This window comes from Odontesthes bonariensis, chromosome 12 (genome assembly GCF_027942865.1).
Source record: "Odontesthes bonariensis isolate fOdoBon6 chromosome 12, fOdoBon6.hap1, whole genome shotgun sequence".
NCBI lineage: Eukaryota > Metazoa > Chordata > Actinopteri > Atheriniformes > Atherinopsidae > Odontesthes > Odontesthes bonariensis.
In genome coordinates this window covers 2189299-2333477 of record NC_134517.1, presented here as the reverse complement: position 1 = coordinate 2333477, position 144179 = coordinate 2189299, and the positions used below count along the sequence as shown (strand labels likewise).

The following is a 144179-nucleotide window of genomic DNA, read 5'->3' as shown; positions in this document are numbered from 1 at the left end:
TTTGCAAACCAGAGCAATCAGATGAGAATGTCAAAATCCTCACTCCTGCTTTCCCCTTCACGCACGCCTTTTTTGCTGTGTCTTGTGTAGCACTTGCTTGATGTTTGACTGTGTTAGGAGAGTTGTTCACTAACTAGTTCGTCATATTGTCAAAGTAAGCTCATATCAACAGGTTTCGCTAGTTTTACGGCATAGGGCTGCCGTGCCATCTACGTGCCATAGCGATTCACAAAACATTTCTGCAAGGTACCACGGGCGTAAGTAAGGCCACACCCACACTAAACAGCTCATTCCAGTGACGCGCGGGTCGACGAAAAAACATCCCGCAACCGACCGCTTTTTCCACTAACCCGCCCGTTAACTCAGACCGCAAGAAATATTTATGAAAAATGTTGACCCGACCCGCTTTTAAAAAAAGTAGCCAATGGTCTTAATGAACATTCTAGCGTCATTGGCAACGCACAACGGACCTCATATAGCCTACCTGCATTCATTTTTAAGGTGTTAAAATTGCAAGATGGCATTGCTTGTAAGTTTATGTTGACAAACTTGCCCCGCTTCAGCATTCAAAAGTTAAATTAGCGCTCAGCATCTAAAAGAATACAATAGAGGTAGCCTTCCCACAACAATTGGCTATAGGCAACTTCGTCACATGGATGAATAATAAAAGCTCTCACATCACATGCACAATATATGTCTTTATTAACGTATGTCTGTGAACGCGTGTCTAATTTTAGACAACCAAAAATAGTATCAATATGCCGGCCAAAGACCGAGGCTACAATTGTGCTTCATCAAATACCAATTTAAGTAACAGAACGTTGAAACAGGAAGCCTGACATAATGCGTAAAACGAAGGCTAAGGGTGGCACTTGTTGGTAAAATAAATAAGGTACAATTAAACAGAGGATAAACGTAATATATGACAAAGCCTGCACTTTGCTCATCATCTTTGATGATCTCGGCGAATGAGTCCCAAACCTTACTTTTTCTGCTTGTGTGTTTGCGGAGCTTCCACTCTCCCAACTTGACCTTCTCTCTTGCCGTCGCCATACCTACTGTACTTCTGACCATGTACGTCATCTCTGCGGAAGTTATTCAGCCAATAAAGTGTATTTATTTAATAGAAGATTGTGTCTACTGTTTGAATTACCAACGTTTACCACGTTATTTTTTAATGTTTATCTCAAACGACAAAACGACCCGACCGATTGCAACCCGAATATCATTAAAAATATTTTTTTATGACCCGCAACTGCGGGTGACCGCGGATGCCTGCAGGCGCTGGCTGGCTTCGGGTCAGCCCGCGCATCACTGGCTCATTCTGAGGAGCCTAAGGAAAGCTCATTTTGAAAAAAACTTAAAATACTGGTTTTAAGATTAAATATGTGACCCGCTCTGGCGAAATGAGTCGGAAGTCGCAACATTCTATTTTGAGGTACGGGCAGATAACGTGAAAAAACAATGGATTAAAAAAAATTTTTTTTTTAGCTAATTTCAAAGAATAGACATTAAAAAACAATCTCCCAAAGTTGTATAGTCCATATAATTGAGGAAAGGCACGTAAATGACAATTCAAGTTGACTTGCAAGTTGTATTAAATGCGTTAAAATTTAACAGGTTGAACAAATTCATCGACTCCTCTCCCGTTAACGTCTACCGTTCCTATTACCTCTGAGGATTAGCCTTTACCTCTGAAACGTCTCTATCTCTGCTCGCTTCATAAAACCAATCAAAATGCTTAAAAATGTACACAAACAGTGACACAAAGGCCCACAATAGGCGGGAAGTCACGTTTCGAGTGACTGGTGCACGCGATTGGTCCAGCCATCACTCCTGTCAAACTAGCTATCTGTGTTGGTGTAGCTTAAACTAATCGTAGAAAGTCTCTCAATATTCGTCATTGTCAAAAAAGTCATCGTCTTACATTACAATATTAGTATCGTGTAGTACTGTAGTACAGTGTAGTGTGTTGATCTGTGTTTTTGTTTTAAAATGTCATTTGCTAAAGAAAGTAGAGTCGCGAAAGCTTTAAACTCTTGTGGCGTCCAATTTTAGCTCTGCTGCTGGACAGCAAGACTTGCTAGCGCTAGTTACGGATTTTTTTTGGAGCTGAGGTGATATCTTCTGAAGAAGAAAATGACAGCGATGTCAAAGACTCGGATATGGAAAAGGAGCAAGAATTCACCACTCATGTGGAAGATGACGATGAAGTCATTGAGCAACCTGTGACTGATATTAATGAGGTGACGAGGGCTATGTCGAGCTATGAAGCAGTGTGTGTGGGAACAAAAATAAATATTTTCTAATCATTTGGGCTGCAGTCTGGTTTAATACCATTTTAAATGTGTACAAATGCCTTTGGTAAAATTAAGCTTTAAGATAAAGAGTTTATCCCTTTAAATTCACAGGATTTTGAAAGATATCAACAAAAAAACAGGCAAAAAACTTTAAACGCGATTTTCTCAGGTTTTCAATCGTAAAAAGAGGGTGGAAGATCATAAATCAAATGGCCATATTTTGAAAACCATCCAACGTATGACTTTGACTATGGTATCATTTTAAAGCTTATTTCCATTCCTTTCTTTTGATACCAAAATCTCAATTTTGACATTTGGGTCACTGTGACTCATTTTGCTGGATCAGGTCACATATCTTGAAAAGCAACTTTTTACAACCTCAAAATGAGGGAAACATACTGAATACAAGCAATTACATTTTTTCTTTTAGCAAATTCAGCTCAAAATTAGTTGGGGAAAATATTAAATGTAGAGTAAAATAATTCAGAATGACTTAACTCTGTCTTAAACCAAGATCCATGATTATCTTGAAACAAGGCTGTCTACCTTAAAACCCAAGCCTGTCTTCAATATACATATTACATAAAAAACAACCAGAATGACTTGTTAACATGTTCAACATTTATTATTAAAACGCAATGGGTCAGAGTTGCTATGCAGTCTTTAAATCTTTCTTTACAGCACAAACATTTGAATACAATTTCACATTCCATAAAAACAAAAATTCTCAGCCCTTATGAAGCAGCATTTTCCAACATTGTATCCTGAAATACAGGCTTTGATTAGCTAAAACTTACAGGGATACCCCACTCCCAGGTGAAATTGAGCCACTCAACTTTCCAGACGACCCAGCCACTGCCTGAATCTGGCAGCACAGAAGTTTGAAATAATAACCTTAGAGTACAGCAACCATTCTAAGATGTTAATATATGGTGACGATTGCCGTGATTGTGGTTGACCCATCAAAGAGCAGAACGGGGGAGCAGAGAGGACGCTTCTGAAGGTACAAGACAGGGTCTTTGACTGTCTTTGTGCTGCCAGATTCCAGAGATGGGGACTCAAGTCACTATGACTTGGACTCGAGTCGACTCAAGTCGCTGTTTTGATGACTTGTGACTTGACTAGACAAAAGATAAAAGACTCGAGACTCGACTTGGACTTGGAAGTTAAAGGAGAACTGCGGTATTTTCAACATTAAGCCTCTTTTCTGAGTCGTCTGCAATGTTTTAGAACCCCCCTCACCGCTTTTTTGATGTTTACTACTGTCTCCGGTATTTGCCTAATTTTGATTCATCTCAATCTGCTTCAGAATGGCAAGTCATGCGCATGTCCAAAAAGGTCCGTAAAAGCACAATAAACGTCCGTTTTCAAAATAATCAACTCACCGGAGTGGTTACAGGTGTGCACTGGTAATCCATATCAAATTACATTGCGAAAAGTTGCTTCTGTCGTGTTTTATTTGGCAGCTCGTTCATGCTCGCACTATTTTCTTAGCGGTGGCGGAGTAATATCAACCAACATCCAGTACAAAATGTCAAATAAAACACGACAGAAGCAACTTTTCGCCACGAAATTTGATATGGATTACCAGTGCACACCAGTAACCACTCCAGTGAGTTGATGATTTTGAAAACGGACGTTTATTGTGCTTTTACGGACCTTTTTGGACATGCACATGACTTGCCATTCTGAAGCAGGTTGAGATGAATCAAAATTAGGCAAATACCGGAGACGGCAGTAAACATCAAAAAAGCGGTGAGGGGGGTTCTAAAACATTGCAGACGACTCAGAAAAGAGGCTTAATGTTGAAAATACCGCAGTTCTCCTTTAAAGACTCTGGACTTGACTTGACTTGAGACACGATGACTTGAATGACTTGAGAGTTATTCAGTTCATGTTTTCAGTTTGAATATAAAATTAATAAATTAATTAAAAAAATAATATGGATTACCCGGTAGGAGCGCAGGCTGAGAATGGCGTCATGATTGGATCACTACCCTGTCAATCAGCCATGCCCTCTCTACATACCTTAAGTGTTTATTGAAGAGAATAAACTCGTATCAGATATGCATCAACATGTCAGCGGGACCGAGAGTCGTTGTCTTCGGCTTTTGTAATTACCATTTTGACGGCAAAAGACGAACAGCTCAGTGCAAGACATGCGGCGTCAACATCTCAGACAGCCAGATGACTTCAAACTTTGTTCGCCATTTAAAGATCCATTCTGACCAGAAGTGCTTGTCAAATTAGCTAATATTATCCTGTTAGCCTATTCGGTAGTTAGCCGTATGATACGGGGTGGACAGGTTGGACACATTGGCCAATGATGTTTACTGACAGTTACTTATATCTTGTCTTTTCACTTTATTAAGATCAGATTCTGCAGGTAAAATTGCAATAATAAGGTGACTTGACTTGACTTGACTTGCCCAAGAAAAAATGCTGGTGAAATTTCAGTTTGGTTGATAGAAAAGAAAACGTACTAGGCACAAGTCTGGTGATGGAAAAGGGTTCATTTAGAGCCCTGCATGTACATATAAATATGGAACAGTAACTTACCACTGCGTACATCCAAAGGGAAAGAGAGTTTCAGGACTTTCTTCCACACACTGTAGAACTGCACCGTAGTGCAGAATTCTATCCATCTTCCTTTTACTTCCTCGATGTATCTGCTGTTTGTGCCATCTACTATGCACCGTAGCTCATCCATTGCCTGAAACATTGTAAAACACTTAGTTAATAATGTATTCAGAACGTTTACAAAATACACAGTAATTGAGGTTCAGGTAAGAAAAAAAACAAACATATATTTCGAACGTCTTTAAAGCATGGATATGCATCAAAGATTTTTGCAGGTCGGTCTTCTTCCCTTGTAACATCTGAATCAATGAAAGCCCGTCTGGCCTCAAACTCAAGGTCCAAAATTTGCGCAACATCATTTTGATTGGGTTTTGCATTAGGATTGTTTGTACATGTTGCTCAAGGTTTTGGAGTGTCTGGCCTGCATCTTCAGACTGTCGGGCCGACTTTAAATGATAATAAAACGAAGACAAAGACATTTTAATGTAAACATTTTCACAACACCACAGGGGAAATGACACATGGTGAAAATACACGTTTTTTGCGAAACTTATGATCAAGGATGAGATGGATTATTTCTTGAGAAATAATGTGAAAAAAAAAAGTGTATATATATATGTATATATATATATATATATAAACTAGGGATGTAACGGTTACCGGTATGACGGTAAACCACGATAAAAAGTGTTGACGATAACAATTACCGCGTTCATTTCAAATATCATTAATATCACAGTTAATAACACGGTATGAAAACCGTGAGTTTAATCCTTCCCAGCCTCATCCGAGTTCTTAATTTGTCGCGCATGCTCACTGCGAAGCCTACAACGTTCATTTCTTGAAATTGGAATCATGGCCGAAGGTGTAGATGACAGCACCCAGACTCAGGACATTTATTAGCCCTCTAAGACTAAATCCGAAGTATGGGCATATTTTGTTTTTTATAAGAATGCCGGGGGGATAGTTGATAGAAGATGGTTGTCCTGTCTGCAGAACATGCAGGAAAAAAGTTTCCACTAAAGGTGGCAATATGTCAAATCTCCTTGCTCAAAGTTAACGTTAACGTTTCAGCTCAAATGCATAAATAAATGCATGGTGTGGGGACATCGGGTTGAAGCAGAATACAATGATCCGTCTGTCTAACTTTTTAATAACGTATCAATAATCTAAACAGATGCCTACGGCACATGTTTGTTCAGTTGTGTTAGTATGGAGCTAATCAGGACACATCTTTAAGGTTAGCCTCAGAGCTAGACGGGTGCACATTTGAGTTGCGTTTATCATACAGTTGTAGGCTACAGTATCTCTTTGCATGCGTAGAGCCAACGATTTTCCGCGATAACGGAAAACGGACGGAAATCACGGAATGTACCCTTTGAAACAGAATTGTAACTTTCAGACCTGTGTTTTGCCCTGTAAGATTGTATTTCACCCCGTTAGCCTGTATTTCGCTCTGTAATACTGTATTTCGTTTTAAAATAAACACAACATTCGCAGTCTGAAACTGTGCGGACTTGCCGCGGCCAAAACGCATTATAGCGGAGGACTCCACTCGGGGCAGACCACAGTAATATCAGATTCGGAAATAGTTCAAAAGCCGGTATTGCATACTCATGTCAACAAACGTATTTCTGCATCAATTCCCATAACCCCGCGATCCGACGCCAACTGGCCTGACATGCTTGCTTATCGCTATGAAGAGTGTGATCGCATGGGAAATTGCAGACATGGTCCGAAAGTCTCTCCTTAAAACTTTCCGTCATGCTAATAATAATGATCATAATGTAATGAATATAAGCTGTTTACATGCTGCACTCTTGTTCCTTTAATGTTAATTGTTGATGTTTTTGATAAGATTTTGCAATATAATAAACACTGTTGCACTTTTTTCAGCTTGTGTAGGCCTATCAGTGCTTTCTGAACAGATTGAACACACTTTTAAAAATACCGTGATAATATCGAAAACCGTGATCATTTTGGTCACTATAACCGTGAGGTTAAATTTTCATACCGTTACACCCCTAATATAAACACACACACACACCACTACAATTATTAAAATGATGACAACCAAAATCAGGCATAGATTAAGTACAGTGCATGTTTAGTCATGAACTTTAGTTCAACAAATACACAGAACAAATACAACAAAAATACAAAAACATTACAGTTTTATGACATGACAGGTCATTGTTAGGTTTGCACACCTGCACTGGAGTTGTCCTCACTGAGGTCATCACTGCTCTCGAGAATTACAGTATCAGCCGAGCTGCTCGTGTCCATGTCTTGGTTGTCTGCACTGAAGAGAGTCTTGGCTGCTCCTCTCTGAAGAACGGAGCCCTGCCTTATTCGGAAAGAATGTTAGGCAAGTCATCTTTCTAGTTTTTTTACCTGTTCGTAGTTTTAGTTTAGTAGAGAAGAGCAACTTTATTTGCCTCCCATACAAAAAATCTCGCAATATACTGCACATTGCAAGAAAAGACACAGCAATCCACAAAGTTAACAGCAATCCAACAAGGTGTGAAATGCCCTGATTTGAAATGATTTGTGGTAGACAGCATGGATTCCAAAGACCTGAAAGATTGTCACTGTTAATTTAGTGCAAGGTGCAAGAATGAGTCATCATATGACAGAGTGGTGTGGCACAGATCAGAGTTGTACACAGTCCAATTGCACAAGCCAGAGTCCTAAAGCACAGTCTAGGTAGAGAGCTAGTGCAGTATTCAAACGACGTACACACACGCGCACACACACACACACACACACACACACACACACACACACACACTTCAGCAGTCTGATGGTGGTGGGTTAGAGCTTGTAGTAGAAGGTAATTTAGACATTACCAAAGAGATAGAAGGCAAATAAAGATTTTTTTTTTAAAGAAAACAAGATAAAGAAAATATTACTTACATATGGCATATTTGCATTAGCATCACGCAGCATGGGGTAATATTCAATGATCTTCTGCAACATGAATTTCATTTCCAGTTTGGAGGGGTAGCTTGCTTCTTTCCCCATGGGACTAGCACGCAGGATTGCAACCATGCTTGTGATTGTGTTCCTTACAAGTCAGCAACACAGCTCCTTTGACATCTTGAAGCCCTTTTCCTTTCCATTCCGAAGCAATGCAAAATACTGACTACGCACCAAATCTAACTCTGACTCGGTGTACACCACATACTCTGGAGGGTCTGGCATTTTCATTGTTTTCTCAGCAGTTATGGGGGTGGAGACTTGAGGTGGGCATGGTGGCACAGAAGTGTTTGAGGGCATAATCCTGTTTCCACGGCAAGGGCTTGCATCTTGGTCCATGGTATTTTCAGACTATTAGGATAATGCAGGATGTAAACAAAATATATTGGGACAATTACAAATATGGTTAATGTTTAACATAATTTAATATTAATAATATAGATTCATAGATAGATAGATAGATCTGATGTAGCTTACATTTTCATTGATGAATTTCCAAAGTTATTTCCTTCTAAGGAAATGTTCAGGGCCAGGAAAAAGGTCCTGCAGGTCCTCCCGGCTAAGGCCTTTCAAGGTCTGTTCATCAACACTTGCAGCTGTAGATGACAAATATATTTTTGGGTAAAGCAAAGCCAAGTTACAGAACCAAGCAACATAAACAAAAGGTAATTTGTCTGTCCCTCAGAGCTCCAACACGTTTATAAACGCTTTATCTAGTTGCCTGTGCTATGAAGCCTCTTAAAGGTGCACTGTGTAATATTTTTATCTATTTTTATCAGTTTCTTTCCAGAATTCATGCTGCCCATTCACAAATGTTACTTTTTTCACAAATACTTACCACCATCAAATTCTAAGAATGCATTATGACTGGGCAAATTGCACTTTTCATATATGAAAAGGGGGATCTTCTCCGTGTCCACCATTTTGAATTTCCAGAAATAGACATTTTTAGCTGCAAAACCTGTTGTACTTGTCATACTAGTAAATATTATTATTTAGTAAATATTCATGAAAAGATCAAATATAGCAATAGGCAGCACAGTTTCAATGAGCAGCATAGCTGCAATACCTACTCTGGCCACCATCGTACACAGTGCACCTTGTCGGACTCCGTAGTTTTCTCTGGACCCCTGCCAAATCTGACCAGTGATGACATGTTTAGCCGCATGTCGTCCTACAATCGCTGGTTGTCTAGATGGTGTCCAGCAAACAACGTGGGCTACATAGATAATTGGCAATCTTTCTGGAGAAAACCTGGTCTGATGAGGAGAGACGGCATCCATCCCACGGAGCAGCTCTCATTTCTAGAAATATGGATGAATTTATTTGCCACCCTAAAACATGACAACCCAGGGTTCAGACCAGGATGCAGAGTTGTAGTCTTACACACTTCTCTGCAGCTTCCCACCTGCTGCTACCCACCCAATCGATTAACACAAAAGGAGCAAATCCTCTTGTGCAAAAAGAAATTATTAAAACAAAAACTTTAACTGAACAAAAACATCAAACTATTAAATGTGGTTTGCTGAATATCAGATCTCTCCGTTCGAAGTCTCTGTTAGTGAATGAGTTGATGTGTGATCATCATATTGATATATTTAGTCTTACAGAAACCTGGCTGCAGCAGGAGGATCATGTTAGCATCATGTTAGCATCATGTTAGCATTAATGAATCAACTCCCTCTGACTGTTTAAATGTTCACGTTCCTGGAACCACAGGCAGAGGAGGAGGAGTGGCAGCTATTTTCAGATCAGGGTTACTCATCAGTCCCAGACCCAAGATTAGTTTGAGCTCTTTTGAATCTCTGATTCTCAGTTTTTCCCACGCAAAGTGGAAATCCCAGAAACCTCTTGTGTTTGTTGTTGTGTATCGTCCACCTGGCCCTTATTCTGAGTTTCTGTCTGAATTCTCAGAGTTTTTATCCCAGTTAGTGCTGAGTACAGATAAAGTCATTGTAGTGGGTGACTTTAATATTCATGTAGATGTTGAAAATGACAGCCTGAATATGAACTTTAATTCTATATTGGACTCTATTGGATTTTCTCAGAGTGTTCACAGACCGACTCACTGCCTTAATCACACCCTTGATCTTGTGCTGACTTATGGCATTGAGAGTGAACAGTTAACAGTGTTCCCTCATAACTCTGTCTTATCTGACCATTTTCTGATAACCTTTGAGTTTACATTACTTGACTATACAGTTTCTGAGAAGAAATTTATATATAGAAGGTGTCTGTCAGAGGATGCTGTAACCAGATTTAAAGAATTAATTCCATCATCCTTTTCTTCACTGCCATGTGCAGATATGACAGAGGACGACTACCTAAACTTTACTCCAGCAGCACTTGACTCTCTTGTTGACAGCACTATAGTTTCAATGCGTACAGCACTGGACAATGTTGCCCCTCTGAAAAGGAAGGTAATCAGTCAGAAGAGGTTGGCTCCTTGGTATAATTCACAGCTGCGTGCTTTAAAGCAGACTGCAAGAAAGCTGGAGAGACAGTGGCGTTCCTCTAATTTAGAAGAGTCTCAGTTAGTCTGGAAAGATAGTTTAATAACGTATAAGAAAGCCCTTCGTAAAGCTAGAACTGCTTATTATTCATCATTGATAGAAGAGAATAAGAATAATCCCAGGTTTCTTTTCAGCACTGTAGCCAGTCTGACTAAGAGTCCGAGCTCTGCTGAGCCAGTTATTCCTTTAACTCTCAGCAGTAATGATTTCATGAGCTTCTTTATTAATAAAATTGTTTCTATCAGAGAGAAGATTGATGGAGACCTTCCCACTATTATCAGTGATGTATCATCAAGTACAGCATCTTTAGAAGTATCTTTAGAACCTGATTTGTATTTAGACGGCTTCTGCCCAGTTGATCTCTCTGAACTAACGACAGCAATAGTCTCTTCTAAACCATCAACTTGTGTTTTAGACCCAATCCCAAACAGACTGTTCAAGGAGGTTTTCCCATTAATTGACACTTCCATATTGGATTTGATCAATCTGTCTTTGTTGACAGGATATGTACCTCAGACTTTTAAGGTTGCTGTAATTAAACCTTTACTTAAAAAACCTACTCTTGATTCAGAAGTGTTGGCTCATTATAGACCTATATCCAATCTCCCTTTTATAAACTAAAAAATAGTTGCAGCTCAGCTTTGTGATCACTTACACAGAAATAATCTGTTTGAAGAGTTTCAGTCAGGATTCAGAGTGCATCATAGCACAGAAACTGCACTGCTGAAAGTTACCAATGATCTCCTCTTAGCCTCTGATAGCGGACTTGTGTCTGTGCTTGTCCTGTTGGATCTCAGTGCTGCATTTGATACGGTCGATCACAGTATCTTATTACACAGACTTGAACATGTTATTGGGATGAAAGGAACTGCATTAGGCTGGTTTAAGTCATATTTATCTGATAGATTTCAGTTTGTTCTTGTAAATGAAGAATCTTCCTCACACACCAGAGTAAGTCATGGAGTTCCCCAGGGTTCTGTGCTTGGACCGATTCTTTTCACTTTATACATGCTTCCATTAGGTAACATTATTAGACAGCATGGCATAAATTTCCATTGCTATGCTGATGATACTCAGCTGTACTTATCTATAAAACCAGATGAACCCAATAGGTTGGTCAGACTACAAGCATGTCTTAAAGACATAAAGACCTGGATGACTCAGAACTGTCTGCTTCTAAATTCAGACAAAACTGAAGTCATTATCTTTGGACCTGAGCGCTTCAGGGAGAAATTGTCTAGCTATATAGTTACTCTAGATGGTATTTCCTTGGGTTCTAGTTCTACAGTGAGGAACCTTGGAGTTATTTTTGACCAGAACTTATCATTTGACTCGCATATAAAACAGGTTTCTAGGACTGCCTTCTTTCATCTTCGTAATATTGTTAAAATCAGGAACATCTTGTCTCAGAGTGATGCAGAAAAACTAGTCCATGCATTTGTTACTTCAAGATTGGATTACTGTAATTCTTTATTATTGGGCTGTCCCACATATTCTCTGAAAAGCCTCCAGCTGATCCAAAATGCTGCAGCCAGAGTTCTGATGAGAACTAACAGCAGAGATCATATTTCTCCAGTTTTAGCTTCTCTTCATTGGCTCCCTGTTAAATTCAGAATAGAATTTAAGATTCTTCTCCTTACATATAAAGCTCTTAATGACCGAGCTCCATCATATCTTAAAGATCTCATTGTAAGATATTTTCCTAACAGAGCACTTCGTTCCCAAACTGCAGGTTTACTTGAGGTTCCCAGAGTTTCTAAAAGTAGAATGGGAGGCAGAGCCTTCAGTTATCAGGCCCCTCTATTGTGGAATAAGCTGCCAGTAAATGTCCGGGAAGCAGACACCCTTTCCACTTTTAAGACCAGGCTTAAAACTTTCCTTTTTTATAAAGCTTATAGTTAGGTCTGTTGAATCTGATAGTGTGTCTGCTAGTGTGTCTTGTTCTGCCTCCACCTCTGGCACCCTCTATACTTTCATTACCCCCTACCCAGGGTTTGAATCCCATTCCCGCTTATCTTACCTCTTTTATTTCTCCCCCTACCCGAACCAGGGTTTGCATCCCCACCCCGCTGTGACTGGTGTGCAGTTGGTGAGAGGCTGAGGTAGCTTGTGGCTGTAAAAAGATGGTTGTTGTGGTGTGAGGAGCAGATCTATATAGGGAGTATAGGGAATTACTCACTGAGTCTGCTCCTGTATTTATTTATTTTTTTTTTTTTTCGTTAGCACAAGTTTCTTGTGTTTACCTTGAATAGGGATGGCTCAGGTAATCCTGAAACATCCCATAGTTAAGCTGCTATAGGCCTAGACTGCTGGGGGGCCTCATCTGTCACACCTTTCCTCACTTTACTCTCTTTATGTATATGTGATATTATTGTGGTCATTAACTTGTGTTTCCCTGTTCCAACAGATTTCCTTTGAATGGTGTTACAGTGCCGCCGCCGCCGCGGCCCCCCCTGTACCTGTATGCACCATCTTCAGTGTTGGTGATCTGAACTGTAAAATTACTTACTTGGTTATGTACGGGAAAAATTAATTCCCATATACATTGTATTCAGTGTTACTCTGTATCACCCGGTAATAACTCATTTAAGACACTTGTTTTTCTCTTTTCTCCCTCTTTCAATGAGGGTATTGTGCTCTTATGATTTAACAACTTTAAGGAGTTTGACAGGGAAGATGGCACGATACCGAGGAGCCTTGGCTGTAGAAAGGGAGGAAAGATAGATAATAAATGCTTGAACATATCAAAGGAGTGATTACGTATTAACCTGTATATTAACTGACTTGTTTTCGCCTAAGACTCAGAGCAACTCTGTATTCTGATCTGTGTTGTTCTCTCTTGCAAGATATTATTAAAAGCATCTTATCTCCTCAGAAAATAACTGACTCTGTGCCTTACTAAAATTTCCACAACAATTTTGGCGTCACGAACAGGATCCCTTCGACTGGTAAACCTGGACCGGACCGCAGTGCATGGCCAGCCTGGACTGAAGCTCCAGCCTCATACCTCCAAGGCCTTTCGGAGAGAGGGAGTCCGTTTCCTGGATACCAGCGCTGGGGTCATCTTTTGAAACACAATAATCTGGGGCGGTAAGATTGCTTTCTGTTATTATTTGAAAAAGAGGGTTTCCCGGTTGTGTCATTAGTGAGACAAAGATTTCACGGGTAAGTGAATCTTAAATCAGTCCGAAGAAGTGTGACTGAATCAGTCCGAGGAAGTGTGACTGAATACCCAGGCTCCGCCCTCGCAGTGACGCAACACCTTCGGCTCTGCTACACTTACTCAGGCAAACTGCTCATTCAGGTGGATTCGAGTTCCCGAAAAAATGGGAACTCCACCCACTTTGTCGGGAAGCAATCAACTTTGAGCAGCGCCAACGGCCCAGGGTAGAGGCGTGTTCAAGGTAGTGACGTGGTTGAACTGCCACTCAACCCATGGATTGTACACGGAAGCGCTTCATTCAATATCAACATGGAGCAGCGTCAAGCTTTTGACACTGCTGTAGATGCTGTAATGAAAGTGTTCGACGGGAGATTCTCGTTAAAAATCGAGCAAAGAACAGCCCTTGAATCATTTCTTGACAGGAAAGACGTTTTCGCCTTGCTCCCTACTGGCTTTGGTAAGAGTTTAATCTACCAGTTAGCCCCGCTGGTAGCTAAATCATACGTCAGAGGAAAGAGTGGTGTGATTGGCTTAAGCTTAGGCACAGCCTTTTCTGGCCACAACCAGTAGCAACCCGAGGGAGGCGGGTTGATCAGGCCATTTCGAATCGTATTCGTTATGGTCTTGGTCAGACCAGAATCTCGAAGAGATTTGAAAGTCTATGTTAATCAGGCTAGTGACTGAAGTACTCCGAAGAAGTGTGAGTACAGATTAAAGTCCTCATTGGAGACGTCCTTTGAGTGAAGGAATATATTCCCCCATTCCAAGTCCGAGAATGGGAAATGAGTCTCAGGCTTCTGACCCTCCCGGGGGATCCTAGTTTAGTATAATGAAAAATAATAATAATAAATATAAGTGTAAAATGGACTACTTATTGGATAAAAAATTGGGGTTTTCCCCCTGAAGGTTCTTTTAAAATGTCTGAAATAAGAAAATTAGAAGAGAAGGTTTGCAAATGTGAGAAAGATATGAAACAGAAAAAAACAGTGACGGTTAAACAGTGGGAACAATTGGAAGAATGTAAGAAAGGTATAGAATGTTGGAAAAAGGAAAGTGAAGTGAGAGAAAGAAAGAAAAATGCTAAACAAATGCCAGGACAGAATGATGATGATAATGCAGTATGTGGACGAAAAGATAATTTATCTCTGACTAAGACTGAATCTCCTTTTAAGCCACCACCATATTCTACTGATAACACTTTTTCTTCTCCCTTTTCATCCGCACCTCTTTATCCTACACTGAGCGCTCTCGCTGTGCCGGATCCGGACCTGGACTCCTGCCCTCCACGACGCCTACAACAACAACAACTACAGCCACAACAACAACCACAACAACAACTACAACAACTACAGCCAGACACACCACAAGCATCTGGTTTATGGGAAGAGGGAGATTCTCCAAACTTCACTACAGGAAAAATCTCTCCTCACCCACAACATCTGTCACACCAGTCAGAAGATGAAGAAAAGGAAGAAGTTGAAGTGAATTCAACATTCAACCTTTTAACGCAAGTAAAAAAAACTCCTCTCCCCACAATCTGGACTTCGGAGATCTCAACGTGATATGCCTGCCATGCTCAGAACCAAGCTGAGACCTGTAAGACTGAAAAGGAGCTGCATTTGGCAGCCATGACTATGTATTACGCAGTTGGTGATGTGACAGGTCACCCCGGAAACAGAGGACGAGGTCGGGGACGTGGACGTGGAAGGGGAGGTCGACGTGGACCACACCTGAATTATGACCCGAATGTTTGTTTTTACTGTGGCCAGACTGGACACTGGAAGCAGGACTGTCCACAGCTGAGAAGAGACGAAACTGAGCAAAAGGCTGACTGAGGGTGGGAGGCGGGTTCCGGACGTCACACGCCAGCGGAGCCTCAACCATTGGGTGATAACACAACACACACACATACTTTTCCTGCTCTGTGCAATGAAGAGACGCTTGCTGACTGTAACTCACATAGTAAAGTTTTGCATGCTATTTCTGTCCTAGAGCAAAGATGTTCACCTCAGGTGATAGGAACTTATGCTCACTTGACATCTGAAGCCTACAAGGCTTTTCCAACTTTTCAGCTTAGTATTTTGGGGAAACAAGTAACATTTATGGTTGACTCTGGGGCTACATCATCAGTAGAGAAGTCAGGGGAATTTGATCGTCCTCCAAAGCTAAGTGGAAACTATGTCTATTCTATGTCTGCATCAGGTCAGGTTGTGAAGGAGAAAATGACGCCTAATGCGTGTGTCACTCCCGATGGGCTCTCCTTCAAGCACTCATTTTTGTTATCAGAGCTGTGTCCCGTTAACCTGATGGGCCGTGATCTGATGTGTAAACTGGGCATTATTTTAACTTCCACACCAGAGGGTGTTAAGGTTATGTCGCAGCCTGAGAAAGTTTTCACAGCGGTGCAGTTTGACTCATCAGCACTTACATATGCTTATGAGTGGAAACTTCCCAGCTCTCCTTCCTCACAACAGCTTGTGGAGGAAGCAAAAGCTTTAGTTTCACCCCTTTCTGATTTCATGCAACCTGCTGATCTGCACTGCACATCACACATTTCTTTGGGGCCTGACTATATGAGAAGAAGTGGTTTCGCACTCCTTTTGAAAAAATATGTACGTCTACTTTATTTTGGAATTCACAAACTGCTGCACTGGCTGTGTGTCTCACTCCAGAGCAATTAGAGTTTTTTAATGTTTGTGGTACTCGCCCTCACATCTCCTTGGCCAAACCTACACATTGGCACTGGCAGGGTGTGGGAGAGTTTGTTGCAACTTGTAAAAAAGAAACTGATTGGACAGTTTCACCTGCTGATCCAAATTTGATGTTTTCTGAACGATTGTCAGCATACAAGAAAACCTTTTTGAGCATAATGCATTGTCAAAGAACTGTGGAACTAGTTCCCACTACAGAATCACATTTTGAAGCATGTTTTTTATCTGAAACAGATCTGTCTTCATTACCCATGTTGGCTGAAGTGCCCACTGATCTTTGGGCTAAAAGCAAAAATGATGTGGGCTTGATAAAAGGCTGTGAACCGTAATTGTCACCCCTAAATCGGACTTTCGCCCGTGTAAAAAACAATACCGTTTGAAGCCTGAAGCAATTATAGGGATCAAGCCTGTTTTTCAATCTTTTCAGAAAACAGGCGTCATTGTTCCCTGTGAAAATTCACCTGTGCGCACTCCATTATTTCCTGTTAGAAAGATTAGAGATGCTGGCCAGCCAGATGAATGGCGTTTTGTACAGGACCTCCAAGCCGTGAATGCTGCAGTTCAGCCACGTGCTCCCACTGTGCCCAACCCACACACTATTTTGTCTCAAATTCCATCAGTTGCACAGTTTTTCTCAGTTGTTGACTTGCCTAACGCATTTTTCTCTGTCCCTGTGCATCCTGATAGCCAGTTTTGGTTTGCTTTTGAATTTGAGGGGAAATCTTGGACTTTTACCCGGTTATGCCAGGGATATTGTGAAAGTCCCACTATTTACAATGCTGCCCTCAAAGCTAGTCTGGACCCTCTCCAACTAACCCAAGGCTCTGCTCTTTTGCAGTACGTGGATGACATCCTTTTATGCAGCCCATCTAAGAAACAGTGTGAAAAAGACACAGTGACTCTGCTGAAGCATTTTCATTCTTGTGGCCACAAAGCCAGCCTTTCTAAATTGCAGTTTGTCCAGGACAAAGTCACCTTTTTGGGCCATGTGATTTCCAAGGAGGGGCGCTCACTTTCTCCTAAACGCGTTGCTGCAGTTCAGAACATTCCTAAACCAGTTACTAAAAAACAGCTCATGTCATTTTTAGGCATAACATCTTACTGCAGGAACTTCATTCCTAACTATTCTTCTCTCGAAGCTCCTTTAGGTGCTCTTATCCATGGGAAAGGCCTCCAGTCAGCTGATCGTGTTCCATGGACTCCTGAGGCTGAATCAGCCTTTACTCAGCTTAAGCTGGCTCTTCAAACAGCTCCTACGCTTGGCATCCCATATCCTCATAAATGACATCTTGTATGACATCTGTTCTTATGCAGGAACACGGGGGATGGCAAAGGCCAGTGGCTTATTTCTCCGCAAAGTTGGACCCTGTGGCTGCAGGTCTGCCTGGTTGTCTTCGTGCTGTTGCAGCTGCAGAGAAAGCTGTCCTGGCCTCCCGAGATATTGTAGGCTACAGTAATTTGACTGTTTTGGTTCCTCATTCTGTTGCCATTATTCTTCTTGAGCAGAAAACCTCACATCTTTCAGCTGCTCGCTGGCTCAGATACACCTCTGTGCTCCTTGATATGCCAAATGTCACTGTTAAACGTTGTACTGTTCTGAATCCGGCTACGTTGCTTCCCACTCCTGATGATGGGGAGCCGCATGACTGTGTAGTTGTTCTGGAACAGGTTTGTACACCCAGACCTGATCTTTCTGACATTCCTCTTCCCAACTCTGACATGATTCTTTTGTAGATGGATCAGCTCTGCGTGATCCAGCCACAGGTACTAACTGTGTTGGGTTTGCAGTATGTTCTTCACATGACACTTTGCTGTCTGGCTCCCTCCCTAAACACTTCTATGCCCAAACTGCTGAACTCATTGCACTTACTGAAGCATGTAAGCTGGCAGCTGGTAAGTCTGTCACCATTTACAGATTCCAGATATGCTTTTGGTGTTGTTCATGACTTTGGTGCGCTGTGGAAACACAGACATTTCCTTAAATCAGATGGCAAACCCATTTTGAACTCCTTACAGGTTTCTGATCTTCTTGATGCGATCCTTTTGCCTACAGCAAAGCCTCTGACGCTCGGACGCAGAGCCTCTGCGAGCGTCAAAATCTTGACCACTCCCCCACGCAGAGGCTCTGCGCGCGTCGTCGTGCACCTCAGAAAAATCCTGACTACGCGACAGACGCACGCAGACCACCAACGGAAGTGCGCTGACAAAAGCGGCTGTGATTGGTCCTCGGTGTGCCTTTCCGGTTGTCTGTGTTGTTGTCATTCTCGCTTGGTGTTGGGTGCGCCATTTTTAAAAATGGACAACAGCGACGAGAGACTCATCGAGGAAGTGAGAAAATATCACCATCTATACAATGCCTCCCACAAGCTGTATAAGGACAACAAAGTCTCCACCAACTCCTGGAGGGAGGTCGGACGCTCGAGCTCGATCCGACGGTGTGTTGCAAGAGGTGGAAGGTACTGAGGGACCGCTACGTTCGGATCCGTCGAGAAATGGCGTCCAGGAGTGGGGATCCAGGTGGAAAGAAGGTCTCTGGCTTCTATTTATTCCTGTCGTGGTTGGAGCCACACATAAAACATCGTGCGACAGAGTCCAACTTCGAGGTGAGCAATCGTTCGGTCTTTGTTCTGTACCTGGCAGCAAGCTAGCATGCTTGAGCTAGCAAGCTACAGTGTAGTGTTGGCGTAGAGTGTTTACAGTTTGTGTGTACAAGACAACATAAATGCGTAGAAAACATAAAATACTGGACAAGACGATACTGATAATGTGAAATAAGAACCCGATTGTGTGCTGTGTGTGTGTGTGAGTGTGAGGGAGAGAGAGAGAGAGAGAGAGAGAGAGAGAGCACTCTCACGTGGCGTTATCTGCATGGACAATGGCCAGCCATCTGCCTTGTGGTTTGCCAGCTTCAGTTATGTGCTATGTGCTACCATATGTTTTACATTAAAGCACCTTATGTTTTGAAAACCCAAAACAAAAACATAGTGTACAAGATAATGCATCAATAATGTATGCAGTACTGGATGAGAAGTAACAACGGTGCACAAGACAAAAGGTGAATGTGTGAATTCTTTATCCGCATGGACAATGACCAACTATGTACTTTTTGTTTTGTGTTCACAGTCAGATTCCTCTGCTTCGCTCATCTCCACCCATGGCCCGGACAGTCCAGCCCAGCCGGTGCCCTCGCCACCTCTGCCCTGCACTTCAACCACCTCTGCCCTGCCCTCGCCATCTCTGCCCTGCACTTCAACCACCTCTGCCCTACCCTCGCCATCTCTCCTGCCCTTGCCATCTCTGCCCGTCGCCGCACCAACCCAGCCAGGGGCCTCACCCCGGCCCTCACCACGACCGTCTGCCGCACGTGGTGGCAAGCGGAAGTGCCTGTCCTACGGAGACACTGTCAAGCGGCTGGAACAGTTAGATGAGCGCCGGCAGGAGTTGGAGAGGAGGCAGTCAGGTCCAAATGACTGCATTGGGTTTGGGCTGATGGTCTCGGAAATGGTGACGCGACTGCATGAAGATGACAGGGAGGAGGCCTTTGTTTCAGTAATCAATGTGCTTAAAGCCATCAAGGACAGGCGGAAGGCTCAAGACTGAATATTTTAAGGCTCAAGAAAGACTGAATATTCAATCGCTGTTCAGTCAACACTGGTGTGTGTGTGTGTGTGTATATATATTGTTTTTTTTTGTTATACAATTGTATTTATGTAAATAGTATGTTATACAGAATTTTTTACCTTTTTTATATTTATACTTTTTACTGACTGATTTGCACAATATTTTTTGTATTACTATTGCACAATGTTCAAACTGTTTATTGCATATCGCCACTTTTGCCATACCCACTTAAAATATCTGCTCTTATACTGTCTACACTTTTTTTTGTATTTTTTAAATTGTTAATTATTGCACAATGTTTGGACAGTTTATTGCGTATCACCACTTTCACCATACCCACTTAAAAAAAATCTGCTCTTACACCATCTACAGTTCACACTTTTGTATGTTGCACCTTTTGGGAAATAAAAAACGAAACTTCAGAGATATGGTCGGACATTTATTTCTTTGGTATCTGGTTAAAACACCAGGTGTAATATAAAGCAGCAATTTCAAGATGTCAAATGAAACATAAAAAATAGGAAGGTCCAGTGAATAATCAATAGGCATCAGACATCACTGAATGGTGAATATATACCTTGTGTTACACAAACAGGTAATGGTGGCATGACATTACCGAAAGACATTAATATAGTCACTGTTGAAGGTTGCCACGAGACACAATGTCATCCTGCCATGGTACTGCCCCTCGTTCGCTCTGAAAAAAATGCATGAGGTCATTTCTTACAGCCATGGCAGCTCTGGTGGAGCGGGCTCTGTTAATTTGTGCTGCATCGACAGGGCCCAGGCCTGTGTCCCCTTCCACAATTCTTCGCCATTCCCCAGGCCTCACAGATCCAGCTCTGTCCACATCGGCAAAGTTTGGTGTGATGTACTGGAACTCTTCGCTCTCCAGCTCGTTTGTGTATGTGAGGTAATTGTGCAGAGCCGCACAAGCCTTCACCACATCCACAACTTTGTCAGGCAGGAACTCCATTGGCCTTCCAAGAATTCGCCACCTTGCAGCCATGATGCCAAAGGTGTTCTCGATCACCCGCCTAGCCCTAGACAGCCGGTAATTAAAGATCTGCTTCTCTGGGGGCATGTTGTCAGAGTCCTGTGTGTGTGTGTGTGTGTGTGTATGTGAGTGCGAGTGTTACATCTTTCCTAGTGAGGATCTTGGTGGAGAACCTGGGCAGCCTCACAGGTGGAGCTCATCAGCCTCATCAGGGTGCTGGGAACAAAGGAACGGCAGAGCCTTCACTCTGTGCTGGATGATTAACGTTACTGGTAGTCTCTCTGGCCTTTTGTTGAAATTTCATGTTAAAGTTATCGACTATGTCCTGTGTACTTACCAGATGACTTATTGATCTCGTGTTTACTGCCTCCAGGTTATCCCATTGGTTTCCCCGAGAAGAATCTGTTACGCCATCTCCTTACCTGTGGAGCTTACCTACAAGCTGCCTGCCTGCCCGCTCTGCCGTTCCTCATCTCACCACCCAGCTCCACCTGACCCTTGGCTCTCTCTGGAAAGACCATCCTCCTCGCACCACTCTAAAGATTCTCCACACAGGACTCTGGACCACTTTCTGGATCTGTTTATTGTCCATCTCCTTGAAAATAAAACCAATTCCGTATCTGGACTCTGTGGAATCTGTAGTTTGGGTCAAAGGTAAAATCTGAACATGTCACATGTTCTGTCCTGTGTTGTTGAAGAGATAAAGAAGGGGGAGGGGGTTGTATTAATACAGTTTCATAACTCATATGACAAATTACTCTGTCCTCAGTGTATGGCAATGTGGACCAATAACAACACTTTAACATACGAGGTCAATATTCCATAACATAATGTAGTACTGCATTTCATCACATATGTCTAGACTGCAAATACAATAGAACGACTACATACCTGGAAATGGGCGCATGAGATTGCAGTGCAGGGGGAAAGCAGCATCCCCGACGATAACGTGGGGTATCGTGACCGCAGTGCCGGGAAGGTCAGCTGGTGGAAGGAGGTTCATCTTGTTGTCGAGGAGCTCGGAACCACACTTGCTCTCTCTGAAAACTCCACCATCGCTTTCACGGCCGTAAGCTCCGACATCCACCATCGTGAAGCGATACCTGGCATCGCACAACGCCATCAAAACAATAGAGTGCGCACCCTTGTAGTTAAAAAACGCACTTCCTGCATGTGGCGGTGCCTTGATGGTTACGTGCTTCCCATCGACGCTTCCCACGCAGTTTGGAAAGTTCCACAGCCTCCAAAAATCTCCAGCATTTGTTTCCCAGGTGCTTGTGGTCGGGCGGGGAAGAAACTCCGGCTGCAACACCAACCACAACGCTTTGCACACTTCCGAGACTATGCCAGATACGGTGCAGGAAGCCAGCTTGTAGCTGTGTGCAACAGTCTGTTGACTAGCACCTGAAGCTAGTACTCGCAGCGCTACTGACAGTCTTTGTTCAAGTCCAATAGGCATATGGTGTGTGTGTGTTGGTGGTGGATAAAAGGTTGTAGACGACGAACAATGTCGTCGACTCGCTCAGGAGACATTCTGAAATACCTGAAGTGCATCTCCTCGTCTTGTCGCAGGGGTTTAACAAGTGTAGCAAACTCCCCAGTCTCTTCCCTGGTCTGGTTCAACGGGCGTACAGACCACCTACGCTTCCTCCTTCGTCTTTTCGCCAACTCCATTAGCAGAATCCTTTCTTCTTCAATGTTGAGCAACTCCATCTCTATTTCCATAGGACTTTGCAGACGCGCCATTGTTGTTTTGACCAGGATCAGCGTGTCAGCAGAATATATACACTCCCCCCACCGAAGTTCTCGCGACTCGCGAGTTCTCGAATGGGCTCCCACTAGCGTTTTGGCGGGAAACTGCTATGCGTCACTAGAAATTCCAGGTCGAGGTTGCAGAACCATAACATGAAAAGTGGTTCGCGACCAGAGCAAAGCAACACGTCAAGACGATAGACGCAGAACTATAATCCGCCCTTTACTGTCGAAACCTTTCCACTGTCCTCTCTCAAGTTTCACAGACAGTGAAAGCAGCACTTCCAGCCTCAGCGGACACACCCCTGCACCCACTCCAACCAGGTGATTGGATAGTGGTGAAGGAATTTCGCAGGAAACACTGGAAGTCCAAACGCTGGCAAGGCCCGTTCCAGGTGCTACTGGTCACTCACACAGCTGTTAAAGTCGCAGAAAGAGCAACCTGGATTCACGCCAGTCACTGTAAGAAGGTGCCAGAACCAGTAGATGACTTCCACTCTGACATACATCAGCCTAACCAACTCGCCCTGAAGGACGAAGAAAAGAGTCAGCAGTAAAAGCTGTACTCCACCGGTGTGTTAAGTGCTAGTAACCTCTGACACCGAAGATTGAGACATCCTCACCGAGACCTGCGATGAAGCGACGTGATCATCACAAGTGTGAACAATGGCAGAAACTGTTTGTTGTTTGTATTTTATTATTTGTAACCAGCATGTGTACATTTTATCTTGATTTCACAGGCAGCAATAATGCAGATCATGTTAAAGATGCCTCTCCTGGTGGCAAGTCCAGAAATGTTTTACAAGAACCATGGGTGACACGCAACATTTGGTATCAATTGGCGAATTATTCTGTTAAATCTGTCACCGATGCTTCTTGTGTGGTTTGTATGAAAGACGCACAGCCTGTTGCTTTTACAGGTGTGCCTGGGGAAGTTGATCCTTTAACTTGTACTTCCTATGCCATCTGCTCTAAAGGCAGTCGTAATGTGACGCTGTACCTGCCTGAAGTTGCCCCTGAGATGACAACGTCTCCATTCCGTGATATGAATTGTACTTATCACCTGTGTTTGACACATTGTTGGCTGATGAGAGGAAGTTATTTTAAGGGCGTGGATGCCAAATATCATAGTAAGGGAGACCATTATCCTTGGAGTACTGAATGTCCGCCACTCACCAGTCACATTATTCCACCACCGCCACATTTTAAGTTATCTAGAGCACGAAATACTTATATAGTTTGCTATGAATCCCAACCTGAACCTGCAAATGAATTCAACAGACATGCACTGGGCAGTGTCCCACCTGACATGTGTAATGTTACTGTCCCTGTCACATGGGGAAGGAGTAGTACTCAGAATTCAGTAGCTTTTCATTGTATTTTTACTTATTGCCTATTTGATTCTCCCTCCATGTCTCATTGGATTTTTAATGATAGGGTATTCCACTCGCCCTGTCCCTGACATGTTTTGGCTGTGTGGCCATCACAGTAAGCTACATTCAAGTTTGCCTGCCAATTGTGTGCCCATGTGATGTTGGTATATAATGTCCGTATTGCTGTTGATCCTTTTGCTCCTCAACCCACCCGCTCAGTACGCAAACGCTCTATTCCTGGCAGTTTTGATGATCGTGTCTATGTTGATGCAATTGGAGTTCCCAGAGGTGTCCCAGACGAATACAAAGCCAGAAATCAGATAGCTGCTGGTTTTGAGTCCATTTTCTTATGGCCTACTATTAACAAAAATGTAGACTGGATCAATTATCTTTTTTATAACCAACAGCGTTTTATTAATTACACTCATGATGCTATTGAAGGACTAGCTGAACAGCTAGGCCCCACTTCTCTTATGGCTTGGCAAAACAGAATGGCTTTAGATATGTTGCTAGCTGAACACGGAGGGGTGTGTGCTTTGATGGGTGATTCATGTTGCACTTTTATTCCTAATAACACGGCTCCGGATGGCTCTGTAACCAGAGCTCTGGATGGCCTCCGCTCCCTTAGAGAAGAACTGGCTGAAAACTCTGCCGTTGACACCTCCCTTACTGGTTGGCTTGATTCAATGTTTGGCAAATGGAAGACTCTTATTCTTTCCCTCCTCACAGGGTTGATTATTGGATTGTGTCTATTGGCTCTTTGTGGCTGTTGTATTGTTCCCTGTGTGCGAGGCCTCATTGTGCGCGCCATTGATAAGTCTGTGTCTCACCAAATGATTCAACTGACTCAACAAACTCCTTTGCTTTCAGGTTGTCCTTTTAGTGACTCTGATTTGGACATGGATGACGATGTTTCTGTTTAATTGTTGATGTTTTGATTGTTTATCATTGGACCCTTTATCACTATGATGCCTGCGTTTTAAACTCACGTTGTGTGTGAATGCAGGCTGATGTTTACTGATAAAGTTATTATTTTGTTTGCTTCTTTTGGGTTGATTAATATAATGATATTATTATAATCAAAAGGGTGGGGTGTAAGGGAAAAATTAATTCCCATATACATTGTATTCAGTGTTACTCTGTATCACCCGGTAATAACTCATTTAAGACACTTGTTTTTCTCTTTTCTCCCTCTTTCAATGAGGGTATTGTGCTCTTATGATTTAACAACTTTAAGGAGTTTGACAGGGAAGATGGCACGATACCGAGGCGCCTTGGCTGTAGAAAGGGAGGAAAGATAGATAATAAATGCTTGAACTAGAGGCCTGCGCGGGACTTTACAGTCCCGCGCCCGCCCGCTCCCGCATTGTGCACTCCCGCTCCCGCAAAAAGATAGGATTTTTAGTCCCGCTCCCGCCCGCACCTGTCATATTTTGTCCCGCTCCTGCCCACAATTCCCATATGATTCAGACTTTCGCGTTACTTCTCACGGAAGTTCTTGTCATTGGCTTGAGGAAAGAAACATGATCTTAGCTGCGCACACCACTGTCCGATCCTTCACGTGGGGCACATAGTGCAGGAGCGCATTAGATGGCACAAGCAGCTGAGGCTTTACAGCAATAAGCCTACCCAACATACCTACCAAAATCTACCGTGAATATTAAGAATAATACATTGTACATATGTTATATGCCACTCCTCACATTTCCATTCTTGGAAGTAAAAGTATATATTTTTAGTTAATATGATTTTAAACACAGCGTGATGGAGCCCCGCCCCCTACTTTGAGTGGATTTGAGCATAAATATCTAAGCCTACAGCTCACGTTACATTGATTTAAATGCAAACAAGTGGAATAAAAACAATATGTGTTATTAATTACCCTACCTTTTCTAAACCCAGAATGTTGAAAATGTAACATGTAATCCAATTATTATTTAAGTAGGTTAACCATGCCCTTAGCCTGATTAACATCGACTTTCAAATATCTTCGAGATTCTGGTCTGACCAAGACAATAACGAATACGATTCGAAATGGCCTGGTCAACCCGCCTCCCTCGGGTTGCTACTGGTTGAGGCCAGAAAAGGCTGTGCCTAAGCTTAAGCCAATCACACCACTCTTTCCTCTGACGTATGATTTAGCTACCAGCGGGGCTAACTGGTAGATTAAACTCTTACCAAAGCCAGTAGGGAGCAAGGCGAAAACGTCTTTCCTGTCAAGAAACGATTCAAGGGCTGTTCTTTGCTCAATTTTAAACGAGAATCTCCCGTCGAACACTTTCATTACAGCATCTACAGCAGTGTCAAAAGCTTGACGCTGCTCCATGTTGATATTGAATGAAGCGCTTCCGTGTACAATCCATGGGTTGAGTCGCAGTTCAACCACGTCACTACCTTGAACACGCCTCTACCCTGGGCCGTTGGCGCTGCTCAAAGTTGATTGCTTCCCGACAAAGTGGGTGGAGCTTCCCCTGCCAGGGGGAACTCGAATCAACCTGAACAAGCAATTTGCCTGAGGTAGAGCAGCAGAGCCGAAGGTGTTGCGTCACTGCGAGGGCGGAGCCTGGGTACCATGCCATGTCCCTCGTCGTTGTGCAATGCGCATCTCCTGAATAAAAGGAGAGATGGATCGCGCTTTTGAACTTATTTTAGTTAGGCTTTATTTCTTGTTTTCAGCAGCAGGAGATCATTATAGCTTTTATATTAAACACGTTTTTAGTTAGCGGGACTGCAGCTTATCACCGCTCCCGCACTGGGCACTCCCGCCCGCGCCCACAATGAGCTTTCAAAATGTGTCCCGCGCCGCACTGCTTTGCGTTGGGTCCCGCGAGTCCCGTGGGACTCCCGCGGGAGTGCAGGGCTCTAGCTTGAACATATCAAAGGAGTGATTACGTATTAACCTGTATATTAACTGACTTGTTTTCGCCTAAAACTCAGAGCAACTCTGTATTCTGATCTGTGTTGTTCTCTCTTGCAAGATATTATTAAAAGCATCTTATCTCCTCAGAAAATAACTGACTCTGTGCCTTACTAAAATTTCCACCACAGTTACATAAAATATAAATCATTATTAGTAACTTACCGTCCAATACCGGACGAGTGGCTTCATCAAAATCATCCATTCTCTTCTGCTCTCAAACAATTACCAGGTGGCAGGCTATAACAAAAACACATAGCCAGAACTCCTTAGCAGGAAAACAGTGCATATGCATGCACACTTGACACAGGCGCCAACACTCTGCTGTAGCCGTACTACACAGACAGCTCGAGTCCTGATAGAAAATTCCATTATCACCATTTGCAAGTCAAATTGGTTTAAAGACTTCGATCTAACAATCCATTCGGTTTTCCTCCTCTCTCTGCCATGGTTGCTGTGGATTTTAATAATAATAATAATAATAATATATTTTATTTATAAAGCACTTTATATCAATTTAATGACCTCAGAGTGCTACATTTTAAAACTAGCAAAAAAACCAGTAAAATAATATTAAGATAATTCAGGCAAACTAAAGGCTTTTCTAAAAAGGTGAGTTTTCAGGCCTTTTTTAAAATAATCCACAGTCTGTGGTGCCCTTAGATGGTCGGGGAGAGCATTCCACAGACTGGGTGCAGCTGAGCTGAAGGCCCGGTCGCCCATAGACCTGAGCCTTGTCCTTTGGAGCTGGAGGAGATTGGCCTGTCCAGAGCGGAGATGACGTGAGGAGGAATGGGGGGCGATGAGTTCTTTGATGTAGGGGGGGGCAGTGCCATGGAGGCACTGGTGGGACAGAAGGGAAATCTTGAATTCGATCCTGTACTGGACAGGTAGCCAATGGAGGGATTTGAGGATGGGTGTGATGTGGTGGTACTTCCACCCCCCCATCAGGATCCTGGCAGCACGGTTCTGAATATACTGCAGCTGCTGGAGGTTCTTGCTGGGGATCGCGATGGGGAGTGCGTTGCAGTAGTCCAGCCTGGAGGAGACAAAGGCGTGGACAAGTTTTTCGGAATCAGGGAGAGTGAGTATGGGGCGGAGTTTGGCAATGTTTCTGAGGTGGAAGAAGGAGGTTTTGCAAAGTTGTTTGATGTGAGCCTCAAAGGTCAGGTGAGGGTCCATCCTAACACCGAGATTAGTGACTGAGGGTGAAAGGTGGATGTCGTGGCCGGAGAAGGTGATGCTGGTGATAGTGGATGACCGGATCTGGTGCGGAGTGCCAACAAGAAATTTTAGCTGTTACATACACACGTTTGCTCACAAATTATACCGTTTGTGTATGCTCGGAACATGATGAATAAAGTTGGTTGTTCTAATCGGAAATAGATGCCCGCGGGCGTTGCTAATGCTAAAATGGCCGCCAAACGACAAGACTAGCAGTGCTAGCTGCTACTCCATTTGTAGTCAACTCGAAAAAACATGGGTTTTGAGTGCTAGCTATAATCAAAATACACCACAGCCATGAAAATCACATGCATCTAATAAAAAAACTATACACCATCTTGAACTACGTACCCACTTCTGGTCAATAGCGCAAACGTTTTTGGGTGGGGTTTCATCCAGCAAATAACCCTTTTTGCAAAGCTGGACGTTGGCAGACACGCATGCACGAGCAAACACCAGTTAGCTTGCTAAGCAAGACCGGTGTCCAGTGGAATTGAGAAACAGGAACAGTCATAGCAAACCCCTCTATAAAAACACCATTTTAGCAAGCAAATTAAAAAATAGTTACGCTTCCTTACCTTGATTGAGCCGCTGCTCCTTCCCAAAAACGTGTCGTGTCTTCTTCGTTTCCCTCGTCTGCTTCTTGGCATGTGTCTCTCACCGCGTTGAGTACTTACAGGTTTAAGTACTCAACCTTGAAATCACTTGCACTGACGTAATCGACGTGAGAACGTTGGATGACGTAAACTGAGGATGCGCATAAAATATCAAATGTATTTATGGATTTTTTAAAAATGTAAAAAGTTACAACATATTCAACATATTAAAATAAATTAAGTGAAATGTTTGTAAATCACTTGCAAACCATAATCAGTTCCTTGAATGTTGCAATGAAATAGGCATTGAGCATCCAATTTTTGCTACCGAGAGAGAATCAGGGCCTGTCTCTGCTGTTAAAAATGTTGATTATGTTAAGAGAAAAGCCAGAGATTTTTTTAGGCATAGAGGTCATGCAATCTGTTGTCTCTGTAAAGTGGTACATCCTTAATGGCAATAAGTACATTAGTGGGAAATCTATGATTATCGTAGATGTAGATGATGCTTTCCCAGTGTTTGGACTGATAAAAGACATAGTTTTGATAGATTCTTCTTTTATTGCTTTTGAGTTCCAGCATTATGAAACACTGAATCTGAGTCCAGAGTTGCTGGCATATGAAGTAGCAGTTCCCAATGCTGCCCAGGCCACAGAGTTTGTTAAAGAACTAATAGACTGCCTCTCCTAGTTTTTCAGTTTGTTGGAAAGACAGTACCTTTGTACCAATAAAATATAGTCTTTGTGATGTTATTGCCCACAGACTGTAATATGGAGGAACAATAATATTGTATGTTTTTTGTGTGTGTGTGTATTGTGTACAAAAAACAAGCAAAAAAAATAAAAATACATGAATAAAGAAAGAAAGAAAAGGAAAAAAATCCCTACTTTGCATATTTGTTTTGTATATTCCCTGTGCATTTTGTATCTGCAAGAGTTGTATGCCATGATTATGTCCTCGGTTATTAGTCACTTTGTAAAGAAGCGTCTGCCAAATGTAATGTAATGTTGGCCTATAAGGTTCCCAATTTGTCTGTTTCGTGCTCCCTGCAGATTTGTGAACAAACATTTGTCAAATGCTTAAAATCCAAGGAATAAAGTGTGTTTTCAGATATTTTCAGTTTGACTCTTGAATCAAGCATGTTGAGTTTGTTATTGAATCTTAAAACAAGATTTATTTTGATGAGACTTTGGAGGAGAAACGTAATACTTATTTTAAGTGTTAATTGTCTCATTTTATGATTCCCTGCCTGTTTGAGACAAAAAAAGTAAAGTTTTGCTTGATATAAGATTATACTGTTAAGTTGAAGACTTAAAATAAGAAATTAGTTCTTAAAACAAGAAAAAATATCTAGCACTTCTAAATGTAAGTTTTTTTTTCTTGGTAAGAACCAAATAATTTGCCATGTATGTGTATGTGTTTTATGTCGGCTTGTCGACAACTAGTCGATGTGATATATATCACTAAAAGTGGTTTGCCAACACATTTCAGATGTAAAATCTAAATGATTCATACATGCATAAATAGGAGTCATGTCTTTTGGTAAGTAGCTCTTTAACCAGCTTGGAGTGGTTGCCAGGTTCGCTAGTACCCGTGTTTTTATGCATTACGTGACCAGTCCGCCTCTATTAGGTCAACAACTCAGACAGGCACTGCAAAGAATGCCGTCCACCATTCCACCAGTCCCTAGCCTGATAAACCAGCCTAAATGGATTGGATGTCTAATTTAGTCTGGCTCCGATCAATGGATACAACGGAACATTGTTGATGAGCACAACCCGTTGTCTTTCAAACCGTGTCTGTGCCTATAGGCCAACGCTCTGACCAATCAGCGCAACTGACTGTGACGTAGTAAGGGCGACAGAAAGCTTTGGTGGGAGGGGACTCTTCCAAAACTGATGCCAAGGCTGAATCAAACGAGCGCTGTTCCATTGCCGCCGCCATCTTTCTTGTTGTGCTTTCGCTTCCATAGACATCATATAGAACACTAGACTGAGCAACGAACGTAACCGCTCTTGGGCCGAACGTAACGCAGGGCCGCCATATTGGAGTGGTGATTCGCTCCATTCAGTATAACCGGGTTGATAGGAGCAATGAACAGTCAGCGCATTTAATTAATAATATATCGCTGAATAACACTCGTGTTTATGCGTTTTAAATGTCATCCGTGAAGCACTGATAAAAAAAAAAACATGGTTTGGCGGGATTTATTGTTCATACTTGGCATAACGTAACACAATATAGGCCTACATGGTTCACCTTTGAAAAACAAACAATGAGATAACGAGTCATTTTTTCATTTTATTTTTATTTTTAGTTCTTAAGTGAATCATACACGGACCTTCAACATTACAATATTGGTTTTTTTCACACTTCTTTTTTTCCCCACAATTATATATATATATATATATATATATATATATATATATATATATATATATAGGGAAGATATCCACTGGCCATTAATATACAAAAAAGAGCACTACAATTTTGGATGCACCTCAAAACAAGTCCCTCAGACACACTGCACTTTATTGCAGCAAAAACAATGTGTATAAATTAATCATTACATGTTCATTATATTTTATGCTTTGGCAATACATTTACTTTTTCTGGTTCTCTGAACCTGGAGCAGTTCGGGAATCATCAGCATCAGTGTGTCAATGTTTATAACAAACCCCATGACTGACAGGTACCTGCAATTGGAAAAACAAAAACATTCATTATTCTGATCATAGCAAAACAAGACTCCTCTTGAAAGCACCATGTGATGTCATTAGTGACAGGTTGAAAACTTGTATGTCCATTTTTTTCCCTTTTTTAAGCGTTTAAATATAAATCGAAATAGTTTCCCTTGATTGTAGGTCACTTTTGATAAAGGTGTTTGCCAAGTATAATGCAATGTGATAATGTAAAAGATACGAGGTTTCTGCCCGTCACCAACGATGTGCAATTTTTGTAGACAACGGAACCCATGGAAAAAAGTGTGAAATCAAGTCACAAATGTAATGCACGCACCCCACCACCCATATCAACAGTGATACGACTCAGTAACCTTAGCATACGTTCGCCTAAAATGAAGTTCATAAAATGCTGTACAGTTTTTTATTGTTTATCTTTATTTTAAACTTTGTTGTTAAAGTATGTCATGTTTTCATTTCCTTAATTTCAAGCCATTTATATAATAGGATGCTATGGTTGATGCCGAGCTGTCAGCTCTCAGCTGTCATCTGTCAGCTGTTAGCTGATCGGTCATTCATTTACGATGTGGTCGCATAGTGTTAATACGCCAATATTACTCTGCCGTTGCCCTCCGCTATTACTTTGTTGTTCAAGTAATAATGATAATTTCATTTCATTATCATATCATCAAGCCATTCATATTCATCTTGTGAGCTAATCTAGCTAGCCACGGCCTCAGGAGCATCTATTTATACTACAACACTCTGGTAAAACAAATAGATTCAATAGTACGGTAATGTTAAATCTTACTTGTGAAAAGTAATCCCACGACTTCTGTTTTCCTTGGTTCGCTCGTTTGAGCAGTTGTATGCTGAACACCAGCCAGGCATCTTGACAAGTCTCTAGTTGCAAATTCAATGACAAACGTTATCGTGAGCTTGACGTTCACCACTCCAAGATGGCGGCCGTTTTTCTCGCGTCTCAGCAGCCAATGCTCAGTCTAGTGTTCTACATGATGTCTATGTTCGCTTCCACTGCCCAACGTCGCACTGCTCTGTCGTCACTCCCTCAAAACCCCGCACCAGAACCCTCTGCCCCGCCCGCGTTGATTCAAAACACATCTCTGCGTTGTGATTGGTTTAGTTGCCATCTGCCAGATTCAGGGCAGTATTTTCAAAATGAAAAGTGGTTCGAGGCCAGACCCAACCGCAGGCAAAACATTTTGCCGTCCAGCAGTTGGCGCTGGTTTTCCAGGCTAACCAGTCCCCAGAACCATGCACATCCATCAGGTTTCTCTTGCTCGAGGGAAGATAACATCGCGAGATGTTAGTTGTATGTGTTCCACGTATGGAAAGCTTGAATGTGAATGCTGGAACACAAAGCATTTCAGCTTTCTCAAGAAAGTCCCAGCTACAGCGTGACAAGGGCAGAAACAAATCAATTGGGACGACCCAGAGGTAATTGTATCCAGGAATAATCCTTTCCATAGACGAAACCAGCGTTCAAGTCAAATACATGCACCATGCCGGGATAACCAAAAACAGATTCTTTTGGCCTCTACAAGAGGATGTACTGTGGTATCCATTCCATGATGTTCTTGAGCTCATCCCGCCTCCTCAACCCGTCACAGGACGTGATTCACGTCACATGCAAATTCAGAAAGAGATCTGGGATCGACTGTCTGACTAAAGGGTGAAAGAATGATAAATAGAAACAAGAGATCAGATAAGAAAAGAAACCATCCACATTCACTTTCATTCAAACTTATTAGTTCAGTTAAGTTTTCACTCATTTCTGATTTTTAAGAACCAACAACAAACAATGTTAAATATTACATATCTAGTGTTGTGTCTTTCCTCTTGTTTGTTTTAATGAATTAAAGTCAGTTTTAACTTGATTAAATGTTGTCATTTATTCAACCCCATTACTTTACAAGTTGTTAACAAATATTAAACTAATGGTGATTGAACTGTATGCAAAGTTTAGAGGACAAGTAGAAAACATAAAAAAGCCTGATCTAATGGTCATGCTAAAGTGTATTTTCAAGATTTATGAAGACTGCTTGTACATTAAGTTGCCATATTCCACTTGACAGTCAAATTATTATTATTTAGAATCAAATAAAATGTACTTGCAATAAGTTGGTTTACACAAGGCACAGGTGACGACAAAGGAACTGGAAAAATTAGTTTGTTTATGTTTTTGTCATGGTTTTGTTAAGCCATAAATCCTACTCCCTGACAGTTTTAGAGTTATACTCATACAGGAATCTAATTGTCCCGTTACGGGGTGGAATTTAAAACATCGAAGGAACAAAAAAATAACTAATAATGTTTGGGGATAGGGATGTCATGTGAAGCTACAAGAGAGGCCGAAGTAAGAGAGTTAGAAGTTAGAGGTCTTACACCACTGGGGGACTTATCCTATGTCATAAGTAAGCTAGAAGTCTTCCCAACCGAAGTAACAAAGGTTTACAGTTATCTCTGTGTATTTTAATACACATTCTGACCCTTTTATTCCACTGTATTGTAACATATGCACTGTGATATATTAAGGAGATGTTTCATAAAGGAGTCATTGCACTTCTACTCATTTTCTGTCAGCCTGTTTAAACTTTTCGTTTCTTCTCATGACTTTACAGAAATATCCTTCATACTGACGTATATTGTACTGAATAAATACGATTTACCAACTTTTAAAGAGGTGTCCTCAGTATGTTCACATGTACAGTTCAGTGGAGTTACAGTTATAGCTGAATTTACTGAACTAGTTTTCCCACAGGAGGGAATCCAATTATGGATGGAAGTTTGTCCGACTTTGCAACAGTAGATGGTGATACGCCCCTTTCAGCAGTTACCACCAGGTAACTGACAAACATGTTACCTGGTGGTGAGATGTTACCAGGTTAAATGTACAGCTTTCAGATGATTGTGCTGCATGCTTCATGATTTTCTGAATAAGAAAAATTCTGTTTTGAATTGGACTTTATTATCTAAGTGCCTTGAGATGACATTTGTTGTATTTGGCGCTATATAAATAAAAATGAATTGAATTGAATTGAATTGTTTTCCGTCTGCTCTTAGTGGCTTCTACTTCTGTACATTATTCTTCTGTTATTTCCTGGTCAGAGGACAGAAGTTGTGGAGTTTACCCAGAGTTCCTTGGTCAGTGAGTCCAACTGAAAGTGTACATGTAGGAGTAGTTTGATTACCATCGACATTATCTAACCCAGATTCAGTGAGACTGACACAAAAATCTGAAAGTTTTCTCACATCAAATGTATAAACTGAGTGAAATACTTTATGCTTGAATATGGTGCCGCTGCAGCACAGCTCATTCACTCCGGTAAGGATGTCCATCGTACACAGAGTCGTCGTCCACGTCATCAGAATCTGATAAATATCCTGCCATGTTGCACAAAACTAGCAGTAGCAAACTCCGTGTGAAGTTAGCCGCCTGTCACAATAAAATGAGCTGTGCTGCAGCGGCACGTCGATGATGTCATCCCACTAGATGCGTGTTGTAGAAAGCCCCCGATAAGCCCCCCAATAGCCCCCAATAACAACAACATGGCAGCTCTGAGCTAACAGTGCAATAGTACGCTTTCATTCATTCATTGTTCTTAAAGTATTGGTGAAATAAAGACAGATAATGCCTTATTTAGAGGCTGTATTGTTTCTGCCCTGTTCTCTCGGTTATATACGCCAATCTCCAGTGATCTAAATATCTTCCGAAGGACGCCAACTTTCACCAAACTGTTATTGGTGAGTAGATGAAGGTATTTTATGCCTGAAATAAGGTCCAGGTTTAAAAAAACCCGAACCTCCTCTTTAAGCCTTTTCATGTGATAAGAGATCCCATTTCATATGACTGGTAAACTGATGAGGAAAACACATGGATTCAGAAAAAATGTCTGACCATCTCAATGTGTAGCTCTAAATCAGCTTCTGCTGCTTGTGTTATCACTTCCTTACACTTATGTACAAATTCATGATACCAAGCAAAAGGTCTGACTTTGCTTCCAGGCAGCGTGACTTATCTTATTTAAAGAATGAGGGGTGTGGGATCATTGGAGCGGTAAATTGACTGGATTCATATAACCCTTTCTTTTTTGAACATTTAAAAAGCTTTTCAAGCCAAATTCACCTTTTTGCACACACTTACACACACAAATGAACACATCGGAGGTAATGAGGGGCCTGACCAGTGAGCCCTCGTGAGAAAAACATGCAGTATATACGACTTTGTCTGTTCACATAATGTGGTCAAATGTTCACATTTACGGATCAAGTCCCAGTGCAGCATCAGAAACCTGTTTCCAGTTAAAAAATGATGATAATAAATTATTTCTTATCCATCTTTCTATCAAGCTCAAAGTCCTGTGCATGATTGTAAAAGCACATTCACAGGCACGAACATGTTTACCATTCCATGATAAATATGGCCAGCTGTTTACGACACACAGTGAGTTAAAATTCTTTAGGCCTCTTAAACATGGTCCATGTGCATACCCCTCCCTCAGCACAAAGCCCCTTCCACTGAGGAGTACAATTAATCTACTTTCACTCTGATTTCAAGGTGAATTCTCACTTTTTTGCAAATTACCAACATTGCATGATTTCCAAAGCAGTAATTACACATGTAATATGAAAAAAAAAGCTTTCATGGATTCTCTTTACTTCTTTTTTTCACATGAAAAAATGAGAAAAAAGATGAACGAATGAAACACTATTGTCAGCTCAATATTATCACTGTAACTTTATTGGATAAATGTAATAATCCACACCTGAAACGCTCCCGCGAATGAGGATGCATTTCTCGCCATAACACCTGTTAATGTCACTCTACGACAGCGTATTTTGTGACAGTTTCAGCGAGCTGATCTAAATAAGATGCTCTCCTGTTTAAGGAAGCGGTCATACCCATAGACATATCATACCCACCGTCAGAGCCGGCCCAAGGCATATGCCAACTTCGCGGTCGCATAGGGCCCCCACGCCACCAGGGGGCCCCAGAGAGCACCGAGACGTTGTGATAAAAAAGTAAATATATACATGAAATTAAAATAACATTGAATAATTTAAACAAAATTGTATTAAACCAGAAAAAAAACCAATTGATTTTGACAAAATACTAATACTAGGTTAATTTATGCCTCCTGTTGGCTGCTGCCACCGTTGGGCAAAATTATTTAAGTATTGTATTTATTATTTAAGTATTTAATTTTGATTACAACTTTATTTTTCTGTAAGATAATGTGAATGTCATTTGATTCTATTTTGTATTTGGATTTTGAACATTTTGCACACCATTGCATATCTGAAAGAAATTAAACTATTTAACATGTTTACTATAAATGCAGTCTCCAGCCTGCTGATGTTACTTTCAAATAGTTAATTAATGAGCCATACTTATACATCACTCTTTATGTAGAAGTTAATTAAACCATATTTTTGAGTTTGCTATCCCTTTAAGGTTAAAAACAAGAATGACACCTGTATAATGTAAGATTATTACAAATAATGCTAATGATTGTGGGTCCGTTACACACATAACAGTGTAGCCTATGGAATAATGAGGCATCTGGAGCTGAGGTGATGGTAGGGGGGGCCCAAATGAAATTCTGCTTAAGGCCCCATAAAGGCTTGGGCCGGCCCTGCCCATCGTGTTTTACTTCCGTATGAAGCCAAAATGTACGATGCGAAAAAAACGTATCCTGAAGTCTAAGTTGAAATTCTGAGTTGTATCAACTCCTCTTTTGGTGGTCCTCAGGAGAACTGGAGATGAATGCCACACTTAAAGATAAAGTCTGCACACTGGTGCATTTAGGTTAGTCTATTTGCGGATGCTGAAACATCCGCACATTCACGTGGTTGCATTTTTTGTTGAAAAAAACAAGAATGTGTGTGTTCTCTCGTTCTTTAAAAACAAGAATGTGTGTGTTCTCTCGTTCTTTAAAAACATGAATGTGTGTGTTCTCTCTTTCTTTCCGCAACTTCCCAAAGTAGGAAAGCGCATTTTACGAGGCAACATTGAATGTAGCAGATATCCGTTGGGAGCGCCGCAGACTGAGGGGCTCGTGAGGAGTTAACTGTCGAGCAGAGAGGCGTCGAGAAGTTACCGTAAGTACTGACTTTCACTGTATAACACCTTTTGTTTTGTACTCTAAATGTAAGCTCATAGTTAGGCATGGAAACATGTCTTCGTTGAGTCTTGTTTGCGTGAGAAGCAGCATTTTAAAGGTCGTTGTAAACAGTCGTAAAGGAGCTTAAAAAAGTTCATCTCATTTCCTCTTTTAACCGTGTCGGTCCTCTGTACACTATCAGATGGAGTTCACAGACGGTGCTAACAGCATCTGGAATCCCCAAAATAAGTCTGTGAGTTAATGGTTCACATTCCTCCTAAAGTGGTTGTCATTCAAAAGGCGGAGCCAGGAACAGCAACCGTTCACACATGTCAGCTAACGGATAGATGCTCAGAAATGTCTGGTGCAAGTCGAAAGTTAGGCGGACCGAGGTCGGCTCTGTGGGAGACCATTACACGGTGTGCTGGCTCAGGTACAGCCAGAGGAGCATGAGCAGTGACGGACTGGGGTAAAAAAAACGGCCCTGGCATCTTGCACCCACAAGCGCCCGTAGACCAGCATTTGCCAACAGCCCCCCCACTTCACCACATGACGCATACTGTAAACATTTATTGACGCACAATGTCATACTACATAAATAGGCAAAGAAGATGGAATGATGAGGCGATTCGCAGTAGTAATTACTTGCAACACACAGACATATAGAAAAATGGTGACGCGCACTTTCAATAGAAACATTGGTGAGCGCACCACATCCACATCCAAAACTCAAGTTTCAGAAACCGAAATTAAGCTTCAAACTAGAAACAACAGGCACCGGGCATCAAACTGGCCTGCACGCACGCACACACAGACAGACACAAACACACACACACAATCCACTTGTTTTTGATGTCCACTTCGCTCCTGCACCCTGTGTTTATATGCAAAAGTCCCTTCTTTAAGCCTGATTTATGGTCGGAAACCAAGTCGTCTGCGTGTGTGTCGCAGTTAACGCAGACATGCCCCCGCCCCCTACACAGACACTCTGGTGCACCTCCTCAAAATTGTAACTCACCGCAGACAGTGTCGCAGATATCGTCACAGGGGAGAGAGAAAGGAGGCCTCTGATTGGTCAACTCCGCTCTACACTATGCGTATTTCCGGTTTGCTAACCGGCTAATGGTGACGTTAAAGGGCGGATTATAGTTCTGCGTCTATCGTCTTGACGTGTTGCTTTGCTCTGGTCGCGAACCACTTTTCATGTTATGGTTCTGCAACCTCGGTCTGGAATTTCTCGGGACGCACAGCAGTTTCCCCTCGCGAGAATTTCGGTGGGCGGTGACGAGAACTTCGGGGGCGCCGGCGGAAGTGTTTATTTTTCAAAAAAAAAAAAAGTGTATGCAAGATATGGATCTGGAGTTGCTCGACATCGAAGAAGAACAGCTTCTTTTATTGGAGTTGGCGAAAATGCAAAGGAGGAAGCCACACAGACAACCGGAAAGGCACACCGAGGACCAATCACAGCCGCTTTTGTCTGGGCACTTCCGCTGGTGGTCTGCGCGGGTCTGCAACCGTCTGACGCGTTGTCAGGATTTTTTTGAGGTGCGCGACGACGGTTGCAGAGCCTCTGCGCGGGGGGGGCGTGGTCGCGCACAGAGCAGATCTGACGGTTGCAGAGCCTCTGCAACCGTCAGCATCAACAAGTATAAATTGGCCTTAACCGTGACGATTCTTTCGCCTCTCTGCCAGCTCCAGTAGTAGCAATATTTCTTCTATTTCTAGATCGATCAGCTGCATCTCAATCAAAGTGCGCATTCGTCCAGTCGCCATTGTTGTTGAATGACCTCCGTAACCGTAACACCCACAATCCTAGCTTGTTCGTGATTGTCCCTCTTGCGTTGTGGCGTGGGATTAACATAGCGCAGACAGCGCTTCAAGGCATAAATCAAAAATAACTGCGTCGTGTCTGCGACAAGCTCACTGCGACACACTGCTGCGAAGTATACACAAGCCTTTAGATCGCTGTCCACTCGAGAGAGACCCAGCTAATACTTCATGACAAGACAGTTATGGTAGTCCAACTTATTTGCTAACCAGTCCAGAGCTAAATACAAAGCAACATGGAGATACTGTAAAATTGTCAGCAAGACAAGCCGTCAAATCGAGAACCCATTACCAAGTCCTGAAGTTAGGAATAGGAATAAGAACAACTACAACAGCCCTGCCATAGATTACCAGGCAGTTACCACAAGCTAAACAGGTTTACACATCGGGAAAAGTGTGCCTTGTATTACTCTTTAGGTTAGCCAGACTAGCCACAGACTAGCTTATGACAGTACAGTGTTTCCCACAGATGTGAAGGCAATGTGTGGTGGGGGGGGGGTAAAAATTCTTCAAAATAATTCCTTCGTTAATAATTGGTCACACAAAACTTTATTGTATTAATATTCACATCTTCATTGTAAACAAATTAATAACATAGCTAATTACACTGGTCTGACTGTTCAATTCAATTCAATTCAATTCATTTTTATTTATATAGCGCCAAATACAACAAATGTCATCTCAAGGCACTTATATAATAAAGTCCAATTCAAGCCAATTGGAATTCAATTCATTATAATCATAATTATTCATAAAATAATCCAATTCGTTCATATAGAGCCAATTCAAAAACAATTTCCTAGCTAAGAAAACCAACAGATTGCACTGAAAACTTTTTCTTTTTCGGTCCAATCTCCCGTCCTGAGCGTGCCTGAGGCGACTGTGGAGAGAAACGACTCCCTTTTAACAGGAAGAAACCTCTGGCAGAACCAGACTCAGGAAGGGTGGCCATCCGCCTCGACCAGCTGGGGTTTGAGAGGACAGAAAGGGGGGGGAGGGGGCGGCGGCGGCACTGTAACACCATTCAAAGGATATCTGTTGGAACAGGGAAACACGAGTTAATGACCACAATAATGTCACATATACATAAAGAGAGTAAAGTGAGGAAAGGTGTGACAGATGAGGCCCCCCAGCAGTCTAGGCCTATAGCAGCTTAACAATGGGATGTTTCAGGATCACCTGAGCCATCCCTAACTATAAGCTTTATAAAAAAGGAAAGTTTTAAGCCTGGTCTTAAAAGTGGAAAGGGTGTCTGCTTCCCGGACATTTACTGGCAGCTTTTTCCACAATAGAGGGACCTGATAACTGAAGGCTCTGCCTCCCATTCTACTTTTAGAAACTCTGGGAACCTCAAGTAAACCTGCAGTTTGGGAACGAAGTGCTCTGTTAGGAAAATATCTTACAATGAGATCTTTAAGATATGATGGAGCTCGGTCATTAAGAGCTTTATATGTAAGGAGAAGAATCTTAAATTCTATTCTGAATTTAACAGGGAGCCAATGAAGAGAAGCTAAAACTGGAGAAATATGATCTCTCCTGTTAGTTCTCATCAGAACTCTGGCTGCAGCATTTTGGATCAACTGAAGGCTTTTCAGAGAATATGTGGGACAGCCCATAATAAAGAATTACAGTAGTCCAATCTTGAAGTAACAAATGCATGGACTAGTTTTTCTGCATCACTCCGAGACAAGATGTTCCTGATTTTAACAATATTACGAAGATGAAAGAAGGCAGTCCTAGAAACCTGTTTTATATGCGAGTCAAATGATAAGTTCTGGTCAAAAATAACTCCAAGGTTCCTCACTGTAGAACTAGAAGCCAAGGAAATACCATCGAGAGTAACTATATAGCTAGACAATTTCTCCCTGAAGCGCTCAAGTCCAAAGATAACGACTTCAGTTTTGTCTGAATTTAGCAGCAGACAGTTCTGAGTCATCCAGGTCTTTATGTCTTTAAGACATGCTTGTAGTCTGACCAACCTATTGGGTTCATCTGGTTTTATAGATAAGTACAGCTGAGTATCATCAGCATAGCAATGGAAATTTATGCCATGCTGTCTAATAATGTTACCTAATGGAAGCATGTATAAAGTGAAAAGAATCGGTCCAAGCACAGAACCCTGAGGAACTCCATGACTTACTCTGGTGTGTGAGGAAGATTCTTCATTTACAAGAACAAACTGAAATCTATCAGATAAATATGACTTAAACCAGCCTAATGCAGTTCCTTTCATCCCAATAACATGTTCAAGTCTGTGTAATAAGATACTGTGATCGACCGTATCAAATGCAGCACTGAGATCCAACAGGACAAGCACAGACACAAGTCCGCTATCAGAGGCTAAGAGGAGATCATTGGTAACTTTCAGCAGTGCAGTTTCTGTGCTATGATGCACTCTGAATCCTGACTGAAACTCTTCAAACAGATTATTTCTGAGTAAGTGATCACAAAGCTGAGCTGCAACTATTTTTTCAAGAACTTTCGACATAAAAGGGAGATTGGATATAGGTCTATAATGAGCTAACACTTCTGAATCAAGAGTAGGTTTTTTAAGTAAAGGTTTAATTACAGCAACCTTAAAAGTCTGAGGTACATATCCTGTCAACAAAGACAGATTGATCAAATCCAATATGGAAGTTTCAATTAATGGGGAAACCTCCTTGAACAGTCTGTTTGGGATTGGGTCTAAAACACAAGTTGATGGTTTAGAAGAGACTATTGCTGTTGTTAGTTCAGAGAGATCAACTGGACAGAAGCTGTCTAAATACAAATCAGGTTCTAAAGATACTTCTAAATCAGAATCAGAATCAGAAAAGGTTTTATTGCCAAGTAATTGTACATCACAAGGAATTTGGCCTGGTCTATTTGGTGCCATAAGAACAAGACAAAAAAAAAAAATAGAATAATAATAGAATAAAGTAATAATAAATGTAAAAGAATTTATTTATTTATTTATTTATTTATTTATTTTTTTTTAAATATGTGCAAAGTATTTTTAATATTTTTAATGTAACGCACTCTGTACTGACAGAAAGACAAGACAGAACGTTAATATAACGTCAATATATAAAGTGTCAGTGGGGATAAGGGGTCATGTCAGTGGGGGGGTACAGCGGGCCTTGTTGGTGAGGCCAACTGCAGAGGGGAAGAAGCTGTTCTTGTGGCGGGAGGTTTTGGTCCTGATGGACCGCAGCCTCCTGCCAGAGGGGAGTGCCTCAAAAAGTTTGTGTCCGGGGTGGGAGGGGTCGGCCACAATCTTGCCTGCACGCCTCAGCGTCCTGGAGGCGTACAGGTCCTGCAGAGATGGCAGATTGCAGCCGATCACCCTCTCCGCAGAGTGGATGACACGCTGCAGCCTGCCCTTGTCCTTGGCGGTGGCAGCAGCGTACCAGATGGTGATGGACGAGGTGAGGATGGACTCGATGATGGAGGTGTAGAAGTGCACCATCATCGTCTTTGGCAGGTTGAGTTTCTTCAGCTGCCGCAGGAAGTACATCCTCTGTTGTGCTTTCTTGGTGAGGGAGCTGATGTTCAGCTCCCACTTGAGGTCCTGGGAAATGATGCTGCCCAGGAAGCGGAAGGACTCCACAGTGTGGACTGGGGAGTCTGTCAGGCTGATGGGGGTGAGTGGGGCTGGGCTCTTCCTGTAATCCACCACCATCTCCACTGTTTTAACAGCGTTGAGCTCCAGATTGTTCAGCCCACACCAGGTCACCAGATGGTCAATCTCCCACCTGTAGGCGGACTCATCCCCACCAGAGATGAGTCCAATGAGGGTGGTGTCGTCCGCGAACTTCAGGAGTTTGACAGACTGGTGACTGGAGGAGCAGCTGTTGGTGTACAGGGAGAAGAGCAGAGGGGAAAGAACACAGCCTTGAGGGGAACCAGTGCTGATGGTCCGGGAGTCTGAGACCTGTTTTCCCAGCCTCACGTGCTGCCTCCTGTCAGACAGGAAGTCTGTGATCCACCTGCAGGTGGAGTCAGGCACGTTCAGCTGGGAGAGCTTGTCCTGTAGCAGAGCCGGGATGATTGTGTTGAAGGCAGAGCTGAAATCCACAAACAGGATCCTGGCGTAGGTTCCTGAGGAGTCCAGGTGCTGGAGGATGAAGTGGAGGGCCATGTTGACTGCGTCGTCTACAGACCTGTTGGCTCTGTAGGCGAACTGCAGGGGGTCCAGGAGAGGGTCCGTGATGGCTTTCAGGTGTGAAAGCACAAGGCGCTCAAATGACTTCATCACCACAGAGGTCAGGGCGACGGGTCTGTAGTCATTAAGTCCTGTGATCCTTGGCTTTTTTGGGACTGGGATAATGGTGGAGGTCTTGAGGCAGGATGGTACGTGGCATGTCTCCAGTGAGGTGTTGAAGATGCCTGCGAACACCGGGGACAGCTGATCAGCGCAGTGCTTCAGGGTGGAGGGAGAGACAGAATCTGGCCCAGCTGCTTTGCGGGGGTTCTGCCTCTTAAAGAGCTTGTTGACATCTCTCTCTAGGATGGAGAGAGTCGTTGCTGTGGGGGGGGGGGGGGGGGGCTGGTGGGCTGGGGTTGGGATATGAAACCTGGGATTATTCTTATTCTCTTCTATCAATGATGAATAATAAGCAGTTCTAGCTTTACGAAGGGCTTTCTTATACGTTATTAAACTATCTTTCCAGACTAATTGAGACTCTTCTAAATTAGAGGAACGCCACTGTCTCTCCAGCTTTCTTGCAGTCTGCTTTAAAGCACGCAGCTGTGAATTATACCAAGGAGCCAACCTCTTCTGACTGATTACCTTCCTTTTCAGAGGGGCAACATTGTCCAGTGCTGTACGCATTGAAACTATAGTGCTGTCAACAAGAGAGTCAAGTGCTGCTGGAGTAAAGTTTAGGAAGTCGTCCTCTGTCATATCTGCACATGGCAGTGAAGAAAAGGATGATGGAATTAATTCTTTAAATCTGGTTACAGCATCCTCTGATAAACACCTTCTATATGTAAATTTCTTCTCAGAAACTGTATAGTCAAGTAATGTAAACTCAAAGGTTATCAGAAAATGGTCAGATAAGACAGGGTTATGAGGGAACACTGTTAACTGTTCACTCTCAATGCCATAAGTCAGCACAAGATCAAGGGTGTGATTAAGGCAGTGAGTCGGTCTGTGAACACTCTGAGAAAATCCAATAGAGTCCAATATAGAATTAAAGTTCATATTCAGGCTGTCATTTTCAACATCTACATGAATATTAAAGTCACCCACTACAATGACTTTATCTGTACTCAGTACTAACTGGGATAAAAACTCTGAGAATTCAGACAGAAACTCAGAATAAGGGCCAGGTGGACGATACACAACAACAAACACAAGAGGTTTCTGGGATTTCCACTTTGCGTGGGAAAAACTGAGAATCAGAGATTCAAAAGAGCTCAAACTAATCTTGGGTCTGGGACTGATGAGTAACCCTGATCTGAAAATAGCTGCCACTCCTCCTCCTCTGCCTGTGGTTCCAGGAACGTGAACATTTAAACAGTCAGAGGGAGTTGATTCATTAATGCTAACATGATGCTAACATGATCCTCCTGCTGCAGCCAGGTTTCTGTAAGACTAAATATATCAATATGATGATCACAAATCAACTCATTCACTAACAGAGACTTCGAAAGGAGAGATCTGATATTCAGCAAACCACATTTAATAGTTTGATGTTTTTGTTCAGTTAAAGTTTTTGTTTTAATTTTTTTTTGCACAAGAGGATTTGCTCCTTTTGTGTTAATCGATTGGGTGGGTAGCAGCAGGTGGGAAGCTGCAGAGAAGTGTGTCAGACTACAACTCTGCATCCTGGTCTGAGCCCTGGGTTGTCATGTTTTAGGGTGGCAAATAAATTCATCCATATTTCTAGAAATGAGAGCTGCTCCGTGGGATGGATGCCGTCTCTCCTCATCAGACCAGGTTTTCTCCAGAAAGATTGCCAATTATCTATGTAGCCCACGTTGTTTGCTGGACACCATCTAGACAACCAGCGATTGTAGGACGACATGTGGCTAAACATGTCATCACTGGTCAGATTTGGCAGGGGTCCAGAGAAAACTACGGAGTCCCACATTGTTTTGGCAAAATTACACACCGATGCAACATTAATTTTAGTGACCTCCGATTGGCGTAACCGGGTGTCATTAACGCCGACGTGAATAACAATTTTACCATATTTACGTTTATCCTTAGCCAGCAGTTTTAAATAGGATTCTACGTCGCCCGCTCTGGCCCCTGGAATGCATTTGACTATGGCCGCTGGTGTCTCTAATGCCACGTTTCTGACTATAGAGCTGCCAATTACCAGGGTTTTATCCTCAGCGGGTGTGTCGCTGAGTGGGGAAAATCTGTTTGAAGCGTGGACAGGTCGATGGTGAACAACGGGCTTGACTTTAGAGCTATGCCTCTTCCTGACAGTCACCCAGCCACGATGTAATCCTGGCTGCTCAGGTCTGCTAGGGGGAGGCTAATTGAGCTAGCTACGCTAGGTGGCTCCACACTGGCTAAAGGGACCTGGCTCGCTATCGGTTGATTTTCAACAGTGCAGAGCCGAGCTTCCAATTCAGATAACCTCGCCTCCAAAACCACAAAAAGACTACATTTGTTACATGTACCATTATCGCTAAAGGAGGCAGAGGAGTAACTAAACATCTGACACACGGAGCAGGTGAAAGCAGGAGATGGACAGAACCGGTAGCCATGCTACGCTAGAGAACCAGACACACCGTTAAAAAGTGAGAATAAAGATTAAAGATCTGTAGGAGTATGTTAGAACAGAACGGTAAGCTATAGAGTTTAACTATGCAAAATTGTGTAAGTTATAGATAGAAATAAAGTGATTATCAGTAGTCCAAGCGGAGCAAGAAATTCCACAGTGCACAAGCAAGGTAACAGGAAGTGATGCAATACGTCTTACCGCAAAGCAAAGCGTCACAGCGTCACAGCCAAAGTGGAGTCGAGTGTTCAGCTCTGTTTCAGACTGATACCTCCGGTTCAGGCTGGTCCTCATCCTCAACACGCACGTCTCTTTTTCAATTGCGGAAAATATTTTTCAATACTCATCTTTATTGAAGCAGCAAACATTCAGTGTAAGAGTTTAAAAAACCTACTTTATTTGATTCACAGCTGCTAGTGTTTTGACCACCACAACCCAACTACATTTTTTTTTTTTTTTACGGCAAACTTGCGACTAGTTAACTTTATAAAGAAGGCATAATCGCTTGTTTGCTATGGGTCGGGACGGGACGGGACAACATTGTATTCAAAATATAAAATATTTTTATAGGACTTTTTAATGTGTGATTTTATAAAGGTGCACGTGATACCAACCTTTCGTGAATTTCGCCAGCCGTCTTCTTTCGGTTGAGCTAATCTAACGCGACGCTGAAGCTAGCAAGCTTCCACGCTTCCAGGGATGATCATCTCGCTGATGGAGACACACGCGGTGTGCACGGAGGGGAGGGGCTGTGTGTGTGTGTGTGTGTGTGTGTGAGTAGGCTATGCGAGAGAGACGCGTGACTGACAGAGAGACGGAGGGAGAGCAGGGAAAGGAAATGCAGCTTAACAAATACGAGTATTTTTTAAATAGCGTTAGAAAAATAATAATAACGAAACACAATATGTGGCGGCCGGTGTTGAATCTGTGGCGCACCGCCACGAATTGGTCTGTGTGGGAAACACTGCAGTAGGCTACACACTGATTTAGAAAAGTGAGTGACAATACAGACAGACCCTATGTGAAGGAGATGAGATGAAATATAAAAAAAAATAGTGCCACGGCGGCATGGATTAAAGTTCTCCGTCGCTGTGACGGATTTCCGTCAGCTGAACAGCCTGCATAGTTTGTCCAGACGGATTTCCGTCAGCTGAACTCAACTGGGAGATCGTCCTGATCGAGAAAGGGGAGGGTGGGTTGTTTGGTGTATGGATTTTATTATAATACTGATGTGATGTAACAGATTAAATTAACAGCAGTATTTGTTTTGATTCCTTTATGTTTGAGCCGCGCCATCCCCTGATAAGTAAGGTGCGGCAAAAAAAAAAAAAAAGGAACACGAGTTGTCAACGGACAGGTGGGCACTGTTGCCAGATCTTGGACGAGAAATAAGCGACTGCCGTCCTGAAAACAAGCCCAAAAGAAACGACCGAAGATGAGAAAAAAATAAAATAATAATAATAATAATTTTTTTAAAAAGTGGATAGTCGTCAGTCGTGTGTCTTGTCTTGCTCTTTGCGAGCGTCTGTGTGGTAGCTGAGCCACGTAAATGGCCAAGGCAGACACAGAGAGTGGTAGGCTACTTAACAGTTGTTGTAGGCTAACTTGTAAGGATGAGTGAGAAAAAAAGAGTTGTCATTGAGAAACATTAAGTTACAAATATCCAAACACATTCGAATCACCTGCAGAGCATAAGCAAACATCAAGCCCAACCCTGAAAAGAACAAGCCCCCCAAAACAACGCAACCAGCGACTGCAAAAAAATTTAAAGCGACGGCTCAAAAAAGAAGCCCAAAGTCGCTTATTATAATCGGAATTGGCAACCCTGAGCGATGCATACATGCAGGGTCAGACTGGGAAAAAAAAATCGGCCCTGGCAATTTCCCCCGGGACCAGCCCCCCCCCCCCCTCAGTATTAATTAGTATCTCCAATCTAATTAAATAAAAATAAAAAAACGAGCACAGACCGCTCAGTCAATGGCATGTACCCATAGAAAAATTACACACACATCACACAACTTGACTATCGACTGCTAACAACCATGATCAGTAACCTACACAAACCCAGACACATAATGGCTCGGCGGCCAGCAATCGGATAAACCAATGAAGTGAATCAATGCTGTGAAAGAATGAAAACAAGTGAATGAAACCTGCACTCACCCATTATGAAGTTATCTCTGCCAGCCACTCCATAATCTTGCCCCTGCTCAGCCAACTCCTTGACGTCGGGTATGGTTGGTAACGTTACGGTCGGCGGCTAGCATTAGCAACGAGGCTGCTAGGCATGCTAAATCGGTAAGCATTAGGCTACTGAAGAAAGCTAGTAAGTAAGTAAGTAAGTAAATGTTTATTTTTATAGCACATTTACAAGTGGCAGAGCCGCACCAAAGTGCTTTACAGTCAAAAAAAGAGCTAAAAAATGCATGGAGGAAAAGAAAAAGAAACAAAAGAAAATATCAAATAATAGATAAAAAGAGCTAGAGAACAGTGACTGGTGGAGATTTAAAATATGAAAAAGGAAAAGAAAAAACATTTAATAAGGCAACCAGGGGACACTTTATACAAGTGTTTAAAAACAAGGGAGGACCCTAACTAAAGGCCAGTTTAAAAAGGTGGGTTTTTATCAGGGATTTAAAACTATCTACCGAATCGGCTGCGCGAATGTGGAGGGGGAGACGGTTCCAGAGAGTGGGGGCCACTATGGCCAAGGCTCTGTCTCCTTTTGATTTTAGCCTGGACCTAGGCACTTCCAGAAGCAGTTGATCGGCTGAACGAAGTGCTCTAGGGGGGATGTGACGGTGGAGGAGGTCGGACAGATATGAGGGGGCCAAGCCATGGAGGGATTTGTGGACTATGAGTTGCAGTTTGAAATTGATACGGAAGTGAATAGGGAGCCAGTGGAGTGATGCAAGGACCGGGGTGATGTGTTCACGTTTTTTAGTGCGGGTGAGGAGACGGGCAGCAGAGTTTTGAACCAGCTGCAGACGGTGGATTTGGGATTTGTCGATGCCAGTGTAAAGGGCATTGCAGTAGTCCAGTTGGGAAGAGATGAAGGCATGATAGTCTTTTTAGCTACGTTATATTATCATCTTTCTTCTCGGCTATAACCTTTGTTTACGGCCACTGGCCCTAACCTGACGCCCAAGCTGTCAAATCACCGGAAGTTTTCACCGGAAGTACTGGCGCACACACAAAAGCTCTCTCCAGACATATCTTTCTTTCATTCCTCCCAGATGAAATTTAATGCCACTCTTCGAAAATTGGCGAAATTTAAGACATTTTAAGACCTTAAAAAACATATTTTTTTATTTAAGACTTTTTAATACTTTTTAAGGATCCGCGGCGATCCTGTAATGGCGGTATGGACAGATCCACTTGAGGGATAGGGGCAGGGGGCGCAATCGTAACACGCACCTGCTTCTGAACTTGTCCTGAAGAGGCAAGGTCTGAGCATCCACCCCCCCCCCCCAAAAAAAAAAATTACGAGCCACATGGCCATTAACGGGCTGCTAGCAAATGTAGACTAGATAAATACATTTAAAAATCGTATATTTAAAGAAAATAAAATAAAAAATCGGAGGCCACCGGCCCAGATGTGGACCGGCCCACCGGGCATTTTCCCGGTCGCACAGATTGCCAATCCGAGCCTGCATACATGGACACCCTTCTAGTGAAGGAAGGCACCGATGTGTCCGACATCGACAAAGAGGTGAAAAACAAGTGGCGGTGGGCCTAGCTCAATGAAGACAATGGTAAACCGTTCGGATCATGGTGTAAAAAAATGAAAATCCCTGGTGTCTGCTTCTGTGTGGTTTGCCACAAGAAACTTGTGTATGGTAGCAACGGCAAGAAGGTGCTAACGCGCCATCAGCTCGAGGGTAACCACAAAACCCACATAAGAAGCCTCAAGCACACGTCTGCTCTGCCAGGTGCACCCAACAGCAGTGAGGTTGCACCATCCATGGCCAATCGTGTCTGCGCTCAGAAAATAAGGATATGTTCTTTCATAGCACAGCACGATCTGCCAGTGACCATATCCCAGCCTCTGGTCAATATGATGCGAGCAGCAGCTGAAGACAGGAGCGCCCTATCCAGGCTGTCCTTATCCAATGCACACGCCTCCTACTTAAGGACGCATGGTATTGCACCTCATTTCAAACATGTCTTATCAATGAAGCTGCAAAAGAAAATGTTTTCGCTCAATGCTGATGAGGCAACAACTGCAAACATGGATAAGATGTTAAATGTGCTTGTTCGCTTTTTTGATGAGGAAATGGGGAAGGTGGTCACACAGCACTTTGGGTCCAGGATAGTAAACATCGCAGATGCTTCCAGCCTCACCAATGCACTGCACGATATCCTCCAGTCATATAACTTGACCTGGGATCAAGTCGCATCAGTTTTGCTGGACAACTGCAACGTCATGAGAGGCAAGTGGTCTGGAGTGGAGACCCAAATTAGGCAACTCAACCCATCTCTCCTTGACATCAGTGGAGACACAGTCCACATGGTGTCGAATGCTGCCAAGGCCCTTTTGGGGTCTTTTCAGAATTATGTGGAAGAGTTTTGCATGGATGTCTATTATGACATTGAAAAGTTCCCTAAGCAGAAGGAACTGTTTGGAGAGTTGCAATCCCTTCTACATATGAAGAAAAAGAGCCTGATCCGCCCCATCAGCAGTCGGTTTCTGCAGATGCTAGATGTGTGCAACAGGGTCAGGGAGCTTGTGGATCCACTGATTGCTCACTACTACAGCTTCCTTTCACCCAATGATCAGCACAAATACAGGTGAGATGGCAGTACTAGTCTTTCCTTTCAGTATTTCCTTTTTAAAAGTTAAAAAGTATATATATACCTGGGGTATTTATTTATGTATGTATTCATTTTTATTTCTTTACTATGTTTGTATGTATGTATAAATGTATGTATGTTGGCCTATGTATGAGTTTATTCATGTATTTGTTTTACAGATGGCTACTCAACCAGGTGCAGCAAAAACATGGAGTGACCGCAGATGAAAAGGCTAGGATGGTTGTACTACAGCAACAGCTTGTAAAAGGCCAAACTGATGCAAATAATGAGAGGAAGAAACGGATCTGTGTGCTTTTCACCGAGTTCAACAAGCTGACAACCACAATTGACATGTACAGAGGTATGGTGGTCATTATCATTCATTCATTCATTCATATTTTTGCAGAAAACATAACTGAATAGTAACAGCATCCCACATAGTTTGTATGCCTAATGCATATTTGATTGATCTATAAAATATGAATAATGACCTTGAGTTCTTATACTGAAAACATTAGGCCTATTTCCTTAAATCTTTTTGTCCAAAAAGATTCTAGAATGTACAGAATTCTAATCAATCTTTAATATGATTTGTAGGTATCCTTCCGTCTTTTCAGGTCTTCTTGAAGAAGCTACAGCATGAAAAGCCCATGCTTCACATTCTGCATGTCGAAATGGTGCTGCTGGTGAGAAATGTTCTCTCAAAATTCATGAAGCCTGATATGATACCCTTGGATGTGGACAGCTTGCTGAACCTGGATTTGCACAACAGAGACCTGCAATATCTGGACAAGCTCTTGTCTGTTGGCAAATTCAGCCATTTTGCCGTCAACAAGGCGAGGCTGGACAAGAAACCGTGGGTGCAGCAGCTCTACAAGGCACTAAGAGAAGGCTACACCAAGGCAGCTGTGTTCTTGACGAAAAACCTGCCATTGAAGAACAAAGTCATTACCTCTTTATCTGCACTCTCTCCTTCATTGACCCAGGATCAACATGTTCTCAGTGCGTTTAGCACTGTGGCCAGGGCCTTGCCAAATGTCATCACCACTGATGAGCTGGGCAAGCTGGATGAAGAGGTAAGGGATAACCAGACAGACCCTGACCTGGCACACAAGGCCAAAGGTTTTGATGAGGATGCTGCACGCATTGATGCTGACTGGTGGAGTCCTATCTTCTTACTGAAGACAGCAGAAGGCTCCATTAAATTTCCATTCCTGGGCAAATTGGTGAAGGCATTGCTTTCTGTGTTTACTGGCCCTCTTGTGGAGGGCTCCTTCAATGTCATGGATGACATCATTGAAAAAGACCGGACGCGGCTGAACACAGAAACCTAAGAAGGCTTTGCCATCATTAAAGGTCACCTGAAGGCAGCTGAGGAAACCCCTTCCACAATGAAAATCAGTGCTAATTTGCAGCGGTCTTGTCTGTCATCGTTTCAACACTATCAAGTTCATCTTGAGGACAAGAAAAAAAAAAAAAATGATGTCAAAGAAAGAAAAATCAAGGAAGCTGTGAATGTCCTTTCAGCAGTTAGGGTGAAGAAGGTGAAACAAGCTACCACATCTCATCCATCCATCTCTGCTTCCAAACAATCCACAACCTCCTCTAAAAGCACTCTCTCCACCTCTACCTCCTCATCTACCACGTCATCTACAGGAAAATCCTCCTACAAAAGTTCTGCAGCAGGGACTCCCTCCACTTCCACCAAGTTTTTAACTGCAGGAAAATCCTCCTCCAAATTCACAACTCCCTTAACCTCCACCTCCTCTACAGGAAAATCCTCCTCCAAATTCACAACTCCCTCAACCTCCACCTCCTCTACAGGAAAATCCTCCTCCAAATTCACAACTCCCTCAACCTCCACCTCCTCTACAGGAAAATCCTCCTCCAAATTCACAACTCCCTCCACCTCCACCTCTGCCTCCTCTACAGGAAAATCCTCCTCCAAATTCACAACTCCCTCAACCTCCACCTCCTCTACAGGAAAATCCTCCTCCAAATTCACAACTCCCTCCACCTCCACCTCTGCCTCCTCTACAGGGAAATCCTCCAAAAGCTCAGCAGCTCCCTCCAAAAGCACACATGCAACAACTCCCTCCACCTCCACCTCCTCTACAGGGACATCCTCCAGAAGCACAACCACCTCCACCTCCTCCTCAAAAAGCACTAAGAAACGTGCAGCAGGTGTACTTAAGTTGGATGACTTTGGGTTTACTAAAAGGCCAAAGAACTTTTAGAGTTAAAAGACTTGTTATTGTTATGTTATTGTTGTGTTATATTGTTATTTTATGTTCTGTTATTTGCATTTGGTGTTTAAGCATTACAACTGTTTTGTGATACAGCAATAAATCTCTGCACTTAATTTGGGTTTTTTTTGTCATTTGTAGGTGATCAACAAAAAGAAGGGCACCTATGACAGTGTAGGCCTCCATAAACACAGCTCAATTAAAAAACACTTGGTATTCAGTAGAATTCTATTCTATAGAATTTTAGCATTTTTGCACTGCGCCAACTACAGGAGTTACAGTTCATCATAAACTAACCTACTTAGCCTTTTCACAAAGCTAACACTCTGTGGAATGCCATTAAATAGCCAGAATAGCTATCTAATGTGCTGCCACAAGAATGCATAGACTAAAACTTTTCCCCCCTTCCAGGCGGTTAAAATGAATGCGTGTGTAATCCACTGTGAAAGTTTTTATCCCTTGGAAACAAAACTGAACACTTGCATTAGGTCTTAGGAAGGTATGTGTAAAATTGGGCTAGGACAGCATAAAGGACACACTTTCACATGTTATAGAATCATACAGTCTGCTGAGGCATCTGATCAAGTATCTCCATTATCCCTCCATTCCTTGCATAGAACCAATGTACGTTCTGTATTGAGGGCAGAGGTATGGCTATATTGGTTTCCGAAGGGGTACTCAATCTGATGTTTAATCTCTAAAAATTTCAGTCAGACGACTTTTTTTTGCTTTAATCCCTGCACGGCGGACACAATGATTAGTGGAAATCCTTCGGCCCCTATCTTGTCTTGTTCGTAGCGTCTGTGCAACACATCTTGTTAATATCCATATTTGTGTTGTTGCTATCCCATTGTGAACGTATTGTTGAATCTTCTACTTTCTATTTTTTTTTGGCGGGAGCCGGGTAAATGAAATTCCCACAAGGCAGTGCTTTACTCCAGTTGTCTCAAACACATACAAAATATAGATAGATATAAATTTCTTTTATTTTAAACATTTTTACATCGTACGAAGATATATTAAGATAAAATAAAATTATGTAATGTAAATTAACCATAATAAAACACATCATCAAGGTCCCACCGTCAGTGTGTAATGTATAGCGATTTCAGTGGTATAAATAGCGAAAAGGTGCCATTGAAAGGTCAGTAAGAAGGAACTTTTTAGGATGACGAGGGAGCGTGATGACCGACCGTGACTGCGGGGCCGCGATGAGCATTGTCAGGGCCGCGGCCCTTTGGGCATTCAATTCAATTCAATTCATTTTTATTTATATAGCGCCAAATACAACAAATGTCATCTCAAGGCACTTAGATAGTAAGTCCAATTCAAGCCAATTGGAATTCAATTAATTAATAATAATCATAATTCATAAAATAATCCAATTCGTTCATATAGAGCCAATTCAAAAACAATTTCCTAGCTAAGAAAACCAACAGATTGCACTGAAAACTTTTTCTTTTTCGGTCCAATCTCCCGTCCTGAGCGTGCCTGAGGCGACTGTGGAGAGAAACGACTCCCTTTTAACAGGAAGAAACCTCTGGCAGAACCAGACTCAGGAAGGGTGGCCATCCGCCTCGACCAGCTGGGGTTTGAGAAGACAGAAAAAGGGGGGGGGAGGGGGGCAGGGGGCCACCGCGATGGCGGCACTGTAACACCATTCAAAGGATATCTGTTGGAACAGGGAAACACGAGTTAATGACCACAATAATATCACATATACATAAAGAGAGTAAAGTGAGGAAAGGTGTGTCAGATGAGGCCCCCCAGCAGTCTAGGCCTATAGCAGCTTAACTATGGGATGTTTCAGGATCACCTGAGCCATCCCTAACTATAAGCTTTATCAAAAAGGAAAGTTTTAAGCCTGGTCTTAAAAGTGGAAAGGGTGTCTGCTTCCCGGACATTTACTGGCAGCTTATTCCACAATTGAGGGGCCTGATAACTGAAGGCTCTGCCTCCCATTCTACTTTTAGAAACTCTGGGAACCTCAAGTAAACCTGCAGTTTGGGAACGAAGTGCTCTGTTAGGAAAATATCTTACAATGAGATCTTTAAGATATGATGGAGCTCGGTCATTAAGAGCTTTATATGTGAGGAGAAGAATCTTAAATTCTATTCTGAATTTAACAGGGAGCCAATGAAGAGAAGCTAAAACTGGAGAAATATGATCTCTGCTGTTAGTTCTCGTCAAAACTCTGGCTGCAGCATTTTGGATCAACTGAAGGCTTTTCAGAGAATATGTAGGACAGCCCAATAATAAAGAATTACAGTAGTCCAATCTTGAAGTAACAAATGCATGAATTAGTTTTTCTGCATCACTCTGAGACAAGATGTTCCTGATTTTAACAATATTACGAAGGTGAAAGAAGGCAGTCCTAGAAACCTGTTTTATATGCGAGTCAAATGATAAGTTCTGGTCAAAAATAACTCCAAGGTTCCTCACTGTAGAACTAGAAGCCAAGGAAATACCATCTAGAGTAACTATATAGCTAGACAATTTCTCCCTGAAACGCTCAGGTCCAAAGATAACGACTTCAGTTTTGTCTGAATTTAGCAGCAGACAGTTCTGAGTCATCCAGGTCTTTATGTCTTTAAGACATGCTTGTAGTCTGACCAACCTATTGGTTTCATCTGGTTTTATAGATAAGTACAGCTGAGTATCATCAGCATAGCAATGGAAATTTATGCCATGCTGTCTAATAATGTTACCTAATGGAAGCATGTATAAAGTAAAAAGAATCGGTCCAAGCACAGAACCCTGGGGAACTCCATGACTTACTCTGGTGTGTGAGGAAGATTCTTCGTTTACAAGAACAAACTGAAATCTATCAGATAAATATGATTTAAACCAGCCTAATGCAGTTCCTTTAATCCCAATAACATGTTCAAGTCTGTGTAATAAGATACTGTGATCGACCGTATCAAATGCAGCACTGAGATCCAACAGGACAAGCACAGACACAAGTCCGCTATCAGAGGCTAAGAGGAGATCATTGGTAACTTTCAGCAGTGCTGTTTCTGTGCTATGATGCACTCTGAATCCTGACTGAAACTCTTCAAACAAATTATTTCTGTGTAAATGATCACAAAGCTGAGCTGCAACTATTTTTTCAAGAACTTTAGACATAAAAGGGAGATTGGATATAGGTCTATAATGAGCCAACACTTCTGAATCAAGAGTAGGTTTTTTAAGTAAAGGTTTAATTACAGCAACCTTAAAAGTCTGAGGTACATATCCTGTCAACAAAGACAGATTGATCAAATCCAATATGGAAGTGTCAATTAATGGGAAAACCTCCTTGAACAGTCTGGTTGGGATTGGGTCTAAAACACAAGTTGATGGTTTAGAAGAGACTATTGCTGTTGTTAGTTCAGAGAGATCAACTGGGCAGAAGCCGTCTAAATACAAATCAGGTTCTAAAGATACTTCTAAAGCTGCTGTACTTGATGATACATCACTGATAATAGTGGGAAGGACTCCATCAATCTTCTCTCTGATAGAAACAATTTTATTAATAAAGAAGCTCATGAAATCATCACTGCTGAGAGTTAAAGGAATAACTGGCTCAGCAGAGCTCGGACTCTTAGTCAGACTGGCTACAGTGCTGAAAAGAAACCTGGGATTATTCTTATTCTCTTCTATCAATGATGAATAATAAGCAGTTCTAGCTTTACGAAGGGCTTTCTTATACATTGTTAAACTATCTTTCCAGACTAACTGAGACTCTTCTAAATTAGAGGAACGCCACTGTCTCTCCAGCTTTCTTGCAGTCTGCTTTAAAGCATGCAGCTGTGAATTATACCAAGGAGCCAACCTCTTCTGACTGATTACCTTCCTTTTCAAAATCAAATCAAATCAAATTTATTTATATAGCACATTTCATGTACAAACAGTTCAAAGTGCTTTACATAAAATAAAAGCATTGCAGCAGGGAGTGCAAGAAGCATTAAAAATACATAAAAGAATTTAAAAAGAAACAAATAAAATCATTTAAATGAATTTAAAAACAGGCAACAGTCTAGATAAGTTAAAAGATATTTCATGCATAGACACATGAGAACAGAAATGTCTTTAACCTGGATTTAAAAATGTCTACATTTGCTGAAAGTTTAATCTCCACTGGCAGTTTGTTCCACTTGTTAGCAGCATAACAGCTAAATGCTGCTTCTCCATGTTTAGTCTGGACTCTGGACTGAACCAGCTGACCTGAGTCCTTGGATCTAAGAGCTCTGCTGGGTTTATATTCTCTGAACATATCACAGATGTATTTTGGGCCTAAACCGTTCTGGGATTTGTAAACCATCAGCAGGCTTTTAAAATCTATTCTGTGACTGACTGGAAGCCAGTGTAAAGATATTAAAACTGGTGTGATGTGTTCAGATCTCTTAGTCCGGGTTAAAACTCTAGCAGCAGCGTTCTGGATGAGCTGCAGATGTTTAATGCTCTTTTTGGGAAGTCCAGTTAAAAGAGCATTACAGTAATCGAGTCTACTGGAGATGAATGCATGGATGAGTTTCTCCTGGTCTTTTTGGGAGAGGAAACCTTTAATTCTGTTGATGTTTCTGAGGTGGTAAAAAGCTGCCTTGGTGACAGCTTTGATGTGGCTGCTGAAAGTCAGATCTGAGTCTATCAACACTCCGAGGTTACGAACCTGGTCAGTGATTGTAAGGTTCCGAGTCTCAAGATATTTACCAACGCTGACCCTCTTCTCTTTGCTACCAAACAGAATGATCTCAGTTTTGTCTTCATTTAATTGTAGAAAATTCTCTCTCATCCAGGTGTTTACTTCCTCCAGACACTGACACAGTACGTCTGCTGGGCTGCAGTCGTCCGGTGACAGAGACACATAAAGTTGTGTATCGTCTGCATAACTGTGATAATTGATGTTAAAGTTCTGCAATATCTGACCCAAAGGGAGCATATACAAGTTAAACAGAAGAGGTCCAAGAATTGACCCCTGGGGGACTCCACAAGTCATGGCCACTCGCTCAGATTCATAGCTGCCAATTGTAACAAAATAACTCCGGCCTTCTAAGTAGGACCTGAACCAGTTAAGGACCGCTCCAGAAAGTCCAACCCAGTTTTCCAGCCTGTGCAACAGGATTCTGTGATCTACAGTATCAAACGCAGCGCTGAGGTCCAACAGGACCAGGACTGAAACATTACCAGAATCAGTATTCAACCTGATGTCGTTTAACACTTTGACCAGAGCTGTTTCAGTGCTGTGATGACGTCTGAAGCCTGATTGAAAGTTATCAAGACTTCCACTTTCATTCAGAAAGTCGTTGAGCTGGTTAAATACAACTTTCTCAATAATCTTAGATATAAAAGAGAGATTAGAGACAGGTCTGTAGTTGTTCATCATAGAGGCGTCTAGAGTTCTCTTCTTTAGGAGTGGCTTAATGGCAGCTGTCTTTAGTGACTTGGGAAAAATGCCTGATGCCAGTGAGCTGTTAACTATTTGTAGGAGATCACTTTCTACTGAGGTAAAAACAGTTTTTAAAAAGTCGGATGGTATTATGTCCAGAGAACAAGTTGTTGATTTCAGATGCCGAACTGTTTCCACTAGGATTTTTAAATTAACAATATTAAATTGTGACATAACATCAGAGTTATTTCTAGGTTTTAGACACAGATTAGTTTTCTTGTTTTTCTGTGTTGCGTGAATGTTTTGTCTAATTGTTTTGATTTTTTGGCTAAAAAAGTTGGCAAATTCGTTGCATTTCTCAGTGGAAAGGAGGTCTGGGTTTTCAGAGGGGCAACATTGTCCAGTGCTGTACGCATTGAAACTATAGTGCTGTCAACAAGAGAGTCAAGTGCTGCTGGAGTAAAGTTTAGGTAGTCGTCCTCTGTCATATCTGCACATGGCAGTGAAGAAAAGGATGATGGAATTAATTCTTTAAATCTGGTTACAGCATCCTCTGATAGACACCTTCTATATGTAAATTTCTTCTCAGAAACTGTATAGTCAAGTAATGTAAACTCAAAGGTTATCAGAAAATGGTCAGATAAGACAGGGTTATGAGGGAACACTGTTAACTGTTCACTCTCAATGCCATAAGTCAGAACAAGATCAAGGGTGTGATTAAGGCAGTGAGTCGGTCTGTGAACACTCTGAGAAAATCCAATAGAGTCTAATATAGAATTAAAGTTCATATTCAGGCTGTCATTTTCAACATCTACATGAATATTAAAGTCACCCACTACAATGACTTTATCTGTACTCAGCACTAACTGGGATAAAAACTCTGAGAATTCAGACAGAAACTCAGAATAAGGGCCAGGTGGACGATACACAACAACAAACACAAGAGGTTTCTGGGATTTCCACTTTGCGTGGGAAAAACTGAGAATCAGAGATTCAAAAGAGCTCAAACTAATCTTGGGTCTGGGACTGATGAGTAACCCTGATCTGAAAATAGCTGCCACTCCTCCTCCTCTGCCTGTGGTTCGAGGAACGTGAACATTTAAACAGTCAGAGGGAGTTGCTTCATTAATGCTAACATGATCCTCCTGCTGCAGCCAGGTTTCTGTAAGACAAAATATATCAATATGATGATCACAAATCAACTCATTCACTAACAGAGACTTCGAAAGGAGAGATCTGATATTCAGCAAACCACATTTAATAGTTTGATGTTTTTGTTCAGTTAAAGTTTTTGTTTTAATAATTTCTTTTTGCACAAGAGGATTTGCTCCTTTTGTGTTAATTGATTGGGTGGGTAGCAGTAGGTGGGAAGCTGCAGAGAAGTGTGTAAGACTACAACTCTGCATCCTGGTCTGAACCCTGGGTTGTCATGTTTTAGGGTGGCAAATAAATTCATCCATATTTCTAGAAATGAGAGCTGCTCCTTCCAAAGTGGGATGGATGCCGTCTCTCCTCATCAGACCAGGTTTTCTCCAGAAAGATTGCCAATTATCTATGTAGCCCACGTTGTTTGCTGGACACCATCTAGACAACCAGCGATTGTAAGACGACATGCGGCTAAACATGTCATCACTGGTCAGATTTGGCAGGGGTCCAGAGAAAACTACGGAGTCCGACATTGTTTTGGCAAAATCACACACCGATGCAACATTAATTTTAGTGACCTCCGATTGGCGTAACCGGGTGTCATTAACGCCGACGTGAATAACTATTTTACCATATTTACGTTTATCCTTAGCCAGCAGTTTTAAATAGGATTCTATGTCGCCCGCTCTGGCCCCTGGAATGCATTTGACTATGGCCGCTGGTGCCTCTAATGCCACGTTTCTGACTATAGAGCTGCCAATTACCAGGGTTTTGTCCTCAGCGGGTGTGTCGCTGAGTGGGGAAAATCTGTTAGAAGCGTGGACAGGTCGATGGTGAACAACGGGCTTGACTTTAGAGCTATGCCTCTTCCTGACAGTCACCCAGCCACGATGTAATCCCGGCTGCTCGGGTTCTGCCTGGGGGCGGCTAATGGAGCTAGCTACGCTAGGTGGCTCCACACTGGCAAAAGGGGCCTGGCTCGCTATCGGTTGATTTTCAACAGTGCAGAGCCGAGCTTCCAATTCAGATAACCTCGCCTCCAAAACTACAAAAAGACTACATTTGTTACATGTACCATTATCGCTAAAGGAGGCAGAGGAGTAACTAAACATCTGACACACGGAGCAGGTGAAAGCAGGAGAAGGAGGAAGAGAAAGAGAACCGGTAGCCATGCTACGCTAGAGAACCAGACACACCGCTAAAAAGTGAGAATAAAGATTAAAGATCTGTAGGAGTGTGTTAGAACAGAACGGTAAGCTATAGAGTTTAACTATGCAAAATTGTGTAAGTTATAGATCGAAATAAAGTGATTATCAGTACTCCAAGCGGAGCAAGAAATTCCACAGTGCACGAGCAAGGTAACAGGAAGTGATGCAACACGTCTTACCGCAAAGCGGGCATGTGCCCGAATGCCAGACTGCTCAGTCTGTGCCTGAGCTTGAGTCACAAGGCAGGCGTTATTTGGTCAAATGTGTCATTATCGATCAACATTTTGCGTAAAATCATCCAAATAGGACATTAAACAACACACAAGAAAACATTAAAGTACTGTAACAGTGAAGAAGAGTTTTACATGTTTGGTATAACTCGGTAATAGCTTAGTAATACTCTGTGACCCCCGTGTTCAACAGAAGGTGATGGATTGTGTGGGTGTGAAACACAGTCAGCTTTATCATGTTCATGCTGAATATACTTGTTTTCTTATGACTGGCTTTCCTCTCTTCCTTACTTCTTACCTCTACTGTATCAGAACAATCATGTTTAACTCGAAATTTGCTGAATTAACTGTTCAATATTCATTCAGGTACACAAAAGACGATATCATCTCTTACAGTTAGCCTATATATGATCTGAAACTGGTGCTGTCTTTTGGTATCATACGGTCTACTGAATCTTTTTGGGTTTTCTGTTGTTCAGTTTTTCATTCAGTCTTCAAAAACCACAACACACAGTCTCTTTAAGTAACTAAAAAGGAAGTGCCTCTATTTAAGGCTGCAGTCGGCAGGTTTGCAAAATTCCGAGTCTAAAGTCGGAAAATTCGAACTGATACAACTTTCAGGTCCCTCCCCCAACCTCTAACAAGCTCCGAATCGCCCCCCAAACCCCTCCCCCTCTGTGGACGAGGTTGTGCACGTGAGTTCACACCAGTGTGAGCGCACACAAGCTGGGGCAGACTCAAGCTCAGCAGCGTGTGCACAAGCTGTGATTGACAGGTAGGATTCCTCCACCCTAACTTGATTGGTTAAAAACAGCCCGGAGCGCTCGATTTTTGCAAGCATGATTACTGGCTTCAGAGGGAGCTACAGATTTAGTTATTTTTCCTAAACAGCCTATTTAATATTCTACTTCCAGAATCCCATGACAGTTCAAGCTAAAAAAAAGTTGCCGACCGCAGCTTTAAGTAAGTAAAAAAGAGGTGCTTGTCTCTTTAAGAAAGTAAAAAGGAGGTGCTTGTCTCTTTAAGAAAGTAAAAAGGAGGTGCTTGTCTCTTTAAGTTAATAAAAAGGAGGTGCGTCTCTTTAAGTTAGTAAAAAGGAGGTGAATGTCTCTTTAAGTAAGTAAAAAGGAGGTGCTTGTCTCTTTAAGTAAGTAAAAAGGAAGTGCTTGTCTCTTTAAGTAAGTAAAAAGCAGGTAAGTGTCTTTTTAAGTAAGTAAAAAGGAGGTGCTTGTCTCTTTAAGAAAGTAAAAAGCAGGTGAGTGTCTTTTTAAGTAAGTAAAAAGGAGGTGCTTGTCTCTTTAAGTAAGTAAAAAGGAGGTGAATGTCTCTTTAAGTTAGTAAAAAGGAGGTGAATGTCTCTTTAAGAAAGTAAAAAGGAGGTGCTTGTCTCTAAGTAAGTAAAAAGGAGGTGCTTGTCTCTTTAAGTAAGTAAAAAGCAGGTAAGTGTCTTTTTAAGTAAGTAAAAAGGAGGTGCTTGTCTCTTTAAGAAAGTAAAAAGCACTTGAGTGTCTTTTTAAGTAAGTAAAAAGGAGGTGCTTGTTTCTTTAAGAAAGTAAAAAGCAGGGGCCGGATTCACAAAGCATTCTTAAGAAAAAAAAAGTTCTTAACTGGTACTTTTATCTTAACTTTTGTCATAAGAAAAAAGCTAAGAACATTCCATATTCACAAATAAAATTCTTAAGTTTTTTCTTAACTTTCATGTTATCTTTTGTCTTAAGAACGATGTTAAGAATAATTGATATTCTTGAAAGCTTAGTTCTTAAGATTCTTCTTAGTTTTCCTCTTAACTTTAAGACAACCCTTCACCACATCTTAACACAGCAACAGGAAAAAGGTAAGCCTCTAATATTATTTATTTGAACACATTTCTACAAAAAAGAGAGAACCTTTGTTTAAACTTATGTTATGTAAGTTTTTTACCAATGTTTTTGTGTATGTTTTATTAATTATATTGGGTAGGTTATATACATTAGGCTCCAACTTACAGTTAGCTATTATTTACAATGGGCCTTAGCACTGTGTTTAGTATATAGGCTATTGAATGTAGCCCACAGCACTGAGATATGTTGACCATAGATCATGAGGCCAAGGCCTATTTAAGTTAATAATTTAATCAGTCATTTCATGACATTTGGATCACAGTCATTTCATTACGCTACAGTCGTACAGTGTGGATTATTTATTAATGACTATAATGTACACACTGACTGACTTTTAATGACTATGTAGAGGCCTACACATTAATTGATTACTGACCTTGTTTTTTTCCCAACATTCTAAGAAGTTCTTAAGTCATAAAAATACGAAGTTCCTAAGAAATGCCATTGTTCTTACGAAAATATTGAGGAATTTCACTTAAGATAAATCTTAGGAACTTCCTAGTTTTTTTCTAAAGAATCTTACTAAGATTTATCTTAAGAATAGTTTTGTGAATCCGGCCCCAGGTGAGTGACTTTTTGATTAAGTAAAAAGGAGGTGCTTGTCTCCTTAAGAAAGTATAAAGGAGGTGAGTGTCTCTTTAAGTAAGTAAAAAGGAGGTGAGTGTCTCTTTAAGAAAGTAAAAAGGAGGTGCTTGTCTCTTTAAGTTAGTAAAAAGGAGGTGCTTCTCTCTTTAAGTTAGTAAAAAGGAGGTGCTTGTCTCTTTAAGTACCGTATTTTCCGCACTATAGAGCGCACTGGATTATAAAGCGCACTGTCAATGAATGGTCTATTTTCGATCTTTTTTCATATATAAAGCGCACCGGGCTATAAGGCACATAAAGCGAAACAAAACAGTGTCGTTGCTGTTACCTGGCAGTTCAGTGATGATTCGAAAACGAAACTTATAAAATCGGCTCGGCGCATGCGCAAAACCACAAAGTAGCAATTCTCGACAAGTAGCACAAATCGACTGAACACCGGCCTTCGTGAAAGCTCGGACCACAGTTGAGACTGATACCTTAGCCCAGGCATCCACGATCCATTGGCAGATAGTAGCGAAAGTCGCCCGGCGCTGTCTCCCTCCCTTGGTGAATGTGTGTTCGCCTTCTGTCATCCACTGCTCCCACGCAGCTCGCAGTTTAACTTTGAACGCCCTGTTTACACTGATATTAATGTCCCGTGCTAACGCTGTTGCCTTCAGTCGAATAGAGACTGTATAGACGCCTCAACCCGCTGCTCTCTGTTCAATAACCCACTGTTCAATTTTGTTATTATTATGGTGAATCACAATATATATTACTCCGCTACGCTTATGACTACTGTAGCCATAATGCTGCGGTGCGGCTTTGTAGTTTACCAAAGTCTTACTAAAACATTTTGACAGAGCGTATACCACACAAAATCGCTTCGGGGTCCGTAAGCTAACAAGAATAAATCCATATATAAATTGCTCCGGGTTATAAGGCGCACTTTTGTTTTTTGAGAAAATTATAGGCTTTTAAGTGCGCCTTATGGTGCGGAAAATACGGTAAGTAAAAAGGAGGTGCTTGTCTCTTTAAGAAAGTAAAAAAAAGGTGCTTGTCTCTTTAAGTAAGTAAAAAGGTGGTGAGTGTCTCTTTAAGAAAGTAAAAAGGAGGTGCTTGTCTCTTTAAGTTAGTAAAAAGGAGGTGAGTGTCTCTTTTAGTAAGTAAAAAGGAGGTGAGTGTCTCTTTTAGTAAGTAAAAAGGAGGTGAGTGTCTCTTTTAGTAAGTAAAAAGGAGGTGAGTGTCTCTTTTAGTAAGTAAAAAGGAGGTGAGTGTCTCTTTAAGTAAGTAAAAAGGAGGTGAGTGTTTCTTTAAGTTAGTAAAAGGGAGGTGAATGTCTCTTCAACACACAACCTTACAGCTGTTTGCTCTTTGTTGGGATGTAGTGGACAGCATCGTTATGATGATTGTGTAACAGTGGAAGAGATGGATGTGTCTCTGAATGAAATGAAACTGAATTATATTTATCCCCTTCTATTGTTTCAGTATAAATTATGGAGGAAAAACCACTAAATGTATCATTACTAATGATGATTCTAAATATATTCATACATCCGTAATCAGTTCACAGACTGTTTGAAGTGTAGCACAGAGAGGTGGCTGAAACCTCCAGAGGTTGTGCTTGTTGCTCGGCAACATGTGGCGTCAGCAGGTAACACAGGTGAACTCTCTGTGGACTCACAGGTGTGCAGTTTGAAAGCCATGCAGAGAGGAGTTGGAACTGGGTGCACGGTTGTGTATTCCTGATATTCCACCATATTCACCATGTTTGCACCCAATGACAAAGTGACTTCATGAATGTAAAAGGTTGTGGGAGTTAGTCCTGATCTGAAATCCTCTGCTAGAAATAAGAACAAAGTTATCTTTCTAAATAACACAAACAGAGATAGAAGGCATCTTTATAGAAATGTCATTTCACATTAAAAGTACCAGAATAACATAAAAAGACTAAACACCTGTGTTCAAAGCAAAGATGCAGAAAGCACAATCAGTCAGTGGATCCATACTGAACAAACCAACAGCTTCTGAATGAATTCATTTTAAGGTGTTTTACAGCTGCATCAGTGAGTTGATTCATCAGATCAGAATCAGAAAAAACTTTATTTATCCCCGAAGGGCAATTAGAAGGGCGAAGAGCGGTACATTAAAAGAAGAGCAAGAAAATGGAATCGCAAAGAAAATAAAAACACAAAAGGGTGTGACAAAAAATAAATAAATAAAAATAAAAAAAATAAGGCGTCGATAAAATTAAAGTGACAATGTGATTAAAGTGACATTGTAGTTAAAGTGTCAAGGTGATATTGTAATATTGTCAGGAGACAGAAAATAATATGTTTTAATAAGTTATTGGCATCATCTGTTTGGCAAACATGACCATGATTAGATGATTCCTGCCTGTTTTACAGATCAACTGATGCATGAAAAAGAAAAAGACCTGTAGATTCATGTAAGAAAAATCCTTTGACTCACATATAAAACAGGTTTCTAGGACTGCCTTCTTTCACCTTGGTAATCTTGTTAAAATCAGGAACATCTTGTCTCAGAGTGATGCAGAAAAACTGCTTCATGCATCTGTTACTTCAGGATTGGATTGCTGTAATTCTTTATTATAGGGCTGTCCCACATATTCTCTGAAAAGCCTCCAGCTGATCCAAAATGCTGCAGCCAGAGTTCTGATGAGAACTAACAGCAGAGATCATATTTCTCCAGTTTTAGCTTCTTTTCATTGGCTCCCTGTTAAATTCAGAATAGAATTTAAGATTCTTCTCCTCACATATAAAGCTCTTAATGACCGAGCTCCATCATATCTTAAAGATCTCACAGTTGGATATTTTCCCAACAGAGCACTTTGCTCTCAGACTGCAGGTTTACTTGAGGTTCCCAGAGTTTCTAAAAGTAGAATGGGAGGCAGAGCCTTCATTTATCAGGCGCCTCTCTGTGGAACCAGCTGCCAGTTTGGGAGGCAGAGCCTTCAGTTATCGGGCCCCTCTCTGTGGAACCAGCTGCCAGTTTGGGAGGCAGAGCCTTCAGTTATCGGGCCCCTCTCTGTGGAACCAGCTGCCAGTTTGGGAGGCAGAGCCTTCAGTTATCAGGCCCCTCTCTGTGGAACCAGCTGCCAGTTTGGGAGGCAGAGCCTTCAGTTATCAGGCCCCTCTCTGTGGAACCAGCTGCCAGTTTGGGAGGCAGAGCCTCCAGTTATCAGGCCCCTATGTGTGGAACCAGCTCCCAGTTTGGGAGGCAGAGCCTTCAGTTATCAGGTCCCTCTCTACCTTTAAGATCAGACTTAAAACTTTCCTTTCTGATAAAGTGTCTCAGCATTACATTACATTACGGTCATTTTGCAGACGCTTTTAACCAAAGCTACTTACAATAAGTGCGTTCAACATCGGTAGGCAAAAGAACTTCAGGTCACAAAAAATCATAAGTGTATTTCCTTCCAAAACCAAACAGCTAAGAGCAAAACTAGTGCTAGAGTAAGTGCGATAAGTCAGGTACCTAGACAGATGGGAAGACAATTTAGAAAACAAAGACAATTTAGGATTCAATATAAACACAAGAAACTTGTGCTAAAGAAAATAAAAAAATAAAATAAAGGACCAGACTCAGTGAATAATTCCCTACACTCCCTATTATATAGATTAGTGAGCAGTGCTGACCAACATATCATTGGGGTCATCAGGTGGGAACCTCCTTCCATCAGTGTTTCGTCTAGTTGGGCCCACAACACCTCCAGGAGGCTAGACAATGACCACTGGCGTCCCAGAGTCACCCCCCTAATGCCAGCCAACACTGCCCCTCACACCACAACCACCATAATCTACCTCAGCCTCTCACCAACTGCACACCAGTCACAGCGGGGTGGGGATGCAAACCCTGGTTCGGGTAGGGGAAGAAATAAAAGAGGTAAGAAAAGCAGGAATGGGATTCAAACCCTGGTTCGGGTAGGGGGTAATGAAAATATAGAGGCTGCCAGTAGTGGAGGAAACAATAAGTGAGTAAGGAACTAGGACGGAGCAGGTGATGTCCTAAGAAGGCGGATCAGGGTAGTGTTTCCTGAAGAGGTGGCAGGCATGCAAACTTGCCACCTTTCGGCGAAATTCGCCGTTTTGAAATCAAAATGTGTCATTCTTCTGAATCGCATAGATCCGAGGAGAAAAAAAAAATTCGGGGGCGGGGGGGGGGTGTGAGCATGTCAACTAGCGAGTGGAACTGTGAACCTCAAAACTACACTAGACCTATCACCGCCGCTCTCTTCTCGTGACAACAAATGACTGACAAGAGTGGCATGTGAGAGAAGCACTATCACCAATCAGAAGTGAGGAGGGCGAACCCCTATCTCCCTCTCCTCCTCTCCCCCCCCCGCCCGGACCCCACACGGTGGAAATTGCGACAAGGACAGGTCGGGATTAATGTTTACAGTTGTTAACTTCTGAAGCTAAAATGCTACAATTTGACTGATGTCCTGAAATAGTCTTCATAACGAATTGTGTCGTTAGATCAATTAATGTGCTTGGAATAGTGTCTTTGATACAAGTGTCAGCTAAATGTCTTGATAACAGACTTGAAATAGTCTACAATTCCTCGATATTTCACCGCCTCACAGAACGCTGTTTGTGTTAGTGCTACTCGATGTAACTGTAGAGTGGCTAACTAGCGCCTTCCACACAAGTTCAGGGCTTTGCTAATACTTTTAGCCAACGTCAATGGAGACCTTAATTGTCGCCGGACTTGGCTTTTTAACGAGGTATGCCCCTTCATAATACCCTCCGATAATCACGGAAAGGGAACATTTTGCCCATTTGAGGAGGTCGTTTCATTCGTCGTGAGTTTATCAATGCAGAGTCCGGAGAGCTCTGCCACAGGTCGTATTTGAGTGCGAGTCGACCCCCATCCCCTCGCTGTTCGCCCACACCCCCGTTGATGATGACAGCCTACAGGTGCACTCGTGTTCATCCAGTATGATGCACCATCAATCGAAGTTAAAAGGGGCACAATGTAGGATTACGTAGTACTCGTGGCATGCATGTCTCAAAACTTACACTGTCATGAAAAAATGCCGTTTAACTAAGCTTGCCGCGAGAATGTTTTTCATGTTAGAGTGCCAGCTGTCGATACAAATTTGTCTCTGGCGGTACGTCAAGTGAATTGCTGATGTTGAAGTTTTTCCCGTGGAGCTCGTTTGGCTCGGCATGCCAAACGTTCACTTTCGTGGTTTAATGACAGCGGACTGCGAAAGTGGTCGGGAGAGTCATCGTTCACTTACTAATGACATAGGCTATTACTAAGCATAGGCTGTCTTGGGGCAGTAATTAATTAAACGTCTAATCCTACATACTTGTAGTATCCCTTTAAGGACCATGGGACTAACTTTTTCGTTAAATTTAATGTAATTAAATGTATGATACTACAGTTAAATGTTTTTGAAGACCTGTGATGTTATATATCAAACACATAATAGTACAGTAAATGCAATTGATAGGCCTACTGTACCTATAAATTCATCTTTTATGCTGCACAGCTGTTCTCTACTTAATGCAAATGGGACATACTGTATATTTTATAATATATGTTTTGTCTAATTTACAGCTTAATGCGTCTCATGTTTCCGCTTTTCCGCGCGTGCCGTGTGTCCGTGTACCCTTTTTCACCCCTGACCAGTTTGCATGCCTGGGTGGGTATTCAGCCTGCGGCGAAAGATGGGCAGCGACTCAGCTGTCCTGATATCAGTCGGGAGATCGTTCCACCATCGGGGTGCCAGGCGCCTGGTGGCCACAGAGCGAAGTGGTCGGGCGGGGGTGTAGGGCTTGACCATAGCCTGGAATTATGAAGGAGCTGTTCCTTCCACTGCCCTGTAGGCCAGCACCAGAGTCTTAAACTGGATGCGAGCAGCTACAGGGAGCCAGTGTAGAGAGCGGAGAAGGGGAGTGATGTGGGAGAACTTGGGGAGGTTGAACACCAGACGAGCAGCAGCTTTCTGAACCAGCTCCAGAGGTCTGATGGCAGAAGCCGGGGCGCCAGCAAGGAGGGAGTTGCAGTAGTCCAGGCGGGAGATGACAAGAGCCTGGATGAGCACCTGTGCTGCCTTGTCGGTGAGGAAGGGGCAAATCCTCCGGATGTTGTAGAGGAGGAATCGGCAGGAACGGGTCACTGATGCGATGTTTGGCGAGAACGACAGTTGGTCGTCCAGGATCACACCCAGATTCCTCGCGGTCTGGGTTGATGTCACCACGGAGTCATCCATGGTGATGGCCAGATCTCGGAACGGGCAGCCCTTCCCCGGGAGAAACACCAGCTCAGTCTTGTCCAGGTTGAGCTTAAGGTGGTGCATCGACATCCACCCCGAGATGTCTGCCAGGCACGCAGCAATGCGTGGTTCCACTTGGGTGTCAGAAGGGGGAAAAGACAGAATCAGCTGGGTGTCGTCTGCATAGCAGTGGTAGGAAAAGTTATGGGAGTGGATGATAGAACCAAGAGATGATGTGTAGAGGGAGAAAATAAGAGGACCCAGGACCGAACCTTGGGGAACCCCAGTGGTGAGCCTACGTGGCTTCGACACAGACCCTCTCAGTGTGACCTGGTAGGAGCGATCTGTCAGGTAGGATGAGAACATGGAGAGTGCAGAGCCAGAAACCCCCATTCCCTCCAGGGTAGAGGGAAGGATGTCGTGGTTCACTGTGTCAAATGCTGCAGACAGGTCCAGGAGAATCAAGACAGAGGAGAGAGAGTTAGCTCGAGCAGTTTGGAGTGACTCAGTTACTGCTAGGAGGGCCGTCTCAGTTGAGTGGCCCACCTTGAACCCGGACTGGTAGGGATCCAAGAGGTTGTTCTGGTGGAGGTAAGAGGACAGTTGTTTAAAGACAGCACGTTCAAGAGTTTTGGACAGAAAGGGTAGAAGGGATACCGGTCTGTAATTCTTGATCTCTGAGGGGTCAAGAGTTGGTTTCTTTAGAAGAGGAGTGACTCTGGCAGTCCTGAAAGCAGAAGGAAAAGAGCCTGATGTCAAAGATGTGTTAATGAGGTGGGTCAGGTAAGGAAGAAGATCAGGTGCAGCAGAATGAAGGAGAGGGGAAGGGACTGGGTCAAGGGAACATGTGGTGGGGCGGCTGGATGTTACAAGGTGAAGGACCTCATTTGCAGAGAGGGGAGAGAAGTGGGACAGAGAGGGAGGTGAGGGAGAGCGACAGGTGTGGGTGGTGTGGACAGCTGGGAGGTGAGGGAAGGAAGATCGGATATCGTTAACCTTCTTGTCAAAGAAGTCGGCGAAATCGTCAGGGAGGAGGGAGGAGAAGGGGAGAGGGGGTGGGGGTTGGAGGAGGGATGAGAAAGTTTGGAAGAGTTTTTTGGGGTTGGAAGCAGAAGTTTGAATTTTGTTACAGAAGAAGGCAGTTTTTGCAGCAGAGAGAGAGGAGGAAAAAGTGGAAAGCAAGGACTGGAAGGCAAGAAGGTCTTCAGGAAGTTTACTTTTCCTCCATTTGCGCTCAGCCGCCCTCACGCTCCACCTCTCAGTACGCACTGAGTCCGACAGCCATGGGGCAGGTGGAGCTGAGTGTGCAGGCCTGGAGGTGAGGGGACAGAGTTTGTCCAGAGAGGAGGACAAGGTGGAGAGAAGAAGATCAGTAGAAGTGTCAGGGGAAAGAAGAGAAAAAGATTCGGGAGCAGGCAGAGCAGAGAGAACAGAAGAGGAGAAGTCAGTGGGGTAGAGAGAGCGGAGATTGGGACGAGAAGATACCAAGTGGGTGGGGGGAGGTCGGGAGGGGGAGAGGAGAGGGAGAGGGTGTAGGACATGAAGTAGTGGTCAGAGAGATGAAGGGGAATGACAGAGAGGTTGGCGCTAGAACAGTGCCTGGTGAAGATGGTCCAGTATGTTGCCAGCCTTGTGGGTAGGAGGAGATGGGGAGAGAGCTAGGTCGAAGGAGGAGAGAAAAGAAACAAGAGGGTGAAGCTTCTCTGTCTGGATGTTGAAATCACCGAGAAGGATCAGGCCGGAGCCATCATCAGGGAAGTGAGAGACAAGAGTGTCCAGCTCCTCCAGGAAGTCCCCAATAGGGCCTGGTGGACGATAAACTACAGCGATGGTGACCTTGACTGGGTGAGAGACAGTGACAGCATGAAATTCAAAGGAGGAGGGAGAGAATTGCAAGAGGGAACAAAGAGACTATTTCCAGTCCTTGGAAATGAGCAGGCCAGTACCACCGCCCCGCCTCGCAGCTTTGGGAGTGTGAGAGAAAGAGTACACATCAGACAGAGCTGCGGGCGTGGCAGTGTTTTCTGGGGTGATCCAGGTCTCTGTAAGAGCAAGAAAGTTAAGGAAGAGCATGGATGCATAACCTGAGATAAACTCAGCCTTCTGCACAGCAGAATGGCAGTTCCACAGCCCCCCTGCCACCACTTGCTCAACATGAGTAGAGAGAGAAGGGTGGATGATATTAGTGGGGTCCTGGCCTCTGGGTCTGACCCTGTATCTGCGTGGTCGCCGAGACCGAGAGGAAAGAACGGGGATGAAGCACATAGTTTCTTGAAAAATGGTACTTTACACTTACAGGGACCGTCCAGACGAAGATCGCCCTTGAGGAAGTCGGACTTGAAAAAGTCAAGTGCCTTTGTAGGACAGCCTTCCATTGAAGGCTGACGCTTCCAACAACAGGAGTTTCTTTGTACTGATTCACTAATTGCTGATTGTCTGCAGGAGTGCAGACCCCTCCCACAGATTAAAAGACAAGTGGCCACTCAGGGCTGAAGCTAGTTTCAATGGGGCTGTTATCACACAGTGAAAACAAGCCTCCGGCAAATTTACTTTTAGCAGTCAAAAATCTAACAAAAATCAGGCAAAGATCTAGCAAAAAGCAAAATGGTACACAAGATAAATGTAGCTTACGAATTCTGGATGAATCAAGAAGTCCACAGCTCCTCCAGAAGGTCAAACACACTCAGCAGGTGTCTCTGGCTTGGTGTTACAGTGTTTATTGTCCCCTCTTTTCTGTCCTCTCAGCCCCCAGCTGGTCGAGGCAGATGGCCAACCTTCCTGGTTCTGGTTCTGCCAGAGGTTTCTTCCTGTTCAAAGGGAGTCGTTTCTCTCCACAGGTACTCAGGCACGCTCAGGACGGGAGATTGGACTGAAGACAAGTTTCAGTGCAATCTATTGGTTTCCTTAGCTAGGAAATAGTTTTTGAATTGGTTCTATATGAATTATGGATTGGATTATAATTACAATGAATTGAACTCCAATTGGCTTGAATTGGATATTAATAATATTATTTAATTGGCTTGAGATGACATTTGTTGTAATTTGGCGCTTTATAAATAAAACTGAATTGAATTGAATTGAATTTCACAGCACGTGGTGTAAAATTCCACATGCATCAAATGACATAGCTGTAGTTACATACATTTTTAATGTTTCCCCTGCATGGCTCAGGTGTCCACCCCACCCTGACCCCCGCCCTGCAGTCTCCTCCTGCCCTGCTCTGCTTGATAAACACAGGAAGTATTCAGCTTAATGTAGTGGCTTGATAATCACACAGAAACACATATAAACACAAGTTCAGTCATGGTTTGAAACAAGTTTGATGTCTCAGTGATCAAACAGAAACTAAAGCCGTCATAGCTGGAAGAACATTCTGCACGTGGACTTTCTCCCTGGAGTCTCACTGTTCCTGCTGCAGTGTGTGCCCCCCGACACCGGGGCCTTTATAAGCTGCCATGTGCTCTGTGAGTCACAGTCCCAGATGCACATAAAACCGAGCTCCACCCAGCTAACAGTCTCAGGCCACATGCTGCAGGGCTAATGAGCAACAACCCCATCGTTTCCAATTCACTCCTTCTATTTGTCCATTTTTCAGGGTTTGTCTCATGTGATCAGCACCACATGCCTCACACTTTGATGATGCACATATTTCCAGTTGTGGAGCCAAGAAAAAAGAAGAACTTCCAGGTTTTAACGTCACACACCTCCACTTGTCCATGTCATCAGGTGACATGTCCTCGGTTTCCACAGCTATGCTGAGGACACACAGTCTTCCAAAGATCAGTCAAAACATGAAGACGACCTGCCTTTTATCGTGTGGGTCATCCTCCCGCCACCAGAGGAGCTCTGATTAGTCGGGGTGTGGACACTATGAGGCAGAAAGCATCTGCTCCAACACCCAGAAAAGCCAATGTTCCTGCCCCTCTGGTACCTAAGGCGGGACTCCTGTTCTTTTTACCCAGTGTGAGCAGTGAAAGCAAATGAGAATAACTCTGTGCTTCTTTTGGTTGCCCTGTGAAGTACCTTTCACTCCCCATCACATGCTAAGATGTGTTTGAGGCCAACACTACACACAGTTTGAAGCCCAGAGTTGGAACAACCTCTGCAGTCTGCCCACTAAGCCGGTGTGGTACTGGGTGCCATGATTTGTTCTCAGAAACTTTCTCACTTTAAACATCTGCTTTCAAAAGTAAGAGCTGCTCCTCTCAATGAGATCTACTTTTTAGTGATCCTCTGTCGTATGTTGGATTTACTTTACATTTAGGTTTCTTTAAAAAAAAAGAGCTATGAAACCAAAATTCTCATTGATTGTTTGGGTTATTCTATATTTTGTACATCTTATCTGTTTCTTAACATTCCAATCTTGCTTCTTTTAGAAAATGGTCCGGTGAGATTGATGGATTCCAGTTATGAGTCAAAGTAACCCTTGCCTATGGAGGCAGCTCCCTCAGAGCAGCCAGTCCCCGTGTGACCGCTACAAGCATGCCTGCTGCAGCTTCGGTGCAAATGTCTACGTCCTGGGAGGCAGAAGAAATGGCAGTCTGAGGGACTTCTGGAAGTACAGTGTGGGTAAGGACTGCTACTGACTCAAGTTTGGAGAATTTATTGTATATCCACGCTTCCCAGACTGTGGCACATGTACATTACGGTCATTCTGCAGACGCTTTTATCCAAAGCGACTTACAATAAGTGTGTTCCACATCGGTAGGCAAAAGAACTTCAGGTCACAAGAAATCATAAGTGCATTTCCTTCCAAAACCAAACAGCTAAGAGCATAACTAGTGCTAGAGTAAGAGCGGTAAGTTAGGTACAGAGACAGATGGGAAGACAATTTAGGAAACAAATAAGTGCGTAAGAAGCTGGGAGGAAGCAGGTGATGTCCTCAGAGGGCGGAGCGGGGTAGTGTTTCCTGAAGAGATGGGTTTCAGCCTGCGGCCAAAGATGGGCAGCGACTCAGCTGTCCTGACATCAGTCGGAGATCGTTCCACCATCGGGGGGCCAGAACAGAGAATAGGCGTGAGCGTGTGGATGGTGCGCAGGGACCGCTGAGTGAGGGGGCAGCCGGCCGCCTGGAGGCCGCAGAGCGAAGCGGTCAGGCGGGGGTGTAGGGCTGGACCACAGCCTGGAGGTATGAAGGAGCAGCTCCTTCCACTGCCCTGTAGGCCAGCACCAGAGTCTGAAACTGGATGCTGCAGCTACAGGGAGCCAGTGTAGAGAGCAGAGAAGGGGAGTGGTGTGGGAGAACTCGGGGAGGTTGAACACCAGACGAGCAGCAGCTTTCTGAACATGTAGCACGGGTGCAGTGGCACGCAGAGGACAGTTACATCCACTTTACAGGTTCAGCTAACAGCTTCCTGTTTAAGATCAACTGGGAAATGCAGCACAGACCTGGACTTTGTTGGATAACTCAGTGACAGCTGAACTGTGAGCATCCGTCCACGTGGCTGAAGCAGACGTCGTGTCTCCACCCTTTGCTACAGAAGACGGGCGCGCTGGTGTTTTTTGTAGTAGGAGGAAGCAGGAAAGTTTTCAGTTTATGATGCCAGTAAGTAGGATTTTTATGACTGCTGGCAAAAGTCAAGGACTTCATGATGTGACGATGGGAAGGACTCTGACACACATATATGTAACCAGCCAAAAAAACTGCGTGTCACATGCTCGATGCCTTGTAATCTGTGCGTGATCAAATAACAGTGTTCAATATTTCAGTGAGCAACGAATGGACAGAGTTGAACTGCACCGGTGAAGCTGCACCAGAGGAGCTGGAGGAGCATTCTATGGTGGCTCATGAGGTACAGATGTTTCCTCCACATTTCTCCACTGAGACATGAAGACATGAAGTATATAACATGTCCTCTGTGTGCTTTATCATCTGGACCTCTCTAGGGTTTCCTCTATGTGTTCGGAGGCATGCTGGACTCTGCATACACAAAGTGCAGATATGCCCTCTGGGTGTTTGACATCGGTGAGTTTCACTGTGAAGGTGCAATTTACTCTGGGAACAAATCCTGATTGTCAGCAAAGAAGTTGAACAGATCAAACCTGTTGTTACATGTTGGCTCCAGTCTCCAGAGCCGTGTGAAGTCATTCACTACCAACGATCCCAGCTGCGTGTGAAGCCTGTGGAAGCCGTTGTGTTCTTTAAAAACACACATCCTCCAACCATACAGATTCTGGAATACTGACTTAAATAACTGAGCTAAAAGGAAGAGAATACAGGAGCAAACGGATGAATGAAACTTTCCTAAGTAGAGTGACTTAACTGCATGTTTTTCCTGCTCAGTAAAATTCCACAACTTGCTGGCTCTTGTGTTTCTTAGTTCTGTCTGTTCAGGCACCGTCTGTTGCAGCTGCTCTTAACTCTTTTACATTTCAACACGAGCTACTGGAGAACAACGTGAACGTATTTATAGATTAAATGCAGCTCTTTTTTCCAGAGCTTTGCTCCCATTTTGGGATCAGTCTCTTCATAGTTTTCCTCTTTAGGCCTGAGATCATTTCAGGCCTAAAGATCATTGCTTTTGAATAGTTTGTATCCAGGCTGGGAGGTGTTTTCTATGCTCTTAGACAGCTGAGTTATGGTTTAATACTTCATCTTGAGTTACGAGCTCTGTTTTACTCTGTTTGTTTCAGCAAAGCAGAAGTGGGTGCACTGCCAGGGGAAGACACGCCCCCCACAGGTACACAGCGATGGGAGGCAGGAGTTATGCTGTCAGTATTCTTACAGGCAGCAGATGAAGGGTATCTTTTAAAGTTCACATTAGCCGCTTTCGGACAGACCGTTCTAAGAAAGTAGTTATCAGAACTACCCTCCTCGAATTTCGTTCTGATAACTGTCCTTCCCCAGCGGAACTGTTTCAGTCTGCATTCGCACATTAGTCGGGACCTGATAGGGACTGATGCGCCGCGCGCAGCCGTCTGCTTCAGTGACGTGTTAGCCGTTAGCCGTTAGCCGTTTAGCGCTACATTCAAACACAAAACAAAACGGTAAAAGTAAGGAGAGTAGAAAAAACACCACCAAGAAGCTAATATGGAGAGGGTGGAGGCCACCGTGTTTATGGTCTGCATGATGGTGATATTAATCATGGACAATCACATCAGGCGTCTAATATCGAGGCTGGAAAAGCTCACAGAGAGAGTCAGGAGATACTTTTTCATTTCATGAAGGAAGAAAGGAGAGCAGAGCGCTGCAGACAAATGAGACCAGTGTAAGTTTAACTTATTAAACACCCGCCGGTTGTGTCTGTGTCTTATGAGGAAACATTTCAGCCGTGATAGCATGACATGGGGCGTAGCTACCGACCACCACACACCTCCGTTAGATTCGTTCAATAAGAACTATGAAAAGACCCGACCTCGGAGAAGGAGCTAAATAGTTATAGGAACTAAGGGAGAAAGCCCCGAGTTCCTGTATGTCCGAACACGGGAGAAATCGGCCCCGCGGATTAAAAGGTTATTAGAACTGCCAAAGGTTCCTACAGTCCGAAAGCGGCTATAGATCATGGCCTTTTTAACAGTTCTGTGCTCCCATCATGTATTCATGAGACCTTACAGCACATGAGCACATGTTAACTTCAGCTGTGCAAGTCAGACTTGAAGAAGTCTCTCACGATGAGTCCACGTTTGGAAGCAGCAGGACCTGATGTGTCCTGATAGCTGAAAGGAAGCGTTCGGTCACACCTGAATGAGCAATGAGTGCACACACCCATCAGCTTCAGAGCAATGCTGTGTTAGTTTGAGTTTCACACTGTGCTGATGAGTGGTCGGCTGTCTTTATTAATGCTTGAGTGTGCACGTCTGTGTTTGTAGACTCAGACGCCCACCAACAGGAAAGCACACAGTGCTGTGGTGATTGGCTCTGCCATGCTGATGTATGGAGGTTTGGTGGACATAAAAGGATCCTCGCAGGACTTCTGGACTCTGAATTTTGGTGAGTCCCATACTTCTCTTTATTGATCACAGCTGTTGAGTTGAAACTTTAATGAAATGTCTGAAATGCCAGAGATGCAGTGAAACACTTCTCCTTTTAAACCGTAGTTAGCAGCAGGACTGCAGCCTTCTTTTCATCCCGGTGGGTGTTGCAGCTTCCAGTGACCATGCAAAGTTAAACAGGGTTTAGAGGAACCTTACCCTCTAAAGATACGTCAGGCTTTACTGCTGGCCACACATTTCACACATGTTTCTCAAACTGTTAAAAACTTCTTAACGTGCAGAGAATAAGATAAACCATGAACCTCAGTGCCTAACACTGGGAGAGCTGGTACTGATCTCAGGTTGGGAAAACACACAGACTCCCCTGCAGCCTCACTGCAGACGGCCCCGAACAAAATGCCAGGGTGGGGATTTTCTTTAGTTTTCACCTGATCACACGCTCTCAAGCACATGGAAAGTGTTTATTTATTCTTTTGATTTGCCCCATTTAAGCTAGGAACTTTGTCATTTTGGAGGTTTGAACCAGCAGGGGGTTGGTAAAGACTCACACATCTGTAACTCAGCATCTTACCGCCTGTGAACTCACTTGGTGAGCTGCAGCATTCACTTTTCCTCTACCTGTGTTTGACAGATAGCACGCTTTGGTCCCTTCTGAGTGGCTCCCAGCAGGGCTCCTTTGGCCCTGGCCCCAGACACAGTCACTCTGCCATGGCCTACCAGAGCTGCATGTATCTTTTTGGTGGCTTAAAGGGTTTGCGTGAGCAGAGAGACTTCTGGAAGTGGAACTCCACCAACCACACGTGGACTTCTCTTAAAAACAAGTGAGTAGGAAGTTTGGCTGTTTGGAGGAAACTGAAGAAATGACGGCTTGGATGTTTCTCTCACAGGTTTTTTTAAGATTATCACTCTTTAAAGAGGGTGATGAACACTGAGCTGATGCTCCGTTTAGTTTAAAGGGACATTATGTAATTTCTTCCCCCATCTAGTGGTGCAATTTTATTTTGCTAAGTCGAATGAATTTTCTCTCTAGTGCCTCACGTTTTCAAATGTGCGTTGAACTACGGCAGGCGGTATGTGTCAAGATTCAAGAAGCTCACGTTGCCTTTTCAATTCTCTTTTTCGCTTTTTTGGCGACGAGGATCCCTTCTCCTGTGGCGTGGCATAACTCTGGTCTTCCATTGCGAACAAAAGTGCAGGCCGTTCAGGCTGGTTTATACCAGAGAATGTCAAATGGCGTAGACTGGCTCTGTTTATACCTGCGTGCAAACGTGACGTCAAAATGGGGAAAACGCGATTCGAAGTGCTTTACGTCCCTCTCTGCACTTCGTCGTTTTTCATAGACCAGAAGGACATGGCAGCCTCCATAGAGCTTGCCCGCTCTATGTAGATACAGACAAGTTATTCTTCACTCAGGAGGATAAGTGAGATAATTTTACACCAATGAGGACTAATTTATGAATGAATATGTTGATTTGAGCTAATAAATGACCACCACCAGACATCTGTTTCGAGGGACTTTCACTACACGCATAACATCCCAGACGGCATAGCGAGACCACCGGGCTCTCCATGGGTTGTTGTCGGGTCGGGGAGGCGGCGCAGACGGAGGAGGGAGAGGAAGCAGAAGCGGGGCCGAAGGTCCGGTGTTATGCTAAGGCTAAGGAAACAACCACACAAGCCACCTCTACCGAGCCTGTATCTCTCCAATGCCAGATCCCTGGTGAATAAAACGGACGATTTGGAAGTACAACTCGCTGGGAATCGCTATGTCCGCGACTGTTGTGTTTTGATAGTCACTGAAACCTGGCATCACCTGGGAGTACCCGATGCTAGCATGCAGCTAGCGGACCGCACTCTTCTACGCGGGGACAGGACTAAAGACTCCGGTAAGAGCAGAGGAGGGGGGCTCTGTATGTACGTCCATGAGAGCTGGTGTAACAACGGGACAATTATAGACAAACACTGCTCCCCGGACCTCGAGTACATGTCTGTAAGATGCCGGCCTTTTTTTCTACCGAGAGAGCTAACGGTTGTGATCATCACGGTTGTGTATATCCCACCTGACGCCAGGGTAAACACAGCGCTCTCTCTCCTGATGAACACCATAAACGATCAACAGCGGGTTCACCCCGACGGTGTTCACATAATTGCAGGAGATTTTAATAAGGCCAATTTGAAGACTGTACTCCCGAAATTCTATCAACACGTAAAGTGTCCTACTAGAGGGGAGAACACTCTGGATCATGTTTATTCCAACATCAAGCATGGGTACAGAGCCACACCCCTCCCCCACCTCGGCCAGTCAGACCATCTTTCCCTCCTGCTCTCTCCAGCCTACACCCCACTCAGACGCAGTGACAGGCCCACCACAAAGACTGTCACAACATGGCCTGAGAATGCACTCTCCAGACTACAAGACTGCTTTGAACAGACAGACTGGGACTTATTTGAACACCACGAGCTGGAAACATTCACAGAAACGGTACTGGACTATATCAAGTTCTGCATTGGAAATGTGACTGTGGACAGAAACATCCGGGTTTACCCAAATCAGAAACCCTGGATGACCAACCAGGTTCGCACACTCCTCAGGGCCCGCGACGCTGCCTTCAGGTCAGGTGACAGGGCTCTGTACAGGGCCGCTCGAACTAACCTGAACAGAGGAATTAAAACAGCCAAGGCGGACTATAAGAGGAGAATAGAGTCCCACCTGTCCAGCAACAATACACGGGAGGTGTGGAAGGGCATACATGGCATCACAAACTACAAAGGCTGTGATGTGACAGGAGACCTGATTGCGCCGCTGGCAGAGGAGCTAAACTGCTTCTTTGCTCACTTTGAAACATCACAGCAGCACTCATCTGCTCCAGCCCTGCCCCCACCCCCACAAGGGCCCTGCTCCTCTCCACTCACTGTACAGGAGCACGATGTCAGACGGGTGCTCCTAGCTGTGAACCCCAGGAAAGCTGCCGGCCCAGATGGTGTACCTGGAAAGGTGCTCAGAGCGTGCGCCCACCAGCTCGCCCCCACCTTCACCAGGATCTTTAACCTCTCCCTGGACCAGGCAGTCATCCCACCCTGCCTAAAATCCGCCACAATCATCCCAGTGCCGAAAAAGTCTACCATCACCAGCTTAAATGACTATCGTCCTGTGGCCCTCACCCCGGTAGTCATGAAGTGCTTTGAGAGACTGGTTCTTCAGCATATCAAGGTTTATCTCCCCCCAGACTTCGACCCTTACCAGTTTGCATACCGCACGAACAGATCCACAGAAGACTTCATCGCTTTAGCTCTCCACTCTGCGCTGAGACACCTGGAGCAGCGGCAGAGCTACGTTCAGATGCTCTTTGTGGACTACAGCTCAGCTTTCAATACAATAATCCCGGACACTCTCATCACTAAACTAACCACCCTCGGCCTCCCGCCTCTCACATGTGCCTGGATAAAGGATTTCTTGACCAACCGGCCCCAGACAGTGAGACTTGGTCCCCACCTCTCCTCCACTCGGACCCTGAGCTCCCCACAGGGCTGTGTGCTGAGCCCCCTCCTATACTGTCTCTACACCCACGACTGTAGCCCGGCCCACAAGAACAACCTCATCGTCAAGTTCACTGACGACACCACAGTGGTCGGACTCATCTCAGAGGGAGACGAGGCAGCCTATAGAGAGGAGGTCCTAAAGTTGACAGACTGGTGTTCAGAGAACAACCTGACTCTGAACACCAAGAAAACTATGGAGATCATTGTTGACTTCAGGAAGCACAGCACCGACCCTGCCCCCCTCTACATCAACGGTGAGCGAGTGGAGAGGGTCCACTCTTTTCGGTTCCTCGGCGTCCTCATCTCCGCCGACCTCTCCTGGGCAGAAAACACAAAAGCGGTCATCAAGCGGCTTCACTTCCTGAGAGTCCTCAGGAAGCACAATCTGGACTCAAACCTGCTGCTGACCTACTACCGCTCATCCATCCAGAGCCTGCTAACATACTGCATTACAGTATGGTACGGCAGCTGCACCATGGCAGATAGGGAGAGGCTTCAGAGGGTAGTCAAGGCAGCTCAGAAAATCATTGGCTACCCTCTCCCCTCCCTGACGGACATCTACACTTCCCGTTGCCTCAGCAGAGGAAAAAAACATTGTCAAGGACAGCTCCCACCCTGGCTTTGAACTGTTTGACCTGTTGCCCTCGGGTAGGCGCTACAGGTGCATCAAAGCAAGGACCAACAGACTCAAGAACAGTTTTTTCCCAAATGCCATAAACACCTAGCCTGGCTGACGCGTCCACAATCTCGATGAGATGGTGGTCTGGGAACTAGGTGTGCATTTTCTCGTATTTGAGGCGTGGTTTACGAATGCCTAGAGCCGTTTATTGGGCGCTACGAATGTCTATCAAATGACGTCAGGTTCTTCCCATGCTGCTTTGCGCGCGATTCATAGCCAATTGTATCACTTATACCAGATGACGACAGAAATTCGACGAGGAAGAAGAAAAAAATGGAAAATAAAATTAAACTTGCGCTCTAAGCTACTTAAATTGACAACAAAGTAGGCCTATATGCTATATTCTACATGATTTTTTATGTTGTAGAGTTGTGAATTTATTTTAATAATGGAGAAATTGAGCAGCCTTGCTTTGTTGTCTACAGTAGTAGATCAACCCTCATCTTACTTTGAAGCTCCAAGCTCCCAGAAGTGACGTCGACGCAGGTTTAGCAGCAGAGAAGCTATCAGGCTTGTGTTGATGATAATAATAAACTCCTGGACTATGTACAAACTTCCAAATGCATCGTTTTGTGAGTACAGACCATATTTGTACTACTGTAGAAGTTTGGTGTCATGACATGTGATTTTAGTGTGGTAATTTTGGAGATACTGCCAGGGTCCGTTAGCGCTTGTGCTAAGCTATTCGGGATAACTCAGTAACTCAGCTGATGTTCAGCCAATATCGGAAAAACTTCGGGTGGGCTACTTGGCTGGATGTCACGGTTCAAATGACCCTAGGGTGAATCTACTCCGAAACACTTTCTAAGGCTGCATTGAACGGTAACGTTGTGTCCGCTGTCATGTTGGATTAACACTCTACAAGCTTCGGTGTAGCGCATAGACGTCCTCATCGTCTTGCTGCCCCCCCCGTTCTGTGATTGGTTCCCAAACTCTGGCAAAAATAAGGGCGGTGGTTTCCAGGCTGACTTTGCAGTGAGAATGAAATCGAGCGCAAAGCAGCATGGGAATTCCCAGGCTAATAAACACCCTGAACTCAAACAGGCATTGACTCTGACTCTACATAGTGACCCCCCCCCCCAGGCCTTTCCTTCACCCTGTGCAATACTCTAGTACCGTGCAATATACCGTGCAATATCCTGTTATGTGCAATATTCTGTTATGTGCAATAACCCACACTGGAATGCATATTCATCCATATATATAGTAATATCTCTGTGCACCTACCCCCCCCCCCACCCCTTTTGTACTATATTTTATTCTTTTATGTCTAAGATTGTTATATTTTATATTTTTATATATTTTTTTATTTATTTATTTTTTTTTATGCTCATGTCTGCACTGAGAAAGGAGATGCTTTTAATCTCATTGTACTTGTATAGTGACAATAAAAGGCATTCTATTCTATTCTATCAGAATCCAATGAATGAAATAAATGAATACTGTTAAGAGAGCTCTCCACATTCAGACTTATCTTTAGAGCATTTCTCTGTGACACACACACACACACTCTGATGAATACATGTGGACCACTGACCTACCTCTGTCTGCTGAGGCACATCTGCACACATCGTCCCCAGTGTCCCACCCTCCTAACACCACTTATGTTTGTTTTTAGGTCCGGACCCCCGAGACTGATGGGCCACTCAGCTGTGGCCTACAAAGACAGTATGCTTCTCTTTGGAGGTGGCGAGAGCCAGAACTCCCCCACCAACTGTCTGTGGATGTACAGCTTGAGCAGCCAGACCTGGAGCCAGGTCGCCGCTCTGCCGGACGCCAACCCTCCGGACAAAATCCAGCACTGCTGTGCAGGGCTGGGTCCCAGCTATAGGTCCACCACCAGCAGCCCCTGCCTCAGCTCCACACTCCAGTCCAGGCAGCTGGATGGGAAACTCAGGCCTTTTAAAAACAAACTCTTCCCAGCACAGCTCACCTTTCTGGGGTCAGAGGGCGCTATAGAGCTGGAGACGTTCAGTCCTGAGAAATGTTACAAAAGCAAAACGCACTCTTCTTCAGAAGTGGACAGCAGCAGCAACAAGGCTGTGATGAGGAACAGACCACAGCTGACTGGAAGCTGTTTGACATTTGAGAATAAAGCTTTCAGGAAACAGTGGAGCTGCGCAGAAGAGGAGCTGCTTGGCGGAGAGGACGGGGATATCCACCAGCATCTCCCTGATCTGCTGCTGGTGCTTGGGGGCAGACCTTATTCCAGACAGAGTCCCATCTCCATGTGGCAAATGACCCTGACTGACTCCTAACGTCTAAAGATGACCATGTTATGTTACCACTTCCCCCTTAAATGGGTCACTGACTAATGTGTTGTACATATACTGAAATACTTTTATAGATTTTTAAAAAGAATTCTGTTTTTTGCAGTGTACTGATCATCTTAAAATGTCACAAAAAAGCAATAAAATCCTCAGTTAACAGTTATTCATGTATCACTGTGATATCTGCCATTAGCTCTGAGGAAATGAGATGTAATGTGAGATCATGTTGCTAAATATGGGTGTTTGTGACGTGCTTCATCTGCAGGAGGAACACTGAGACGGGTTGAACTGTTGGCGTGGGAGATGAGGAATGTGGCTTCAGTACACCTTAATACCTCAGGAGGGCAGCAGAGTGCAGCAAACTGCCAGAGCTGCTTAAACACAGCTGAGTTACCACTAAAGACTGGAGAGTGTGTCTGAAACACACATGACAGGATGTTCAAGTCCTGGACAGAAAGAAACTGTAACAACTGCTTTTATCAAACAAGCTTTTTCTTTTCTGGGCTCGGGTTTTAGTTCCCTAGTCAGTCTCTTTCTGTGTAAACTTATTATTATTTATAAGTTATTTACTACCAGGAGAAACATGGAAGCATTTACGTACCTCAGTACAACAATAACAGAACCAGAATAACTTTGATCACAAATGAAAAGAAGTTACCAGTTTCTCTGACTGCCAGTTGAAACAGGACTGAATGGGCCCACTGATATTTAACCTTCAGTTTAAATTCAGTGAGACCCAGAGGCCGGATGTAGCCTTAATCTGACACCCTTATGTAGGTTTATGCTGTTGGAATATTTGCAGAAACCCCTCAAAAGTGTTGCCTTCAGGAAGTTTTTTTCCTGTGTGATGCACTATGGAAGTTTTTTTGTGCCATCAGAGTTTGAATACAAATTTCTAATATTGAAATCTTACAGCATCAAAATCAGACTTTGAATTTGAAAAACCAACAGTGTAAAAAAAAATCTATTTCTAAAAACAAAAATCAGTGTAAAAGAATTCAACATCTAAAAATTCAGTGGAAAAAGAACCAGACTCAACATCTGGGTAAACAGGGAGAAGCAATCGGTCCCTCAATAGATAAATTAAAAAAAAATCATAAAATCAGCTCAATAGATATTAGTAATATCTATTACCCAATTTTACTAACACAAATGGCAAATAAAGTAAACTCATTCACCGAGGCACCATCACCTGTTGGTGGACATGGCTGATCTGTCCAATGGAGCGTAACTTGATTGGCTGCCGTTGGATGAATTGAGACAGGGATCGATTGCTTCTCCCTGTTTGCCTGTATGTTGAGTCTGGTTCTTTTTCCACTGAATTTTTTTAAGTTATTATATATATATATTATAAAATATATATTAAAGGACAATGCTGTGCGTTGTCTTACTAACAGTGTCGGGGAAACCTGATTTCATATCTAAAATGAGTAAACACTTTATTATTTTTCAAAAAATCCAAGCTGAAAGTACACAGAGATATCTACACAAGCCACATTCATGTCACTTTGATCTTTCATGAAGGTAGAACTTTCTGTTTATCTTTTAAAATAAGAAAGAAAAGGGACCCATACCAAACTCTGCTCCAGAGCTATGGGGCCCATTAAATGGGTTAGGCCGTGGCTCAGTGGTTAGAGTTGGTCGTCCAATAACCGAAAGGTTGGTGGTTCGATTCCCACTCTCGCCACTCAAAGATTGGTGGAACTGACAGCTGGAGGGGTGTCAGTCCACCTCCTTGTCACGGCTGAGGTGCCCTTGAGCAAGGCACTGTACCCCCCATGCTCCCCGGGCGCCTCATGGCTGCCCACCGCTCCAGGTTGGCATCTGTCTCTGAGTGTGTGACCCTGTGCATGTGTGTGTCAAACAGGTGCCAACCTGGATGGGTTAAAAGCGGAGGACAAATTTCGTGTGTATGCATGACAATAAAACTGATCTTAATCTTAATCTTAATCTCTTAAATAAGTCTGAATGTGGGAGGATGTTGTTACACATGGACACCAAGAGATGAATGTGCCACATTCTGCAGCCTGTTCGTTTCCTAACAGGTCATTGATGAGGCTGATGAATACACAGAAGTGTATATATATATATATTAGGGCTGTGACTCGATTAAAATTTTTAATCGCGTTAACTACAGGCTTTGAAATTAATTAATCGAAATTAATCGCATTTTAATCGCATATACTTTATCCTTTAGAAAATTAACATTTTCAACAATATTTCAACAAACACAGAACATATCCCTATTTGAAATCTGAATGTAGCATGCATGAAAACACAGTAAAAGACCCATACAGCTTCACAAAGTCTCTTCTTGGCCAGCAAAAATCTGGCTCACTCTCCAGCACAAAGGCAGAGGTCGAAGAGTTCCTTGTGGAAGCTCACACCGACCCTAACAGGGGTCAGGGTCTAGGGGCCAACTGCAACATCTCTAGGCCTGAGAAGCCATCAACTGAGTTGAATGCGAAGGAACCCCCATGGCAAGAAATCCAAGACGTCGTCCGGAAGGCCAAATCATCAGCTGCCCCTGGCCCAAGCGGTATACCATATAAGGTATACAAGAAGTGCCCCAAGCTTCTTAAGAGGCTGTGGAAAAACATGAGGAAGATCTGGGCCAAGGGGACAATTCCACCAAACTGGAAGTTGGCTGAGGGATGCTTTGTTCCAAAAGAGGAGGGGTCCTCCGCAATCTCTCAGTTCAGAACAATCTCTTTTCTTAGTTAGAGTGTAAGATTTTCTTCTCTGTTCTGGCACGAAGAATTACCTCCTACTTGACGCAAAACCACTATATCAACCCATCTATTCAGAAAGGAGGCATCCCAGGCTTTTCGGGCTGCCTGGAACACACCTCAATGATCAGCCAACTGATCCAAGAAGCAAAACGGAAGAAGAGTGACCTAACAGTCGTCTGGCTAGATATTGCCAATGCTTATGGGTCAATTCCGCATGATCTCATCCAAGAAGGACTTGACCATTATTACATCCCTGTGGCAATCCGAGGCATGATCATCAACTACCTTGCAGGTTTTCGGCTCAGGTTTACATCGGCACTCTTTACCACCAGCTGGCTGGACCTCCAAAAGGGGATCCCAACAGGGTGCACCATCTCCCCCATCTTGTTTATTATGGGAATGCACCTACTGTTATCCGCAGCAGAGGGCATAACCCGTGGCCCTAGATTGGAATTCGGTGTTGTGCAACCAGCGCTGCGAGCGTTCATGGATGACATCACAGTAACAACTGTGACACACATCCAAGCAAGGTGGGTGCTGGAAACATTGGGCAGCGTCGCCTCCTGGGCAGGGATGCTGTTCAAAGCCAGGAAGTCCAGAAGCATGGTCATTAAGAAGGGCAAAGTCACCAGCAAGTTCAGCCTTCAAGTCCAGGGTGAGGTCATTCCATCCATTGAGGGCAACCCAATAAAATGCCTGGGAAAGTGGTTCAACGCGTCACTGACGGATAGTGCCAGTATTGCTGAGGCGGTGAAGCAGACCGAGGTATGGCTGAGGAAGATTGATAAGTCTTTACTCCCGGGCAAGTTCAAGACCTGGCTGTATCAACACGGCCTCTTGCCCAGGCTCCTCTGGCTGTTCACGGTCTATGAGTTTCCCATGACTACCATCGAGGCCATTGAGAGGAGGACCAACAAGCACCTGCGGAGGTGGCTGGGCATTCCCCCAAGCTTCTCATCAGTGGGCCTTTATATCAGGTCTGGTCAACTGCAACTCCCCCTGTCATCAGTAGTTGAGGAGTACAAGGTGGCAAAATGCAGAGTTGTCCTAAGTCTGAGGGATTCCAACGACGACCTCATCAGACAAGCTGGCATGATAACCAGGTCTGGATGCAAGTGGGCTGCCAACACAGCTGTGGACCAGGCAGTCAGTTCCCTGAAGTTGCGGGATATAGTTGGCAACTAGTGCATCCACCGACAAGGCCTCGGCTCTGCACAATTTCAAACCTGGGAAGGCGCAAACATAAGAACCAGGCGAGGCATGGTGCAGGCAGAAGTGAGGAGCAGGGAGGAGGAGAAACGGGTAGCCAAAGCAGTGCATCAAGGTTCCCAGGGGGCCTGGACAAAATGGGATTTGTCACATGGAGGGATCTGTGGCGTCTGGAGCCCTATCGCATATCCTTCCTCTTGCGGTCTGTTTATGACACCCTCCCCTCCCCAGTCCATCTGCACACATGGGGGCTAAGAGAGGATTCACTTTGTAAGCTGTCCAGCCAGAGGGGGACCTTGGCCCATATACTGTCTGGGTGCAAAACATCTTTAACCCAGGGGCGGTATAGGTGGCGCCACGACAAAGTACTCCTCTCATTGGCCGACACCATAGAGCGGGAGAGGGTCAAGAAGAGATCAGCCCACACAACCGCACAGAGAGCCATCACCTTCCTTAAGGAAGGAGCTAGGCCCATGCTAAGGAAAAGACCCAGCATTCTTCACGCCGCAAGCTCCTGGGAAATGAGCGTGGATCTTGGGAAGAGGCTACAGTTTCCAGAGGTGGTGCAAACAACCCTCCGATCTGACATATTGCTGTGGTCAACCAAGGACCAGAAGATAATCCTGGTTGAACTGACAGTGCCATGGGAGGAGGGCTGTGAGGAGGCCCATGAAAGGAAGGCTGCAAAATACCAACAGCTGGCCCAAGACTGCCGAGACAGAGGCTGGCAGGCGTGGGTCTTCCCTGTGGAGATAGGGTGCAGGGGCTTTCCAGCAAGATCTGCATGGAGTTTCCTTTCTGCCATAGGGATGGATGAGCAGAGTAAGAAGAAGGCAGCTCGCCGGATGGGGGAGGAGGCAGAACGAGCCTCATGCTGGATTTGGAGTAAGAGAGAGGAGGAATGCTGGAAGCCGGGGGCAGGTGGGCAGTGAGCTAGCCACTCACTGCGGGCCCACCAACTGGAGGGTGTTGTGGTTGAGGGCCGAAACACCCAGTGAAGGTTGGACACCACCTGATGACATCTGCCCCTGGCCTAAGGCTACAGCTACCTGCTAAGGTAGCGGAGGAAGGCACCTTTAAGTGTATTAATCAAGTATAGAATCTTGGATGTTAAGCTGCGTTGGGCCCCCGTTAGCTTTCATGCTAGCTGCTACATGTTTAGCATTGAGGTGATATTTGAGGCTTGATCAGCGGCGGCGCCAGCGATTTTTCGTTGGGGTTGCTATGCAGTTGCTGCATGAATGTGAGGGGTTGCTAGTCAAAACAGCACCCCCCCCCCTCCCGCGCATCAACGCAACAACGTTACTGACCCATTACTCCACCGTCTGCATGCAGCCTTGCATAGTGTAATGTAGCCTTGCATACTGTAAACTTTAAGTTATCAGCGGAGCTTACTGCTCACAAGCAGACAGATGTCGCACTGTGCGTTGTGGTGGAACAGCTGCATAGAAGGTCCAGGGGCAAGACAGCCCCAGCCCGTGTACGCAACCACACACGCACACACAGGCATACCTGTCCATCTCATTCATTCATAGCCCGTTCACTAAGGATAAAATAGCCAATCCACAAAGGCTACTTTGCCCACTGTGTTCCTCAAATAAGTTTTGATCAACTTCATCTTGGAATAAAAGAGCTGGGAGTGAATGAGCTACAGTGCGGTCTTTCTATTTCATCTCATCTGACGCACAACAGTTGTAGGCGACAACTTTCAAGAGATAGTTCTACCCGGCGGGCTTCCAACAGTAGCCTCGTACAGTGCTAAATCACACAGGCACAACATTACGTTCAAACTTGTTGCTCACACCAGTCTGTCCGCTGCCACAGCGGACACATAGCCTACTCAAGCCAATCTACTCGCATCACATTATGGCAGAGGAAGCACGCTGGCAACCCAACATAAAGTAAAAAGTGTGTCCGTTATTTTCAAAAGATGGTGCTAACTGCACTGACACTAGGCTACTTAGCAAGTAGCTCTAGATAGACTGCAAGCACCTAGAGTCGACTAACAAACCAAGTCACAAGAAGACTATTTGATAATAGTGTTTCGGCGAGCATTTGAAAAACAACTGGGATTTCCTACCTTATTTGTGTTACTTGAAGATGGACATCTCAAAATCGCCATATTCCAGTTAGAATCGCCAAATATCCATTTAGAATTGCAATTTAGCTATGTTATGAGTGAATGGGTGCTAAAATGAGAGGAAAACTGTAACATATGACTATTCAAAAACGAATTAAACTGAGAATACAATTAAATAGGGTTTCTATTTATCTCATAAATCTGCTTTATGGAAATATTATTTTAGACCTCCGATTTCCCCGGGTAATTTAGAACAGACGTGATTGGCTGACTGTAGAATGACATCAGCACAGCTACTGTAGATCTAGGAACAATGTGGATAGCCGTTTCACCAGTAAAGCTGGTGTTTTATACCTTTCCATATGTATATTTATCAGCTAAAGAACGAAAAACGGGGATAGGTTACCACGCAGGAACATACGTGATTCTTTACTTCTTAATATTGTTGTCGTTGTTGCACTGCACTTCTGTTCTTTGTGAGCAGTAAACCTGCCTCTAGCCCCAAAGTTGGGGTAGCTATGGGGTTGCTGAGCACATTCTTGGGGTTGCTATAGCAACCGCAAGAAACCCCTTTGCGCCGCCTCTGGGCTTGATACGCTGCGGTGATACGCGAATTCCTTGTGGCATAATCTGCACTCAACCACGCTCTTGTCGACGCTTCCATCTGTCTGTATAAAAAAAAAAAAAAAATTATAGTGTGCGATTAAAATGCGTTATTTTTTTTAACGCGCTAATATGTGTGTAGTTAATTAATCGAAATTAACGCGCTAAAGTCCCAGCCCTAATATATATATATATATTTATATATATATATATATATTTTTTTAAACTTTCACCCAGTCACAGATCAAGCTGCTCTGCCACAGGTACTGAATGCATCAAATGGGTTTAAACCCACAACCACAGATAAAGCCCAAAACAATGAATGCACTGTTATTACTATTACTATTATTCATTTAAAAAATAAACTAAAGTCAAAGAAACTTTTTTTTCTCATATCTCAATAGGAAGATAATAAGGAAAACAATATTTTAGGCCCACACATGTTACAGACCTGCTGTACAAGGACTCTGAAAAGGACTTCTATAATCAGACTAAAGTCTGACCTCATCACCATCCTGTATTTTAATGTATCTGAACCTGAATGTAGCTGAGTTTGTGCATTTCAGCAAACATATTTTTTCGTTTCTATATATTTTATGTGTTTTTTCAGGCCTAAAGCACATAGGAATATAGAAAGTAACATATGCATATGCAGGAGTTCCTGGAAGTGTTCATGAGCCCATGCAGTGAGTCCTGGAAGTGTTCCTGAGCCTATGCAGTGAGTCCTGTAAGTGTTCCTGAGTCCATGATTTCTGGAAATGTTCCTGAGCCCATGCAGTGAGTCCTGGAAGTGTTCCTGAGTCCATGCAGTGAGTCCTGGAAGTGTTCCTGAGTCCATGCAGTGATTCCCGGAAGTGTTCCTGAGCCTATGCAGTGAGTCCTGGAAGTGTTCCCGAGTCCATGCAGTGAGTCCTGGAAGTATTCCTGAGCCCATGCAGTGAGTCCTGGAAGTGTTCCTGAGTCCATGCAGTGATTCCTGGAAGTGTTCCTGAGCCCATGCAGTGAGTCCTGGAAGTGTTCCTGAGTCCATGCAGTGAGTCCTGGAAGTGTTCCTGAGCCTATGCAGTGAGTCCTGGAAGTGTTCTTGAGCCCATGCAGTGATTCCTGGAAGTGTTCATGAGCCTATGCAGTGAGTCCTGGAAGTGTTCCTGAGTCCATGCAGTGATTCCTGGAAGTGTTCCTGAGCCTATGCAGTGAGTCCTGGAAGTGTTCCTGAGTCCATTCAGTGATTCCTGGAAGTGTTCCTGAGTCCATGCAGTGATTCCTGGAAGTGTTCCTGAGTCCATGCAGTGATTCCTGGAAGTGTTCCTGAGTCCATGCAGTGATTCCTGGAAGTGTTCCTGAGCCTATGCAGTGAGTCCTGGAAGTGTTCCTGAGTCCATGCAGTGAGTCCTGAAAGTGTTCCTGAGTCCATGCAGTGATTCCTGGAAGTGTTCCTGAGCCTATGCAGTGAGTCCTGGAAGTGTTCCTGAGTCCATGCAGTGATTCCTGGAAGTGTTCCTGAGTCCATGCAGTGATTCCTGGAAGTGTTCCTGAGTCCATGCAATGATTCCTGGAAGTGTTCCTGAGCCCATGATTTCTGGAAGTGTTCCTGAGTCCATGCAGTGAGTCCTGGAAGTGTTCCTGAGCCTATGCAATGATTCATGGAAGTGTTCCTGAGTCCATGCAGTGAGTCCTGGAAGTGTTCATGAGCCTATGCAGTGAGTCCTGGAAGTGTTCCTGAGTCCATGCAGTGATTCCTGGAAGTGTTCCTGAGCCTATGCAGTGAGTCCTGGAAGTGTTCCTGAGTCCATGCAGTGATTCCTGGAAGTGTTCCTGAGTCCATTCAGTGATTCCTGGAAGTGTTCCTGAGTCCATGCAGTGATTCCTGGAAGTGTTCCTGAGCCTATGCAGTGAGTCCTGGAAGTGTTCCCGAGTCCATGCAGTGAGTCCTGGAAGTGTTCCTGAGCCCATGCAGTGAGTCCTGGAAGTGTTCCTGAGTCCATGCAGTGATTCCTGGAAGTGTTCCTGAGCCCATGCAGTGAGTCCTGGAAGTGTTCCTGAGTCCATGCAGTGAGTCCTGGAAGTGTTCCTGAGCCTATGCAGTGAGTCCTGGAAGTGTTCTTGAGCCCATGCAGTGATTCCTGGAAGTGTTCATGAGCCTATGCAGTGAGTCCTGGAAGTGTTCCTGAGTCCATGCAGTGATTCCTGGAAGTGTTCCTGAGCCTATGCAGTGAGTCCTGGAAGTGTTCCTGAGTCCATTCAGTGATTCCTGGAAGTGTTCCTGAGTCCATGCAGTGATTCCTGGAAGTGTTCCTGAGTCCATGCAGTGATTCCTGGAAGTGTTCCTGAGTCCATGCAGTGATTCCTGGAAGTGTTCCTGAGCCTATGCAGTGAGTCCTGGAAGTGTTCCTGAGTCCATGCAGTGAGTCCTGAAAGTGTTCCTGAGTCCATGCAGTGATTCCTGGAAGTGTTCCTGAGCCTATGCAGTGAGTCCTGGAAGTGTTCCTGAGTCCATGCAGTGATTCCTGGAAGTGTTCCTGAGTCCATGCAGTGATTCCTGGAAGTGTTCCTGAGCCCATGCAGTGAGTCCTGGAAGTGTTCTTGAGTCCATGCAGTGATTCCTGGAAGTGTTCCTGAGTCCATGCAGTGAGTCCTGGAAGTGTTCCTGAGCCTATGCAATGATTCATGGAAGTGTTCCTGAGTCCATGCAGTGAGTCCTGGAAGTGTTCATGAGCCTATGCAGTGAGTCCTGGAAGTGTTCCTGAGTCCATGCAGTGATTCCTGGAAGTGTTCCTGAGCCTATGCAGTGAGTCCTGGAAGTGTTCCTGAGTCCATGCAGTGATTCCTGGAAGTGTTCCTGAGTCCATTCAGTGATTCCTGGAAGTGTTCCTGAGTCCATGCAGTGATTCCTGGAAGTGTTCCTGAGCCTATGCAGTGAGTCCTGGAAGTGTTCCTGAGTCCATGCAGTGATTCCTGGAAGTGTTCCTGAGTCCATGCAGTGATTCCTGGAAGTGTCCCTGAGTCCATGCAGTGAGTCCTGGAAGTGTTCCTGAGCCTATGCAATGATTCATGGAAGTGTTCCTGAGTCCATGCAGTGAGTCCTGGAAGTGTTCATGAGCCTATGCAGTGAGTCCTGGAAGTGTTCCTGAGTCCATGCAGTGATTCCTGGAAGTGTTCCTGAGCCTATGCAGTGAGTCCTGGAAGTGTTCCTGAGTCCATGCAGTGATTCCTGGAAGTGTTCCTGAGTCCATGCAGTGAGTCCTGGAAGTGTTCCTGAGTCCATGCAGTGAGTCCTGAAAGTGCTCCTGAGCCTATGCAGTGAATCATGGAAGTGTTCCTGAGCCTATGCAGTGAGTCCTGGAAGTGTTCCTGAGTCCATGCAGTGATTCCTGGAAGTGTTCCTGAGCCTATGCAGTGATTCCTGGAAGTGTTCCTGAGCCCATGCAGTGAGTCCTGGAAGTGTTCTTGAGCCCATAAAGTGATTCCTGGAAGTGTTCCTGAGTCCATGCAGTGATTCCTGTAAGTGTTCCTGAGCCTATGCAGTGAGTCCTGGAAGTGTTCCTGAGCCTATGCAATGATTCAAGGAAGTGTTCCTGAGTCCATGCAGTGAGTCCTGGAAGTGTTCATGAGCCTATGCAGTGAGTCCTGGAAGTGTTCCTGAGTCCATGCAGTGATTCCTGGAAGTGTTCCTGAGCCTATGCAGTGAGTCCTGGAAGTGTTCCTGAGTCCATGCAGTGATTCCTGGAAGTGTTCCTGAGTCCATTCAGTGATTCCTGGAAGTGTTCCTGAGTCCATGCAGTGATTCCTGGAAGTGTTCCTGAGCCTATGCAGTGAGTCCTGGAAGTGTTCCTGAGTCCATGCAGTGATTCCTGGAAGTGTTCCTGAGTCCATGCAGTGATTCCTGGAAGTGTTCCTGAGTCCATGCAGTGATTCCTGGAAGTGTTCCTGAGTCCATGCAGTGATTCCTGGAAGTGTTCCTGAGTCCATGCAGTGATTCCTGGAAGTGTTCCTGAGCCTATGCAATGATTCCTGGAAGTGTTCCTGAGTCCATGCAGTGATTCCTGGAAGTGTTCCTGAGTCCATGCAGTGAGTCCTGGAAGTGTTCATGAGCCTATGCAGTGAGTCCTGGAAGTGTTCCTGAGTCCATGCAGTGAGTCCTGGGAGTGTTCCTGAGTCCATTCAGTGATTCCTGGAAGTGTTCCTGAGTCCATGCAGTGATTCCTGGAAGTGTTCCTGAGCCTATGCAGTGAGTCCTGGAAGTGTTCCTGAGTCCATGCAGTGATTCCTGGAAGTGTTCCTGAGTCCATGCAGTGATTCCTGGAAGTGTTCCTGAGTCCATGCAATGATTCCTGGAAGTGTTCCTGAGCCCATGATTTCTGGAAGTGTTCCTGAGTCTTTGCAGTGAGTCCTGGAAGTGTTCCTGAGTCCATGCAGTGATTCCTGGAAGTGTTCCTGAGCCTATGCAGTGATTCCCGGAAGTGTTCCTGAGCCCTTGCAGTGAGTGCTGGAAGTGTTCTTGAGCCCATAAAGTGATTCCTGTAAGTGTTCCTGAGTCCATGCAGTGATTCATGGAAGTGTCCCTGAGCCCATGATTTCTGGAAGTGTTCCTGAGTCTATGCAGTGAGTCCTGGAAGTGTTCCTGAGTCCATGCAGTGAGTCCTGGAAGTGTTCCTGAGTCCATGCAGTGAGTCCTGGAAGTGTTCCTGAGCCTATGCAGTGAGTCCTGGAAGTGTTCCTGAGCCCATGCAGTGAGTCCTGGAAGTGTTCCTGAGTCCATGCAGTGATTCCTGGAAGTGTTCCTGAGTCCATGCAGTGAGTCCTGGAAGTGTTCCTGAGTCCATGCAGTGATTCCTGGAAGTGTTCCTGAGTCCATGCAGTGATTCCTGGAAGTGTTCCTGAGCCTATGCAGTGAGTCCTGGAAGTGTTCCTGAGTCCATGCAGTGATTCCTGGAAGTGTTCCTGAGTCCATGCAGTGATTCCTGGAAGTGTTCTTGAGTCCATGCAGTGATTTCTGGAAGTGTTCCTGAGTCCATGCAGTGATTCCTGGAAGTGTTCCTGAGCCTATGCAGTGATTCCTGGAAGTGTTCCTGAGTCCATGCAGTGAGTCCTGGAAGTGTTCCTGAGTCCATTCAGTGATTCCTGGAAGTGTTCCTGAGTCCATGCAGTGATTCCTGGAAGTGTTCCTGAGTCCATGCAGTGAGTCCTGAAAGTGTTCCTGAGCCTATGCAGTGAATCTTGGAAGTGTTCCTGAGCCTATGCAGTGAGTCCTGGAAGTGTTCCTGAGTCCGTGCAGTGATTCCTGGAAGTGTTCCTGAGCCTATGCAGTGATTCCTGGAAGTGTTGCTGAGCCCATGCAGTGAGTCCTGGAAGTGGTCTTGAGCCCATAAAGTGATTCCTGGAAGTGTTCCTGAGTCCATGCAGTGATTACTGGAAGTGTTCCTGAGCCTATGCAGTGAGTCCTGGAAGTGTTCCTGAGTCCATGCAGTGAGTCCTGGAAGTGTTCCTGAGCCTATGCAATGATTCATGGAAGTGTTCCTGAGTCCATGCAGTGAGTCCTGGAAGTGTTCCTGAGTCCATGCAGTGAGTCCTGGAAGTGTTCATGAGCCTATGCAGTGAGTCCTGGAAGTGTTCCTGAGTCCATGCAGTGATTCCTGGAAGTGTTCCTGAGCCTATGCAGTGATTCCTGGAAGTGTTCCTGAGCCCATGCAGTGAGTCCTGGAAGTGTTCTTGAGCCCATAAAGTGATTCCTGGAAGTGTTCCTGAGTCCATGCAGTGATTCCTGGAAGTGTTCCTGAGCCTATGCAGTGAGTCCTGGAAGTGTTCCTGAGTCCATGCAGTGAGTCCTGGAAGTGTTCCTGAGCCTATGCAGTGATTCCTGGAAGTGTTCCTGAGTCCATTCAGTGATTCCTGGAAGTGTTCCTGAGTCCATGCAGTGATTCCTGGAAGTGTTCCTGAGCCTATGCAGTGAGTCCTGGAAGTGTTCCTGAGTCCATGCAGTGAGTCCTGGAAGTGTTCCTGAGTCCATGCAGTGATTCCTGGAAGTGTTCCTGAGTCCATGCAGTGATTCCTGGAAGTGTTCCTGAGTCCATGCAGTGATTCCTGGAAGTGTCCCTGAGTCCATGCAGTGAGTCCTGGAAGTGTTCCTGAGCCTGTGCAATGATTCATGGAAGTGTTCCTGAGTCCATGCAGTGAGTCCTGGAAGTGTTGCTGAGCCTATGCAGTGATTCATGGAAGTGTTCCTGAGCCTCTGCAGTGAGTCCTGGAAGTGTTCCTGAGTCCATGCACTGATTCCTGGAAGTGTTCCTGAGCCTATGCAGTGATTCCCGGAAGTGTTCCTGAGCCCATGCAGTGAGTCCTGGAAGTGTTCTTGAGCCCATAAAGTGATTCCTGGAAGTGTTCCTGAGCCTATGCAGTGAGTCCTGGAAGTGTTCCTGAGTCCATGCAGTGAGTCCTGGAAGTGTTCCTGAGCCTATGCAATGATTCCTGGAAGTGTTCCTGAGTCCATTCAGTGATTCCTGGAAGTGTTTCTGAGTCCATGCAGTGATTCCTGGAAGTGTTCCTGAGCCTATGCAGTGAGTCCTGGAAGTGTTCCTGAGTCCATGCAGTGATTCCTGGAAGTGTTCCTGAGTCCATGCAGTGATTCCTGGAAGTGTCCCTGAGTCCATGCAGTGAGTCCTGGAAGTGTTCCCGAGCCTATGCAATGATTCATGGAAGTGTTCCTGAGTCCATGCAATGAGTCCTGGAAGTGTTCATGAGCCTATGCAGTGATTCCTGGAAGTGTTCCTGAGTCCATGCAGTGAGTCTTGGAAGTGTTTCTGAGACTATGCAGTGAGTCCTGGAAGTGTTCCTGAGTCCATGCAATGAGTCCTGGAAGTGTTCTTGAGCCCATGCAGTGATTCCTGGAAGTGTTCCTGAGCCTATGCAGTGAGTCCTGGAAGTGTTCCTGAGTCCATGCAGTGAGTCCTGGAAGTGTTCCTGAGCCCATGCAGTGAGTCCTGGAAGTGTTCCTGAGCCCATGCAGTGAGTCCTGGAAGTGTTCCCGAGCCCATGATTTCTCGAAGTGTTCCTTAGCCCATGCAGTGAGTCCTGGAAGTGTTCCTGAGCCCATGCATTGAGTCCTGGAAGTGTTCCCGAGCCCATGATTTCTCGAAGTGTTCCTGTGTCCATGCAGTGAGTCCTGGAAGTGTTCCTGAGCCCATGCAGTGAGTCCTGGAAGTGTTCCCGAGCCCATGATTTCTCGAAGTGTTCCTGAGCCCATGCAGTGAGTCCTGGAAGTGTTCCTGAGTCCATGCAGTGAGTCCTGGAAGTGTTCTTGAGTCCATGCAGTGATTCCTGGAAGTGTTCCTGAGCCTATGCAGTGAGTCCTGGAAGTGTTCCTGAGCCTATGCAGTGAGTCCTGGAAGTGTTCCTGAGTCCATGCAGTGATTCCTGGAAGTGTTCCTGAGTCCATGCAGTGAGTCCTGGAAGTGTTCCTGAGCCTATGCAGTGAGTCCTGGAAGTGTTCCTGAGTCATTGCAGTGAGTCCTGGAAGTGTTCCTGAGTCTATGCAGTGATTCCTGGAAGTGTTCCTGAGCCCATGCAGTGAGTCCTGGAAGTGTTCCTGAGCCCATGCAGTGAGTCCTGGAAGTGTTCCTGAGTCCATGCAGTGAGTCCTGGAAGTGTTCCTGAGCCTATGCAGTGAGTCCTGGAAGTGTTCCTGAGTCCATGCAGTGATTCCTGGAAGTGTTCCTGAGTCCATGCAGTGATTCCTGGAAGTGTTCCTGAGTCCATGCAGTGATTCCTGGAAGTGTTCCTGAGTCCATGCAGTGAGTCCTGGAAGTGTTCCTGAGTCCATGCAGTGATTCCTGGAAGTGTTCCTGAGCCCATGCAGTGAGACCTGGAAGTGTTCTTGAGCCTATGCAGTGATTCATGGAAGTGTTCCTGAGTCCATGCAGTGAGTCCTGGAAGTGTTCATGAGCCTATGCAGTGATTCCTGGAAGTGTTCCTGAGTCCATGCAGTGAGTCTTGGAAGTGTTCCCGAGCCTATGGAGTGAGTCCTGGAAGTGTTCCTGAGTCCATGCAATGAGTCCTGGAAGTGTTCTTGAGCCCATGCAGTGATTCCTGGAAGTGTTCCTGAGCCTATGCAGTGAGTCCTGGAAGTGTTCCTGAGCCTATGCAGTGAGTCCTGGAAGTGTTCCTGAGTCCATGCAGTGAGTCCTGGAAGTGTTCCTGAGTCTATGCAGTGATTCCTGGAAGTGTTCCTGAGCCCATGCAGTGAGTCCTGGAAGTGTTCCTTAGCCCATGCAGTGAGTCCTGGAAGTGTTCCTGAGTCCATGCAGTGAGTCCTGGAAGTGTTCTTGAGCCTATGCAGTGAGTCCTGGAAGTGTTCCTGAGTCCATGCAGTGATTCCTGGAAGTGTTCCTGAGTCCATGCAGTGAGTCCTGGAAGTGTTCCTGAGTCCATGCAGTGATTCCTGGAAGTGTTCCTGAGCCCATGCAGTGATTCCTGGAAGTGTTCCTGAGTCCATGCAGTGATTCCTGGAAGTGTTCCCGAGCCCATGATTTCTGGAAGTGTTCCTGAGTCTTTGCAGTGAGTCCTGGAAGTGTTCCTGAGTCCATGCAGTGAGACCTGGAAGTGTTCCTGAGCCTATGCAGTGATTCATGGAAGTGTTCCTGAGTCCATGCAGTGAGTCCTGGAAGTGTTCATGAGCCTATGCAGTGATTCCTGGAAGTGTTCCTGAGTCCATGCAGTAAGTCTTGGAAGTGTTCCTGAGCCTATGCAGTGAGTCCTGGAAGTGTTCCTGAGTCCATGCAATGAGTCCTGGAAGTGTTCTTGAGCCCATGCAGTGATTCCTGGAAGTGTTCCTGAGCCTATGCAGTGAGTCCTGGAAGTGTTCCTGAGTCCATGCAGTGAGTCCTGGAAGTGTTCCTGAGCCCATGCAGTGAGTCCTGGAAGTGTTCCTGAGCCCATGCAGTGAGTCCTGGAAGTGTTCCCGAGCCCATGATTTCTCGAAGTTTTCCTTAGCCCATGCAGTGAGTCCTGGAAGTGTTCCTGAGCCCATGCAGTTATTCCTGGAAGTGTTCCTGAGTCCATGCAGTGATTCCTGGAAGTGTTCCTCAGTCCATGCAGTGAGTCCTTGAAGTGTTCCTGAGCCTATGCAGTGAGTCCTGGAAGTGTTCGTGTGTCCATGCAGTGATTCCTGGAAGTGTTCCTGAGCCCATGCAGTAAGTCCTGGAAGTGTTCCTGAGTCCATGCAGTGATTCCTGGAAGTGTTCCAGAGCCTATGCAGTGAGTCCTGGAAGTGTTCCTGGATGTATGGATGGATGGATGGATGGATGAATGGATGAATGGATGGATGGAGGGATGGATGGATGGAGGAATGGATGGATGGATGGCATAGATGGATAGATGGATAGATGGATGGATGAATGGATGGATGAATGGATGGATGGATTGATGGATGTATGAATGGATAGATGGATGGATGGATAGATGGATGGATGGATGAATGGATGAATGGATGGATAGATGGATGAATAGATGGATAGATGGATGGATGGATGAATGGATGGATGGATGAACGAATGGATGAATGGATGGATGGATGGATGGATGGATGGATGAATGGATGAATGGATGGATAGATGGATGGATGGATGGATGGATGTATGGATAGATAGATAGATGGATGGATGAATGGATGGATGGATGAACGAATGGATGAATGGATGGATGGATGGATGAATGGATGAATGGATGGATAGATGGATGGATGGATGGATGGATGTATGGATAGATAGATGGATGGATGGATGAATGGATGAATGGATGGATGGATGAATGAATGGATGGATGGATAGATGGATGAATGGATGGATAGATGTATGCTTTTGTAAAAGTGTTTGAAATCTCAGTGGAACTTGTCTTAGTTAAATAAAAGTTCAGTTCTTCCTGGCAGGAAGTGTGTTGAACTGCCACCTTCAGGGCTCTGAAGTGTGGGCTTTGTCTGGCTCACTGCAGAACAGTGGCAGACTTGAAAACATTCGAGCTGTCTACAATGTCATGCTGAAAAGTGTTCCAGACCAAAGCATTTACAGACCTTTATTTAGATTAGAAGCCTGACTGAGGGAAGTCCTCCTTTAAGAGCTGCCTCTATACTCATGTAAGTAATAACCTGTTTCTGCCGTTAGATGGCGCTGTTTGTCTGGTAATCAACATAATGATTCCTCTTGAACTCACTGGATTCAAAGTTCTGACTTGCAACTTATATCCACGACTTCATCCCCGAAATAGGGAACTCCATCCACTCCAATGTATCCACACTAATGAAATAATAACAACAACATACAATTATTCAGTTGATTTTCCTTAAGAAAAAGTCTGTCCTGCTCATAAATTCAAGGGATTTTTTTGAACAATAGAAACGCGTGGAGTGAGGAAGGAGACTGAATGGCTCCTGCTGTTGAATTACGTTTTTACATCAGAATTTAAATTTGACAAGTTGTCTGGAAGCTGTGACATAAAACAGTGACACAGCCTAGTTTTTAAACTCTGAACTCAACAAAGTATCTCCAGTTTACAGTAATATGGACGGAGTTGCGGCTTGGAGACGTGTGGTATACTCTAATAATCCCCTCGCACCCATTTGGTGGAAATCCTCACGTGGTTTCGACTCCTGTATAAAAACTTTGGGTGTGCGGAGCCCCTGTTGTCGTGATTGCAAAGAGAGAAAGGGGTCTTAGTGAGTAGCATCTTTTGCAGTACGCACGAGAGCTGACCATCCACAGTCGCGCGCAACGACACGGTACTGAGGCTCATTGGCTCCCCAGCAGACACAGGAGCAGCCGGGCGCCGGGTCACTCTGCCGGGACTGCGGCTGCAGAAGTGGAGCTTCTTTTTGGTGGAAAGGAGAGGTCTGAGAGCGCTCTGACAAGCTCCTGCGTTATTTTATTTTTTTTTACAATTCAAGGTGCCAGCCTTCGTTTTTTCTTTTAATTTTGTCATTTCCACGTTTTCCCACGAAACGTGGTGGCGTATGACAACATCACAACAACACCGAAAACTTTTGAGTGCGCCTCGCAATCAGGAGGATGAACTTTTTCTCTTTGGCGCAGAAACCCATCGCTGGATGATAAACTGAATGCATTGTGCCTGGAGTACATCAGCAGCACTCCTTTATGTTTGGGGAAAAGAAATATTTCTGTGGATTTCCTGAATTGTCGGAGCACCGGGGGGGATGTTCTCCCGACACTTGAACATTTCTAAATTAAACGTAGCTTTAAACTCAGCGTGCGTTTTTAATATATTCACCCTTTTTGTCATTATTATCTTTTATTCCAAGTTGTGAAATATGAGCTGGTACAGTCTGGCATTGTCGTGTTTGGTTGCGTGCGTTGTCTGCATGCGCTGCAGCTCGGCCGCAGGGACAGAGACTCCGGGGGCGCCCCAGGAGTCGTGCGCGTCCTGCGGGCTCCGGACGCCGGACCAGTCGGAGCGGGTGAAGATAGACTTCGTGGAGGCGGTGAAGAGGCACATATTGAACAGGCTGCAGATGCGGGACAGACCGAACATCACCCATCCCATCCCGAAGGCTGCGATGGTGACAGCGCTGCGGAGGCTGCACGCGGGCAAAGTGCGGGAGGACGGCCGGGTGGAGATCCCCAGCTTTGACGGGCAGGGTGCCTTCAACAACGAGGTTCAGGCGGAGACCTCCGAGATCATCAGCTTCGCCGAGTCAGGTAATAATAAATAATTCATCAGACACTTCTGCATCGACCTTTGGGTGAACTCACTCACCTTTTCACTTCAAGTGAGCACTGATGGTGAGGTGAGCTCGCTGATAGATTCCATTTCATTTTTAAGACTTATGCTCTAAACTAATGGGATCCGGCGCAGACAGCATTTTCCTCAACTGATTACGTCACAGCTCATTCCTGCCTGAAGCCGGTGACTGTTTCGGTGTGATGGAAATCAAAAAGAGATTCAACTGAACACAGGGTCCTTAAATGAGCCCCTGTGTTGGTTTGGTTGTCACTTTGTGTGTTATCTCCAATTTTACAGCCAAAGTTCTAAGAATGTATATCCAAGTAAAGCTCTCAAAAGTCCACAGAGAACAGCCTTTCCTCTCTCTTTCTCTCTCCCAGTCTCTCACACACACCCCCTCACTGCACACGCACGCACGCACGCACACACACACACACACACACACACACACACACACACACACACACACACACACAGAAAATCATCAGCACTTGACTGAATCCAATAATTGTCAGTTAGTGCTGCAGGAACCACCGTTTTACACAAACTGTTGGTTCAACAAAAAGAAAACATACAATTAAAGACACTCCCAAGCACACACACACATCCTCCTGTCTTTTCCCATTGGCCCTGCTGGTACAATTAGCCTGAATGGTTGAACTGAACTGCTGGGTCCTGCCTTCCAATGGGAATGATCTGAGCGCCCTCATGACAAGGGAACAAAAGCCAGGCAATTATTATAAGAGCACTATGTGTTCCTGCTGAACACAACACGTCAACGTCCAGAGGAAAAAACGCTGCCAAAACAAAAGGAATTGCTCAGAATAATGCATGAGACATTTGAGTCCCAGCGGGGTTGTATTGGGGGGTGCGGGTGGAGGGGTGCTGGGGTATGGTGATGGCGGTGGCAGGGGGTGATGCATGTGTGTGTGTGCGTGCCCATATTGCAGTGTTGAAAAGAATGCTTTTGTCATTCTAAAGGTTCGTTGGGCTCCTTTGCTTCTTCTTTTTCTACTTCTGTTTTTTTTTCCTAGCTCTATTCTTCCTGACACCTTTGAGCCTTTGTGTGACATTGTACCATGGAGCTGGCTTGGGTCCCTGCTCCCTAGACCCCATCTGCCTCCTGGCCAGTTGGCTCACGCCCCCAAGATCGGATGCTGCCAGCCAGGGTATGGCTTAGCAGCGAGGTCCCCAGAATGCTCTGAAGCCAGGGGAGCTTGTCCTACAAGCATGAGGGAGCCTGATTTGTTGTTTTAGGATAAGGTGGGTTTGAGGCCTGAGGCTGGCATATGTTTTCCAACAGTGAGCCAGCGAATGGATGTGGAGGGCTCTGATATGTGGAGGGCTTTGGTACGCTGTGTGTATGTGGAGCAGGCAGGCCAGCCCTTGTGCTCTGCTTCCCCTCAGCACAGGGTTAACTGCAGCTCCTTATCTCCAGTTGCGGTAGCACAGAGGTAACAGGTCTGCCAAGTTGCCCCGGACAGGTGAGGGAGATGATGCCAATCTCCCTTCTCGCCTGTCATGCTCCTGTGGGTCCTTGCTTAGGGATTCGGTGTCCCGTATCCACGGGAGCGGATCGGGGAACACAAGCGAGGAAGAAAGGAGGGGAACGAGAGAGGCATCAGTGGAGAGGTTGAGATCAGCGCTTCTTGGTTGCTTACTTCAGCTGTGTGGACCCAGTGAATGTGGGGCGAGTGTTCAAAGACTTGAGTGTAGGAGGTCATTAACTCCTGCCGCTCCTCCTCAGGATGGAGCTGGCTCATCTGCTCTGGAACACAAACCAGTCACGGCGCTCTTCCACCTGCTCCAGACATTTTCCACGTTCACTCAGTGGGCCGGGCTGCTGCTGTGCAGCTTGTGTGATCCCATTAATGATTTATGTGACGTCATTAAAATTCTTCTGGAGTAAAGTTTGAACAGTACCAGGTCCAGTACTGCGGTGGCTTTAACTTCCAGCAGAACAGAGTCTTAACCCTCAGAGCTCCATTCTCGCCATCTCCTTTCTGATGGAATTCGTAGAAGACAGAGCTGGACTTGAAGGATGGCTGCCATATGTGCTCTCATGCCCGACCCACCAATGCGCTGCTCTGAGCCTCGGTCCCCCCACGCCATGTGGTCCTGTTGACAGCAGCTTTGAGTAATGAGCTCTGGAGCTTTCTGCCTACCTGGTTGCTTCCACAGCCTCTTCTCCAACTCAGTGGCACAGGTGGAGACACGCTGAAGCAGCTCTGCAGCCGAGCCCACCCAGGTGTCCTGCCGGCTGATAATCACCAGCAACTTCTCCTCTGTGGGGTCAGGCAGGGCGTGTCCGGGCCAGCTCTGAAGGGGTTGCTGCACTGGATGAAAAGAACAATTCATTCCTTTAAAGAGCTTCTGTTGGAATATGTCAGGGAGCAAGTCAATACATAGATAGATGGATGGATGGATGGATGGATGGCTGGATAGATAGATAGATAGATAGATAGATAGATAGATAGATAGATAGATAGATAGATAGATAGATAGATAGATAGATAGATAGATAGATAGATAGATAGATAGATGTTAGTTTGTGATCTTGTGAAGGTCCTGTACGTCTGTTTTATTGAAGGGAAAAAAACAATATGTTGAGAGGTTCTGAAAGAGTTCAGAGAAACTGGATCTCCACCGTTGGGAGTCGTGATATGATTGAGAGTAGCAGCGCAGCGACTAAAGTGAGCTTGAGGTGATTTGTTCAATGAAGATTAAAGTTTATGTTAAGTTCACGTTTTGTTTGTATATTGTAACATAAAAAATGAGAGCATGCGTATAGCATTTACGCTGGCGCTGCCTTGTGTGTTGTTTCTGTCACACAGACATTTGGTTATTTTCAGCTTCTGAGTTTCTTTGTCTGTAGATGATTCAAATGAAGAACCTGTCACTGCTGCCTCTCCCAGCGTTTAGTGGGAAACACGTGGTTTTGTTGTCTTAGGGGAAAACAGAGATCATAAAAGGGAAGCAACCAGCTTTTCTATGAATAAAATCATGTGACACACCACCAGCTGATCTGTGGAAAGATTGAAGGGACACTTTGTTGACAGTTTAGCACACTGTTGCTGTGGGATCTTTGCTGTGAGATGCCTCTTTTTCTAAGCTTGGAGCTGTTGAGGCACGTAAGAATGCACAGCCCTGAACGAGGTGAGATTAGTTACATGTAGCCCGGAGGGGTGTTTACAGTAGTCACAGGGAAGAGCTGCTGTTCAGCTGAATCCTTTATTTCATTACAGTGTCACATAGATTTCTGCATGTACACGCTACCATAGATTAGCTACAGGCGCATGGGCACTGATATTTGATGAATGGCTTACTGTGGGAGTGTGAATGTGTATGGATGGATGCAGATGCGTGTGTGTGTGTGTGTGTGTGTGTGTGTGAGAACATGTGAAGTGCTTCAGCTCCCAGCTGACATGCTGCAGAGTGCAGAGCTGGTCTGAACAGGTCTGTGTGAATGTAAAGCTGGTTTACAGGAGGAAGAGGCGTGAAGCACCTTAAAGAGGGGGTCCGTCTTTGGTGGCCACCTGTTGACATTGACACACACTAATTAGTCGGCAAACAAAGTCATTTAACCGCTTTCAAAGGCGCTGCTTGAGCACATTGTACCAAATTTCCTGAAATAGAAACCTTTCAAGTTACCTTGGGGTAATTTGGAAGACATCATTAGGCTTTTGGAGAAAAGAAAAGAAAAAGGCAGAAAAGCCTGCCAGGGAGAGCCCAGCGCCACCTTTAGAGACCCAGGATCTCTTCATTGTGTTGCTACAGAAAGTGGCCAGTGTCATGTAAATGCCTCTTATTTTTGCCTCATCGTGCTTTATGCTGGAAAGCCACGCGTTTCAATGCCGTGGTGCAGCGTGGCTGTCTCCCAGAGCCTCAGGGGGCTTTGTGCTGTCACTTTCAGGGTGCTCCCACTGGAAGGATGTGGAAAGGGGTGGGGTAGGATGGGGGTGGGCTTCAGGTTGGGCACCAGCAGCGAACTCAGTGAACCCCCCATGGGCCTTGGCCATGTCCATCACCCTCCCACCACCCCCTCTTGCATCCTTCCTCCTTTCTTTGGTCTTCCTCCCCTCTGTTTTCCTCCCTCTCTTTTTGCTCCCGTCACTTACAAAGCTGGACCTGAAGCCAACTGGGCCCGATCCCAGAACTGGCCTGCCACAGCTGGCCTATTAGGAGCTGCTTTGGAGGTCACCTGACACAGTGATTAAGAGTGAACACAGAAAGCAAATCTTTAAGAACAAAGCGGTGCCCTTCTTGGGGCTTTCTGTTCTCCAGCTAAGCATGTGTTTGTGTGTCTGCATGTTATTCTGTGAAATGACAGTTTACGGTTAGATTTGAGCTCATGGGAATTCAACCAGCCTGTGGCCATAAGTCACTTCTTTTAACAGCGTCTCAGCTATCTGTCACTGGCTCAGACTTGCTTTGACGCTACTAAAATGTCAAACATCAGTCATTTGATGATTGATGACATTTTTCTTGACCACTAACTAAACTCAGCTCCAGAAAACTCAACAAATCAAAGCCCCTTTCAGACATGCTTCCCAGCCCTCTGATGGCACCTGAACCTGTCGGGCTCCTGCTAAGATTTAGGTTCCATTGTCTCCTCCATGCAGTCACATTATTGTATAGGCAAACACACTAAATTTGGTATGTAATATATATATAATATGTATATAATCAGCATTTCAGAATAAGTAACTGACGGTGGCATTCACACGTTCCTCCTCACAGCTTTTCTGATGCGGCACCAAAGCATCTTTTTCATCATGTGGGAGAAGACACTTTTCCAGAATATTTGCTACAATGTTTTAAGTCGTGCTTCTCTTTTCACACAGTGAAAACATTGTCTTCAGTCAAAGTGAAAAACCATGTGAACAACCACTTAATATCTAACCAGCCCAAACATGGTGAGAAACAGTATTTTCAGCTGATAATGTCCTGTGTTCTTTACACCATCACAGTGCTAATATGAGTTAGAGTAGTGGTGGGACATGTGGAAATGTCTGCCTCCAGGGGGTTGGTGGTGTGGAAATGGTCTAATTAACCTTGTAGCACCCACAGTTGCAGATATGCAACAAGCTTTTTATTTATTTACATTATTTATTGACATTATATTTTTATTTATATTTTTATTTACATTACATTATTTGATTTTTTAAATTTACATTCATGTGTAATATTTTTTTACATTACATTTTATGTGCCGACAGTCACAGCAATCATTTTCTTTGGTCAGTGAATTACACTCTGCTTTGTGGTGGTCTGTTCTAGTTGGTTCTGGTCTCGTTTGGTGTGGTCTGCTTTGTCCACCTTTCACAGCGGTAATGGGAGGTCAGGTCTCCAAATTGTATTATTACAAAATTAATCAGGAAAGCCCACAGTTGCAAATATGCAACATTGCCTAAAATGATCAAAAATAGCCCAATTCCAAAAATATTGGTTTATTCCCACCCAAAAAGATGCAGGAAGAGCCAAAATGATTTTTTTCAATGATTATTCATATGCTTGGGTGCTACAAGGTTAAATGTTTGAATGACAGAATGCCATCACTTTAAAACATTGATTAAGGCGAGGCCAGTTTATCTGTAGAGCACAACTCAGAGTGCTTTACAGCTACATAAAATCACAAGAAGGCAAATAAAATCATTCCAAAAACAAAAAAAATAATCATTGATTAACTAAATTAAAAGTGAAGAGTGCAGATAAACACTTTCAGGTGTCATATGCACAGCTAAATAGAACTGTTTTCAGCCTGGATTTAAACATGGTCAGAGTTGAGGCCTGTCTCACATCTTCTGGAAGACTGTTCCAGATTTCAGGAGCATAAAACTGAAACGCAGCCTCACCTTGTTTAGTCCTGACTCTGGACCCCAGCAGCAGACCCCTCCCTGAGCTTCTCAGAGTTGGTTCATGTGGCTCTAACATGTCAGAGATGTACTTTGGTGCTGACCATGAAGAGACTTTTAAAGTCTATTCTCTGAGCGACAGGAAGCCAGCGCAGAGACCTAAGACCTGTTATTGATGTAACGTCGCCAGTCATTAATCTAAAACACCTTGGCATTACTATATGTGATTTTTGTTACTGATGCGTCAGGCTTTCCTACTCTGATTAAATATCTAGTTTGAAAAATAATCAGACTTTCCTGTGATTCTCTGTCTCCCACAGATGAACACTCACCCCCCACATCCAGTCTGTACTTCCTCATCTCCCACGAGGGGCACCAGAACCTGTTTGTGTCCCAGGCAAACCTTTGGCTGTACTTCCGTGTGTTGCCGGGTGGTCCTGAGAAGGGCCTCCGGAGGAAGATCACAGTCAAGATTCACTACCAGGAGGTGGGGGCTGTGGGCAGTGCGGAGGGAGGCCCGGGGGGCACAGGTCGCTGGGCTTTGGTTGAGAAGCGGGTGGATTTAAAGCGCAGCGGCTGGCACACGTTTCCTCTGTCTGAGGCGATCCGAGCCGTGTTCGGGAAAGGCAGCCGCAGGCAGAATCTGGAGGTCCACTGTGAGGCCTGTGAGACAGCTGGTGTGACCCCAGTGCTGGTGGACCCAGGAGACCCGTCCCACCGGCCCTTCTTGGTGGTGCGTGCCCGGCAGGTGGATGGGAAACACCGCATCCGTAAGCGAGGGTTGGAGTGCGACGGCACCAGCGGGGGCTTGTGCTGCCGGCAGCAGTTTTACATAGACTTCCGACTCATTGGCTGGAACGACTGGATCATCGCACCGGCCGGTTACTACGGTAACTACTGCGAGGGCAGCTGCCCGGCCTACATGGCAGGTGTTCCAGGCTCCGCCTCTTCCTTCCACACCGCAGTGGTGAACCAGTACCGCATGAGAGGCATGAGCCCCGGCTCAGTCAACTCCTGCTGCATCCCCACCAAGCTCAGCACCATGTCCATGCTCTACTTCGACGATGAGTACAACATCGTCAAGAGAGACGTGCCCAACATGATCGTGGAGGAGTGCGGCTGTGCCTGAGTGCCGCTGAGCCTTTGTCGTCTCACCTTGGAACAGTCAGAGAGGCCTTTTGTACGAACGGGACGTTTTTTGTACGGTACACATATTCAATATATTTTTATCTACTGTATGTGCAAGCAACTCACACTCCACCGCAAACACAACTATCAGTGTTGCATCCGTGTGCGTTTGTGAGCGTGTTTGTTGGTGCACGTGTGTGTATTTATCTGACTGAATGAAATACTTGCTGTCCAACTTCTGTCTTGTTTTGCAGCAAGTAGGCAGCACTGGAGTGAGAACGGAATTACAGTCACCAAATGCTACTTAGCTCTAGTTTGCCATTTCTAGTCAAAAATAATGGCTCATCATTTACCCTTGAATGAAGATTTTAAAAAAGCGCTTAAGGACAGTGAACCACCTTCCAATCCTGCTCCTCCAACCATCACAAGTACTTTAAGCACAACACAGACTTTTGGTTTTAGTACAGCACTGACAACTCATCAGCTTATACAATTCCGAACACCAGCACTTCCCTTCTATGCAGACAGACACAGTCTGACTGTCCTCCCTGGTGGAATTAGACCACAGCGCTTAATGCCTTGCAGGATTAGAGCCTCCACAGCAGCGCAGCGACAAAACAAAGTCCTCCACTAAGCTGCTGCTGTTGTTGTCGCCACTCTTGCTGTTGACTCTTGGCCTCAACCTCGACTTCCTGCCTGTGAACGCTTCTGCAGGGCCTGCTACAGATGACAAACAGGTGAAGACTGATCTCAGAAGTGCACTTCACCTGTGCACGGGGAACAACAGAAAGAGAACTGCTTACGTCGTCCCTCGAAGGCTCAGCAGAAAGTGACCGGTGAACAGGGAGACCTGTCGGTCGCCACAGAGCAGTGCAGCACTTGCAAAAACTGAAAAGCACTTGTATAAAAGAAATGCCTTCCAAGGGGTACTGAGTGTCCTGTCAGATCGCTAAATAAGTGCCACATGAGCTATGCAATGTATAGGAACTTCCACCCACACTCAATATGCTCTGTAAAACTCAATTATCTGTCATTTGTTCTCTTTTCAGCCCTCAATTGTTTAAAAATACTTGAAATGTAATCTTTCGCTTTTTTTTTTCCAAAGCGGAAGATTGTTGTGATGTTTGCACTGAGAAGTTGCGGGATTAGCGAAACAGAAACTGCCATTGAAAAGTTATTTTTATAGAAGTCATTTGAATTATGTTTGGAATCTGTCTTACCTAATTAATGGAACCAAAGAGGCCAAGATTTTAGCTGTTGAACTGAGGTGGCCAGGCCATTCAGTGTAGAATATAACTGTTTTGGATCATTTTGAAAAGGCCTACAACTGTATCAGGGTACACTGTGTGATTTTCATTTCTCAGCTTGGTTTTCTTTCTCTGTTTTGTACAAAAATCAACACTTCGTTTTTCATCGTAATTCTATTTTTTGTTTCAGTTTTTTTATTTAATGAGAAAGTAATTTTTTAGTTCAGTTTGAATCATTTAGTCAAACAAATGTCATCTGTACAGTTTATGTCAAATAAAATGTTTTCTTAAGTATTGGCTAACTTCACATTCCTTGCTAGCCCTGCTGTTGGGCCTGTCTGTTCCTCCTGGTGCGTCTCTGAATACCTTTTTTCTGTTCTCCCCTCCTGCTTTTGGCTGATACCCACCTGAACAATTCAATTCAATTCAATTCATTTTTATATAGCGCTAAATACAACAAATGTCATCTCAAGGCACTTATATAATAAAAGTCCAATTCAAGCCAATTGGAATTCAATTAACTGTAATCATAATTATTCATAAAATAATCTAATTACGTTCATATAGAGCCAAATTCAAAAACAATTTCCTAGCTAAGGAAACCAACAGATTGCACTGAAACTTTTTTTTTTTTTTTTTTTTTTTTTAAGGTGGGGCAAGAAAGACATGCACACTTTTCAGTCTTGGTCAATGGTTGAAACTAGACAGTTCTCCTGACGCCTTTCAGGATTGAGTGTCTCAGGTTGGAGCTGTAGAACGATAATTACCCCCATGATTAACACCCGCAGTGTGTGCCAGCTCAGACCTCAGCACACTTACTTTATTATTTAGTTGAAGTGTGTTTGCATGTGTATGCAGTGCTATAGTTTGCATATTTGCGAAGGTGTGCACTCATTTGTGCTACATGCTTATAGATGCTGCCACAAAATTTGTTACACCAGAGCTGCTTCCCCACTGCAAACAGATATCTTTCACAAGGTAGATTTAGAGTTGCCATAACATCAGCCTGCAGTGTGTCAACACTTTATGCAACAGCACAAGGCTTGCCCGACTGAGTGTCTGTAAATGTGTCTATTTGGATCTGCCATTCAGCACATTGGGATTTGTTTGCCTGTGGGGTAAATAGCACGTTAGGGAGGGATCAGAGTAAATAACTCTACCTGTAGGAGGATGGATGACTCAGAAGGAGCCGCAGCAGAGTGTCTCATTGGGAATAATAAGGGAGAAAACACTTCAGTCCTACGGTGTGTGTGATTGACAAGAAAGGCAAGGAGAGCGATGATCTGAAATTATTTTGTTCGTCCTCCTCAGACGCTGGCAGTCTGTGCTGACAGCAGGGCAGAGATGTGTAGCTGTCTTGTCATGCTTCCCAATGCATGCCAAAAGTCTCCACAGATGGAATGTTAATGGAGCTGAGCGAGAGCTGCAGGCCATTGAGCGTGCTGCTGAGGGTGGCTGCATGCTGGGCCACTCGTGTGAAATCCCATATTACGGGTGTGTAATTGAATGTGCATTATATCAGTAACAGAACATCAGTACACACAAGCACACAATCAACCTCTCCAACTCCTCTTATCAGTTTGAACAAATATTGTAACTCTGCCCCCCACATGTATGACAGACACAGGTTGAGGTCATGACAGCTGCCGAGTTGACAGGGTCAAACAGTTTATCAGCACAATGCCATTTTTTCTGCTAAATCAGCCTGCATCCACCAATGAATTTATGACTGTTCCCCGCCTGGGGCCAGGAATTCCCCCGCTTCATATCGCTCATATTTACTTTGTGGCCTGAACGCACCACATATGGTGCTTTTATACACATATTCTTCCTTGAAGAAGGAGCAGATGTTGCTCTAACACCTGCTCATACCTTTCAGCACTGATGGAGCCTTTCCAGATGTGCAGGGTTCCAGTTCCACGGGCACTAATGAACTGCCCAGAGTCTGTTGCTGACCTTTTACCAGTTAATCTCACTGGTGTTTCTTTACAACCACTGACTTTGGAGATGCTTTTTGGAGATGAGTTGCTGCCATTAAATTCAAGATGAGCTCATATTTTTCATGAAAGAGTCACATGTCTCAGTTTTCACATTTGATATGTTTTCTATGTTCTATTGTGAATGAAATATCGGTTTATGAGATTTACAAACCATCCCATTCTGCTGTGCTTATATGCTTCACCCTTGATCCCTTTCCTTTGCCCACAACTGTTCACAGATGTAACACGGTGAGAATCCCAGCCTGACCCTTTGTTTCAGCTTCAACACATCGTGGAGGCAATCTTATTTTAAGGATTTATGCCGTGGGCCCCTTTAGATAAGGGCTTATTCCAACCCTGTTTACTTCTTGGTCCAACCCAAAGTGACATTTTGACCTTTGCCTCAACATGGACTGTGTTCCCTACAAGCTCTTTCTCACAGGCGGATTACAGAGAGGGAAAGGCTTTGCAACTTGAAAGCATATTTGTGAACACTAATGAGCAAAAAATGAATGGAACTTCATGAACTGCCACCTTGTTTTTTTTTCTTTATTTTCTTTTCTTTTCTTTAACTTCTTTTCTCTTTGTCGGGTTAGTAGAGGTGATTTAATCAGTTTATCAGGGTGAAACAGGGAATATTCAACATGGAAGTCGTCAATAACTAGAAATGCATTCATAGAAACTGGAAGCAGGCTGTATGTTTGACTTATCCCCCCTGAGCTGGAAGACAGATTGGAGAGGAGTGACACCAGCACAAACACAGACTTTTGCTTTTATAAATAGCAAGCACTGACAAAACAGCAGCAACGCCGCCTGGAAGTGCTGGAAACAGATCAGAACTGATGTTTGCTCTGTCTCAAATGCTGATGGAGGTGAGGAGGTCAATGTGGCGTAGTGCGTGTATTTTTCCAGAGTCCAAAATGTCAGAACGTCATGGTTGTTCCACCCGCTTTACGAAAACAAATGAAGCCTTGTCACACACCCTCCCACCCACCCACCCACTCCTAAAAAAAAAGGTCCCCTGTCAAACCATGAGCCCTCCCACCTTCCCACCCCACCTTCCACCACCCTGACCTCTCGACTTCCACAGTAGTGAGGGCACACTTAGGGGCCACAAAGCCCTCGCTTGTGTTGTCCTGCCTTAGCACACACACGGTAACAGGGTGCAGTGGGGGGCGAGTCACGTGGGATGGATGGAGAGCAATGCTGGATTCCTACCTGCTGCCATCTTTCTTTGTTGGTTTGTTTCATCGGAGCCTTGTTCGCACCGACCACCTTCCTTCCATGACGGGGTTTTTCTCAGCCCAGAAAAAGAACAACTTTGCCCACATGCCAAAAACATATCAGGCTGTTGTCTTGTGAATGGAGGCGTCCACATAAGACCACCACATGGCATTAAAGCCTTAACCATGCAATTTGGCAAATCTAAACCTAATCATTGGTTTTAACCCCTAACTTTAGTTATTCACATGTGAGAGCAAAGTACAAAAAACAGTGAAAGGACTGTGGACTCATGGTCTCTGGCTTGGTAGCGAGGGCTTAGTGCCATGCGCCACTCCTCCTCCGGACAAGTGTCTAAATGAACAGTGTCATAAGTGTGCATTTCATGCAGCAAGATGTCGTGCTTGGATGCCAGCGTGCAGCAGTAATGTTTCTAGGTTGAATAAACACGTTATCACGTTGCTGTGCGTGTCCAGGAAGCTGAATGCCTCTCAGGTTTACAAGGAGAAAAGAGTCACAAAATGTTGCCTTTCTGCCATTTTTAACCACCGTGGTCCCATGAAGCTACTGAAAATTCTGCTGTGACATCAGGTTGAAAGCGCAACCACAAACACAAAGTTTGTTGGTCGGCTCTGTGCCCCCAAAACCTGCTACCACTGATGTGAATTACAAAAGAAGAAATATCCAAAAAGGAAGGACACACATACCTTGTAAAGATAGGTATACTAATTGTTAGCCAGTGTGCTTCATCCCATTAGGCCTATGACATGCTCCCACAGAGAACTGACATCTACGACACAAGACGCCATCTGATGCTGTTAGCCTGAACAGTTTGGAACAGAGTCGGACTGGAGGATCTTAGCTTACATCACTAAAGATCATGCAAGACTGTAGCTTCTTTGTGTTCTTTGTATATGCTTTGTGTACTTGGTTATCCTGGCAACATTCATCTCATTCATACCCAGACCTCACTGTGCTGAGGCATCATGTGCCATATTTGATTAAGAGCTAAAAGTTTTAAGCACTGATTGAGGAGTCTATGATGAGCCCAGAAAAACTGAAAGTCACTGTTCTACACAACTCCATCTACTGATGAAACTCATGTAATATGATTAAAACTACTAAAAATATCTGTAAGTCATTTCTTTTTAATTATACAATACAAAATCCAAGAAAAAGTAGTACTAGTTCAGCTCGGTCAGTGCAACTGTTCTTCATTCAAAAGGTTAGAAACTGAAAAAAGAATCACTGATAACTGCATTTAAATTTCCGTCAAAGGATGTATGGAGGATAAATGCCATGCTGTTCATGTGAATGGTTCCAAGTGAAGCCACTGCTGTTTGCAGTCTGCATGCTCCCGGCTTTTTGGTTCAACCTTATGTGTAAACAGCATTATTCTCTCCTGTCCACATGACCCTTGGTGAACGTTCCAAGAAACTGCTTGAAACGTGTTTGGTGTGAACACACCACGTGGCTCAGTAGCAGCACCCCCACCCTGAGTTTCTCTCCAACCGTGCCCTCCTCCCCTGCGCCACATTATTCAGGCTTTTGGACATCTTGTGTTGTGTTGTCCTCCAGGACTTTGCTGACCAGTTAAATTTAGCTCGCGGATGGTATTTTGGACATATGAGAGATTCTTTGTTTGCACCCTTTAAAAGGGAAAAGAATCCTTTTGAATCATGTCTCATGCACTCCTGGTTGTTAAATGTAGAATCAGTATGTAAATAGTCTGGCTTTTGTTTCCGAGCAGCATAGTTTCTGTTCACATTCAAATGACGTAAAGCATATGTGATAGTCTGCGAGCTGATAGGCTGGAAGTGATGCTGAACCTGGTCACACTCTGGAGGAAACACTGATACTCCTTTGTACCAAACATGACACGGTGAAACTGTACGAGTGCTGCTTACATCCCCACAATGTTATTTCCTTGTGCGGGAACGGCAGTGTGCACGTGTGTGTGAGTGCTGGGGTCTGAACATGACTGCTGTATCTGTATGTGTGTGTCAGAGGGGAAATTCCAGCCAGGGGGATCTAAGGTGTGGCTGCGGATCATCTCGGACCACTTTAAAGCGGGGCCATCATCAGCGTTCCTGTATGACTCTTGGCCCCAGCTGCAATTCTCTCTGAGGGCTCATTATTCTGGCAGGTGCCCTATTGTCCTGTCTTTGCGGGTCTTTTCATGAGCACACCAAAAACACAACACCAAAATATGCAGGGAGGAGGAGGAAGAGGGCAGAGAGGGGGGGGGGGAGTCAAAGTGAGTCAAAGTGAAGAAGACTCTGGAAAACTATGGCATCAAAAGAAGAGAGGAGGTTTTGTCTGGAGAAAATGCATATCTGTGGAAAAGCAGCCGTTTAGATGTTTGGCGGTCAGGGCGGTGGGAGGTGGTGATAGATGCCACTAAAGATGTGAGGAGAAGTGTTTTTGTGAATGAAAACATGAAACTGCAATGGCTCATGTGGCAGCCCCCCCCCCCCATGGCCTCAACTTGACTGTTTGTTTGTTTGTTTTTCTTTCTAGGTCATTTCTAATGAATTTTACCTTGCATTGTTAGCGGCTTGTGGTCGAATATGTCGACATTGCCGAGGCACTAACATCCCCTGCTGTCTGTGAGTGATTGTGTGTCTTTGTGTGACCTTATGGGAAAGTCCTTTCTGTGTGGAGTAGATATAACAAAGGAGCTGTTGACAGATGTTTCAGTCATAGAAAAACAAATGATGCATGTACTTTAATATGGCAACACAAGAGTGTTGTGGTATAAAACTCTGGGCTAAACCCTGAGTAGGCTGTCAGCAACTTGTATTTAACAGTTCATTGCAGTTTGTGACTTAAAATTGTAAAATTAAAATGAATATGAATCACTCCTTTAAATGATTGAGCTTTGTGGTTTCTACTAACTCCAACTGTCTCTGTCACTGCTGTTTGCTCAGATCGTACGATCAGATCTGTCCACACATGGAGTTTAAGTGAGGGTAGGAAAAAAAGATTTTTCATTTTATTTTTAAAAAGCCCTTTATTAAATCACCCCAAATCCCACCAACAACAAAGGAAAACTATATGTTTACCACAAGAAAAGAGGTTGAGACTCCAACACAAAACAAAAATAAAAAATAAAATACATCCCAATTCGAAACAGAAAAAGATATTCCACACCATGCTCCCACTGATCCAGCACAGCTCTGTCCTCAGCAAATGCTTTAAGGGTTTCTGGGACCTCCTCCACCAACCTGAGCAGCAGTCTCCTGGACCTGATGTTGAGCAGTTCAGACAGATGGACAACAGAAGTCCTCATCGGGTGACCCAGCTTCACACACCCCCCTTCCCTTAGATTTCAGGCTGCCAGAGGACAGAGCCTGAGATGTAATGAAACTGTTTCCAAACAGAGGCTCCTCCAGGATCCACATCCCCACCGCCAACGACCACTTCCGATGGAATCTGAAAACCTGCCACGCCTGTAAGACAGACCTGTAAAAAGGTGTCAAACCAGACCATGGACTTTTGCTGGTACAGGGATAGGTGTTACACCAAGCATCCATCCCTCCTCAACAGGCAGTCCATGGCAGGCCACAGCGGTACAGCAGCCTCTGTGCTGTCTGCAGCCTGAAAGCCTTGATCTGGAACACAATGTCTACCAGGCGCTGTCCTCCTTCCTGCACCAGCAGGTACAGTACCCCAGCCTGCCCTCAGCCAGTGCAACCCAGACCAGAAAAAGTCAACAACTGCTCTCTGAGGTTCCTCCACCAAGCCCTGCGGTGGGGTTAAGACCATCAGTCAGTGCCAAAGGGTCAATGACGCCAGGTTATTGATAGTAAGTGTCCGTCCCCTGTAGGAAAGCTGAAGCAGCAGCCATTTCCATTTGGATAGTCCGGCACACACTCTTTCCACAACACCCTCCCAGTTTTTCTCCTGAAACTCCTCTGTTCCCCAAAGAACACCTCGGATTTTTAACCATTGGCTCCCCAGCAAAGGTTCCCTGGCAATTTCAGAGCACCCTTGTCCGCCCACGTCCCAACCTGCAACGCTTCACTCTTCCCCCAATTAACTCTGGCTGAAGAAGCCTTTTCATACAGATGTAGACTACTACACAGCAGCTCTACGTCTCCCTGATCCTGCACAATCACAGTGATGTCATCCGCGTAGGCAGATACTATCAGCGGAAGCCTCTGAGGCATCCCAGCAGCACCAGACCTGATCATTTAGCTCTTATCCTACTTAGAAGTGGCTCCATCACTACTGAATCCCCTGTTTCTGGCAAGAGAGAGAGAACTGCATGCCTGCTGGACACCGGCAGCAGGGCTGAACGTGAACATTCCTGCAGCCCATCCAGCCCAAGAGTACGACCGGACGTCATCTGTCCCACAGCAGCAGTAAGATCCTCCAAGGAGACACCAGCATCCAGGACAGCTCTGTCCTCAGGGCTCAGCCGAGGAAGCCCCTGCAGCAACTCATCCACACACCGCTGGTCACAGTATTCCTTCCTGAAGAGGGTGCTGTAAAACTCCTCAGCATGCTGTCTCATCTCAGCCAGCTCAGTCGTCACTGTACCATCAGGAAGGCAGAGACACACCATCTGCTTGCTTCAAGAGACTGACTTCTCCAGGCTAAAGAAAAAAGCGGTGGGAGCTCTCACACTAGTAAACCGTGCCCTAACCAGAGCCCCTTTAACTCTTTCCCTTAGGAACGAATTCTATTCCTGCTTCTTCTGTTGGAGCCTGTGACCATCTGCACCGTCATGAGGGGATAACCTATTCTCTAAATCTCTGATTTCTTTTTCTAAATCCTGAATTACTTTTTTTTACTCTTACTGTCGAATGACTTGTGTACTGTTGACTTGTATACGTGCTTTTCTTACTTCCCACCACTGACTCAGAGATTCAAACTCCCTTTTCCTTGACCTCCGTATTGACCAAAAGTCCTCAAACTTCTGACAGAAACCACTGTCCTGAAGCGGTTTAATGTTAAAGTACCGATATGAGCTGCATTTAGGGGTTGGTGAGATGACTAAATGATGATCAGTGAAACCTAAATATGACTGCTCAATAGCCTGTAACAGAAACTGCTAGTCAGATTAATCCTATCCAACCTGGCTGCATCCACCACTCTGACCCAGGTGTACTGCTTAACCCTCCATACATCCACACCATCAGACTCTGACATAATCTGGGACAAGGTGTTAGATGATGTTGTGTGAGGTTCCTGGTGCAGTCCCAGTGCCCCCACCCCCATCCCTGCACACTCACTCTGCTCACACTGTCTCAAACAGTCGCTTATTTTCTGGAATAAGTCCAGCCTGTCTGGGCCCCGATTAGGTGCATACACATTTAGGGAACAAAAAAGGATTCCCTGCACTTCTGCCCTGAGTTGCCCACCAACTCTGTGGTGGATATGATATTAACATCAAGCCCTGGAGGAAAAAAAAGCAGGCTGCACCAGCAGAAGCATTGGTGCCATGAGATAAAACATAGGGACCCTTCCACCACAGTCCCCAGTCTATCTCATTATCTTTGTCACTATGTGTTTCTTGCAGGAACACCACATTTAGCCTTTTTTGTGAAACCATTTCAGAGATAACTGCCCTCCTCTGCTGATCCCTCCCACCATTGATATTTAAAATGCCCACCCTCACCTTACTCATAGAGAGAGAGAAAAAAAAACAGGTAGAAGAAACCTCAGGAGAAGCACCCAGTGCAGTGTCCCCATCTTATATTTTCTTTCTGGGTTTTAACCTTCCTGAAGTTCTTGTCAGGTTCAAGGCCTTTCTTTTAATAAGCTTCCCTATATCTGGAAAGAAATCAGATACTTCAACCAATTTACCAAACGTTTCATAAAGGAAATCATTGATTTCCTCCAGCGTACACAGATCTCTGTCTGTAACAGAGTCAGAACTCCATGTCCTCTTCCTCATCTTCCCCAGCAGCCCCTTCCACACCCTGCAGTCCTCCTTCCTGCATGTTGTCAGGCTCTGCTTCCTGTCCGCTGCATCCGTCGGAGGCCGAAGCGTCGCCCCCCCGTGGAGTGGCGTTGCGGGTCAGAGCGGCGGCAGCGCGCCCCTCCACCGGCGGCCCTGTGCTACTGGATCCCGGCTCAGAGCGTCCCTCAGCCCGCCTGTGAGCGCAGGCCATCTGCTTGTGCTCCACGTCTCCGGATTCAATCATCTTCCCTGTGCTCGCATACAGAAAGAAAGAAAGAAAGAAAGAAAGAAGTGTGGAATGTTTTAAGGAGAGCAGTGAGAATATTATCATCAGAAAGAAATGAATCAAGTTATGACACAACAACACAAAAGTGATGAAAATCTGAGAATAAATGAAATATCAAACTTTTTCATTGAATTCAATATTTTTTATTGTAAATGACTACTTTTATCTTATGCTTTTATTTAATTATTTTGTAAATTAAACAATCTTAAATGCTAAATATTACAAGTTGCTAAAAGTTGTGATTACTGAATCAGTTGGAAAGAAGCTTTCTTCGATGGTTGTTATATCAGGCATTCAGAGAAATGTTTTCTACTTTCAAAAGAGTCCTGAGAAGTTCCTAGTATGCAAAACAAACCTGCGTGAAAGAAACTGTGTTAACAACACGTCTGTAATGCTGAAAGATGTCAAGTTTAAACAGCCGCCCAGGCAGAGGGAGGGAAAACAATGCAAACTTTTCCAAACACATTCTTGGCGCCAGCTGCCAAGAAAGATAAAACTGAGACTTGAGGAGGAATCACGAACAAAAACAACAATTCCCTCATATCTCTGGGTGATGAACAGTGATGGAGGAGCGTTTACTTTTGCTCTCTATCAGACACATTAGAGACTGAACTTCACCCATTCCTGTTGATTTAGGTCCTTGTAACAGAGCAGAAAGTCCGAGCAGGAGCTGTGAAGGGACGTAGGTGGCTGGAGGTGTGGGGTCCTCTCTGGCTGTGGAGACATGCCTCGTGTTTGTGGATATCGCTAAGATCCAAATTAATTTGCAGTGCCTTGGCTCACGATCAGGGTGAATGAGTGTGCCACACACAGTCTCTGATTAGCTCAGATGATTCTGGAGAGGAGATAGCATCTGAAATTACCCACCGTTTTTTCTCTCTCAGAACTTCTTCTTTTCTTTTTTTTTTATCTCAGATCACAGTGGTGGAATAGAATCCCAGTCTATGCAGTCTAGGCTGTCTAGGCACCAAGAGTACATAGAACAAAGGAATCTGTTATGCTGGGAAGCCATCCTGTTTGATTTAATGTCTCCTAAATATATTGTTGACTTTCAGGTGCATTCAGAACATTCCTCGCACCTCTGCCAGAAATAAATACATCACAGTATTCAGGTGAAAAGTGAAAAATATTAATGGCTGTATGACATCTTTTTTATTCCCCAACTCAAATGAATAGGCAGCCTGAAGCAGTAAACTGCTGCTTATTCCTCTCCGCTGTTGACATGCGCACACACGTGCGTGTGTTGAACTGCTGCCTCGCAGGTGGTAACAGGGATGTTCTGCCTTTCTGGCAGACTTTCTTGCAATTCCTAATGACACATTGTTGGATTAGAAGGCTGTAATTACACTGAATTGCAAATGAAAACACATTAAAGATGAAACCGAATGATTCCATCTAAGGTTACATTATTGGTTAAGACAGCACGTGCCAACACACTATAATCACTCTGTCAAATTCAAATATCAGCAAGTCTCAAAGCCAGCCAATTCTCAATATGAAATCATAATCATAGTTCAAAATAGTTTCTACAAGGACTTTTTCATTATATAATATCCTAATTTTTGTCTGCAGGATCAGCTGTCTTTTAATAATATGTTTTTCTGACATGAAAACAATAGAAAGTACGAAGCTGAGCATAAGCATGTCGACTTTTTTTTACCAGATAACTTAAGACCTCTGAAAGTATACAACCAGCAGTTTGTTGCAATCATCTGTTGTTATATAAATAAATATATATGTATATGTATATGAATGATAGCCTGACGGACTGATACATTTCATGTGCTTGAGCAGGCAGGTGCAGCCACGTATTCACAACTAGCCAACTCCTAAATGTGAAATCATTGGTCACGTTGTTTTCACCCACAGCAGAGAATCCTAATGACAGTGAACCAGGGCCTGATGCCTAAAATAAATGCCGCCTCCAGGGTGTGTTTTCATTCTTTGTACAATGGTAACACACCAGCCGCAGACTGAGGTAATGCCCTGTAATAGATTCCTGATGCCTTACCTCATGCCTGTCTGACTGAGAAATGCCGCAGTTATCTCAGCTACTTCCTTCTGTTGACCACATACATATCAGCTGGAGTGGCCTGGTCCAAAAGCAGCCAGCCAACTGTAGTGGCCTGATTAGATTGGGCCTCCTGAGTCAGGTGGCAGAGAGAGTTAAAGTAGATCACATGGGTAGAGTCAACATTCTATTTTAACATTAATATTAATATATCATTTGGGACTTATCTCAAAGACTCTTCATAAGACTGGAAAGTTTAAGTCAGGTAGTGTAATGACGTATTACTATGATTTATTTTTGTAAATACTCCATGTCTCCCTCTCGTCATTCCATCCAACAACACACTGTCCTCTTCACCTCTTTGTTCATCATCAAGTTAAAATACTTGTCTCGAGTGTTGACTCAAGGATCATGCAACGGAAACACACATAAGGACATGCGTTCCATCTTAATAGAGTTCATCTCCTTTCATTTCATTTTCTTGGTACCCTGTCTGTCTTTCATTTCCTCTCCTTTTCCCTCCTCTCTTACCCTTTCTTGCCCTCACTTTCACACTACTTCTTTGTATCCTTCAGGAATCTTTCCTCTCTTGTCTTCCACTAACTTCCACACTTCCATCTGGGTGTGTTTCTTCCAAATGTTTCTTGTAGGACTCATGGTCCATAAGGATTATGGACCATGAGTAATAGGATAGACCCAGATACTTTGCATGCTTACCCAACACTAGTGGGATCAGTGACGACTGTATCTCTATCTGAATTGGCTTTGTTGACAATCCCCTGCAATAACAGGGAAGTGTTGTGCTAACGTCTAATCAAGCAGCAGTAAAGCCATGAGGATTTAACTGAAAATCCACACTATGGGGGAATAACCAACACATTAAGCAGCAGTAGTTCGTTAACACCCTCCCCCCTCTTTGCATTTTACACGATGGTTTCATGATCTGAAGCCATGACAGAGCCAGCAGAACCCCTGACACACCCCACGTACCCCCCTGTAAACATCCAGGGACTGGACATTGGGATTGTGAACACTAAAAGTACCTGGGTGTTCACCTGAACAATAAACTGGACTGGACTCACAACACTGATGCACTTTACAGGAAGGACCAGAGCAGACTATACCTGCTGAGAAGACTCTGGTCTTTTGGACAGCAGGAGGCTCTCCTGAAGACTTTGTTGTGGCATCAACCATTTTTCTATGGAGTGGTTTGCTCGTGAAGCAGCATCTCAACTGCTGATGAGTGAGCCAACTGTGTCTTCGAATGTCTCTCACTGCAAGTGGCCGGAGACAGGACGATGCTAGCCGAACCATTGACCGTCCTGGACAGTGTATCTTACCCCATGCATGACACTGCATGGACAGGCTGCTGCACCTGCAATGTGTGAAGGAGCATTATCCCAAGTCTTTCCTCTGTCTGTCAAACTTTGCAACCAGCACTTCACTAATAGGACATTGTTTTATACATGTATATATATATAAATACATATACATGTCTCTTTTTCCTGAGACGGCTCAGGTCCTTCAGTGTCTGCAGTGATATGATGAGTATGTTTTATCATACTATCACTGAGAGTGCACTGTTCTATGCTGCTGTCTGCTGGGGGAGTTGCACTACAGACAGAAACTGTAGGCGCCTGGACAAACTGGTGAAAAAGGCTGGTTCTGTTGTAGGCAGAAGGCTGGACCCTCTCACTGCTGTGGTGGAGCAACGGATGAGGAGGAAGTTATAGTCTTTGATGGAAAATAATAAACACCCCCTCCGCAGCATCCTGCAGGCCAGAGGAGCAGCTGCAGTGAGAGGCTGCAGGACTGAGAGCTTCAGGAGGTCCTTTGTCCCCACAGCCAGAAGGCTTTTTAACAGTGAAACATTTAAATTGCAAGTTGCTAAAGATACTGTTCTGGAGGCTGTCTGACTAATACTGAAGTAAACAATTGAGTCCTTGCAGACAAGTACCCAAAATTCAAGTCACTCAGCCTGAGTTTCAAGTTAACCTCTCAAGTCCTTACCACAAGTCAAGATGGTGAATGAGGTGTAACTTCTGTAACAACTGAAGTGACTCCTTTCATTGAAGAGGTTCAATTATCATGTTTATGAAATTTATGAACAGTTTCGCCCCTTGTTGTCATTCATGCATTTTCCTTTCAAGTGATACAGCAGTCATTAAAGGAGGAGTTCGTTTTTTCTAAACCTGGATCTTATTCATGGTATATGGATATACAAGGATCTAAATGTCGTCTGAAGGACACCTACTTTCACCAAACTGTTATCGGTGAGTAGATTAACGTATTTTATGCCAGAAATAAGGTGCAGGTTAAAAAGAAACTAACTTCTCCTTTAAGCCAAGTTGAAAAAGTCTTAATAAATCAGTTTATTAATGTGTCTTAATAAAGCAGTTTATTAATGTGTCTTAATAAAGCATTTTATTAATGTATCTTAATAAAGCAGTTTATTAATGTATCTTAATAAAGCAGTTTATTAATGTATCTTAATAAAGCAGTTTATTAATGTGTCTTAATAAAGCAGTTTATTAATGTATTTTGATAAAGCAGTTTATTAATGTGTCTTAATAAAGCAGTTTATTAATGTGTCTTAATAAAGCAGTTTATTAATGTGTCTTAATAAAGCAGTTTATTAATGTGTCTTAATAAAGCAGTTTATTAATGTATTTTGATAAAGCAGTTTATTAATGTATCTTAATAAAGCATTTTATTAATGTGTCTTAATAAAGCAGTTTATTAATGTATTTTGATAAAGCAGTCACTTTATCTAAATCCCAATGGTGACTGATCCTCAGAAGACAGCTGGCTGTAATCCCCAGGCTAGACAATCGAAAATCTAAGTGTTCGTGTGCTAGCTCTTGTGTGTGCGTGATGACTGAGTCAGTGCAGTGGTACTCCATCTCATCGTCGGAAGTAGCTGACTGGGGCAAGGTTTCAGACATTTGTCTGGCTGCACACACTCAGCCACACACAGAGAGTGGATGAGGTGTGGAAACTGCTTAATTACTTAAGCAGAAAATAACCATAGGATAAAAGGAGGGACTTTTCCCCTAAGGTTCAGTTGAAAAACTGACAAATCAAGGACAGTCATTCATAACTCATGCATTCATCAAGGTGGTTGGATTATGTATTTCACAACAGTAAGACCAAAAAGAAAGAAAAAGAAAGAAGTCCTTCTAAGGTTACAGTATGTCACGAAACACATGCAGATGTGACACGCCTGACAAGATGTCCAGGTGTGTCACATTTAGCATCAACTTGATGTTCTTAATCCGACAGCTGTGGCTTCATCACACCTGGAGGACATACTGGTAATAGCTTAATCAGTGGATTTTCATTGCAGTGACTACATGTGAGCTGATTTCACTTACTGTTGTAATTCTCCATGAGTGAAAAAATAAATATTACGACCAGTGGGATGTCAGAGTAAAGAAAAAGTTATTAAAGGATAACTGCGGTATTTTCAACATTAAGCCTCTTTTCTGAGTCGTCTGCATTGTTTTAGAACCCCCCTCACCGCTTTTTTGATGTTTACTGCCGTCTCCGGTATTTGCCTAATTTTGATTCTTCTCAACCTGCTTCAGAATGGCAAGTCATGTGCATGTCCAAAAAGGTCCGTAAAAGCACAATAAACGTTCGTTTTCAAAATCATCAACTCACCGGAGTGGTTACTGGTGTGCACTGGTAATCCATATCAAATTTCGTTGCGAAAAGTTGCTTCTGTCGTGTTTTATTTTGTTTTTTAGGTTACATATGGGTTACATATGTTTTAAATATTTCCTAAGTCTCTTTTATTTTTTATTGAAGTTCTTGAATTTATATGGATTATTTTAATATAAGCTATTTTGTAATTAATTAAATAATTTTAATTTATTTTATTGATTGGATGAACTCTAATTTGTCTAAAGATGATTATTTAGTATTTTTGTCTGTCTGATTGAATGCTTATGTTAACAGATAAATCAGACGTTACTCAACAGTTACTCATTACTTGAGTAGTTTTTTCACCAAGCACTTTTTTACTCTTACTAAAGTAATTATTTGGATGACTACCTTTTACTTTTACTTGAGTCATATTATTCTGAAATAATGGTACTTTTACTTGAGTACACTTTTGGCTACTCTACCCACCTCTGGCCCTAAGGACCAGGGCTCTAAATTAACTTTTTTGATCACCAGCCAATGTGGCTAGTAAGTTTCTAAAGTTACCAGCCAATCAGAATTTCCACTAGCCACATATTTTTCCGTGCAAAAAAGACAGATGAGACCCACTGAATTAATTTGATCAATTTATTAACTAAAGCTTTAAATTCATTTTACAGTGAAATTGGGAATGTATATCCAATTAAAAATAATTACATTAATTAAACTTATGTACATACAAAACTTATTCTAACATTTCATTACTCCTCAACCCTCACATAGCCTACTATTCAGGGTCACATTTTTTGTACATAAAAAAATAACTTTAAAACTGATTTATATTCATGTGAACCCTGAATCTACAAAAATGGAAATATTTAACAACTTTCTAACCATGTTTTAGTGCAGATAATGCACAAAATTAAACACAAAACTATGTGCAGAGACTAATTATGGAATTATGGATACTGTGAAATGCTTGAACATCGTCCGAGCTCTCTGAACTGTCTTCGGATCCATCTAAATCAGTTCCATTTTTCCCTTTTCTCAGAAAGTGTGGCCGGCGTGTGCGCAAACTGTCACCATGCCAGATTCAGTATATTCAAAATATCATCCTCCTCCCCTCCTTTGGCAGGCATATCTTTTCTCTTCACGGCCAGCTGTCCCAACCATCGCCACATTTTGTTAAAGCTGCAGTCGGCAGGTTTTCAAAATTCTAAAGTCGGAAAATTCGAACTGATACAACTTTCAGGTCCCTCCCCCAACCTCTAACAAGCTCCGAATCGCCCCCCAAACCCCTCCCCCTCTGTGGACGAGGTTGTGCACGTGAGTTCACACCAGTGGGAGCGCACACAAGCTGGGGCAGACTCACGCTCAGCAGCGTGTGCAGAAGCTGTGATTGACAGGTAGGATTCCTCCACCCTAACTTGATTGGTTAAAAACAGCCGGGAGCGCTCGGTTTTTGCAAGCATAATTACAGGCTTCAGAGGGAGCTACAGATTTCGTTATTTTTCCTAAACAGCCTATTTGATATTCTACTTCCAGAATCCCATGACAGTTCAAGCTAATATGACTAAAAAAAAGTTGCCGACCGCAGCTTTAATGTTTGCGTCTGTATTTGTACCAATAACACGCTGTCAAATAATGCTCCCCCTTCTCAATGCATTCATGACAATGATGGAGCAGAGTCACCTAAATAAAGACAGAAGTGTCCCAAATACAAAAATCAGATGGTGAATGACACCCCATTTGTGCATGTTAAAGGATAAGACCGGTTTTTTGACATTGGGCCCTTGATTTCACATTATAACATGATGTTCTACTCACCCCTGCTTGTTGTTGGTAATTTGGAGCTGTTCCGAAGATATTCGAGAGGCGTCTGGCTGCTCTCTTGAGATATTCGGCCATGAAACGGTTTCCTATGGGCAAGCTTATACAGGCACAAACTATGCTGTTTATAATTTATTAATTACCGTACACTAGCACTGATAACGTGGAGGTGCGTCGCTTACTTAAAAAAATCCGGGTTACTAATTTTGAATTTTAGCCGAATGAATAAATAGGCAGCAGGTCTGTGGGCTGTCTGTGGCAGTAGCACGACGAGGACGTCAGTAACACCCACTTTACGACAAAAAAATCAAAATTACAGTAACCCGGATTTTTTTAAGTAAGCGACACACCTCCACGTTATCAGTGCTAGTGTACAGTAATTAATAAATTATAAACAGCATAGTTTGTGCCTGTATAAGCTTGCCCATAGGAAACCGTTTCATGGCCGAATATCTCAAGAGAGCAGCCAGACGCCTCTCGAATATCTTCGGAACAGCTCCAAATTACCAACAACAAGCAGGGGTGAGTAGAACATCATGTTATAATGTGAAATCAAGGGCCCAATGTCAAAAAAACAGTCTTATCCTTTAAGCTAACTGCTTGTTAATACAATAAGTGTTTTATTACTTTGCATGTCTTCCAAAAGAGAAAATAAACAGACGCAGGGTAGCAAAACATTATGGGCGTGAAAACGAAACTTAGAAAATCGGCTCGGCGCATGCACAAAGTAGCAATTCTCGACAAGTAGGAGAAATCGACTGAACACCGGCGTCTATCGTATTTCCAAACCAAGAGTGACCCACTCCCCTAGTAGGGCAGCCTCGGCGGATGCGTTCCCATAGAAACTGCGCTCGCACATCCCGCGCATAGACTGTATATAATAATTTCGCGTCCCGCGAAATAGATGGTAAAGTTCCTCATTTATCATCGGCCAAGCCGGCGAGTGAGTTTTTTTTAATACACGCCAAAAATAACTTTCACCCGCATTTGGCGGGTGGGCGGGTGTTAATTTAGAGCCCTGCTAAGGACCCCTACACATATCAACTATTTTCCCTTCCAACCTCCATAGACGTTAATTTAACCTTATTTGCATTCAACTCTGCATCAACAAAACTACTAAGACATCCTGTCATCATGTCTGAGATTATATAGAAACATGTATATCATACAGAAATTGAGCCAATAAAAAAGTAAAGTCTCGTTGGCTCATCTATTTTTCTCACCCCTGGTTAGAGAATATGCATGCTGACACAAACATGCACAAAGTCTTAAAAATCCTACTGACTGGTGCTCAGTGGTTTGAGAGCATCTGGTTCTACTGTGTTAACTCAACTGCTTTCAACCAAACATTTTTTTAAATTATCCATCCATCTTCTGCTTATCCAAGGTCAGGTTGTGAAGGCAGCAGGTCCAGACCGGAAACCCAGGCAATCTCCTCCACAGCTCCTCCGAGGGGAATCCCGATGCATTCCTAGACCCAAAAATCCTCCAAAGGGAGGATATACATCCTAACCAGATGAAACCAGACCAAACCACCTTGCAGAGTTTCACGGCTTGAGCCCAAGCCGTCAGGAATAGTGACTCCAATGTAGACAAGAAGGAATAAAAGGTAAAATGTTTATTAAACAGAGGAATGCTTAGTGGTTGAGATTTCCAGGCATAAAAGGATTCTGTAGAAAGGATGAGATGGTTAGAACGGTCCTCCATGAGGTTCGATGAATGAATCCAAGTGAGGAGTAAATAGTCCTTACTTTGTGAGAGTAGGAGTTCGTGGTGGAGGAGAGGGTACTGGCTTTGTCGGTTGGAGTCCGAGCTGACTGCTAGGGAGGTGTGGATTTGAGGCTGGCGTAGATATCCAGACTACGGAGAGTCAGGTACAGGTTGGTACCAGGGAACCAGGGTGTAGGAACAACTGGTCGAGCCTGGCAGAAGCTGAGAGGACAAGAAATAGTCAAAACCACTAGTAGAACAGTAGGATAGAACATAGACTGAGCCGATTTACCACTAAGTTAGTGAGACAATCTGGCGAAGACTGGTAGCTCCTGCTGCTCCTATAAGGCAGTCTTAATGAGGGATGATGAGGAGCAGGTGTGGTGGCAGGAGCAAACCAGGCTCCGCCCTAGGCTATCAGGAACACCTGCTCCGCCCAGCTAAGACTCGGACCCAAAACACAACACAGCCATGCACAGCCATGCATGATTATGACAATACCCCCCCCCCCCTCAACGGCTGACACCAAGCAAGCCGACAGACTCACCCCTCCTGGTCCTGTTGAAGTCGGTGATGAGAGAAGGCTCCAGGATAGAGCGACGAGAGACCCACAAGCTTTCTTCCGGGGTGTATCCTTCCCAATCTACCAGATATTGTTGGCCTCGACCCCCCTGGCGAACATCTAATATGCGACGGACGGTGTATGCAGGCTGTCCATCCACAATACGGGCGGGTGGAAGGGGATCGGCCGGAGGACATAATGGACTGCAAGCCATAGGTTTGATCAAGGAGATGTGGAATTTGGGATGGACGTGCATGGAAGCAGGGAGCTTGAGACGAACAACAAAAGGATTTATGATGGATTCAATAACAAAGGGGCCAATGTATTTGGTTGCCAGCTTTTTGGAGGTAGATTTTAGTGGAACGTCCTTAGTAGCCAACCAGTTTCTTTGGCTGTACTGAGGAGCAGGTATGCGGTGAAGGTCTGCCACTTGGCGATTGTGATTGCGTTCAGAGGTACGTTGTTGGCTGAAACGCAGCGGAGTGCTGCTTCCAGCTCCTGGTTAAGCCGTTCAGTCTGACCATTAGATTGAGGGCGATAACCTGAACTAAGGGAAACCTTGGCACCCAGTGCTGTGCAGAAGTTACACCAAACCTGAAAGATGAATTGGGGTCCCCGGTCGGACACTACTTCAGCTGGGATACCATGGAGACGGAAAACATAGTTAGTCAGCAGGTCAGCGGTTTCAGCAGCAGAAAATAATTTGTCCCGGGGAATGAAATGAGCAGAGAGATTAATTATTGTCAGTATGGTGGTTTTGGGTTGAGGGCAGACCAGTAACAAAGTCTAAGGAAATGTGTGACCAGGGCCAACCGGGGACCTCCAGAGGTTGTAGTAAGCCAGATGCGGGACGATTAATGCTTTTATTACGGGCACATACTGAACAGGCCTTAACATATTCCTTAGTATCATGTTCCAATGCGGGCCACCAAAAGTAGCGTTGAAGAAGGTGGGTGCTATGGTGGATTCCGTGGTGACATGCAAATCTGGTAGTGTGGGCCCAGTGAATAACAGCGGCTCGAGCTGAAAGGGGTACGAAGCGATGGTCGGGAGGGCCCGTGCCCGGATCAGGATCCAAGGGGTGTCTGTGACGAATCTTACTGTCTATTTGCCATGACAGACCTCCCACCAGGCAGATAGAGGGAAGGATCCGACCAGGCTCATCCGATTCCTCCTCAGAGGCGATCTGCCTGGACAAAGCGTCAGTTTTGATGTTCCGGGAACCTGGGCGATAAGACATTGAAAAGTTAAAACGACCAAAGAATAACGACCAGTGGGCTTTACGGGAATTTAGTCTCTTGGAGGCAAGGTTCTTGTGATCCGACTGGTTGCTTGGCCCCCTCTAGGAAATGTCTCCACTCCTCCAGTGCCAAATTGATGGTTAACAGTTCTCTGTTACCCACGTCGTAGTTCCTTTCCGCTGGAGACAGACACCGGGAGAAAAAGGCACAGGGATGGAGCTTGAACTCTGTGTCTGACCTCTGAGATAACACCACCCCCACTCCAGAATCAGATGCATCTACCTCAAGGACGAATTGACGCTCAGAGTTCGGTTGAGAAATTAAGTAGTTCAAAGGCTTGGGATGCTTCAGGAGACCAGATGAAGGGAATCTTCATGGATGTTAGTCGTGTCAATGGTAAGGCAATTGTACTGTAATTGCGAATAACGGTAAAAATGAGCAAACCCAAGGAACCTTTGGAGCTGCTTACAGTTAGTAGGTATGGGCCAATCTGCCACCGCCTGTACCTTCTCGGGATTTGTATTCACCTGCCCGCCTTGAAAGATGTAGCCGAGAAATGACACTGAGGAAACATGGAATTCGCACTCCTCCGCCTTTATGAACAAACGATTCTCCAGAATTCTTTGGAGCACTCAGGGGACGTAGATGCAGTGTTCAGCTGGGGATCTGGAAAAGATGAGGATATCATCCAGGTACACAAATACAAACTGGTTAAGGTAATCACGAAGAACATCATTCATAAGAGCTTGGAAAACAGAAGGTGCATTGGTGAGACCGAAAGGCATGACGAGGTACTCAAAGTGACTAAGTGGGGTGTTTTCCCACTCGTCGCCATCCCGAATATGGACCAGGTGCTATGCGTTGCGGACAATGTTCCCTCTAATTTTTCATGTGTCTGGCCATACACACAAGCTCTCTGAGCACACCGAGGACCACTGTGAGCAACATCAGATGTCCACGCTGTGGCCACACACCAGTATCACAGCTGTTCAAAACCTTGGATCATAGCAAGTTACATGGCTTATTAAAAGAATCAAATCACAGCAGCAATTTTCATTAGTTTACTTTTAATATAAGCGATTTGGCCAACTTAAAATTAAAAAGACAAAAATCTTGTTGTTCAAGAGATGTGTAGTATGTTATGTTATATGTGAGAGTCATGATTTGGCCATGGAAAGAGTCATGCTTGCAGCCTTGTTTTGCAGAGTAGACCTTTCTCACTTGAAAAAAAAAAACATCTCACCCAATTTCACCGCTTGTTCTTCTATTTGCACATACTCAGACAGCATTCCATCCTAAAAGAACCGCATTTCTTTTTTACTTTGGCTTGGTGAGTGGATGTGTCGCTGCCCGTTCATTTCGCCATGATAATGGGTTGTGTCTCTTAACTCCGCCGCACTGTTGTTAGCTAGCTAACCTGCACGGCGCGTATGGGCAGGGCACATATGCAAGCACTATCAATACTATGATTGGCTGCATAGCGTAAGTAAACCGTATCGTATCATTGGCTGAACACCTGTCACTCACTGCATTATATTGAAAAATGGTACAGAAAAACATTAGGTCTGGTATTAGATATTAATTAATACGTTTATGGTGAATTTTATTTTATGCGCTACATAGATTTTCTTGTGCGCTGAGAATGTGCGAGCAGTGCGCGATTGCGCAGGCGCGCAGCTTAGAGGGAACATTGGTTGCAGAGGTCAAGTTTAGAAAAGATGGTCGTGCCAATGGGTTCAAAAGCAGAAGTGATTAATGGCAAAGGATATTTGTTTCGTTCCTCTGGTGCAAGCCTGGTCTGTCCCAACTGCATAGACTCGGGGGTATCACTGGCAGAGTTAGGCTCTGGTGTGTTCCACCTGAATGAACGCTCCTCTCCCTCCTGCGCTCCCCTTATACGGTTGTCGATGCGTATGGCGAGGGTTATTAAGTCCTTAAAATTCCTCTTAAGGCTATTTGGTCCTGTAATTGTTCATTCAGTAAATTAAAGAGTATACCCTTGGAGTGTATGGGGCGGCCAACCAGTCTCTGCGGCCAAAACGCGGAATTCAATGACAAATTCTGCCGCAGACTGGCTGCCCTATCTAAGCCTCAGATGCCTTTTAACTGCGTTTGAGTCCCGTAGGGGGTGATTAAACGTCCTCCTGAATTCCTCCGGAAAGGTGGAAAAAGGAAAAGAGTTCATGGGATGTTGAAGGAAAAAGACAAGAGCCCAGTCTAAAGCCTTATCCCTTAACGAGACGATGAAGGAGTTCTTGGCTGCATCTGTAGGAAAAGCCGTCAGGAAGTGACTCCAATGTAGACGAGAAGGAATAAAAGGTAAAAATGTTTATCAAACAGAGGAATGCTTAGTTGTGGAGATTTCCAGGCATGGGAGGATTCTGTAGAAAGGATGAGATGGTTAGAACGGTCCACCATGAGGTTCGATGAATGAATCCAAGTGAGGAGTAAATAGTCCTTACTTTGTGAGAGAAGGAGTCCGTGGTGGAGGAGAGGGTTCTTTCAGTCACTCCCCAGATCTCATGATCATAAGTGGGTGTTGAAATGAAAATTTAGCAGTAAATCCTCCGGCTCAGCTCCCTTTTCACAATAACGGATTGGAGTAGCGCCCTCATTACTGCTGAAAAAGCCCTAATCCACCTTGCTGTCCATCTTGCCTTCAGTCGTGAACAAGATCCTGTGATACTTAAACTCCTCCGTCTAAAAAAGAAACTCATTCCTGACCAAGACGGAACATTCCACCTTTTTCCGAATGAAAAGCATGGTCTCGGGTTTGGAAGGGCGGACTTTGATCCCCACTGCTTGACATTCAGCTACGAACTGCTACACTGCTTGTTGAAGGTCATGGCTTGATGAAGCCAACAGAACCACATCTTCCGCAAAAGGTTATAACCCTGAGGTTCCCAAACCAGATGTCCTCCTTTCCCCAAATAAGCCTTGAGATCCTATCCAAGAAGATCACAAACAGGGTTAGTGACAAGGGGCATCCCTGGTGGAGTCTAGCACACACCATAAATAAGCTAGAAAAAAGTGCCAGTGATGGATGAGATTCACCCTGAGATGCTGAAGGCTCTGGACATTGTAGGCTGTCTTGGCTGATACACCTCTTCAATGTCTCATGGAGGTTTCGAAGAACACCTGTGGAGTGGCAAACCGGGTTGTTGGTTCCTATTTTTAAGAGAGGTTACTTGAGAGTGTGTTCCAACTACCGGGGGATTCCACCACTCAGCCTCCCCAGGAAAGATTAATCCGGGGTATTAAAGAGGAGTTCCCGACCAATTATCAAACCTCTGATTCAGGAGGAACAGTGTGACTTTGCCCAGCTCTTGGAACAGTGGACCAGATCGTTGTCTTCACAGAGTTACTGAAGGGGTCATGAGAGTTTGACCATCCGATCTTCATGTGTTTTGTGGACTTAGAGAAGGCTGTGGGGGGACGTGCTGCAGAAGTGCAGCCTACCGAAAGTTTTGTGCGCTATTTGGTCTCTGTATAACAAAAGCAAGAGCTGTGTCTGTTCTTGGTACAAAGTCGAGCTCATTTACGGTGCTTCTTGGACTCCTTCAGGGCTGCCCCTTGTTTTCTGTTTTTGTTGTGACCATGTCAAACTATGTGTCCACATCAAGCATTAAGCGAAGCAGCTGTGAATAAGCATTTATTTATTGATGAACTTATTCCATAAAATCAGGCAATCTTGTTCATTTGTAAATGGTGAGGGACATGAATTCATGAGACATTGTGCATCTTTATTTTTCCCAAAATATATGCAATTGCAAGCAGGCTAACTTAAATATCCTGCTAGGTGCTAACCTATGGAAGCAGGTGTCTTTGCTGATGTTGCTGTTTCACTCACTGGCTCGGCCTCTGCTGCTGTTGGATTCATTTTTCAGTGCTCCTGACCACAGAGCTACAGCGTTCAGCTTTAAAATAACCAGCCAACTTTTGGGTTTGATAACAGTTGTGAGTCCTCCCTTTCTTTCCATTTCTGGTGTGTCCTTTTTTTAACTTCACTTTTGTATTTCTTTCTCAATATTAATATTGTTAATGTCTGATATTATGTAACTATCCGCTTGAATAAAAGTTTTATTTAAAAGACAAACACATCATAAATTTGATTGGCTTGTAGTTGACAAAATGCTCTTAGACCAATCACAGTCGTCTCTCCCACCCTAAGATTTCTCTTCCCAACCTCAACACACAAGAACTGGATGTAGGTTAGCAAACAAATTGAGGCAGGATTTTATTTCTTCAAGTAATTTTCTTGCCCCGAGTTTGAGGATCCTGCATTCTAATCGAGCCATGGGGCCCTTCTAAGTCTGTGCATTAAAACAGCACTGCATCTGATGAAGGTAAACACTGAATAGATGTGACAGGCAGAACAACCTTTACCATTATGGCAAGCTGTGCATATCAAAGACCTGCAGTAAGGATTCATTTGTGCTGGTCTTAAATCTGTCAGACTGCATTGTCAGTAGACACACCCCTAGTATTCATAGCAGAGAACACTGCTTATTTTCTCTGAATTTTGAAACCTAAATGTATATTGTACTAATTAATCTTATTTGGCCGTTTGGTTAAAAATACAATTTTCTGCGCAGTCACAGGCTTAGAGCACATAAAATTACTGTGTGCGTTTATTAAATCAGGGTTTTGGTCTTTGAACAGCACATCCAGACTCTTCTTGTTGTCACCACTTCAATGAAGAAGTTGTTGGTATCGAATTCAAAATGATCACATGTGAAAAAACTTTTTTTTTTTCCGTTAAAACACGTGACCAGTTGTCCTCTAAATAAATACAACAATTTGAATGCTGTCATATAATGGCATCTTGTTTGGCATCTCAACTTTTCTGTGACCAGCGTGGTTTCCTCTTGAAATTGAGTCAAGCAGCATGGGCTGCACTTTGAGAAATACAGAAAACAGAGTGTAATTAAACACTAAAAGGAAATGATCTTTCATGACAAAAAACTTACCTTCCGCATTAAGCCACAGAAATAATTGGGCTGCTTAGCATTGCTGTACATAAACACAGCAAATTGAAGGTGGCTCACAGGCAATGAGATGGTTACCTGAGCCAAGCCTTAGATCTGTGTTTTTAAGAAAAAGGAATGCACATAGGCAGCAGGACTTGTTTGTGCCTTCGCAGTGGCGTGCTCTAAAATGCTTGCAAGTACTTAAAGGGAAGCATTTTGCTTCTTCAGGAATTGTGTTTCATAGTCTAACATTTTTTTAGCCAGAGAAGTCAGCAATCAATCAGGAAATTAACCAGGGAGTGCACCAGCCAGTTTAAGATTATCTTGAAATGATTCTTTTTGCTGGGGTAGCATGGGCCTCCCACCTGATTGACACTACTCAACACAGATGTAGCTGCTAAGTACGGGAGGAGGTAAAGAATGGATCATAGGGAGATCAGAGGCGTGAAAGGAACGGAGAGATGCAGGGCAGCAGGGAGCTTGAACTAGCAGCAACATGTCGCATGTCCATCATCTGCACATTATCTACAGCCATTTAGGTCAGTGAGGTGGAGAGTCCCAGTGCAAAAATGCAAAACCACTGGTGTGATTGACTCTGTCAGTCAAGGAGCGAAGCACTACGTGGAGGGCTGGGACTGTATGCCACATTATCATAAGGGGCTTACGCAAACACCCATAGGAGTGGGAATGGCAATGCGGTCTAACTCTTACAATGACCCCTTCCATTCTGGGATCCTAACAGATTGTTTTAATCTTTTTTTAAAACTTTCTATAAGTCACTCTCTGAACCCCACAAACTTAAGAAACCTTTAAATGAGGTTGTCAAGGTCCTCAGCTCAGAGAAGCACACTGCCACATCTTGTTAAAAGCTAGCAGGGAGAGTAACATGTCCTAACACCAATGGCTTTAAAGCGGCTGCTGGAGAATGCAGTGAATGCCAAGTTCACATTGTGTCCTTAAAGACTGTGTGATTTAGGTTTTCTGGCCAGAGGCTTTGTCATAGTTTTTTGCCTTAAGACTGGCAAACCTAGTGTCAGGGCCGGACCCTGATTTCTTTCATCCTCGCATGTCTCACTGCATGTGTTATGTAATTGTCATAGACTACATTTAAAAACACATTTTCAGATTTTGGTGTTGCCTGTGTTTTCAGAACAAAGCTTGCTAAAACAAACAAAGGTAAAACAGTGTTTTCTGGTTTAGGTGATTGAATTAAGGTAAATAAATGCCAATTGAATTTTCAGACAGATCAATCTAAGGTTCAAAATGCTCTGAATCTTGCCAACATGTATAGCAGAGAAAGCACAAAATAAATCTTGTGGAACGAGCTCATGAAGACAATTACAAAGTCCCATGGACATACAGAGGAAGATTGGCTGTCACAGGGGAGTTGGAAAAAAGGTATCTCCTGTAATTTATGCTGAAGCAGGTCTTTTTAAAAGAAACCAGTCTAAAAAAGGCAGTTAAGGACAAACACTGCTGGACTCCTGCTGAGTCCAATCTAAATTTAACTTGGGTATCTCTGGCAGTAGACTGGTGATTAAATAAAAGTTCCACTGTTAAACAGTATATAAATAAATTAATATGGTTTTTCATGTCTGCATGTCATTAGACATATACCTAATTAAATATCATTAGGCTACTGGCACAAATAAAATATTTCCACATTACACTGCAATTAAAGCACAAAATCTACTCCAGGTAAAAATAACCTGGTGTGGACCAAAAGAGCTACACCCAGAAGAGTACAAACATGGATATGCCATACAAGCATGGCAGAGGGCGTGGTGAAGAAAGTACAGTCTGCTTGAACTCAGGATTGTGAGCAGAATTTGGTGAGAACATCCATGCTTTGATAAAACACCAGACTTGAAGACGGCAGATTACTGTTTACTTCTCATTTCAACACAGGAGACACAAAAGGTCAACTCTTTTTATTCCAAACAGTATTACAATGAAGGATTCCTGATCTTAACTGAATGGTTGTTACTGATGATATATGATATTTTCCTAAACCTAACCATGCATCTGTTGCTCCGACTGAACCTAAATTGAACCATCATTATTTTTTTAGCATACACTAGAGAGTCTATGGTTTGTTCTTGGCACAGACTCAATAAACTCAACTATCATAGATCTAATCATTAAATTAGGTCATGCTGCTGTAAACGCAGCAATCACAACTTCGTTATGTAATATACCCGCTCCTTGAAACGTGAGTTTAGTGTACTGGCCCTTGTTGGTAAAGAACACTAGAAAGTTTCCTGGCAGTGCATTTATTTGTGTGTATGTGTGTGTATGTGTGGTCATCTGGACATAAAGAACAGCTTTATTGTCTCCATTCAAAGGTGAGGGGAATGGGGACCTGAAAAGCACCTCTCATCCAAACCCTTCCGTCTAATGGCTACACTTGACATGCAGGGGACAATTCCTTCAGCAAAGTGAGTGAAAAGGTGCTGGCCAGCTGAGCGGGACACTCAGCTAAAAGGAAGCAGAGACAGAAAGAGCCCTGAAAAAGCAAAGGTGAAAAAGAGAGGGGAAAATAGAATATCGGAGAAACTGAAGGTGGGAGTTTGATTAAAGCTTAAATATGAGTAATCTTCCTGAATCAGTATATACAGAAATTAATTTATGACAAAATTACTCTCAGGTACAAAACAGAAGTTCAAGGAGCGTGTTAAAAAGTGTGTGTTGTTGAGGTTAGTGGGTCCATTGGGCGAGTCTGGGATCTTTAAAAGCACATCCTCCAGATCCCGGGGCATGCTATGAGAGGAATACCAAGCCATGAAAATAATGGAGAGAAGGCCGAGTCACCCCTGCCCACCAGCCTTTCAACGCACTGGCCACTCAAAGGGCAACTACCAACACTGAGCTGTTGCCTGGACAGAGCGAGTCTCTATCCCTTTCCTTCTCAGCACCAATTGATTTACTTGATGAAAGCTCCAATCTTCAGCGTTTGTCTAAAAATGGAAAATGTTTTATCTGCATCACAGGACTATTACTGAATTTAGTTTTACTCAATTAACTTACTGAATTAACTTGCATTTCCCAGACCAAAATCATGGCAAAAAATCAATGTCTCAATTTTTTTTACAGTTTTAGTTTATTTTCTACATAGATGGAAAATTATTTAAGACTTTATCTACATATCATGATCTGTGCTGCCTCCACATTATTTGATCATCAGTTATATCCCAAATGTACAGGAAGTAGAGTGACGTTTGTCCTTATAAGGAGGTGCTTTTCCCCGGCCTTAGTGGTATTTACCGGTCGATGTAGTTTTTTTTTTTTTTAACTTTTTCCATATTGCTTCTGTTTTTGTCCATTTCAGAATTGCTTTTTTTTTAACAGCTTTTATCCAATTACCAATATCCTTTCACATTTTCTGTATTGCTTTTGCTATTTCTTCATCATTTGTACTGTATAACATGGTGTTGCATCCTGTTGTCCATACTACTAAATTCTTGCCACAGGAATGAAGGATTCATATGGGTAGGTATTTAATAGACATCCTGGCACAAATGCTCACGACAAAGACTAAGAGAAAGCAGGGAGGTTAAATACGGTGGGGAGCTGTTTGGTGAATGACTGCGGCTGAGGATAATGAACACAATGAGTGAGTCGAGCTAATGACCAGACAGGAGGGAACCAAGGAAAACCATGATAGAGAAGGTGAAACAAGAAACAGAATTAGGACAACTGATCTACAGTAAAGGTAATAAATAGAAAACATGAGTGTAACTAAAAACCAACAACCGAAGACTGAAGGAATCCTGATAACAAACCAATAATTCAAGAATACAAAAAAACAAGCTTAAACAAACTAAGAAGTATCTTAAAAAACTGAAATTATCACTGAATAAAGCCACCAGGACCTTAATTTCACCTTCATTTTCAGTGAGAGCTCAACATGGTGGCTGGTGATTGACCCATACAATGTAAACAGAAAAGTAGGAAAACAGATTAAAACTCGGATTCATTGGGCTGTGCGAGTTAAAACAACAGTAAAAGTGAATAAAATCAGCACAGTGTCTGCTCACATCAGACGGAACTCCAGAAACCTTTGCTGACAGCATGTAACAGCTCCTTCATTGGAAATAAAAAATATAGAGGTCACTGCCTGCCACTTAGCATACAAGTTATTTCAATTAACTGAGTTTCATCCACTTTCAGAGCCTTAGTTTCCAGTCTCCAGACACATTCAATATTATGCCATTTGGTCCTGCTTATGAGTATTATATGAGTTTAGAAACGCACTGAACTGACAGCTAAGTTAGGAATGTGCATTAGCCTGGTCAGTTTAACCTAAACTTAGTCATTAGCATTTATTCAGTGTGTCCAAGGACAGTTATTAATATTATCAATTAAACTCATTAATTATGGGGCCCCACTGTCAGAAGTTAATAATTAACCAGTGGCGGTTGGTCAATAGAGCGCCGCCCCTCCCGTGAATCAACCATAACAAATATGAAATTAATTATACATTTGTACATTGCGTTTTTACTCGTGCAGTGGTGTGATAGACTCTGCTGTAGGCTACATGCCACTGCCAGCAACCATTAAAAGCTTTCGACTTTAATCTAGGCTTGCTATTTGCTATTGGATATAAAGCCCTCCTCCAGGTGGTCGCCGGTAACACTGGAGTCTATGAGAGCTAGCAAACTTTTTTTCCCGCGAACAAGCAGAGGCAGCTTTTCATTGGCGCATGAAAAATTGATTCTAGTTCGCATCTCTGTGCGCCCAGACCAATCGCAGAGTTTTCCATATTTTTAATCTTAACGTGATTGGACAATTCATCGAATCAATCACGTCCATCAAGCAAGCATCCGAGGAAGCGCCGGGCTCTCGGGGAAGAAGACCACAGACAGTAGGATTGCTGCAGAGGTGAGTCTCTGTTGTAGAAATTAGTTGTTGTCCATTTTTCAGTGCAGTCAAGTCAAGTCAGCTTTATTTATATAGCACATTTAAAAACATCAGAATTGATCCAGTCTTCTATGTTAGTCCTCAAAACATTAGACACACCTACCTTTTAATGTGGTCTTTGTTTTTCCTGAATATTTGTACATTTTTGCAATAGAATAGGAAATTCAGAACCATCATCCCTACTATTATGTTGTGGTTATGGTATAACATGTGGTCTATTCTAATTACAGTAGCCTATATTTCTTTATCTATTCTGTCCCAAAACTCTTTATTTAAGGTCAACAATATCCAAAGTATCTCTCTAATTGTATTAATACTTGAACAATGGTCTAGTTTAGGTGGTTTTTAGAATTTGTGTGTTGTGTTCTGATTGTGAGGTGCTATTTGACCCGTCACGCGCAACTGCGCCCCCCCCAACAAATTGAATCACCAGCCGCCACTGTAATTAACCCCAGTATAAATCTAAAAAGTCCGTTGGTCTATATGTGTCAATCTGGGAGAGTTATGACACATTCAGAAAAGAGATTAAGGCTATGAATTTGAGCACTGACCTTTGCAGCCAACAGTTTGCAGTATACACGTACAAAATTACCACAAACAACATCTCTTTTAAATGTGTACAACACTTTATTAACCTTAGCACAATGATTCAACCAATGATAAACACTATTGTCCACTGTTACACTGCAAAAAATCAAAGTCTTACCAAGTATATTTGTCTAATTTCTAGTCAAAATATCTCATTACACTTAATATCAGACACAACTGCCTAACAAGTTCTATATCAGCCAGATATAGGGACTTGTTTGAAGACAATACATCTGGAATATCTTGTTAAAGGGATACAAGGTAGTTTAGCAGCAGTATAGCGATCTCTATTGGTCAACCTGAAATTCTACACTGTCGTAAAAATGCCCACCTTTGTATTATACACATCCACTAACTAAACATCGTGGCGAATGCTGCCGTTGTGTTATTTAGTCAGTGCAGTTAGGTCATCTGATTCACAAGTGTAGACTGCCCACGTAAGATACTTTAATCAGAGATTTTCTGAAGAGAGAACTCAAGATAAAATGCTATAATACTGTTGCTGGAGGAAGTGGCCGGGGACCGGGATGTCTGGGTTTCTCTGCTCAGGCTGCTGCCCCGCGACCCGATCCCCGGACAAGCGGAAGATAATGGATGTATGCAGTGTTCGAACTATGCTGAGATTTTCGGGGGGTCCCATTTTTTTCTCGGGGGGGGGGGGTTGCTTGCTTGCTTGCGCTTGACTCAGAGCGCGGATCTCGAAAACACATGAGAAGCCTATATACAGAATCATACGCGGACAGCACAGCTTTATGCCAATTACGCACACAGGCTCCACACCTCCACACACGCATCGCGTCTGCAATCATAACTCATCAGGGGAAATCACATTTTGCCAATATTTTAGAGACCCCCCAACATTTCCCAAATCATGTTTTCGGGGGTCTCGTGTCAGTTTCAGGGGGTCTCGGATCCCCCGAGTCCCCCCGTAGTTCAAACACTGGATCTATGGATGTATAGATGGACTGTTGCTGATCTTGAATGGGATTCTTCCCTCATCATGGTGTATTCGTGGAGGGATTCCTTTGTATTAGCAGACACTTACAAAAGTTACATCTTAGACAGATGCGCGCAGACACTACCAACATACACGCCGCAATAAACGCAGACTAGCTCTACACTATTCTGATTACAATCATAATCAGAACAAATTAATCCATTTTCATGTGTAGATAACAATTCTTGTTCGGATCAAAACGCTATTCTTATTCTAATCAGGTCAGTCCGTGTATTTCTGAAGCTAGGCTAAGTCTCGAACTCAAGAGGAATTAGAGCACCATCATCACCTGTCTCTTTACGATCTAAAACGCAGATCACTATGGTAGATGAACAAGATCACGCTTGGAGAAATTTCACAAAGATGGGAAGTGCCAACATCGAACGTTTCATATTCAGTCTGTGAAAGGCAGAATATGAAACGCTTGGTGTTGGCTCTTCAACGCAAGCGAACACATAGCCTACAACTACAACTAGCATACCGTACCTAGCTAAGTGCCGTAAACACAAATGACTCTTCTCGCGCATCACGACACTTCAGAAGCGGGTCGCTCCTGCTGAAGTTGCATATGGGATTTTCAGCATACAGACCCCTGTTGGGAGCGAGACAGGCTTCATTTGCTTACCATTGACTTGTTTAACCTTTGGTAAACTCCTGAAGGCTATAATTTTAGGTGAAAATGCTACCTAGTGCCCCTTTAAATGAAAAAGTCTTGAAAACAAATTGTTTTGAGTCACATATCATATGAAAAAAAGCTTTTTTTGACATTTGAAGAGGTTTTTAAGCTAATTTCAAGATCACTTTTATCTCAAATGTCCTAAATATCAGATCTTATTTCAAGAAATCTTGACAAGCTGATTTTCACTAGTTCCATTGGCAGATTTTTTTGCTTATTTCAAGCAACAGCGTCTTTTATTTTTGGAGGGGCATTTTTTCCAGTGTACGACTTGTGTCTTTTTGTTAATTTCATGCAAATGACGGTGTGCAGCCCGTGGAAGATTGGTTTCCGGGGAGTGGACTTCTTGATAAAGGCCTGGGATGGTGACAGCAGGTGCACTCATCTCCCTCTCCTCCCAACCAGCCACACCGGTGCCACAAGTCCTGCTGAGGTGGAAACAATATTGGATCTTGGAGTTTGTAGGGGTGGGCGGCCATGTGATTTTCTTGAGTTTCTCCTGTTTTTATTAGTCTTGGCAGGTAAGTGGTTGTCATTAGTTTGGAACTAGCTTCCCTTTGAAGATAGTTTGGTTTGTTTGTTGCTTTGGCCTTGGCCCGTCCTGAAGCCTATTAGTTTATCTCTAAGTGGACATTATATTTCTTTTATGAAAAATAAATAAACTTTTGTGTAAAATTCTAAATAATGTCTCCGTGGCTGCTTGAGGGTTGAGGAAAATGGGTCACATTTATGTTGTGCCTTGGTTACCCCGAGATGGGGCATAACACTACAAAGCTACCACAGTATGTGCAAACTATTCAGGCAAAAAAAGTAGGTGTGTGTGTGCATGTGTGTGTGAGTGGGAGAAGAGGGAAGACTCACACAACAAGATGGCAGCT

General features: G+C 43.9%; 2 protein-coding genes and 1 pseudogene across 4 annotated transcripts; 2 read left to right on the top strand and 1 right to left on the bottom strand.

Moving 5' to 3' along the window:
- The first annotated feature begins 37441 nt into the window (after positions 1-37441).
- Positions 37442-84339, top strand: klhdc3l (kelch domain containing 3-like). 3 transcript variants are annotated; one of them, XM_075478932.1, is made up of 10 exons: positions 37457-37527; positions 51049-51230; positions 51467-51555; positions 74132-74324; positions 75465-75547; positions 75642-75720; positions 76389-76435; positions 77565-77685; positions 78319-78508; positions 83525-84339. In XM_075478932.1, the coding sequence occupies exons 4-10, from the start codon at positions 74165-74167 to the stop codon at positions 84162-84164; spliced, it is 1320 nt and encodes a 439-aa protein (XP_075335047.1). In that variant the 5' UTR covers positions 37457-37527; positions 51049-51230; positions 51467-51555; positions 74132-74164; the 3' UTR covers positions 84165-84339. The 3 variants fall into 3 exon arrangements, with proteins under 3 accessions (XP_075335046.1, XP_075335047.1, XP_075335048.1); XM_075478931.1 differs by lacking the exons at positions 51049-51230; positions 51467-51555 and having other exon boundaries at positions 37442-37527; XM_075478933.1 differs by lacking the exons at positions 37457-37527; positions 51049-51230; positions 51467-51555 and adding an exon at positions 71299-71600.
- LOC142396295 (uncharacterized) lies at positions 69156-72020 on the bottom strand (annotated as a pseudogene).
- A 17147-nt stretch (positions 84340-101486) lies between the features above and the next one.
- On the top strand, positions 101487-111046 carry inhbb (inhibin subunit beta B). Its single transcript, XM_075478928.1, has 2 exons — positions 101487-102499; positions 108700-111046. The coding sequence occupies exons 1-2, from the start codon at positions 102112-102114 to the stop codon at positions 109506-109508; spliced, it is 1197 nt and encodes a 398-aa protein (XP_075335043.1). The 5' UTR covers positions 101487-102111; the 3' UTR covers positions 109509-111046.
- The last annotated feature ends 33133 nt before the right edge of the window (positions 111047-144179 follow it).

Coding starts and splice junctions, on each gene's coding strand:
- klhdc3l (XM_075478931.1), top strand. CDS start 74,165: ATGAGTCAAAGTAACCCTTGCCTATGGAGGCAGCTCCCTCAGAGCAGC. Junction 75,548..75,641: donor ATTCTATGGTGGCTCATGAG/GTACAGATGTTT, acceptor GGACCTCTCTAG/GGTTTCCTCTATGTGTTCGG. Junction 78,509..83,524: donor TGGACTTCTCTTAAAAACAA/GTGAGTAGGAAG, acceptor GTTTGTTTTTAG/GTCCGGACCCCCGAGACTGA.
- inhbb (XM_075478928.1), top strand. CDS start 102,112: ATGAGCTGGTACAGTCTGGCATTGTCGTGTTTGGTTGCGTGCGTTGTC. Junction 102,500..108,699: donor CATCAGCTTCGCCGAGTCAG/GTAATAATAAAT, acceptor TGTCTCCCACAG/ATGAACACTCACCCCCCACA.